At 33.6% G+C, this 144,179-nt stretch overlaps 9 protein-coding genes and 4 non-coding genes across 18 annotated transcripts; 6 read left to right on the top strand and 7 right to left on the bottom strand.

The window, feature by feature from the left end:
• The first annotated feature begins 3,722 nt into the window (after window positions 1-3,722).
• LOC109802466 (4-hydroxy-tetrahydrodipicolinate synthase, chloroplastic) lies at window positions 3,723-6,497 on the top strand. Of its 2 annotated transcripts, XM_083070275.1 has the most exons (3): window positions 3,730-4,057; window positions 4,537-4,617; window positions 5,271-6,497. In XM_083070275.1, exons 1-3 carry the CDS (start codon window positions 3,969-3,971, stop codon window positions 6,205-6,207), a joined length of 1,107 nt encoding a protein of 368 aa, XP_082926401.1. In that variant the 5' UTR covers window positions 3,730-3,968; the 3' UTR covers window positions 6,208-6,497. The 2 variants fall into 2 exon arrangements, with proteins under 2 accessions (XP_082926402.1, XP_082926401.1); XM_083070276.1 differs by lacking the exon at window positions 4,537-4,617 and having other exon boundaries at window positions 3,723-4,057.
• Window positions 6,498-7,716: 1,219 nt separating this feature from the next.
• ZPR2 (binding protein) lies at window positions 7,717-9,043 on the bottom strand. Its single transcript, XM_020362853.3, has 2 exons — window positions 8,671-9,043; window positions 7,717-8,182 (listed from the first exon to the last, which is right to left on the bottom strand). The coding sequence occupies exons 1-2, from the start codon at window positions 8,784-8,786 to the stop codon at window positions 7,963-7,965; spliced, it is 336 nt and encodes a 111-aa protein (XP_020218442.1). The 5' UTR covers window positions 8,787-9,043; the 3' UTR covers window positions 7,717-7,962.
• A 32,500-nt stretch (window positions 9,044-41,543) lies between these two features.
• LOC109788086 (Cyclophilin-like peptidyl-prolyl cis-trans isomerase family protein) lies at window positions 41,544-44,324 on the top strand. The gene is made up of 5 exons (XM_020346723.2): window positions 41,544-41,687; window positions 41,772-41,846; window positions 42,729-42,890; window positions 43,704-43,862; window positions 44,046-44,324. Exons 1-5 carry the CDS (start codon window positions 41,559-41,561, stop codon window positions 44,127-44,129), a joined length of 609 nt encoding a protein of 202 aa, XP_020202312.2. The 5' UTR covers window positions 41,544-41,558; the 3' UTR covers window positions 44,130-44,324.
• Window positions 44,325-48,134: 3,810 nt separating this feature from the next.
• LOC109789284 (uncharacterized) lies at window positions 48,135-49,942 on the top strand. Its single transcript, XM_083071540.1, has 3 exons — window positions 48,135-48,317; window positions 48,611-49,002; window positions 49,171-49,942. Exons 1-3 carry the CDS (start codon window positions 48,135-48,137, stop codon window positions 49,940-49,942), a joined length of 1,347 nt encoding a protein of 448 aa, XP_082927666.1.
• Window positions 49,943-77,495: 27,553 nt separating this feature from the next.
• Window positions 77,496-81,062, top strand: LOC109788884 (growth-regulating factor 9). 2 transcript variants are annotated; one of them, XM_020347743.3, is made up of 4 exons: window positions 77,496-77,812; window positions 77,917-78,198; window positions 78,655-79,317; window positions 80,157-81,062. In XM_020347743.3, exons 1-4 carry the CDS (start codon window positions 77,764-77,766, stop codon window positions 80,552-80,554), a joined length of 1,392 nt encoding a protein of 463 aa, XP_020203332.2. In that variant the 5' UTR covers window positions 77,496-77,763; the 3' UTR covers window positions 80,555-81,062. The 2 variants fall into 2 exon arrangements, with proteins under 2 accessions (XP_020203332.2, XP_020203326.2); XM_020347737.3 differs by having other exon boundaries at window positions 77,499-77,812; window positions 80,151-80,837.
• TRNAV-AAC (transfer RNA valine (anticodon AAC)) lies at window positions 80,899-80,972 on the bottom strand. The gene has a single exon. It is a non-coding gene; the product is annotated as a tRNA-Val (tRNA).
• Window positions 81,063-83,254: 2,192 nt separating the features above from the next.
• On the bottom strand, window positions 83,255-83,328 carry TRNAV-AAC (transfer RNA valine (anticodon AAC)). Its single transcript has one exon. It is a non-coding gene; the product is annotated as a tRNA-Val (tRNA).
• Window positions 83,329-88,527: 5,199 nt separating this feature from the next.
• TRNAV-AAC (transfer RNA valine (anticodon AAC)) lies at window positions 88,528-88,601 on the bottom strand. Its single transcript has one exon. It is a non-coding gene; the product is annotated as a tRNA-Val (tRNA).
• A 3,347-nt stretch (window positions 88,602-91,948) lies between these two features.
• Window positions 91,949-92,022, bottom strand: TRNAV-AAC (transfer RNA valine (anticodon AAC)). The gene has a single exon. It is a non-coding gene; the product is annotated as a tRNA-Val (tRNA).
• A 1,291-nt stretch (window positions 92,023-93,313) lies between these two features.
• Window positions 93,314-96,739, bottom strand: LOC109792435 (Cox19-like CHCH family protein). Its single transcript, XM_020351851.3, has 3 exons — window positions 96,593-96,739; window positions 96,309-96,515; window positions 93,314-93,664 (listed from the first exon to the last, which is right to left on the bottom strand). The coding sequence occupies exons 2-3, from the start codon at window positions 96,494-96,496 to the stop codon at window positions 93,532-93,534; spliced, it is 321 nt and encodes a 106-aa protein (XP_020207440.1). The 5' UTR covers window positions 96,497-96,515; window positions 96,593-96,739; the 3' UTR covers window positions 93,314-93,531.
• Window positions 96,740-114,279: 17,540 nt separating this feature from the next.
• LOC109794727 (uncharacterized) lies at window positions 114,280-122,268 on the top strand. The gene is made up of 8 exons (XM_083071539.1): window positions 114,280-114,332; window positions 114,403-114,427; window positions 114,823-114,875; window positions 115,028-115,082; window positions 115,164-115,238; window positions 115,327-115,444; window positions 121,809-121,855; window positions 121,960-122,268. Exons 1-8 carry the CDS (start codon window positions 114,280-114,282, stop codon window positions 122,059-122,061), a joined length of 528 nt encoding a protein of 175 aa, XP_082927665.1. The 3' UTR covers window positions 122,062-122,268.
• A 2,997-nt stretch (window positions 122,269-125,265) lies between these two features.
• LOC109794049 (serine/threonine-protein kinase Aurora-3) lies at window positions 125,266-126,741 on the bottom strand. Of its 4 annotated transcripts, none has more exons than XM_029270469.2 (6): window positions 126,542-126,741; window positions 126,224-126,466; window positions 126,050-126,103; window positions 125,765-125,967; window positions 125,607-125,679; window positions 125,266-125,496 (listed from the first exon to the last, which is right to left on the bottom strand). In XM_029270469.2, exons 1-6 carry the CDS (start codon window positions 126,644-126,646, stop codon window positions 125,398-125,400), a joined length of 777 nt encoding a protein of 258 aa, XP_029126302.1. In that variant the 5' UTR covers window positions 126,647-126,741; the 3' UTR covers window positions 125,266-125,397. The 4 variants fall into 4 exon arrangements, with proteins under 4 accessions (XP_029126302.1, XP_020209102.1, XP_020209103.1 ...); XM_020353513.3 differs by having other exon boundaries at window positions 126,050-126,145; window positions 126,542-126,740; XM_020353514.3 differs by having other exon boundaries at window positions 125,765-125,979; window positions 126,542-126,739.
• Window positions 126,742-132,081: 5,340 nt separating this feature from the next.
• LOC109809056 (cytochrome P450 704C1) lies at window positions 132,082-136,107 on the top strand. The gene is made up of 5 exons (XM_020372275.3): window positions 132,082-132,823; window positions 133,354-133,638; window positions 133,840-134,178; window positions 134,597-134,797; window positions 135,600-136,107. Exons 1-5 carry the CDS (start codon window positions 132,302-132,304, stop codon window positions 135,780-135,782), a joined length of 1,530 nt encoding a protein of 509 aa, XP_020227864.1. The 5' UTR covers window positions 132,082-132,301; the 3' UTR covers window positions 135,783-136,107.
• Window positions 136,108-144,179: the final 8,072 nt, after the last annotated feature.

The raw sequence follows: 144,179 nt of genomic DNA, 5'->3' as shown, positions 1-144,179 counted from the left end.
ATTAAAGGAAAATTTTAACAAAATACATTCTATGTCAAAAATACAAAATTATATACTATTACATCAATGTAAAAATGATAAAGTTACAACAAAATTAATGATAAAGACAAAACATTAAAAAAAATGTAAGTATAGAAACTAAAAAATTTTATTTTAAGATTAAAAGGTAAAATAAATAAAAATATATGAAGTAAAAAATATTTTAACTTTTAAGTTTACGATGTGTAGATTGTATATATTAGAGTATTAGAGTATTAAACAAAGGATTATTTTTAAAGGTCTTACTCCTATATTACTTGGTTAAGGTTTTTAATTTCAAGTGTATATGTATTAAATTTTGTTATGAACATTCAAGCAAACTAGTAGAAATATGATTTTGTGCGCTTGAAATCGGGCAAGTGGGTCTAACTCTAACTCAATAAGTGTATGACCAATACTTTCTCTTGGTCTGTCAATAATAAATGCTTGTTTGTATTTCATCTATATCTGAATCTTTGATATGTGGAGCAGATTTATATAATAAAAATCTGCTACTATGCAAGCGTATAACTGTATATTTAATTACAAACCATGGGGATCTATAAAATTAAGTTGTGTAAACTTGTTAATGGGAATGAAATTTAACTTGTGCAGGACATTGATTGAGGACATAAGGAGTCTGAGATTGATAACTGCTGTTAAAACTCCATACCTGCCTAATGGCCAATTTGATCTTGAAGCGTAAGATAACTTGGTGGATATGCAGATTGCAAATGGCGCTGACGGTGTTCTTGTTGATGGATCAACCGGTGAAGGCCAATTAATGACATGGGAAGAACAAATAATGCTCATTGCACACAGTCAACTGTTTTGGTGACAAAGTTAAGATTGTTGGTAATGCAGTAAACAACTGCACATTAGAGGCAATTAAGGCCTCTGAGAGGGGTTTTGCTGTTGGAATGAATGCTGCATTTCACATCAACCCTTAGTATGGCAAAACCTCATTGGATGGAATTTGGTTGCTCACTACAATAGTGTCCTAGATATTTTCTTCATCATATGCAATATACTGTTATGATGAACTAGGACCATTAATATACACGTGGCAGCTGATTCGAGAAAAGGGAGGACATTACAATATACTGCATTTTAGGGACTGATTGAAGATGGGTATTTGAAGGGGAAAAAAACAAGAGGGCGACAAATACTGAGATGATTTCTTCTCTGCACTGTGTCTCTTTCTCTTTTGAATATTCTTGTTTAATTTTCTATGAGATCATGTAACTATTTTGTCATTAATGAAACTTACTTTGTGGTATTGTTCTAGCCATCAAGTGCAATTTCTACAATGCTGAGTACAAATTGCTGTCGTACAATTTCTTTTACACAATTTTATATTTTGTTGTTACTGAGATATTGTTGAATACTACAAATTGTTGTGATACAATTTCTTTTTCACAATTTTATATTTTGTTGTTATTGAGATAATTTTAGAAAACATTTCATATACCAACAATGACTAATCAAGATATTCCTCCTAGTGTGGTTAGAATCTTAGGTCAAAGTCCTAACTTGTTGGTGTCAAGGAGTGTGTGGGGAATGACAGGATCAGAGTATGCAAGTGAAGGAATTGTTGTGTGGTGTGCAAATGATGAAGAATGGCATGATGCAAGATGGGATTGTGGTGTTGTTGGAGTTCAATATGTTGTGAGTAACTTGGTTCCTGGTTTGATGAGAGAACTCATGATTGGGGACGATAATCCTAAACTTAATGCAAAGCTCATGTCACTGTTTGATTGGCTTTACCTTTTCCTAGTTTGTGATAATCTTTCTTTTGGTTTCTGTATCTGTTGGGCCCGATTGTCCACCCGTTCTTCCACCATAGTATGATATTGTCCGCTTTGGGCCCAAGCCCGCACGGTTTTGTTTTTGGGCTCCTTCCCAAAAGGCCTCATACTATATGGAATGGTGGACACTTATAAACTAGCCAATGTTCCTTCATTTTACCGATGTGGGACTTGGGATGAATCCCAACAGTATCCATTGTAAACTTTGCCAAAGTTCAATAGCCCTACGGGATCCATAACCTTGTTTCATGTAATCTCAATAAAACAAGAATTGATTTCTGTACTGGATAGGGTCGAATGCCCTTCCCAAATAAGGTCGAGTGCCTTTAGAGGGGACGAACCGACGCCTAGTGTAGGGCCACATACACGATAGAATTAGGGATGAAAATAAACACGGATCCGAGTAATATCCGAACATGTTCCAACTTTAACAAGAAATATGACTTGAAAGGATATAGGTATCTTTAATACCCGATTTATTAAATCGATTAAAAGGACATGATGAGTATATTCTTATCTATTTTATATCTCTGATTGTCTTTATTTTCATTTTAAATTTTTAAAAACTTAATATATATTTTTTAAAATTTATTTGAGATTTAGGTAATTATTATTCTATTTTAAATTTATATCATATAAATTTTAATTAATGTAATTTTGTAATTATTATTTTATATAATTTTTTAATATTATTTTATAATAAAAATATTTAATTAATTTTTAGATGAATATAATGATGTGACAGAAATTTCATATCTATCAAATATAAATATAAGATACGAAATTAAATAAAATATTAAAATCTGCACTCACTTTAAATGCAACAAAATGAAACATTTTATACATCTCATTACCATCATTCAAATAAATGTCTTTATTATTTTATGGTGGTCATTAATGAATTGTAACATAATTATGGCATATAAGGACTTAATTATAAGGTACACAAATACCTGTATTGTTGTCACTCTCTAACTTAATTGTAGTGTCATTTCAGGTATCACACTCCTCTTAGACGAGTTAGAGCTTAAAACAAAGAAAAGAAAGGTTGTATTTTCGGCATAAAGTTGAAAGGTACCAAGTTTTCGGTAGCTGCATTTGAAGATATTTTAGTATAAATTTGGAAGGGTTTTCCTTGAATGTTTTGAAAGAAAAAAAATCGTGAATTAGAAGTTAGTGAAGGCATAAGTACTTTTTCTATAAATATTATTGGTTAAAAGTTTCACTTTGATACCTTCAAAAATTCACTGACCGATTTAAAATTTTTAGATAGTAACATAAATTTGTAGAAATAAATATATAATTTCATATTTTTTAAAATATAAATATATATTATAATTCTTTTCTATAAAATTTTATATTCTAAAAATATTGAATGATTTTCTTATTTTTAACATTTTTAATTTTTTTTTTCTTTATATAAGTAATTGAGAAACTTTTTTTTTTTATCAATGGGAAAGACAACAAAAGAAGGAGAAAGAAAAAATTAACTATCCCTAGATTGATATTTTCATCTATTTTTATTAATTTTAATTAGCTTGAACTGATTTTTTTTTTCTTTTCATTTTTCACTCTTCAATCTAAACTAATCCAATTTAATCATATTTAGTTTAATTTAAATTAAGTCATTAAATTTATTATTAAATAATAATAAAAAATAATTAATTAAACAATTTGTAAATTACACCGTCATGTTATCAGGTTCAACTCAAATATGTTCGTCAATGTTATAAATTCCGTGCTTAAAACATGTCTCAATCTTTATTTTACACCAAAACATGTCTGAATCTTTGGACATACAATTAAGACGAGAGTTTTGTCACTTTATGGTAGTTTTATTCGGCTCCATTTTTTCAGATTGAATTTGTTTAAATAATCAAATATAAAACTGTATGAAGAAATTTTAATTACTTTAATTCATCGTTATATTATTTCAAAATTTAAAATTTTCTGGCCTCTTTTTGATTATTTTTGCCCCTGGAACAAACAATGGGTTAACTAAAGTATTTAACCATTTTATTACACTGATCAGTGGTCAACGCTCGCAATCTCTCCGTTGTTTTCTAATTCTAAGCGAAACCGTTGTTGGAAACTTGAATCGATTGGGATCCTGGTCTCAATTCTTATTCGGATTTCATAGCCATGTTCAACAACTATTGTAGTAGTACCATGTTGTTCACAGGACCCTCTTCACTGTTTTTCCGCCCCATTACCACCACTTCCAACAACAGGTAAACTAAACACTATTATTCCTATTATCTTAATCCAAATTAAATAAATGACCACTTTGTTTCTCATGATTTTTTCTTTTCTATATTGATTCATCTGTAGCGACTTTAGTTCTGACTTTGGTCTATGTAATATGTGCATATATGTTGTTTCATTTGTATCTCATGAACAAAGAAGAAAAAAAGAAGACTAAAATTATATAATTCGCAGGTTTTTAATGAAATTAAAATTTAGCAGACATAAAATTACCATAAACTGGGAGTTATCTTTAGAACTTGGTGCATATTTGGTTCAGTCTATTTTGGAGAAATAATCATTTATTTATATCAGCTTAATGAGAGACGATTTGAAAAATAAGAAATTCTGTTTTGGAAAATTAATCTTTTCCAAACATGTGCAGTAAAATGATACCAAATTTTGTGGTCATTGATCAAAATTTTAGTTAGTTTAATCACTCAAGTTTTCTTTGTATGGATCCCAGGAACACATACTGGAAGCCTACACAAGTAGCTTCAAGAAATGATTTTCGCCTCCCAATGACTAGCTCAGCGGTAAAGAATAGGTGGATTTGAATGATGAATAATATTCTGTTCCGTACGGATTTGTTCTCCTTTAGATTGTGTATATTCCATTTGTCATCATTCCAATAAGTTATGTGTATTATGTGTATATATGTGTACTAGTTTGGATTTGAAACATTTATAATCTGTTCTCTGGGTAAAATTTCTGGAAGAGTTTCAGAAATTGATTTTCTAATCTACCTTGTGACACAAGCTTCTGGAGATTTTTGTTTGGATGTATGCACAAGGCTTATGTTTCATCTAGATATGTATTTTTGATCTGCAATGCAAACAGTTTTCTAGTAAGTTATATAATACAAATCTGCTACTGGGCATGTATGTTCTAATTTTTAAGGAATGTGTTAAACAAAATCAAAGTGTGTACATCATAAATTTTTAAGCTTCATGATTTGGCTGGTTTTTGTTGACAAATCTGGGCTGGCTAACCAATTTTTTACAATATCATGTTCATAAACATCCCATGATATACAAATTAAGCTTTGTACAAACTTTTTCATGGAAATAAATTTCATACGTACTTTATTTGCAGGACAATTTTTTACAATATCATGTTCATAAACATCCCATGATATACAAATTAAGCTTTGTACAAACTTTTTCATGGAAATAAATTTCATACGTACTTTATTTGCAGGACATCAATTGAGGACATAAAGAGTCTGCGATTGATAACTGCGGTTAAAACTCCATACCTACCTAATGGCCAATTTGATCTTGATGCATATGATAACTTGGTGAATATGCAAATTGCACATGGCATTGAAGGCATTCTTGTTGCTGGTTCAACTGGTGAAGGCCAACTAATGACCTGGGATGATCAAATAATGCTAATTGCTCACACAGTTAACTGTTTTGGTGACAAAGTTAAGATTATTGGTAATGCAGGAAGCAACTGCACATCAGAGGCAATTAAGGCCACTGAAAGGGGTTTTGCTGTTGGAATGAATGCTGCACTTCACATAAACCCTTACTATGGCAAAACCTCATTGGATGGTTTGGTTGCTCACTACAATAGTGTGCTTTCCATTGGCCCCATCATCATATACAATATACCAACAAGGACTAATCAAGATATTCCTCCTAGTGTAGTTAGAATCTTGGCTCAAAGTCCTAACTTGGTCGGTGTGAAGGAGTGTGTGGGGAATGACAGGATCAAAGAGTACACAAGTGAAGGAATTGTTGTGTGGACAGGAATTGATAAAATGAGCCATGATGCTAGATGGTGTTGTGGGGCTGTTGGTGTTCAATCTGTTGCTGCCAACTTGGTTCCTGGTTTAATGAGAGAGCTCATGTTTGAGGGCAAGAATGTTGCTCTGAATTCAAAGGTGATTCCTCTGTTTGATTGGCTTTCTCAAGAGCCTTCGCCTATTGCTTTGAACACTGCTCTTGCTCAACTTGGAGTCATCAAACCAGTTTTCAGGCTACCCCATGTGCCACTCCCTGTGGACAAAAGGATAGAGTTTGTCAATTTGGTGGAGCAAATGGGACGAGAGCATTTTGTTGGAGAAAAAGATGTTCAAGTTCTTGATGATGATGACTTTATCATAGTTGGTCGATATTATACTTATTAGTGTGGATTAGCTTCTTGAATTCTTATTTTAAGTTACACTTACTGTTGTCTTTTGAAGTTGAAAAGCCAGATTATGTACCAAAGAGTCAGTTCAAGTAAAAGCAAAATAAGATTTGGTTTTGGTTTCTCTTCGGTCACTATTTGTAGTGGGAAACTGGTTCAAAATTCCATCAGCTTATGGATTTTGTTTGAACCTTGTTTGAATATTGGCAATAATGTACTATTTAGACACAAACACTAGTGTAAGTATGTTTGGATATAAACTTATAAACACTTTTGTTAGTTTTTTTTATTGAAAATTACTCTTTATTTTTAGTAGAGAATTAAAATTCTCAAAAACACTTTTATTTTGTATTTAAACAGATTCTAAATACAAAAATTAGAACTTTGATGATAAAGCTTGAAAGTTAAAAGTGAGAGATTGATGACTAAGTTATGTTATTTTCTTTTTCTTTGGTGAAATTTTACAGGGAAAATATTTTTTTTTTCTTTTCCTATGAGTGCATATAGAGAATTTTATAAATAATTAAGCTTTTAAAACAAACTAATTTTAGTTTTAAAAAATTATTCAATTTCTTTTATAGGTATTTACCGATAAGTTTATCCAAACCATGCGTTGCAACATTCAAATCTAACACATACCACGACTATTTTGGATAGTAAATCTCTGGTTATGTTATAATGTTGATCGTGTTTTTACTTTTGTGAACGCGAATCATAATTTGGCACTTTCTATTATTGTCATTACATATTTTTGGATATTGAAATTAGGCAGCGTTTGGATTAATTTGCGTACCTCCACTAGTATAATTTCTTTAATTAATTCAATCAAAGGCCTATTTATATATTATTTACCCTTGTCTGGTATATATGTTACCAAGAGATATTAAAAGAGATGTTCTTTATCGCCACGAATTATATATAAATTGGTATATATATGGCCGCCATTTCAGAATGTAAATGTTTATGTCAATAAAGGATGCTCGTAACACATTTTATTCTTTGGTAAATTTCATATAAAGTTTATTAAATAATAAATTGTAAACAAATTATTTAATAGCTCTGAAGTAATTCAACTATTGATGACGCAAATACGTCGAAAGAATATATCAGTGTGTTGACATCTCTTACTAATATATCACATGTTTTGACAATTAGCAATTACTAAGCCTGCTCAAGTGGTTGTCATTGGATCTTAATCAAAAAAGTCGAAACTTATGATTATCCTTGTACTGATTTTTATAACTATATGTTAACTTGAAAATTTGTTAGGGACACTAATTTAGTTGAAAATATTTTACTTTCCCTTTTCCACATTACAAAAAAATTATATATAATAATATATAAAAAGTGTGACTATAAATATAATATATATAAATATATAAATCTATTTTACATATAATTGCACATAATTTTAATATTAATTTTAAATAAGATTTAAAAGGAAAGGCATGATATATATATTATAATAAGCCATATAATATGTTGACATCAAGAAATCTAACAGGGATTGACAAAATAAAACTAATATATAGTAACATTGCTCAGTACTATGTTTCTTGTAGTGGTTTACAATTAAACTCTTGCAAGACATTTAAGTTTAGTAACATAATACTGAGGAACAAATGATACAAAAGAAATACATCTAAGATTCAGGGTTCCGCATAAAGAAGGATCAATTACAAACCCTTCAAATTTTCCTAGTTTTTGGCCTTAACAAAATTAAGTGTATATATTAGCTAGCTAATTATAGCTATTAATTGGTTTTGCTGTTATTTTGTTCAGAAAACTTCTTTTGGAGTTGAAGCAAGAGGGCCTGATTCTCTTTGTGAAGAAGCACTGCTTGCTTCCTCAACTTCTCATTCTCCTCTATGATGCTTTGGTTCTCCATATACAACTTCAAGTTTCTCATCTTGATTTCTGTCTTCAACACAATCATCTTTTTCCTCCTTGCTTCTTGCAATTGCGCTCTCCTTCTGAATTAATATCCAAACAATGATCAATATAGTATATCACACTCACAAAACTAAGAATTTAATTTTGTTAAACCACATATAGAACCAATTAACTTCTCTTACTATCATTATATTATACCAAATTACATATGTTTAACTATCCCAATAATTTGAATGTGTAATCCTATGTCAATATTGATGTCAGTGTAAAATATTTTCCATCATCAAATTAATTATACTTGAAAAGAAAAGAATGGATCCTCTTTGTTTAATTTGAGTCTTTATACGACATTATTGTTGTATTTGTTTTTTTGTCTTCTTAATTAGTGAGATGATATTAAAAATTAAGCATGTTTATAAAGAAAAAGAGAAAAATACAAAATTTGCATGTGAAATTTTAAAGTGAAAGAGGATTCATTCCCCGAAAAGAAAACATGTACACACACAAATCTGGAAGAGACAAGAAAGATAAACAAAAGGATATGATTGAAACTATAATATAAAAGAACCTTTTATGGAGGCTCAAGCGAAGGTGCTGGTGCTGTCTCTTGGAGGGCCATGGACTACGGTGAAGGGCAAAAGCAAGAGGAGCATATGGTGGTTGTTCTGAAGAAAAAGAACACATATTGGGGTCTCTCAAAGAAGCTGGCAACAAACACTTAAGGTTTATTATAATCGAAATTAAATGAGACACTCTTTTAAGTTTTGAAAGTGAGGCGCAACCATTAGGCTTGAAGGGGTTTATATAGCCACAGAAGTGAGAAACTAAGGGGTAAAGAAAAATGATATAGCTATGAATTTGTGTTTGTATATATTGTCCAAGAGATAACCAATTTGGTTCAGTTGGTAGATAAACAAGTTTCTTAAGTATATAAACAGAAGTCCAACTTTTTAATTATATGTATGAAAAAAAAACTTTATTAAGAGAAACAAAACTCATTTTGTTGATATAACATAATGTTTTGACAAGAATTAGTCTTCTACTATTGATTGGATGACATTTTGTACAACATGTCAATGAGAGAGAGAGAGAGAGAGAGAGGGGTTTTGATAGCAATGATGAAAGAAGGGCTCATGATTACAAAGGGCAGCAATAGATGAGGAAGGCAGAAAAGGGGGCGGGAGGTGGAGAAGAAAAACGCTTCTCTTCTTTAATTTTCTTGCCCTCTTTGATTGCCTAGTTAGTCTATCAAACTCAAACTTGGGTAGTGGGTAACGTAGAGATGAGGAGCGGACACAAACGAAGTACTGCATTACTCTACCCAACTTTTTTTTTTTTTAATAGAATATATATTTTTATCATAATTGAAACTTATTGATTTTTAAAATTAAATTATTAAAAACAATGAAGTGAGGTAGATTTTGTTGATACCACGTACCCTGGAGTATATTAAAGTTAAGATGCACTTTTGTTGGAATTTTAGAACTTTCCCCTTCGGTTCCAAGACCGTTTAGGTCCTCACTGTTAGCGTGGGATCTTCAAACTTGAAAGAGGAAATAGTCATAAAGTCACGTGGGGTGTTATGAAATTGCTGTGATAATTATGGTAGAAGACAATTTTGACATGATATTCAACGTGCCAACCTGCATTTACTTCTGTTCATTTAGAATGGGCCATTGCATGGTTGCTTATAGTCTCGATATAAAGTTATTGCTACACCAGCCGAGTGTCTGCATGCCTACTGTTTTCAGCCACTCCCAAATAGTAGAACTGCCACACAAAGAATTATGTAAAGAAAATATATGTATTTTGCTGTCATATTTACGATTACAAATCTCTCTTAGAGAACATGATTAACCATACTGAAGTCTCATGTTGCAATAATTTTTTCTTCCGTAATATTTGAATTTGATATTTTGTTTAAGATATTTGAATTTACTTCAAATTAAAGTAATGTTAGTAAGGACAAGATGTGTTTGTTTCATAGTTATATAAATCTTCAAAGATTGTGGGTAAAAGCTAATTCAGTTTTTCTTATGAACCATTAATTTTTCCTTTTTGAAATGAAACAATGTTTTATTGGATAGACTCTTTGCTCTGATTAACTAGTAATAGCTTCTGGTGTCTTCTACAGTTATTCTCTGAAGGCCTTGTATGATTTTGAGATTCCTAGGAAATTTAAGTTACAAAACAATTGAAAAAATCCTATTAAAAATTTCATTGTTTGTTCTCAAAGTGAAGTTCATGTTTGGTGATGAATGATGAGCATTTTTATTATTTTTTTAAAATAAATCTTTAAGGTTCGTTTTAATTAAAAGGTTTTTAATTACAAAGAAAATTGATTAATTAACATATTTCCATATGAATTAATTGATTTCTATTATCTTGATTCGGTGCACGTGTGGCTGCTATATATGTTGTACCCTAACATGTCAATGATGTAACTTTGTGTTTAGTACATGTCTTTGTTCTCTATTGTCTTGAGTAGCCAAATAAATAGATGAAATGTGTTCACATTAGTGAGCAGCTGAGCATATATATTAGTGCATTACACTGAATATATGTCTCGTTAAGAATGTTTTAATTCGATCTGGTTTTTATAACAGTTTTTATATTTTTCTCTTATTTAGATTTTTGCTCCCTACTAAAATATTAGTTTCTGACGGCCTAATGTCTAAATGAAAATGAGTTAGTTAATTATATTGTCCAATTTTCGAATAACTAAGGACCAATAGTCGTCCAAAATTGTGTGAAATTAAATATAGGGAAGAATTGTTAACCAATAAAAAAAGTAGCATTATATGGTCAAAGCAATAATATCTAGTGAAAGAAAATTTACAAACAATAAACTTTTATCATTGAATTTTATATAAACGGTTAAAATTATATTTTGCTTAAATGTCACGTGACAGAAAAGATCACGTAATTACATAAAGTTAATTTATTTTCATGTTATACTTTTAATCAATTATATAAGATTGTTAAAATTGAATATATTTGCACTTACAGTATTTCTTTCGCCGGATATTTCCTCATCGTGAAGTTAAAATTTATTTTGTGCTCTAAACACGTAAGAGAGATGTTAATTTTGTGTGGAATTCAAATGCAACTTAATTTTTTCCCTTTTCCTTTTCATATCATGCAAACTTTAAATGTTATAGTTTTCTCTTAGTTCCAGTAATGAAAATTCAAAAGACTAGTACTGTCATTAAGATTAATCATTGCTTAATTTGAAAACGTAACCCAAAGGGACTTATATTTTCTAGTGTATATATATATATATATACTCGACATGACTGGATTAACACGCATACATATTAAATTTTTCTTTTTGGTTAGCTCATACTATTTATTAAGTGTTGGAGGCTACCAATTAATTATATACCCTTTTACACTACATTATTGTATTTTTTAATAATAACCAAATTTGAGTATGCTATGTCAAAGCCTCCCCTATCTAGTCCAAACTTCGAAAGAAGAGTCACATGGAGCTGCACGTGAAAGTCACATGTGAATAAGATGAAGCCAATTGAAAATGAGTGCAGTAGATATTTATCCAAAAATTAAAAAAAAAAATGAGTGTAGTATTGGAAGATAGGGTACACAGTAATGAAGATGAAAGGGGTAGTAGTCAATGTGGTTAGGTCCCTTTTGTTGTCCCTTTTCTTCATGTAATTGAGTACCAAAGCCATACTCATTTATTTAGAAAATGAACCCCATTTTGGCTTCATCTTCTTCTCCATCATTATGACCACTGGGTGTGCGGTTTTTGTTTATATCATTATGCTATATGTATAGTGGGAGCTAGTATATATCTTGGTCCAACTTCGGCATACCCACTTCACATGTTCCCTTCAACTTGTAAATTAGAAAAAAATTATAAATAAATAAAAAAAAAACCTTGGTATATAAGTTCACAATATAAATTAGATCAACTGTTTTTCTAATGTATTTTACATTTGAAAGTTGATGTTTAACAAGCATGATGGTGAAAAAGGATGAATTAAGTTTGTGTGTAAGTGCATTATTAAAATAATTCGGCTAAGGATGCATGCAACATATATAGGTAATGTGGAGATTGTAGTTGGGAAAGCGAAGTGTCATACTAGGGCAAAACGCGTGGGCCGTTACCTTGAGCTTAAATTTAGGGAGTCCTTTCCAGTTAGTATAGAGCTATAAAGGCAAAGCAGTGCAAAAGTAAATGGAGTAGTTTATATAATTATGACTTCATATTCTTTTTCATAATGTTATGTTATGCTATGTTACGTGTACTATACGTATAAATTAAAAATATCTATTGTATGTATAATTATTGAAAGCGTTGATAAACTGCTGAGTTTTTCTTCTAACTTAACTAATAATCAATTATTAGAAGAAAAAAAGTTGAGTTACGTTAAATATTCAAAATAAGAATTTTAATCCCATTTAATTTAAATATGATTATTTCTTATAAAAAAAATTGTAATCTATACTGATACAGTGATAATAACAATGAATATTTATATATATAGTAATAACAATAATAATATTGGTAGTAATAGCGATGACTACCACTATTATTATTATCATTATTGACAACAAAAGCAATGATGATATGACAGTGGTGCAGTAGTGGTGATGACAATGATGATAAAAAAAAAGAACATTGATTATAGTATGTGATATAGTTAATTTATTTGTAAGTTTATAATTTAAATTATTTTTTTAATTATGATATTGGTATGAAACATTCACCGTTGAATGTAATGACTAATCTTCGTTGAAGACCACACGCAAGGTGGTCATTCCTCTCCCAACATGATTTATTTTATACCCAAGTCCAAGATTCAAGTTTTGGACATCTTGTTTGACACAAGTTGTGTCAACCAATGTTAAGAAACTATTTATTTTAATTTAAGAGTTATTATTAATTATTTTCATAATTTTATATAATTGTTTCCTTGGCAGAAACAATCCTTAATTAGGTTTTATTTATCTCTTTATCAAATGAGATTAGTCTAAAGCAAAGCCTTAGAACACAAATGCGGAACCAAAAAAATATAAGCAATTGTTTTTACTTGAGTTACTTATATATACATATATATATATATATATATATATATATATATATGTGTGTGTGTGTGTGTGTGTGTGTGTATAGAGAGAGAAGGGAGATAAGGAATTCTAACCGTTAAATTAAAAGTTCTTAATACATAGATTAAGTTTATAAATTTAAAAAAAAACTTTAAATTGTTTAATATTTTATTTTATTAAATTCAAATTGATAGATAACTATAAAAATATTTTATATCTTAATTTGAAGTAATAAAACATAATATCAAATAATTTTTAATTTAAAAAATTACAAAATTAATTTATATATAAAAAATTTTAATTTAATAATTGAATCATTAAAATTTAATATAAAACATGAATTATTGAATTAAGTAAGTGAATCTTTCATTATATAAATATTGAATTAAGTAAGTGGATCTCTCATTATATATATATATATATATATATATATATATATATATATATTTTTTTTTTTTTTTTTTTTTTAATGTAATGTACATAATTAAGTAGATTCCCATTGAAGATGGGTTCTTGAATCCCTCATGATGTCCTTTTGAAGAAGGAAGGTTAAGCCATTCGATGAGGGGAAGGACCACTATCCTTCACTCATTTCTTGTATTACTACCGCCAAAATACTAGCACTACGGGGAGATATGAAGATGATGGTAGTCAACTATGATATCAAAATCCCCCCATATTTTCAAGATGGTTCTATAGTCTATATTTCTCCTGTATAATTAATTGGAGCACAACTATTCATTCATATCTTTACTCAAACTTAAGAGTTGATGGTTTAAGGAAATTAAGAGTAGCTTTAGCTCCTTTAATTTGGTGTATAATTAATTGGACCACAGCTATTCATCAATATCTTTTTTTTCTAACTTAAAAGCAGAAAGTTCCGTGATATATTATAAAAGCAATTTTCTAAGATGATGTCTCCATACTCATGCATTCTCTTTGTTCATACCATTTACATTACAGAATTATGGGAATTAATGTTTGGTAGGGAAAATATTTTTTCATATCCCAGTAACATGATTTTTTAGAAATTACAAGTTATGAGCATGATTCCTAGAAATAACTAAATTAAATTTTTTTGGTTATTCATAAAATTTTATGAGAATATTCATATAAGATTTTTGAAAATTAATTTTTTTTTTATGTTTGATTACAATAATATGTTTTCGAGTATATAAATATCTTCTACAAAAATATCTTTTATTAAAATAAATATATTTTATTTACTCAAATCTTATTATAAATATGACATTAAACTATTTTAAAAAATTAAAAATTTATAGATAAAATTATTTAAATATATAATTCAACAAAAGCAATAAACAAAATAAAATGTTACATAATATAAATAAGATGGATAAAAGTATATTATTTTTATTTCACTTTAAATAAATAAGTATTAACAAATACCATTAATATGTAGAAACAAAATAGATTTTAATAGTGTTATTAAAATTGATAAGGTTAAGAAATAATGAGATACAAGAAAAAGAGAAAAAAAGAAATAGAGATGTGGGAGGGAGAGGGAGAGAGAAAGAGAGGGGGAGGGAGAGGGAAAGAGAGAGATAAAGGGAAAGGGAGAGGGAGAGAGGAAGAGAAGAGGAGTGAGAGAGAAAGAGAGACTTTCCATTTTAAAAAGAGATATTGTAGTTTTTTAATATACATAAAAGATTTTTCCTAACTCATGAGAGTTAGATTTCACACTCCTCATGTGAAAGTTTTTGTGGGATAAAAATAGTTTCCAGGAAATTATATTTCTAGGAATCTTTTTTTTTTTTAAAATAGTTATCCTACATGGGAAACTAAGATTTCTAATTTAAGATTTTCAGGAAAGTAAAACATTCAGCGTACCAAATGTCCCCTAAGACTTTAAGTTCGCTTGTTTCTTAATAATACCCTCATAAGTCGCGTGTGATATATATATATATATATATATATATATATATATATGTATATATATATATATATATATATATGTATATATATATATGTATATATATATATATATGTATATATATATATATATATGTATATATATATATATATGTATATATATATATATGTATATATATATATATATATATGTATATATATATATGTATATATATATATATGTATATATGCATGTATGTATATATATATATATATGTGTGTGTACTGTCCGTACCGCGAAGCCGAGCTCCGAGCTCGATATCACAGCACAAGATGAGGTCGAGCACGCGCTATGCGATGTCAGCTCGGCATTTAGGCAGATCATAACTGATCTTGAGGGATCTCGCTTCAGACGAGATCCACTATCTAATCTTATCATATCTTATCTCAGGCCCAAGGCCCAAAGCAACCCTAATTCACACTAAGGTGTGAATAAAGGATTTGATTGAATAATTTCCAAACTTGCAGAACATGTGTACATGGTATGCATTTATAACCTACACAATAAAGCTAAATTATAGGGATTGTTACAACAATAGTAAATGACAAATAAATGAATATTTTGAATTTGAAATTGAGGAGCAATTTTAGGAAAGGGAATATTATGACTTAATGACTCCAATACGCCCCCGCAAGATGGTGGTAGAGGAAAGAACACCAATCTTGGTCATGAGTGTTGAGTGCCGAGTCGGGGAAAGAGATTTGGTGAGGAGATCAACCAGTTGATGACTTGATGGTATGTGATGAACCTGAATTTCTTTGTTAGTGACCAAATCACGAACAAAATGATAGTGGATAGCAAGATGCTTCATGCGTGAGTGAAAAACAGGATTGGCACAGAGGTAGGTGGCACCGATGTTGTCAGAGTAAACGGTGGGTGGCAATGCAAAGGGAAGGCGAAGTTCGCGGAAGAGTTCTCTAAACCAAAGAAGCTCATCGGCGGTGGACCCAATAGTTCGATATTCTGCCTCAGTGGAAGACTTAGCAATGGTTTGCTGCTTCTTGCATTGCCAGGAAATGACATTTGGACCGCAGTAAATCAGGAATGCCCCAGTGGACTTCATATCAGAAGAATCGCCTGCCCAATCAGAGTCACAAAAGGCACGAAGTTGAAGGTCATGTGCAGGACGGAGCTGGAGTCCATAATCTAGAGTGCCTTTTAAGTAGCGTAGAGCACGCTTGGCAGCCTGTAAGTGGATAAGTGTAGGAGCTTGCATATATTGAGATAGCCTATTGATAGTGAATGCCATATCAGGACGAGTAAGGGAGATGTACTGTAAAGACCCAACAATTTTTCGATACTCATGAGGATCACAGGTAGAGGTGTCACCGGTTATAGCCAAACTCACCGAAGTTGACAAGGGTGTTGAGACAGGCTTGGCATCGTGCATATTAGTACTCTGTAGCAAATTTCTAATGTAATGATGTTGTGTTAAAAATATACCAGCAGAGGATGGAATGAATTTGATGCCAAGAAAATGGCTAGGGAACCCCAAATCCTTGAGAGAGAAGGTGTTGGCGAGTGCAGATTTGAAGGTGGTGAGGAATTTGGAGTCATTGCCTGTAAGAAGAATATCATCCACATAAACTAGGAAATAGGCCAAGACATGTCCATTGTGATATATAAAGAGTGATGTATCCGATTTAGAGTTGGTGAAACCAAATCGGATTAAGAAACTTTTCAATTCATGAAACCAAGCACGAGGGGCTTGTTTTAAACCATAGAGAGATTTTCTTAATTTGCAGACATGATGAGGCAAAGTAGGATGAATGAAGCCTGGAGGTTGAGCCATGTAAATATCCTCAGTAATAGTGCCATGGAGGAAAGCATTATTGACATCCATATGGGTTAACGACCATTGTTTTGACAAGGCAACGCATAGGACCAATTTAATGGTCTGAGGTTTGACAACCGGACTGAAGGTGTCATGAAAATCGATGCCTGGACGTTGGTGAAAGCCTTTTGCAACCAAACGAGCTTTGTATCGTGCAATGGTGCCATCAGTGTTACGTTTGAGTCGATAAACCCATTTGTTGCCAATAATGTTGAAGTGAGATTGCTTCGGTACAAGTGTCCAAGTGCCATTGGCTAAAAGGGCATTGAATTCATCAGACATAGCAGCCTTCCATTCGGGGTGTTTGATAGCCTGAGTGAGACAAGTTGGTTCTATTGGTGGAGGTAGAGGAAATTTTGTGGCTAAGTGTATTTGTTTGGGTTTGAATATGCCATTTTTGGCTCTTGTAATCATGGGATGTACCTGTTGCTGCGGGGGAGATGCTTCTGCACTGGTGGAGTGAGAGACCGAAGTGTACTGTCCCGGTGGAGAAATGTGTAAAGGGGCAGGTAAGGATTGGGCGTTTGGTGGTGGTAAGGATATGGTGGAAGGTTTTTGATTTGAGATAGGTGATGGAAGAGGTGTATCTGATGAAATATTGGATATGGGATGAGAAGATGAATAAGGATTGTGATTAGATGAGGAGAGAGGTAGTGGATTGGAAATTAGTTGGGTTGAGGTTGCATGTGATGGATTTGGAATTGGATTAGTTTGGGTAGTGGACGTGATTTGGTTCACGTGGGAAATAGGAGGAATTAAAGTTGATGGATTTGGAAGAGAATTAGGGGTGAGTGGCGTGATATTAGGATTGTGGGCTGAAGTAATGGAGTAAGGATTTTGTGGAGTTATGTTGGTATTTGATGGAGTGATAAGGCATTGAATTAAAGATTGAGGGCCGTTTGAAATTGGTACGGTTTGGGTGGATTGATTGGAGAGAGAGGGGGAGTTGACCAAGGGAGTAGTAGGTTGCATGGATGGGATGGAGGGTAAGTGAGTTGGCAAATTGGTGAGAGTGGAAGAATGAGGCACGTGGGGATTGGAAGAAGAGTGAGTTGGTGGGATGGATGGAATTATGGGATTGGAAAGAGAATGGTGCATGGGGTCCTGATTAGAGAGAGTTGGTAGAGAAGGCTGGGAAATGGATTTATTTGTAATTGGAGGGATTAAAGGGATAGAAGGATTTTTCGGTGGAGATATCAGCGAGGCATGAGGAAAAGTATCCTCAATAAATGTTACATGTCTGGATTTACATAATTGAGAAACAGAAATAAGATTTTTGGAAACCGTAGGGACATGTAAAACTTGAGTTAATTTTAAAGGTATGGATGAGGTAGGAATAGAAGTGGTACCAAAATGACGAATGGGAAGGGCCTTACCATTTGCCACCACTAGTTTGTCATTACCATGATAGTCCGATGAGATGGAAAGCTGACCAAGGTCATGAGTGACATGGTGAGAAGCACCAGAATCAAGGAGCCAAGAAGAGCCATCATTATCGTCATTAGGAAGATGAACTGAATTTGCTTGGCGTTTAAAATAATGTTTTGGAAAACCATGCTTCCGGTAGCAAACGGCTTCCGTGTGACCACGACGATGACAGTATGTGCACACAGGTGGAGCACGACGTGAATTAGAGCTTTCCATATTGGAATCTGTAGCACCACGAGGGGGAGAGTGAGAGATTGGTTGGCGGGACCGGTAACCACCACGGGAGGAGCCACGGGTCCGATGAGAGTAATTGGCCGTGACGGGGAGAGAGTGGGTCCGTTGATCGTCACGGTTGAGAAAAATTTCAAAGTCAACAAGCTTGTCAGCGAGATCATCAAACAAAAGTGGAGAGTCTCTAGTGCGAATGGAGGCAGTAAATTCGCGAAAGGAGGGCCCAAGGCCATTAAGAGCAGCAATGACAAGGTCAATGTCATCAATGGGGTGACCAATTAGAGCAAGTTCATCACCAATTACTCGAATGGAGCGGAGATAGACACTGACAGAGGAAGTGCCTTTGGAGATTGATGCGAGTCGCTCTTTGAGGGACATAACGCGTGTGCGAGAGCGATTGGCATATTGTTTGTTTAGACGAGTCCAGGCTGCCGCAGATGTTTCGGCAGAAGTCATAACAATTTGAGCATCACTACTGCATGATGCCAATAGAGCGAGATAGACATAGTGGTCTTGGCGTTTCCAATGAGCATAATCGGGGTTGTCAATGAGAGTGGAATTGGATTCAATGTTGGGTGAGGGACAGGGGACATCACCAGTCACATAACCAAACAAGTCATTGGCCTTGAGAAGATGAAGAATTTGTTTGTACCATGTGTGATGGTTGCTAGAGTTAAGCTTGATGGGAAGGGTATAGGCTGAGGTGAGTTCAATGATGGGTTTGGAAGAGGTAGCCATGATAGGATCGTATTTGCTGTGAGGCTTAAGGCTTAAACTGATACCATGTGAATAAAGGATTTGATTGAATAATTTCCAAACTTGCATAACATGTGTACATGGTATGCATTTATAACCTACACAATAAAGCTAAATTATAGGGATTGTTACAACAATAGTAAATGACAAATAAATGAATATTTTGAATTTGAAATTGAGGAGCAATTTTAGGAAAGGGAATATTATGACTTAATGACTCCAATATAAGGTACGTGCATTATTTATACGAGATTCATACTCCAACAAACACTAACTTTAGCATCGGAGTCTCTTTTGCAGGTACCACCCCCATCTTTGAGCATCAAGCGTACCAGCGAAGGAGGCTCACCGATCTTACCTGGCGGATCAGCTCTACAGCAGATTTTCGGTAAGAACATTTGGCGCCCACCGTGGGGCCGATCAAGACAGCTCTTATCGGCCACACTTATGGTTTTCACCAGAAGCCATAGTAGACGCACAACAGACGACGCAAACCACTCAACCACCATGGATAACGAAGTAGCGTTGAGGAGACTAATTGATCAGGTCGAACAGATGCGGCAGCAACATGCCACCGACCTACAAAACATGCGTGCCAAGCACGACACTGACCTAGCGGCAATGCGTACCGCTAATGAGGCCAACCTGGCGGCGCTATGCGCCGAGAACGAGCGAATCCGCGCTCAACTCCCTTGACACCACTCCGATCATCCTCCTCATACGAGCAACCATAATGGAGAGGAGGAGCACTCAGTCTCCCAATCCTGGACTGCAACTAGGGTCCTAACCCCAGACCCGCTTCACACCGGTCTCATGCACCGATGCACAAGCCGACCCATGAAGTCAGCAAGGCTCCTACTCATGCCGCGGGGGATCAGGCAACCTTCCGCCGCCACCCTTTTGTGGATGGCATTATGGAGACACCACTCCCTCATGGGTGGAAGCCTCTCCACCTCGACACCAACAACGATGCTATCTTGTGCAGGGTGTTTCCGACCTCACTTAAGGGGGCCGCGCTCAACTAGTACACCCAACTGCCTCCCGAATCCATCGACAGCTTCGGCACCCTAGTCCGGAGGTTCACTGCGCAATATGCGACGAGCCGACCTCACCATGTCACTTCAGCCGCCCTGGCCAGTCTTAGGCAAAACGACGACGAACCGCTCTGGACATTCATCGAACGGTTCGTTGCCACCTCGATCAAGATCAGAAGCCTGAATCCCGAGGTCGCCCTACATGCCATGCTCATGGCACTCAAGCCCGGGCCTTTCGTCGATAGCTTGTGTCGTGAGTCTCCCCGCGACATGGACGAGCTCCGCGCCCGCGCTGTAGGTTACATTCAGATGGAGGAACACTCCGCCTTCCGTGACCAGGTTCACCGAAAAGGACCAGCGAAGCCAGAGCAGGGCACAACGATAAGGTCAAAGTCAACAATGACAGCCAGTTCAAGGAGTCGGCTAGGGCAAACAGAGGGGGGAGGTATGACTTCTACACTCCCCTGAACACACCCAGAGTCCATATCCTGGAAGAAGCCAGCAACAACAACCTACTCGCCCTTCCACCACCACGTCACACCCCCAACATCGCCGACAAGTCTAAGCACTGTCGGTACCACAGGAACCACGGTCACTCCATGGAGGAGTGTTGCACGCTCCGAGACCGTATCGAAGAGCTCGTCCAGGCAGGTCACCTCGGCCAATACATCCAGCGACAGCAAGGTCACCGAGGAGGCTATGGCGGTCGGGGGCGTGGCAGAGGCCGAGGTTCGGGAGCTCGCACGGACCAACCCTCTGGCTCCCAACAAAATGCTAGCGGCGCAGTGCAGGCCGAGATAAGCCAGGAGACCGGGACAGCCCCCTTACGGGGAGTGATTAACACAATCTCCAATCGCAAGTGGTTTCGCTAGGGGCGGCGCCAGCAGCTCGGCCCGAAAGAGGCACCTACGAAATGTCAACTGCATCCACTCTACCACCTCGACCTCGCACCAAAGCTCACCGCCAATCTCCTTCTCTGACGAGGACTACGCGGGCGTCAGCCCCAACTAGGATGATCCCATGGTTATCATGGTGGAAGTCGCCAACTAGGAGGTACAAAAGACACTCATTGACCAAGGAAGTTCGGCCGACGTCCTATACTGGCCGTCGTTCCTCAGGCTAGACGTCCCCCATTCTCTCATCCAACCTCACACGGAGCCCCTAGTCGGCTTCGCAGGAGAGCGAGTTCACACTCGCGGGTACGTAGACCTACTAACAACTTTCGGGGTACCTCCAGATACAAGAAGAATCATGGTTCGATACCTCCTCGTGGAGGCCAACACCTCCTATAACATCATTATCGGGAGGCCAACCTTGAATCAGCTCGGAGCGGTGGTATCTACTTCGCACCTCACCATGAAGTTCCCAGGGAATGACAGTAAGATCATCTCCGTCAGAGCAAATCAGAAGACAGCTCGGCAGTGTTACGCCGAGAGTCTGAAGATCTCCTCGTCCGGCAAGCAAAGCAAGGGGGGTCCCCCCACCGTAGCTCCTTAAGTTCCATTTCTCTTTTCTGTATGAACAAAGTTGTGCACTCTTTTCCCGCCTCAGTCCTTCACTGAGAGGGTTTTTAACGAGGCACACAAAAATGATTAATAAAATCACTCACTTTGCTCAATCCACATTCTTATTTATTGGTTTTATAAAGGACGAAATCGAACCAACCTCTTTCACTCTAATCTGAGGTCAAGTACGAACCTCGGCAACATTCGTTCTACTCCAAATCGAGGTCGAGTACGAACCTCAATACGCTCACCCGAGGTCGAGTACGAACCTCGGCAACATTCGTTCTACTCCAAATCGAGGTCGAGTACGAACCTCAATACGCTCACCCGAGGTCGAGTACGAACCTCGGCAACATTCATTTTACTCCAAATTGGGGTCGAGTACGAACCTCAATACGCTCACCTGAGGTCGAGTACGAACCTCGGCAACATTCATTTTACTCCAAATCGAGGTCGAGTACGAACCTCAATACGCTCACCCGAGGTCGAGTACGAACCTCGATGATATTCATTTTACACAAAAACCGAGGTCGAGTACGAACCTCGATACAATTCATCTTACGCAAACCCGAGGTCAAGCTCGAACCTTAGGACGTCCATCTGAGGTCGAATCCGAACCCTTATTACAGTCTATCCTACTCTAGAAACAAGATTGAGCCCGATAAGACAGAAAAACAACCAAAGTAAGGAAAATCGAATCTCGAAGAACAATGTATATACAAAACACTTGCAGAGTTTGACACTTGAGTTCAAAGGAAAATACTAAACAAGGAAATGAAAAAGGGAGAAATAAACTAAGCTATTACAAAGGCGGCCTAGGCTGAGGCATTCTCACTAGAATTGTCATTGACATCATCCTCCTTGACCAGCCTCCCAAAGCGGACAACCTTCTCCACATGCATGGAGGAAAAGTCAAACCCGGGAGCAAGGAGTCGTGCCTGACGAGCAGCCTTCTGGAAGCCCCTCTTGTGCTCTATCACAACGGAGCGTTCGACCTCCGCAAGCCTCCCTTCCACGGTCGCCTTCCCAGCCGCCAGCTCCGCAAGCTCCACCCTCAAGGTGGCAATCTCGTCCTCCCGGCCACCAAGAATGACCTCACTACGGAGGCGCTCCTCAGCTGCCACCGCCAATTCTCCTTTAAGAGAGGTCACAACATCCTCCAAAGCCCGCACTTGGCCACGAGAAGACGTCACCTCATCCTCCAAAGAGCGGGCGCGACCCCGAGAGAAGGCGACGAGCTCCTGCAGCTCCCTTACCTGGGAGGCATAAGCCTCATTGGATCGCAGGGCGATCTCAAGAGACTTCTGCACCCTTGCAAAGTCGCCCCTCGCAGATCGAAGCTCGGCCTCCTGTCGCTTGGCCTCACCAAGGGCAGCACTGAGAACCTTGTTCTCCTCTCTCAGGATCTTATTCGCGTCCTTCCAGGTTTGAAGTTGACTCCTCGGCTTGGCCAAATCCTCTTGCTACTTGGCCCACCTAGGCTTCCAATGACCCACAATGGCCATAGCCCTCTGCAGAAGGACCTGGGTAGCGTCAAAACCATCCTCGGGGCCGGCCTCATCTATCAGCCCATGGTCTTCGGAGCTCAGCGAGCCTTGAGGGAAGAATTTCTCAGCGGTCACCCCCGCGCTCCACAATGAGTCCATGTCGGCCGAGGTGCTCACGTGGTCCAATCGCACCTTGGAGAGGCCTTTCCCGAAGCGGTGAGCTATATACCGGCTCCGAGAAGCCTCCTCCGATGAACCAGACGGCGACTCTAAAGCTGCAGGTGTGGGCGCGGGGACCTCATAACTCGGCCCCTTGCCACAAACCTCGGCAAAGGTAGAAGCCGGCGTCCCCTGCTCGGAAACTGGAGGGTCGACGACAAGAATCTCCGACCTCGCTTGTAAAAACTAGCACCATGTCAAAAAAAGGAAAAAGGAAAGCATACGGGAAACCACGAAAGTCAGGGAACACTACTTACCTTAGCAGTTTGAGCAGCCTGCTCGACGGCCGGAACCGCCACCTCGGTAGCCTGAGCCACCTCCTCAAAGGCCACCTGAGGAGCCCCCTTGGGCGGTGGACTCTCGATAAGGTCCACCGCGCCAACATCAGCAGCCTTGGAGGTCACCTCCTCGGCATCTGGAGGGGCAGAGGTCCCCCCGACCTCCTTTGCTCCCCTCTTTCTCTTCCGATTAACCTTTAGAGGGGAGGCATCTTCCTCTCGAGACTCGGGGACCTCGAGCTTGGTAACATTGTAGCGATGCTTCAGCTCACGCCACAAGTTTTTCCCCATGATGCCTGCATTCACGAGATAAAACACATCAGCAAGTGGAATTTACACAAACCCCAAACCACCAAAAAACCAAATACTCACTCTCCAAACCCCTCTCCCTGAACGCCAAGTTTGCAAGCGACAGAACGAGCTTGCAATCCAGCAGACGAGGAAGCGCGGCGAGATTCTCGATGGCAGCCGCCTCCGAAGCAGTCAGCTTCAATTGGCCCACCCCGTGAAACTTAGAAGGTCGGGGGCACCAATAGAAGGGAAATCTTGGCAGCCCCCCGAAATAAAACGCCCCATCTTCCAAGGGGTCAACGTTCACAAGAGCGACTCGGAAAAACTCTTGTTTAAAATTTTTGTACGACTGGGAGTAGAGAGTAAACAAACCCCCATCCCTACTCCCACTTAGAGACAATATGCAGTATGGCGGAACGCCCACCTTCAACTGATAAAAATGAAGGAAGATGGGAAGAGACACCTCTATCCCCAAAACCGTACACAGGACCTGAAAAGCCCTCAAAAAACCCCAACTATTGGGGTGCAACTGGCAAGGAGCCGAGTTAACAAAGTTCAAAAAATCACACTCAAACTGAGTGAAGGGAAGACAGACACCTAGATCTCTAAAAAAACAATGATACATATAGAAATGGGGAGGGTCGATAGACTTCCCCATGTACACACCCTCACCAGCCTGACAAGGTTTAAGCCGGATCATCCGAGAAATAGAAGGGTGACAAACCCGGCACGACCGCGGGATCCCGTTAACCTCGAGAAAGGACCAGAAAACGCTCTGGGCCCCCGCCATCTCACGCTTGACCCAGTCGTAGCCAGGGACGCCTGGCTCCGGGCCCCGGGGCAGAGGCGGGTCCCTCTTCTCGGCAACGACCCTCCCGGTAGCCACCGCCTTACCACGCGCCTTACCCCGAGAAGGTGTAGAAGAACCGACACTACTCCCCCCAGCCATGGAAAAAGCAAGAAAGACTTGAAGAAGATTGGGGAAGAAGGAAAAAGAAGACTGTAGAAAGGAAGTACCTGGTACTCTCCCTCAAAAAACAACCCTAACAACGACTGGGTTACCGGAAACGAAAAAAGTGGAGACGGAAGATGAGCAGAAAAGCGAGAGAACTGAGAGGTGAAGAGGCGCGAGTGAGAGAAAAGAAAGTTTTCTCCCAAAATTCAAAACGACCATGCCACGTGTCAACCTAAGGGCACGCTGACAACACATTAATTGCAAGACCATCATTGCACAACCGTCATTTCCCTTAACGCGCCACTTGCACGTTTTCGGAAAATGAACAGTTACGACACATGGCATCTCAACAGGCAGAAGTACGCGAAAGGTCACTTCCCCCCAGCGAGCTCGGTCTTAACTCCTCGACCTACGGCCTTCGGAGCTCGGGGGGCTAATGTACTGTCCGTACCGCGAAGCCGAGCTCCGAGCTCGGCATCACAACACAAGATGAGGTCGGGCACGCGCTATGCGACGTCAGCTCGGCATTTAGGCAGATCATAACTGATCTCGAGGGATCTTGCTTCAGACGAGATCCACTATGTAATCTTATCATATCTTATCTTAGGCCCAAGGCCCAAAGCAACCCTAATTCACACTAAGTTACGTGCATTATTTATACGAGATTCACACTCCCACAAACACTAACTTTAGCATCGGAGTCTCTTTTGCAGGTACCACCCCCATCTTGGAGCATCAAGCGTACCAGCGAAGGAGGCTCACCGATCTTACCTGGCGGATCAGCTCTACAGTAGATTTCCGGTAAGAACAATATGTATATATGTATGTATGTATGTATATATATAGGAGGGATATACTTACTTTAGAAGTAAGTTTTCATATACTTATTTTGTTCGATAACTCATGTTTTATATCAAATTTTAACGATCCAACCATTGAATTTAAAATTTTTAATGCATGGATTAAGTTTACAAATTTTTACAACATTTGAAAATTATTTGATATTTCGTTTTATTAATTTAAATCAACGTATAAAATAATTTTTTAATTATCTGCCAATTTAAATTAATGAAACGAAATATTAAATTATTTTCAAATTTTTAAAAATTTTCAAATTTGATCTAACTTTAAATTCAACGGTTGAATTATTAAAACTTGATGTAGAACATGTTTTATTGAACGAAGTAAGTTTAGATAGACTTACTCCTAAAATAAACGAATTCCTCCATATATATATATATATATATATATATATATATATATATAAAGGGAATTTATACTCATCTTATATATAAAACATAATTTAAGAAAAAAGGAAATGATTATAATCAATTAAAAATTAATTATGAACTTATATCTTTTTCTATAATAATTTCTTGATAGGGGATAAGAAAGTTATGTCCTTCCTTTTTGTAATGTTATTTTTATGCGATAGTGAGAATATTTATGTTAATTCTTAAATTAAAATAAATAGTTTAAAATTAAAATACAAATAAAAACTACAACATATCATTATCATTATCATTATTTATATTATTATATCAATTAACCTTTAGCTTAAAATGAGCTTAGACTTTTCTTCTTCATTTTTAGTCTATTTCTCTTGTATATCCTTATAGCCAAAACCCTTATGATAGGTCCTTTGGAAGGTAGCATTCCATTACTTATGATATCAAGTTGATCTCATTTTTATTGGAAAGATAAGACAATTATAACTTCTATATTGACCTCAAAAGTTGATTTTACCATGTACTATTTTTAAAATTTATTAAACCACAACATATTAACCTAAATCTAACAACTTGACCTTTATTCACTAATTTAATTATAACTTGAGTTCTAAATCTCCTTTCTGGGTGATTCTAATGACATTTGAACTTTTAAAGCTAAAACTTTCATGAAGACCACAAAAATTAATTCAAACTTTAAAAAGGTTCACACCCATGCATATATTCAACATGGGTGTGCTTAACCAAGCTTGTATGTGCTTAATAGTAAGCATGACTATGCTATTAGAACAGAGCTCCAAATCTCTTTGAAACTTTGTCTCAAGCACAAATATCTCCTTTAAACTTTCTATTCTTGCATCGATTCACAATTAAATCACATTCCAACACTTCCATAACACTTATTACTCATATAAATCAATTCAATTTAGGCATATACCATAATCACATCAAACCCCCTAATACATAAACCTTACACTTAAATAACCAAACAATTAAATTATGCATCAATATCACATACAAAGCACAATTAACATTTAATAGGAAGCCAACGAATCATACAAATAACAATCACTCAAAGTAAACTAAGGGGTAGGAGGTTTCCAAGGTTCCCCAATAGAGCACATAAGGACAAAAAAAGGGATTAGGGTCAATCTCGTTGTCTAACAGATATCTCACACCTTAAAGTAAGATAATTCACTCTCTGTTACCTCGATAGACATTTGATAATGAACGAAGATCTCTGGAATATGCTATGTGTTCTCCTCTTGAAGCTCTTGGGTTCAAAGAGAAAAAAAAAACGTATGGTGCAAAGAAGCGTAAATTGACTCGCCTTTTAAAAAAACTTCCCTTTTCTTTTTAAAAAAATCTCACTTGCTCTCATTTAATTAAAACAAATATAAAATAAAATAAAATACATGAAACAAAAATACATAAAGCCTTGTAACTTAACCTATATTTCTCCAACAAAATATATATAATTAAACAATTTCACAAACCTTTATTATTTAATTAAAAATACTCATAATTATTAAAAGCTTCTAAAATATTTATAAAAACTCATTTAATTAATTAAATATTTTTTAATAACTTTAGAGAACTTATGGTATTACACCACAAAAATTAGTGAGAGAACATTCATTCTTTTTTGTGTCATTTTCGCTCAACAATCAGATTCTTCACTCAACGAGATAGAACAACTCTATGAGAAAACTTCTCTTTCAAGCTTTCATTTTTTAACATTTTCATAGACAAAGTAAAATCATTTTTCACTTGAAATCATTTTTCTAACATCGATGACATGAGTTTAACATAACATATTTAAATATTCTGTTAAGGTGCACCAAGGGGGGTGGTACCCTGCACACATGTTCATATTGGTATGATATTGTCCATTTTTGGCCTAAACACTCATAGTTTTGCTTTTGCTAATCTCTCAAAAAGCCTCACACCAATGAAACATGTTTATGCATTATAAACCCATGGTTTTCTTCCTTTCTAAATAATGTGGGACTTTTGATTACACCTTCAACAATCATCTTCTCATACAAATGACCATAGTTTAATGTCCCCTTTAGTAGATAAACCACAAGTATTTAATAGTGGCCCCAAATTTTGACTGTTATATTCATGGCAATGAACACGCTCCTGATCTCCATATTACTGGAAAAACCTCCACTTACCATCAAATATATCATACTTGTTCAGGTTATGAGTTGGTTCTCCATCGAACTTGTCACCCTTCTTCGCTTTGCACTAGGATTCACACAGCCCCACAAATGACACCATTTGTTAGGATGCATCAAGAGGGGTATCCCACACACATGTCCACGTTAGTATGATATTATTCATTTTAAGTCTAAGCCCTTATAATTTTACTTTTGGTAATCTTTCAGAAGGTCTCATGCCAATGAATATGTAATATACTTTATAAATCCATGATTCTCCTACTTTCCAAATGATGTGAAACTTTTGATTATACTTTCAACATATTCAAACTTTGAATCAAACTCATTTATCAACATCCATGATAGTACAAAACTCACAACTCAATACAACCATTGTATTTTCAATTAATTTTAATTCCAACAAAACACACATAACCAAAATAAGTTTTGTTCTTTTTTAACCTCTTGTAGTCTTAGGCATTGGTTTTTTGGATAGAGAAGAGGTAGTAAAACTCTTCAACCAACAATCTCTGTATAAAACATCAAAAACCATACCCAAATATCTCGTATAAAAATTTAGATACGAAGGAAACCTCCGTTAGGTCATAAACCGAGATATGAAAGAAAAAAAAAGGAAACTCAATAGCTTATACCTCAAGTGAAATCACCAAATGGTCTAGAGTTGGGAGAGTTTTCTGCTCTCACTCGAGGAACAAGGTCTTCCTTGAGAAGGAATAAAGGTGGAAGTTTTAGAGAAAATTTCTAACCTGTGAGAGTTGGGGAAGAATTTTAGGTGTGTCCTCATTAAATTTCCACCGGCTTGATCCAAACTCTCTAAAGCCCAAACTCAACCCACAAAACACCATCAAAGTACAAAACCTTAGTTAATTTATTAAATCTTACAATAATAATTAAAACTAATTCATCTTAAAATTTGAATTACAATCACTTAATAATTGTTAAGAAATTAAAGGGTGTTATGAGTAATGTAAAGAATTAGTAAAATCATTTTGATTTTATAATTAGTTAATTAATGCGTGATTTAGAATGTATGATCGATGTACATCCATGGATTAGTTTGGGATGCATGCATGTCGATAAACTAGTTTCTGAACGAAGCTGAATTGTTGCAGTGGTTTCACATGCACTAAGTATTGACTACTAGCTAGCTCATGCATCTTGTGGTCCACCTCAACAACACAATTTCCCTTCAATTCAAATAAGAAAGTTATGATCTTTCCATTTGCCACTCAATTATCCACTGCCATTGATTGCTTCCGAAATTGGTACACATCCTCATCATCATCATCGTTTAACTTTCTTTGTCTTTAACATCACCATCATCATATTTTATATCATTTTATTTTATTTTGGAGCAAGACTCGGTACCCACACTATCGGTTTGGGAAAAGGAGCTTTCAGTGAAACTCCTTGTGGACCCCCTAATACAATGTAGGAGGGAAAAAAAATCCAAACTTCCATCTCGTTTTCGATCTGATGAATTGGGATGAACTTAAGAGAGAAGTTGATATATAATATATAAGAAATGTAATAAAAAAATAGTTTAAGAAATGAAATTAAAATGACAGAGAAAATTATCATATTTTAGGATAAAGCGTATGATACCGAAGGAGTTCGTGTCTTGTTGGTTGAGTGTACATGAGTTATTAATCTTTTAATATCAAGTTAGATTTTGATAGATAAGAAACATGTGAATATATAATTCATGTTTATCTAATCTTAATTTTTCTATTCAATAATTCATATTTTACATCAAATTTGAACAATGGCCGTATCTAGGAATTTAGGAGCCTTAGGCAAAAATTAAGATAGAAGCTTATGTTAATATAGCCTAATAATTTTTATGTTATTTTTCTAGTTTTTTGAGCTACAAAATTATTTATTAAAGTTTTATAATCAAGTAATTCTAACATCTCACTCTTAATAGATAATATAGTTAACCCATTCAATCTATCTTGTAGCATAATTGATCTTAAATATGATTTAATTAATTTAAATTTTGAAAAACTTCTTTCAACCGTCGCAAAAGTTACCTGTAATGTTAATATATAATATTTTATAAGCAATGTATATATTTGAAAAAGAACATAATCTTTTTATATAGTTCAATATTTTAAATGGTGTGTTAATTTCATTTGCTAGAATTTCTTTCAATAACTTTAATTCTGAAAATAAATCAAGACCATCAATATCAGAATAGTCCTCAAAACTCAAAATCTTTTCAAAATCATATATATACTTTCTATTTGACATATTTTACTGATTGACTAAAATAAAATAATAAGAAATTTTTTTAAAATTAAAAGAAGATAACAATGAAACAATAAAACCTGGAAAGTGAAAAATTATATCTGTGAATGAAAATTTCTTTAAGCTATAACTATATACTGTCGCAGTTATGAGTATCCAAAATCGAAACCGTAGTGACAATCACTTTGCGTGCACCTACAATGATATAAACAATAAAAAAAATGAGATCTAAAAATTATAATTTGTAAATAAAAGTACTGCACTAAATTCTTTTTTCTCATGCATTAATAATTAATTTACAATGTTTTAGAAGGGTTTGATCTTGACTTTTCAAAGACACGTAGAAAATCATGGAAAGAAGAAATCTTGTCACGGTGACAAGCTTCAATTTCAATAAAGGAGAATATGTGGTAATGATCCCAGGATGACCCATGACAAATTCACAATCCAATATCATGCAAGAAGTGCACTACAATGGATTGTCAATGGTGATAACTAAGAAAATATGTTGATGTTTGTTAAGTCTCAATTTTACCTCTTTTTGGATGAGACTTATACAAGATTTAATGATCAAATTCTTCCATTCTTTGTATCATTGCATATAATTGTTCTCATTTTGGTTTCTTTTGTATATGCAGGTATTCAAGTAGAGAATTGAGGAAAAAAAGGGTTAAAGGAGTGGAAAACAAAAGAATTTAGGAGCAGAGCAGGCAACCGCGCCAGGCGCCGTATTAATCTCGCCGGGCGGGCATAAAATAGAGTACTCTCAGCCTTTGGGAACCTCGAGCCGGGCGCAATTTATAATTGCGCCGGGCGCAATTCAAGGCCGAGAGCACATTGAGCATCAGGGGAAGCCCGCGCCGGGCGCGAAGTGTAACGCGCCGGGCGCAATAACCCTAATCTGTCTCCTCGGGCTGCATAAAAGGAAAATTTCGAGGGTTTTCTCCCTAATTCGCCCAGGGGCGCCTCCAGGAGCTCTGCAGGAGGGATTCTCAGGCTTTGGAAGCCTCCCACGGTGGATCATTCCTTCGGTTCTTCCTTTCCTCTTCCATCTCTATTTTAGTTTTCCCCTCTTTGTTTTGAGAGGTTCTATCCATTGTATTGGGGTTTTGATGTAACCAACAAACTCTATTGTAATCCCTTTGTGTTTAATGATATATATATGTTTTGTTTCATTCCTTGTTGTGTATGATTCCATGCTTAATGCTTGCTTTGGCTTGATCACCCTTTGCATGATTTAAGATTTCATTGAGTATTGGGAAATATCCTTGAAACTAGTTATGAACATATACCTAGTGGGAATTGTACCTAGGGATAGGGCTTGACCCATTAGTAGTCTTAAAACCCTAACCGGTAATGCGGGTGGAGGTATTGAGTACTCAAGGGATTGATATTCAATATTTTGCACCTAGGCTCTTTCTCTAAGGAATTAGGTCTGAGTAAATTTATGGTTGACTGAACAATGGATGTAACAAGAGACATAGGATTCTCTAGTGTTTGTTTGGTGAAATCAAACCCCCACAACTTCAAGTGTCCATTTTACCATTTCTCACCCCATTTCATTTCTAATCCATTTATTTGTGTTTTAACAATTCCAGTAGTTTTGTTCTTAAATTCATATTCATATTTATTGGGATTGTTCTCAAGTCACAAGTAGCCAATGAATGCTTAGTTTACCTTCTAATCCCTGTGGATACGATATTTTTACTACTTGTACGGCCGGTACACTTGCCGTGTTTGAGTCCGTTGAGGGAAGTAATCTAATCTATAATTATAAATAAAAGTACTTCAACGGAATTCTCAACAAGTTTTTGGCGCCGTTGCCGGGGAATAGAATGGCAAATTGAGTATTTATAGCTATTTGTGACTTGTTTGTTTATATGTAAATATGTTTTGTGTTATATGTTGTTTGTGTTATGTATTGTTTGTGTTATTTGTTAAGTGTGTGAATCATGTTTGAAATGAGTAAATATAGGCTATACTTTGTTTGGAGTGTGAGATATGAGGTAATTCTGGTTCTGGTTGGTTACAAGGCTCCCTTCAAAGCAAATTTAGGCAAAATGTAACCATTTCAGAGTACCACGCCCGGCGCGAGTTTGTGCTGCGCCCGGCGCGGTATCAGAATTTGAACCTCATTGGCCTTTTACTGATATGGAGCCCGGCGCGAGTTTGTGATGCGCCCGGCGCGAGCACTCTCCTGAACCTATATTTCTCTGTTTTCAAGCATGTTTCTTTGTGGTTAATTTTGGTCTAAGGTTGTTCTTCATTTTTGATATAATTGTATGGTCATCATTGTATACTATGCTCACCATGTTCTTCATGATTATACTCTTTCACAACTTCTGGTTACTAGGACTTGCAGGCATATACTGGTTGGCCTGGGGACCAGGCTTCTAAATGTGGGGGAGTGGAGCTGTTGATGCAGATGCGGTTGAGCACTTACTGAGGAAGATGACCAAATTTGATGGAAATAGATGAAGCTCACCTTAGTTCACCTCTGTTTGCAATTTATTTTTCTGTTGTTATTTTCAGTATTTTAATTGTTTTTGGATTACTCTGGTTGGTACATCTTTTTGAATATCCTGCTAGAGCATGGTTTTTAATCTTGTTGAATACTTGTTTTGTATGTGATCAATTTTGGATTGAGGTTTGCTTAATGTTTATGGTGTGTGTACTTTAGACATTTTCAAGTCATATTAGAGCTTTAGTTCATGATTAGTTGCATACGGGTTTCAATGTTGATCATAGACTGAGCTGAGTGTGATAATCTGTGGATGCCAACCGAGTGAGGTCTGAGCCTAAATACTGATGAGAGAAACTACACTTATGTTGCATGATAGACTTTGCTTGAGTTTCCCGGGTGGTTTGCTAGTGTAGTGTATTTACATGATCAAGGCATTTCTATATTTTGATAACCATCTAAGCCAAAAAGCCATATTTATTTTTCTTTTGACCCATATCTTCCTAAGCTTAAACACTCAACCTTCCACTTATCCCAACTTTGAAAAATTAACCTTAAATCCTTGTTTTGGTTAAGAGAGTATATTGATGACATCAAATAAGTTTGGGGGAGTTGAAGAATGAAGAAATTTGAGAAAGAAGAAGTATGTGGTCAGAAAAAAAAAAAAAAAAAATATTTGAAATAAGATGCAAAAGTGTACAGATGCATCATATAAAGGCTAATGGCTGGAATTGGTTGAGGGCATGTGCTAAAATGATACATTGGGGTATGGAGAAAGAAATTATTGAAGAAATTTCAAGTACTCTCTTAAGCTATAGCACCCTTATTCCTTGAAAAACCATGAAACCGCTATGCTTGACCCTAATTACCTTAAATTGCCCTAATAAAGCCCTTGTGATAAGTGCCTGCATGTGTATTACCATTGGTTTCATTTGGAAATGAAGAGCAAAGTTGAATCCTGTGGCGTGAGTAGTAGATATGAGAGAAACACTCACCCCTATACACTAGTGTGCATATGAGAGAAACACTTTCCTAGTGAGGATGCATTCATAGATAGTCATTAGCTTTTCTCAGTTCTTTGATCTCTTTTGAAACTTTTGTTTGCACATTGTCATGTTCCATTGCAATAATTGTGGCTGAAAATTCGTTTAAGGTTCATGCTTGTGAAATGAAATTGTAAGTGAACCAAGAATAAGGAATTTGACACACATGCATTGCTTGTTATCTGCTTGATTAATTACCTTTTGCTTGAGGACAAGCAAGGTTCTAAGTTTGGGGGAGTTGTTAAGTCTCAATTTTACCTCTTTTTGGATGAGACTTATACAAGATTTAATGATCAAATTCTTCCATTCTTTGTATCATTGCATATAATTGTTCTCATTTTGGTTTCTTTTGTATATGCAGGTATTCAAGTAGAGAATTGAGGAAAAAAAGGGTTAAAGGAGTGGAAAACAAAAGAATTTAGGAGCAGAGCAGGCAACCGCGCCAGGCGCCGTATTAATCTCGCCGGGCGGGCATAAAATAGAGTACTCTCAGCCTTTGGGAACCTCGAGCCGGGCGCAATTTATAATTGCGCCGGGCGCAATTCAAGGCCGAGAGCACATTGAGCATCAGGGGAAGCCCGCGCCGGGCGCGAAGTGTAACGCGCCGGGCGCAATAACCCTAATCTGTCTCCTCGGGCTGCATAAAAGGAAAATTTCGAGGGTTTTCTCCCTAATTCGCCCAGGGGCGCCTCCAGGAGCTCTGCAGGAGGGATTCTCAGGCTTTGGAAGCCTCCCACGGTGGATCATTCCTTCGGTTCTTCCTTTCCTCTTCCATCTCTATTTTAGTTTTCCCCTCTTTGTTTTGAGAGGTTCTATCCATTGTATTGGGGTTTTGATGTAACCAACAAACTCTATTGTAATCCCTTTGTGTTTAATGATATATATATGTTTTGTTTCATTCCTTGTTGTGTATGATTCCATGCTTAATGCTTGCTTTGGCTTGATCACCCTTTGCATGATTTAAGATTTCATTGAGTATTGGGAAATATCCTTGAAACTAGTTATGAACATATACCTAGTGGGAATTGTACCTAGGGATAGGGCTTGACCCATTAGTAGTCTTAAAACCCTAACCGGTAATGCGGGTGGAGGTATTGAGTACTCAAGGGATTGATATTCAATATTTTGCACCTAGGCTCTTTCTCTAAGGAATTAGGTCTGAGTAAATTTATGGTTGACTGAACAATGGATGTAACAAGAGACATAGGATTCTCTAGTGTTTGTTTGGTGAAATCAAACCCCCACAACTTCAAGTGTCCATTTTACCATTTCTCACCCCATTTCATTTCTAATCCATTTATTTGTGTTTTAACAATTCCAGTAGTTTTGTTCTTAAATTCATATTCATATTTATTGGGATTGTTCTCAAGTCACAAGTAGCCAATGAATGCTTAGTTTACCTTCTAATCCCTGTGGATACGATATTTTTACTACTTGTACGGCCGGTACACTTGCCGTGTTTGAGTCCGTTGAGGGAAGTAATCTAATCTATAATTATAAATAAAAGTACTTCAACGGAATTCTCAACAATGTTATTGAACCAGCACCCATAATTATAGTAACTTAGAGTTTAAAGGATCTTACAAAGTAGGAATCAACCAAGAAAAAAGGTAGAGTATGACTGTATTGCTCCTAATCAAGCTCTCAAATTAGACGAGAAGAAGGAATTGAGAATGACACTGAATGAGAATGAAGAGAGAATGAGAAAGAGATAGACTAGAGAGGAAACAAAGAGGTTGAAAATCTGTCATCTATAAAAGACAAAAGTAAGTAGTAGTGACTGTTAGTGTTGAGTGACATTTCATTTGCAAAAACTAATAAATGGGTTGTGGTCTTTTAAGTAATTTTAATAATAATAAAAAATAAGAGATATAAAAAATGTAAGATATGTGTCTTATAAAATATTGGGCCTTATCTCAAATATTATTAATTTTTTAAAAATTAATTTATATCAATAATACTACTATTAAAAGAATTTGGAGGTCTTATAAGTTTGGAGGCTCTAGGCATTAGCCTTAATTGTCTTACTGAATGTCCGACTTACAATTCAATTATTGAATTTAAAGTTTTTAATGCATAAATCAAATATGCAAATTTTTAAAAATTTAAAAATCATTTGATATTTTGTTTCATTAATTTTAATTGACGAATAATCATAAAATCATTTTGTACGTTGATTTGAATTAATAAAATGAAATATTAAATTATTTTTAATTTAAAAAAAAAACTTGCAAACTTGATCTATACATTAAGAATTTTAATCGTTTGAATTTGATATAGAACATGAGTTATAAAACAAAATAAGTTTAAGTAAACTTACTCCTAAAGTAATGGATCCCTCCACAATATATATATATATATATATATATATATATATATATATATATATATAAAATCTATTGATACCATGTACAAGTCTATAAATTTATACCAAATTTTATACCTTCAATAATTTTTTCTATAATATATATCTATTAACCGATCCAACAAATGAATTTTGTGATATTATATTTAAGATTATGTATATCAAATTTTATATAAATATTTACACATTTTAAATATCATATTAAATATTAAAATTAATTAATGTGATGAATTATTAAATAATTTTAAAATTATATAAATATTGATATGTAAAATCGTGAATATAATGTCGTATAGTTGAACTATTGAAATAATTAAATTTGTATTATATAAAATGTTATTTAATAATAAGATTTGGAATAAGATTTTAGAATTATACAAAATATCAAAATATTATGACTATAAATATAGAGAGAAAAAATAATTAATTAAATGAGAAAAATATGTATAGAAATTCGGATCGAACCTTACTATTATTCTGCATTATATATATTTTCATCTCCATCCAAACTGAGCATGATGATGATGACAATTTTAAAAAAGTGCAATTATAGCTCTGCATGAATTTGCAATTGTACCAAACAGATATATTCTGAGACTGGAATCTCATGCATGCACAGGGAAATAATCAATATATTAATTTCTTGGGATCATATTACAACAATGCAGAGTATTTGAAAGAATGTGAGCTTAATTATCAAAGAATTCATGAAACAAAAAAAAAATCATAGAAATGAATTGGATAGGATGCATATAGATAATATAAATTTAACATTTCTCAAACTTTAGTTGGAAGATAAGTTGAATAATTAAGAAATCACTGGCCCTTCAGTAATAATGATATTCCTTTTCCACTTATAGAGGGTGGCAACCAATTATTGAATGTGGGAGTGAATTCTAGCTTCACTTGTCTTTTTGCAGAACCATGATTTTGAAGCACATGAACACATATTTCATTTTGTGAGTGATGATCGTAAAGGGGGCATGTCTACAACTAATTATTTACTTGATACACTTAAACGAAAAAAAAAAAAAAAAAAAAGCAGTGCACAGTTTAAGATATAAATATTTTAATTTATGTAATCTAGAACATATATAAATGCTTATTTTATATAATTAAAATTTTGTAATAAATAAATATTTCAAAATATAAATTATATTAGTATTTTAGTTTGTGAAATATAAAAGATAAATATTATTTCATATAACTAAAATGTATATAGATAAATATTTTGAATATATAAATTATATTATAATTAAATTTTGTAATAAGTATTTATGAATGTATATCCTATATTTTAAAGTTATGATAAAAAAAAGTTATATTGTATTGATACTTTCTTTTAGAAAAAAATTATAATTTAATTTAAAAATAAAGATGAAAATAAAAAATTGAAAGATTCTTATGTTCTTATCGAAAAATAACTCCTATAAAATTTCTCAGTTGCGTTAACTATTCTAATTTTCATATATAGAGACTTCTAAATTTATGATAAAATATGTTTTATAATTATTGAAATTCTAGGAATAAAAATAAAATAGTAAATTGAAAGATTTAAGCAATCAATAAAATCAAATGTACAAAAATAAAAAATTAGAAGAGTTGTTAGAAATGATTGAAAAAGAATTTTTTTGAGGTTAATTTTTAAATCAAGATAATATTGAAATTAAAGTTAAGTAATATATTTAAAATAAGAATTAAAAAGTAAAATAATAATAATAATAATTCAACGTATAGGATTAGCACAAGACATATGAATCAAACGAGTAAGAATAAATTTTAAAGATACTCTTATTCCAAAATAGTTTTTAAAAATAATCTCATTTTAAACAACTTCTAAAATAAGGATTCAACTTCATAATATAAGATTAGATATGACTTGCAATGACTAGAAATAACACTTTTTTTATTTATTTATTTAGTGTTGTACTAGCTAGCTCTTGATAAAAAAAAAAAATCTTAAAAATTTAACAGTACACTTGTAATTAAAATTGAGAAGTTCTCCATATATTTCTCCTTTTTATCTCTTTACTCAATTAAATTCATTCATTTTCACTTGCAAGAAAAGACAATGAGTTGGGTGAGGATAACCCCACTTGTTAGGATATACAATTTGAAGTTTTCTTGACATAGATTGATTTAAATTTATTTCTATGACACATTTTTATAATATTTTATGGATATTTAATTCTATTCAAAATAATATATTGTGAGAGGGCGCGTTTGTGACTTTGTGGGCAGATAAGAAAGATAACGATTAATATGAATAACACGCCAAAAGGAAAAAAGGAAAGGATTTCTCACTATCAATGATTATCTCAACATGTTACTCAAGGAATTAAGAACACCAATTTTCCAAATTTTGGAATGTTTGTGATGTGGAGTTTTTTTTTTTGTTTTTTTGTTTTTTTTTTGTGAAATGAGGAAGTGTGGGAAAAGTTTGTTTACCTAAGAAGCTCAACAAGAATGGGAAGAAGAGATTTGGATTTGTGCCATGCATAGGGAGAGGTAGGAGAAAGTCAATCACACACCTAACGATGACAAAGAAAAGGGTCTCTCTCACAACTCACGTAAATGTGTGTTTGAGTACCTCCTCAAATCAATTCTAACCCCTAAAATTATGGTAAAAAAATTGAAAAAGTTGAAGTAACACAAATACCCACTTAGGATGTGTTTAAAAAGCCATAAAAATTATATTATTTTAATCATTCTTGTTATATGTATAATCGATTATTATTATTATTATAATAAATTATAATCAAAATAAATTTTTTGAAAGTAATTTTGAGATATTTAAAATACAACAAAAAAACAGTTTTTATACTTCAAATTTTTTGATTAAAAAAATATATATAGCTTATTTCTTTAAAAAAAATATTTGTAAATTTAAGCTATTGTCTTACAAAACCGACTTATTTAGCAAACGGATTTTTTTTTCCTTCATTAAAACAGCTGAAATGGAGGAAATATATTTTTTTTTCCAAACACATTATTAATGTAGTCAGAAATTACACACATTGTTGGTGCTTTATAACCATCGGGAGAAAATGGAACAATTAGGATTTTAATTTAAATTTATCGAAATAACATATGAGCCCATCAATCTAGACTAAGAACTAGATAGAGAATTCAGCCCAATAAAAGATGAGTTTGGGCGAAGCAACAATCATGTCAAGCAACCCAATAAGAAAGGGGTGATGCTATTTTCACCATTATTTTACTCTTCACACCTTACAATTGTCTTTAAAAAAAAATTACAAAATACTTGTGGGCTTTTTCAAAACATTTTTCTTTAAAAGCAATTTTTTTAATAAAATAAGTAGATTTCTCCTTTTATTTAGTGCATTTACCTAAATTACTTATTTTTAAAAAATAAGTAATTATATGTTGTTTTTAAAAGCAAATTCAATCTGATTTTTAATTAAATAATTTTTAAAAACCATTTTTTTACAATTGCTTACTTAAAGTTTAAACAAACCAGCCATAACGAAGTTCTCATATATTGAATTAAAAAAATCTTAGCATTGGCAACGTTTTTCTTTTCTTTTTGTAACTTTTATATTCTTAGATAAATTCGTGTGGTTCTTGTAACAATGTACTCGAGGTGAGGGATGTTAATGTTAGAGGAGGCTAGGAGAGTGTTTCATGAAATGCCTCAAAGAGATTTGGTTTCGTGTAATATGATGATTTCGGGGTATGCTCATGACATTTAACGAAACGGTCAGTGATCAACTTTTGCAAATGTTGAAATCTTAGGTTGAGAAAAAATGTCTACATGTTATCACATGATAAACAGATAATATTTTTTGATAATAAATTAAAAAAAATCTCATTTATTTGTTCATAATTAGTCAAGTACGAGACATGTTGAGTATGGAATAAAAATAACTCAGATTTTAAATAAGAATCTATAAAGTGAATTTTTTAAAATTTGACTTGACTTATTTAATAAAAATATTAAATTCAAACTTTAAAAAAGATTATTTATTTAAAAATATATGTTAGATTTAATAAGTCTGTCTATTTATATATATAATAATATAATAAAAATTATATATATATATATATTATCAATAATATAAATAAATACATAAGTTTATAAAAAAAAATTAATATTTTTTATCATTTCACTTAAATATTTTAAGTATTTGGTCATATAAAATTAAGAAATTGCAAATAGAAATTTTAGCATTCATATCTATTATACATCATTGTACATAAATGTATAAATCATTAAACATGAGTGACATTATATATTATAAGGTAACGTCATGTAAATGAGTATTTTTTTTAGTTTGTTAGTATAACTATTTTAATTTATCAAAACAGGAGTTAGTTATTTAGAATATTTCAAATGAGATATAAGAAATATTTAAAAAAATTATTTTTTGAATAAGAATAAGATTACAATTTTCATTAAATGCTTATAACTTGTGCGAGAATGTAAGTCAGTATGCATGGATATGTAAAAGTTGTCTTTTTAACAAAAAATAAAAAACATATTTTTTCTTCACATGTATATATTTCTTTTAAAATTTAAATTTTATTAATATTAAATAAATTATTTTTTATCACGTAAATTAAAAAAATAACTCACAGTGACATTTAAAATTAAATTTATTAACTTTTTTAAAATTAAATTTATTGGTCTGATTAATATCATTAATATAAAATAAATTTTTATATAAGTTAATAGATTAAATTAAATTTCTTAAAATCAAGCCTATAATAAATAATAAATTAAATTTAGACTTTAATTTTATAAAATAAATCTAATTTATATATTCAAAATTTGTCTTATCTAAACTTATTCTCACCCTTTGTTTTGGTCCTATTCAATTTTTATATTTTAAAATAAATTCTATAAATTAGTTTTTTAAAATAATAAAAATATTACGATGGACAATTATTTATTGAACATGATATGCAAGAATAAAGAAAGAAGAGGGGGGGAAGTAAACCCTATAAATCCCAAACCCAAAACCCATTATTTCCAACTCCCAGAACTCACTCTTTCCAATCAAATGGTGAGTCAATCTCATTCACTCACACACTTTGGCCTGAATATGTTAATTTCTTCTAACTTACCCTGTTTGTGTGTTTGTTTTCAGGCGGTGACTCTGCACACAAACCTAGGCGACATCAAGTGCGAAATTTTCTGTGACGAGGTCCCCAAGACCTCCGAGGCATGCTTATCTTCTCCCCTTCCTTTCAATCATCCCGTGATTTTTTTCATTTTAATGCAAACTTTTTTTTTTTTTTTTTTGGTGTGTGTGAAATACCGAGCCGTAGTTTCAATTTTGATTGAAAAACCAGCAATAAAAATGCCAAACACATTGTTCTAAGTTTTATTTGTGAACAAAATAACTGCATTACCGGATTCTCTGCAGACGTGAATTTAACACATTCAAAGACTTTATAAGTGAGTGAATCCTCAACTTACAATGCAGTTTTGTAAGATTTAATTAGACACCCATAACCTACAATTTAAGTTGATATTAGCGTTATCCTAAATGTATTTTAAAAAGGGTCACATCATTTATATGCGCACCAAGTCGAATAGTGTTAGGTCTAAGTGTGAGGGGTATAATAAGAAAAATCCAAGTGTCGGGTTCTTTTTAATGATTTAGGAAAGGCAGAACATGAGTTTATATGTATGTAACTGTTGGATGAAGATCGGCTGAATCATATTTTATCTCATAAATCAGACTTAAAATATTCATGCCAAATTTGAACCATCTGGTGTTGGTTCTTGAGTGAGTGAATGCACCGAATCCAGTTCCCTGTTGCATTATTTATTAGAGGAAATGGATTCTATACATTTATGAATCTGGAACGTTGGATCATGAATGAAGAAGCAACGGTTTGCAATTTGAATGTGTATTTTTAATTGAGTTGATTGAAATAAAATGAGTCATTCCTTTTGTCTGGGTTGCAGGGAATCTAGTTTTTGCCTAATAATGATTAGACTTATCTCATTCTTGTCCTTTATATGATGTGGTTTTTCTGTTTAGAAGGGTGTTGTAGCTAACAGTTTGATTCTCGTGTGCAAATGTGTTTCGATCCAGAATTTTTTAGCACTATGTGGAAGTGGTTATTATGATGGTACTATATTTCACCGCAACATTAAGGGTTTTATGATTCAAGGTGGAGACCCAACTGGAACTGGCAAAGGGGGAACAAGTATATGGGGCAAGAAATTTAATGATGAGATAAGAGAGTCTCTGAAGGCGAGTTCATTTCATCCACTATAAATCCTTGTCTTTAGGGTCATGTATTCCATTAGGTAGCATTTCTATAATCTGCTAGAACAGAACATAACATGTGATTTCTATTTTATGTTTGATGCATTTTAAAGATAAAATGAACAAGGACATAGGATAGAAGTAGCATATTTTGGTTTTGCTTGTTTTGATTCTCAATGTTAGTAACGGATTTGAATGTAGAAATGGCACATGTTTTCCATTGGATGAATAACAATTTAGATATAATGTTATCAAGAGGATGCTATTGAAAAACATATTTGCATGCAAAATGGCTTTTAAAGTTACTCCAAACTATTTCATCATATTTGAGAGCTATCCCTATAACTGAAAACAAAAATGCACTAAGCAATCTCTAGCTAAAACGAGACTTATTTCTTGCAACTTTTAACTTTGTAATTTTATGGAGCTTTAACAAAGTATCAATTTCATCATAACCTAATCAATTGTCTTTAGCATGTTAAAAACTTAAATTATTTTATATTATTTTATTTATGTATGTCTTGATTGGTCAACTCTTTTTCTCTGGTTCATGAATGTCAATTTTATTGTATTGAATATAATTATCTTAAAGCTGTTACATTTTAGGATCTCATCAAATGTGATTAATTTATCATTTTAGTTTATGATGGTAATGTTGAGCTTTGGGATGTCTCATAAGAATAGCAGGACTTTCATTTTGATGTGCTTGATAGAGCAATAATTGTCGTATAGAATATTAGGCATTTTCTTCATATGACGATTGTTGTAGCTAATAAGCTGGCTTTTTGTATGCTCCAGCACAATGCAAGGGGAATATTGGCAATGGCTAACAGTGGTCCAAATACTAATGGAAGTCAATTCTTCATAACTTACGCAAAGCAGCCACATTTAAATGGGCTATACACTGTGTTTGGCAGAGTAATTCATGGGTTTGAAGTTCTTGATCTCATGGAAAAGGTACCTTCTTCTTAAGTCATTATTGAAGTTGCCTTTTCTCTTTTTAAAAAAAATGGCTTGGTTTGGTTTGGTTTGGCAACTTATGTAGGATCTGCATTTTTTTGGTGGCATATTCATGTGGCTCGTCTAGAGAATGTGTGTTATCATAGAAAATAATAAATAATATGCTTCTCTGTTCTGCAGACTCAAACAGGGGCAGGGGACCGACCACTTGCTGAGATAAGGCTCAATCGTGTAACAATACATGCTAATCCACTTGCTGGTTAGACTTTTGTCTCATGTAAAAAGCTTTTATTATCAAAAGTTGATCAAGCTTTAAGGGAAGGAGAAAGGTTTCATATACTGATTTAAGTACTTACTCATACCTACTTCTAATTCAAAGAAGCATTTTGATAATGTAGTAAAATGTATATTGAATTGTGAGATATGCATGGAATATAATAAGCACATTTTTATGGATTAGTTTAAGTGGCTAAATTTATGGTGTGAGATCTTGGTATCTAGGTGATCTTAGATGAAGCAAAAAGTATTTCCTATAATTAAAATATGTTTGAGCCAAACATGTATAGATGAAAGGTTTCCTATTGAGTTGTACACATTGTAGTAGGCCGAAACGAACTTGAGGCGGGGAAGGATAAGATTGGCAAAGATAATATTTTCATATGGCTAATGATCTACTAGCTTTGTTTAATCAGAGTATTATAGTATGTGGCTGGATCCTTACAAAAAGAAATGGTATGATCTTAGTATTTATCGGTAAATGAGCATCAAGAGCTTAGCGTTTGTACCACGAATCACATTTTAGTTGCTCCGTTTAGTAGTAAGGAAAGAAATAAAGTGAACAAGAATGGAAAAGAGAGGAATTGGTGGAAAATAAGATGGGATCTTTAGTAGTTTAGGGTTCAAGCTCGTATTTAATTAGTCAAAATTCGTGGATAAACGTATCGGTTCGCGGTTCGCGAATCTAAATAATGATTAAAAAAAATTATTTTTAAAAAATAAAAATACATAAAATTAGAAAAAAAATATTTTTTATTTATAAACTAAATTTCATTACGTTAAAGTTAATCAACATTTAAAATGGTTTAAAATATTAAATATTAAAATATTATAATAAAAAATATTATAAATACTTTTATAATAATATCAAACATTTAATAATAAAAACATGAAAATATCATAAAAATAATTTAAATAATAAATATATATTAACTAAATATAGTTTTAATGTCATAATAATTTAAAAAATTAAATATATAATTAAATATTAAATTTTTAATATTTAAAAATATTAATTAGTGAAATTTGTAGATTAATCTATGAGTTCTTGGATTAAATTCGTCAAATTCATGGATTTCACATATTAAACTTAAAAATTAAATATAATCATACAAATTTAAAAAAAAAATAGATTTATTATTCATAAAGTTTTTAAACTTACATGTCGGTCTAGAGATTTAGGGTTAGGGCCACCCTTAATTACACAGCCGAAAAGTGCATATCACACTTTTATTTTGTGAGTGGGTTATCACACTTTTTGTTTCTTTCTCATTCTTATAAAATACACTATGTGGATGCTAAGCACCCTACTTGCAAATTGCAATTATGTCACTCTAGCATCTCTAGCCAATAAAGAATCACAGAAAATAAAATGATACATCCAAAAGAAAAAAATGGAATCATGATTGATTTGTTGAAGTTTACACGCGTGAGACATAAAGGACATACGAAGCTTAAATGCATTACAGAACATTATTATACGCTACACCTTTTTAAAAAACTAATATATAATCAACTTAAATATTTCTTCATATAGAGATTTAATTCCTTCATGCAAAGTTACTCTCATTCCTTTATCTTTTTTCTTCTTCTCACATTTTTGTGATCATAAACTTTTTATTTGAACTATCAATTTGCTTCTTGCAAAGCTGCTACTGATATTTTGTATGCTTTAACACACTATTTTTTTTTCTTTTATCGAATCAAACCTAAACCACCATAATATCAAATATCAAATCTAGAAACCGTCCATTTAAAATAGTTGTATGTTATTCCATAAATCATGAGAATAAAATTAGGTGAGCTCTATCGTGAACTTATGATTCATGTGGTTCATGTATGAATCAACAAAATGAAGTGTAATTATCACGTGGTTCATTGGTAGAGGAAAAAGAATATCATTAGATATATGAATAATTAAATTGAACAACACAAATTTATTTGGTGATAAAAAACTTATTTATGTAAATTTTATTTTATGATGGTAAATGCCCATTTTGTCCAAAAAAAAGGAGAAAATTTTCATCCTTTCAAAATGTTCTTAAGCCAACCTTCACTAAGGTAGTCATCGTATCACCGCCATAAATTCATCAGCACTAGTACCATTCAATTTAACACTTCTAACGACTTCGTGTCGAAAAGGTGTGATGATCGATCAACGCAATTCTCATAGCAAGTGTTCCCACTTGCACACATATTCTGACATCGATACCAATAACAAGCACCTCAACCTTTGTCCCCCTCCACAAGATAGACAACATCATCGATCGCAATAATGACACTGTAAAGCAACTCTATGTCAACACCAGAGTAAGATTCGCATCAGTGAACCTTGATTATAACGAGCACGACGTCATTGTCCACACTGCTTTCGAGGAGATCAATTATCTTGACAACACCAACGACCATGTCTCACCCGTAGGACACACTTTTCTAGAACTACCAGTGCTCTTCGTCAACAGTGATGGATCCAAAAGTTTTAGGTAAGAGGGACAATGCTCATAAATAAATTTATAACATTAAACATATAACTTTACATTGTTTTGAAATATAAATATACATCAAATTGTTCTCTATAAGATTTCATATTATAAAAATATTGAATAATTTTTTCATTTTCAACGCTTTCAAAAATATTTCTCTATATAATCAAGTAAGTAAACAATCATGTAACCATTCATATCTCATAAAAAAAAATTTTGACATCTTTTCTTTTAAAAATAGTATAATATGGGCTTAGATCAACAATCACTTCTTAATAATCCCTTTATTGATTTAGCTATAATAATATTTTCTTCACCCCATAATAAGTTTCATCCTATGTTATTTTATGCAAACTAAAAAAAATTATGATTAATTTTCTGTATTATAAACAATGTAACACAATTATAACTTTTTAAAGAATATTATTAAGGGTATAAATGAAAAATGATAATTACTACTACATTGAAAACCTAACATAACACTTATTTTGAGACTTTTTTTTTCTTCTTTCAAATACGATACTAATTATGAGACAAAGAGAGTATTATATATACTATAAAAATATACTTCAAAAAATTAATATATTAACTTTGACATTTTTTACAAAATAAAAATATAGAAAAGAGTGAAGGTACCTAATTTTAAACTTGAAAGTATGAATATTTTATTATAATATGTACATAAAAAAATTAAATATGAAAAAGTTAGTCAAAGCCTTTTTCCCCCATTATGTTGAACTTAAATTCGTCCCTGGTTGTCAAGGACACACATGATGACAACAACGACACCAATCATATCACTATCAAACTCCTATTGTCCTTCAATCAAATTGGATATGTCATTTATAAAGGTGACAAGATTGTGCATTTGTTGATTCTAAAGCCCTAATGTATTTCTATAGCTTCATCCTTGACCTAGTCATTCCTACAACACTACCTCCATCGTCGACAATGAGACGATGCTCATCAACAACGGGAAGTTCTCCTATACCTCCAACCAGTGGGGATCAGGATTGTCCAACGACTTTAACCGATTCGATCAATCGTGGCATTTCGATTCTGTACAGGTAGGGGGGTTCGGCCACCACCCCATCAGCCGCCGAATGGCAGAACCAGGAAGTCGAATGCCAATCGGCCACCAGGATCGGCCTATCATCATTTGGTACTCTTAACCAGAGATTAGAGGTTAATTAGTCGATTAAGGTGTATTACCTAATACGGTAAATATGTCGCAGGGCCCATGGGGTCCAGGGCCCATAAATGTCAGTATAAATAGCTCAGGACAAAAGGTAACGTCACTGTTCATTAATTATCCTAGATATTCGTGCTTGTCCTGACTTGAGCGTTGGAGTGCCTTTTGCAGGTACCAACCCCTTCAACAGCGTATCGGATCGGAGCTTTCGTTCGGCCTTTGGACTACGAGAAGACTTAGTGTGCCCTTCAGACAGGTACATTTGGCGCCCACCGTGGGGCCGAACGACGATAGCTGGAAGATTAACTGAATTGAGATATGGCGATAACTAGGAGAACTAACACACAAGACCACCAACATGAAGAGGAAGAACACGTTGAGGTTGTTGACGAAACGGATCTTTCTGAAGCCGTTCGGTTGTTGAAGCAAGAAATGGAGGCCATGAAACAACAACGAGAAAAAGATGCAAGGGAGCTTTCGGCTTTGAGAGCTGAAAACGAGGCGTTAAAAAATCAAGATACCTCATGGAGACCTACTCAGGCCACCAACACACAAACTCAAGAGTCGTATCAATCCCAAGCAATCATGCCTCGGCGGTAGCACCTGGAAAACTCCCTTCGGCCTTACCCACCGTTGGCCGTCCTGCAGATTTGACAACTATCGGATCACATCGACACCCTTTCACCCCCTCCATTATGCAACTTCCCCTAATGGATAATTGGAAATCTTTACCTATAGATAAATATGATGGTACAACAGATCCTGATGAACACTTGGATGTTTTTCTGACGCAGGTAACTCTAAGCACCACGTATGATGTTGCGCTGTGTCGGATATTTCCAACATCTCTTAAAGGCCGAGCCTTGAGCTGGTTCACTCGGCTCCCTCCCAACTCTATCGACTCATTCAACACTCTGTCGGCACAATTCACCATCCAGTTTGCAACAAGTCGTCCTCACAGTTTGACATCTCTATCTTTGGTTGGTCTTCGACAGGACAAGAAGGAGTCGCTTCGGACCTTCATGGATCGGTTTAATAAGACGGCATTGGAGATCCGAGACCTCAATCCAGCCATAGCACTCCATCATCTCACAACGGCCTTAAAACCAGGACCGTTTGTCAATAGCCTCTGCAAGAAGCCTCCTTCGGACATGAATGACCTACGGAGGAGGGCCAATAAATATATGTAAATGGAAGAATTAGCTGAGTACCGCAATCAGGCCCGAGCTGAACCATTGGGCAAACCCGAAAAGCAAGCAGAACAACCATACAGGGGGTGAGGCAAAGAGCTAGCTCTTCGGGATCGCCCGGCGCGAGGTTCAAAGTACTCTCATTATACTCCCTTAAATGCGAGCCGAGTTGCAGTTCTTGAGCAAGCATTGGCATCAGAAGTGTTGGTGGTTCCAAAAAGAGCAGCAACCCCTCCTAGGGCCGATACCAACAAGTCTTGTAGGTATCATCGCAATCGGGGACATTCTACTGAAGAGTGTGCCGCCTTGAAGGATAGAATTGAAGACCTCAACAAGCAAGGGCAACTCCAAAATTTTATCGATCGGCCAAATACATCTCGGCATCGCTCATCCTACCAGTATCAGCAGCGAGACCGACCTGAGTGCTTAGATAGACAGCGGCGTGAGCGCAGCCGATCGCGAGATCGGAAAGGTGAGCAACAAGCATCGCAAAGGTGTGTGATCAATACCATCGCAGGGGGCTTTGCCGGAGGAGGATCAACTTCGTCGGCTCAGAAGAGACATCTACGAGTGGTTCGGTCGGTCAGTCATGTCGAACAACGTCCAAATCGGCGAATGCCTGCTATCACATTCACTGACAAGGACTTTCAAGGAATTAATCCGGTGCAGGATGACCCTATGGTCATCAGTGTTGAGATCCATAATTGTATTGTGAAGAAAACTCTCATAAATCAAGGCAGTTCGGCCGATATTTTATACTGGAATACCTTCAAACAACTCGGCATCCCTGAGGAAGAGCTAACTTCTTACAATGAACCGCTTGTAGGATTTGCAGGTGAGAGAGTCAACACTAGAGGGTTCATCAAACTCTCCAATCGTTTTTGTTTCGACGAAAAGGAACATCGGGACATTCAGGTGAAGTATATTGTTGTTTAAGCCAACACATCATACAATATACTATTAGGTCGGCTGTCATTAAATGCCTTGGGGGCCATTGTCTCTACCCCCCATCTTTCCATGAAGTTCCCCTCCGACAGGGGGAACATCCTCACCATACATGCCGATCAGAAAGAAGCCCGAGAATGCTACTTTGCAAGTCTCCGCCTACCTCCAGTTGAAGAAAGACAAACAAAGGCAAGGCGTGTTCACGTGGTAACTCCTCAGCCCTCAGAATCAGCTTCATGGGACCTTGATTCGAGGTTAAACGACGAGCGGGCGGAACCGATAGAAGAAAAGGTCCCTCTACAGGTCGGCTCGAACCCTTCCCAGGTTACTTACATCGGAATTGGTTTGTCAGAAACTGAAAGAACTGCGTTGTGCAGGGTCATCATCTCCAACAAAGATTTGTTTGCTTGGACGCCTTCGAACATGTCGGGCATAGATCCAGCATTCATGTGTCACAAGTTGTCGATTTGTCGAGCAGCCAAACTGGTCGCCCAGCGAAAAAGGAAAATGGGAACAGAAAGGAAAGTTGCTGTTGAGTCAGAAGTTGCCAAATTGTTACAGGCTCGGTTCATTCGGGAAGTGCAGTACACTACTTGGCTGGCAAACGTAGTGATGGTTAAAAAACTGAATGGAAAATGGCGCATGTGCACGGATTACACCAATCTGAACAAGGCCTGCCCCAAGGAAGCCTACCCACTGCCTAATATCGACCGACTGGTCGATGGGGCATCCGGACATAAGTTACTAACTTTCCTAGATGCTTATTCGGGGTACAATCAAATCCGAATGCACCCGCAGGACGAGGTCAACACAACTTTCATCACGGACTCGACCAACTACTGTTATAGGATAATGCCATTCGGACTAAAAAACGTGGGGGCAACCTATCAGCGATTAATGGACAAGGTATTCAAGGGTCAAATCGGCAAAAATCTCGAGGTCTACGTTGATGACATGGTGGTTAAGTCGAACGATATATGTGCACACAAGGGTGACCTTATAGAAGTTTTCCACCAACTTCGGAAACACGACATGCGGTTGAACCCTGAGAAATGTGTTTTTGGCATTGCAGGAGGAAATTTCCTCGGCTTCATGTTGTCAACCAGGGGTATTAAGGCAAACCCAGATAAATGTCAGGCAGTAATCGGCATGTGAAGTCCGCGGAATATCAAGGAAGTTCAGCAGTTGTCAGGTCGCCTAACGTCACTCTCTCGGTTCCTGCCCTGCTTAGCCGAGACGGCAAAGCCCATCATCAAACTGCTGAAGAAAGTAAACAAGTTCACATGGTCGGAAGAATGTCAAACAACTTTTCAAGCTTTAAAGCAGCGCCTCGGAACTCCTTCAATCCTTTCAAAACCCGACCCTACTTTGGACATCATCGTTTATATGTGCGTTTCACACGAGGCTATCAGCTCGGTATTAATACAAGAAAAGGAGACCCAAATTCCTATTTACTTTGTCAGCCGGATGTTACAAGAGTCAGAAGGGAGGTATCAGCTACTTGAAAAGGTCGCACTCGGACTTGTTCACACGGCTCGTAGACTTCGGCAGTACTTTCAGGGACATAAAGTTGTGGTACGTACTGACTGCCCTATCGCTAAGGTGTTGAGAAAACCTGAGTTGGCAGGTCGCATGATGGCATGGTCTATTGAGTTGTCCGAGTTTGACATCACATTCGAACCAAGGGGATCGATAAAATCACAATGCTTAGTAGACTTTGTCAACGAATTACAGCCGACAGGACTTTTCCAAAGTGATCAGTGGACGATCAGGGTCGACGGGTCGTCTAATTGAAGCACCGACAGGCATGGCACTTGAACAGTCGCTGCGATTTGCGTTCAAATCCTCTAATAACCAGGCCGAGTATGAGGCATTGTTGGCAGGTTTGAGGCTAGCCCGAGAAGTGGGCGTCAGAAAATTAATCTGTTGGACCGATTCAAAGATTGTCTCCGAACAAGTAAATGAAAATTTTCAAGTCAAAGACGCCCACTTGTTGAAGTACTATCATACGTTCTGGAATATGTGCCAATTTTTTGATGAAGTAATTGTAAAACACACGTCCCGTGAAAACAATGAACAAGCCGATCAATTAGCCCGGTTGGCTACGAGCAGTGGTAAACCTGGACAGCTCCGAACTACTCTTCACCTCGAGCTCGCCGTGCCAAGTATCAACAGTAGTGATTGTTTATTGGTCTCTGAGCCATCACCAACATGGATGACTGATATCACCCGTTTCATCACGGAAGGCGTCGAGCCTACATGTCCTTCGGTCGCCAAAAAGCTTCGCACTCAAGCCGCAAGGTACTCGGTTGTGGGGGGGGGAACTTTATCGAAGAGGCTTTTCATCTCCCCTACTCAAATGCCTTCACCCCGAACAGGCCACTTATGTACTCATGGAAGTTCATGAAGGAATTTGTGGTTCTCACACCGGAAGGCAAACTTTAGCTGCTAAAGTTCTTCAGGCTGGCTATTACTGGCCCACACTCAAGACCGATTGCATGGAATTCGTCAAAAAATGTGTCTAGTGCCAGAAACATGGCAATTTGATACATGCCTCAGCCGAACAATTACACGGCATCAATTCACCTTAGCCATTTGCCTTGTGGGGAATGGATATACTCGGACCATTCCCAATGGCTAAAGGGCAATGCAAGTTTCTGTTAGTCGCGGTGGATTATTTCACCAAATGGATTGAGGCCGAACCTCTCGCCACTATCACTGCACATAATGTCCAGAAATTCCTTTGGAAAAATATCATCACACGCTTCGGGATTCCTCATGCCATCGTCACTGACAACGGACTTCAATTCACATATCAGAAGCTCAACAAATTTCTTCAAGACTTAGAGTCAAACACCGATTCACGTCAATCAAACACCCCCAATCAAACGGCCAGGCTGAGGCCGCTAACAAGGTCATCCTCTCGGAATTGAAGAAACGCTTGGGGGCAGCAAAGGGCGCATGGGTCGAGGAGCTCTCAGAAGTGCTATGGGCGTATCGGTGTACACCTCAATCCACAACTCAAGAGACCCCTTTCCGACTGACATATGGCACCGACGCAATGATACCAGTTGAAGTCGGAGAACCTTCCTTTCGTCGAACACATTTCGACGAGGATTCCAATTAGGCATCTTTACGAGTGGAAATTGACCTAGTAGATGAAGTACGCGCTCGAGCTCAAATCGTAGCCGAAGCATGCAAGCAGAGGATGACAAGGAGGTTCAACTCTAACCTCAGTAAAAGAAGCTTCAAGACAAGAGATTTAGTATGGAGGGTCCAAGGTTCGGCAAGATGAAATCCGAGAGAAGGCAAGTTGGCAGCTAATTGGGATGGCCCGTTTCGAGTCCGAAACAACCTCGACAATGGCGCTTATAAATTGGAAGAACACTCGGGCAAGGTCATTCCAAGAACTTGGAACTCTTCTCACTTGAAGACATATTATAGTTAGTTACTTTTGAAAAGTTATCATTATGTAAACACATGGTGCACTCTTTTCCTTGTCGGTCTTTTCTCCCCTTATAAAAAAGTGAAAAGGGGTTTTGGCCGACAAGGTTTTTAACGAGGCACCCATAAATGAAATATCAGTTCTATTCTTCCATTTTGTTTACTCATCTTTTGCGAACTTCGGCACAATATGCAAAAGGCTTCCCTCCCGAGTTGATCAACTCGACCAAGGATGTGCCTCGGAAATTCACGCAAAAGGCTTCCCTCCCGAGTTGATCAACTCGGCCAAGGATGTGCCTCGGAAAATCACGCAAAAGGCTTCCCTCCTGAGTTGATCAACTCGGCCAAGGGTGTGCCTCGGAAATTCACGCAAAAGGCTTCCCTCCCAAGTTGATCAACTCGGCCAAGGATGTGCCTCGGAAATTCACGCAAAAGGCTTCCCTCCCGAGTTGATCAACTCGGCCAAGGATGTGCCTCGGAAATTCACGCAAGAGGCTTCCCTCCCGAGTTGATCAACTCGGCCAAGGATGTGCCTCGGAAATTCACGCAAAAGGCTTCCCTCCCGAGTTGATCAATTCGGCCAAGGATGTGCCTTCAATCGAAAACGCAATTCCGAGTGAGTCCTCATTCGGTCTTGCTTGATAAGCAACGCAATTCCGAGTGAGTACCACTCGGTCTTGCTCAGAAAATAACGCAATGCCGAGTGAGTTCCACTCGGTATTGCTCAGAAAACACACAATTCCCGGGTGAGTCCTCATCCGGTTTTGCTTAGAAACCGAAGACATTTCTGAATGACATCTACTCGGTTTTGCTAAGACATCAAGACATTTCCGAATGACCTCCACTCGGTTTTGCTAAGACATCAAGACATTTCCGAATGACCTCCAATCGGTTTTGCTAAGACATCAAGACATTTTCGAATGACCTCCACTCGGTTTTGCTAAGAAATCAAGGCATTATTCCGAATGACGCCCACTCGGTTTTGCTATGAACGCCAAGCATTTTCAAGTAACCCCCACTTGGTGTTGGACAATTATTTCGGAACAGTTTATATAAAATATTCTTGGAATAAATTCGTTAAGTTTTAAAGTTAAGAAAGACGATCCGAATTAGCATTGGTTCAAAAATACACCACATGATTCAACAGAAAATGCCATTACATTCAAAAAGTGGAGGCTCTATCGGCCCCCTTGCTACAAAAATTCAAAAAGTGGAGGCTCTATCGGCTCCCCTTATTACAAAAAACCTTGTAAAATACCAACACTACTCCTCCGAATTTCTGACCGTGTCATCCTGAGCATGAGTCTCAGTTTCCCCTTCTGGTTCGGGATTAGCATGTTCATCGTCCTCTTCACCAGACGAAGTGTCAGCATCTCCTTCCGGCTGGGGGGCAGCTCCTGGCTCCGAGTCATCAGGATTTGCCCCCTCGGGCATCTCAGCAAAGGACATAAATGACCCTTGATAAAAATCCTGGGTCATGTCGAATTCAAAGTCCTCATGAAATTGGCCAAAATGCTTTGTCTGCCGAACAACATGTTTGAATTCAGCCTCGTGCTGAGCAATGATCTTCTCCTTAGCCTGCTCTTTCAGGCGATTGTATTCAGCTTGGGCGATCTCTGTTCGGTAGCGCTCTTCATTGATTGCCTTTTGTAGATCCAGGCGAAGAGTGTCATTCTCCCGCCTAACAGAATCCAGCTCGGCAGCCAACTCGCGATTTCTGGCTGCTGCTTGTTCGGTGGCCGAAATAGCTTCGGTTGTGGCCTTTTTGGCCTCTTCAAGACTTTGTTTCAGATGCATCACCTCGCCGACAGGCTCCATGGCTAGGTGATGACCCAAGGCCAACGAACACGCTTGCATCTCGCAGAAAAGTCTCCACTTGGTTCTCGTCTCCAGGCCGGCCAAGAACTCCTGCCCGAACGGCGACACAGCATCGGACCGAATCAGGGTATCGGCCGATACATCATCACTCAGAAAAGCCCGAGACATTAGTTGGGGCGGCACCACAATCACGGTCCGATTGGGTGATGCCTCGGGCACCGATTTAGCCTTCTTTGGATTCCCTGATTGTTCTTCAGAACCCTTCCTCTTTGTTCGCTCCCGATCAACCTCTTTCCCCTTTCTCCCCTTCTTTTTTTTTTTCGTTCGGGCGAAGGAAGCTCTCGATTATCTTGATCACGTTGGGGAGTGCGTGCAACAATCGAAGTACCAACACCCCCGACTTGCTTAACCTGCTTCACTCGAGCGGCCAACAAGTTGCGGATGTTAAGTTCGTCAACTCCATTGGACACCATAATTCCTGCAAAAAGATAAAGTAAACATCAATAGGAATTTAGCCGATAGCCGAAATAGGATGGATAACGTACCTATCAAGTCGTTCTCCCATAGGGGAGACTCAACCAAGTTAATTAGAGATCGGGTCGGCAAGCGCTGAGGAAGGCGGAGTAACAGTTTCAAATCTTTCCGTTCTTCAGCCGAAAGAAGACTCTTCGGTACTACATCGTATGGCCGAGGGGCACGCGTCCAGTATAGAGGAAACAAGCTTCTGTTATCCTCACCAAAAAAGAAACGCCTCCCATTCCGACGAATGGTCACTCGAAAAAATCCCGCCTTGAAATGCTTATAGGAGGATGTAAAGCTATCCAACAATTGTCGTTCCCCTACTCGGCTCAATGACAACCACTTAGCCAATATGGAGGGTCTGGACGAGTAGAAATAAAGAAAGAGTAGTGGGGAAGGCCTAATGTGAATGCATTGGCACAAGTGCTTGAAACCCTGCAGTTGAGCCCAGCTGTTCGGATGTAATTGGGTTGGGGCAACATTGAGAACCCTCAACACTCCCATAGTAAACTCATCAAAAGGTAGTTTTACTTTGAGATCCCAAAGGAGACAATCATATATGTAGAACGATTCCATTTTCGCTCCACTTTGATCAAGACAAACGGTATCATGGTTCGGAAAGGCATTGTTTCGGCACGACCGAATACCGATCGGGTACGGATTCTCCTTAGCATTAAAAGTTAAGCAATTTGTATAATCTAGAAGGTTGGTGATCATGCTTGTGTCTTGGTAGCGTGAATAGTAGGAGGTCACCTCCCCGTTCACCCACTCGTAGCCAAGCACCTCGGACGGACCATACCGTTGCCGATTCGACACGCGTTTCAACTTCCCCTGTACCTCGGCAACCCCGCTAGTAGAAGTTTCCTCCGAAGTAGTCTCATTCGGCCTTTCGGCATGATCTGAAGATCGAACCACACTAGAAAAGCTCGAACTACCGGACGATGCCCCCTCAGACGACGATGACCGAGAGCTACTGGCCGAAGAACTTTCAGAAGTATTAACCATGGCGATAAAAACTTACCAATTTCTTCACAGAACCACAATCGTTGGTCGGATCGGCTTCAGACCTTCTGCTACCACAATTCGGTTGAAAGCAATACGTGTGAATGGCCCTACCAATCAGCTATTTATAAGCTCAAAAAACGAGCGGGAAAAATTTAAGTTTTGAAAAAATGTAACCGTTCGATCCCCGAAATCCAACGGTTAGAGGTATGCAACCGTTCACCTTACCCTAGCAACTGTCTCCATTTTACCCTTAAAGAAAGCTTCGCCTTTCCTCAAGGCTGGGGGGCAGTGTACAGGTAGGGGGGTTCGGCCACCACCCCATCGGCTGCCGAATGGCAGAACCAGGAAGCCGAATGCCAATCGGCCACCAGGATCGGCCTATCATCATTTGGTACTCTTAATCAGAGATTAGAGGTTAATTAGTCGATTAAGGTGTATTACCTAATACGGTAAATATGTCGCAGGGCCCATAAATGTCAGTATAAATAGCTCAGGACAAAAGGTAACGTCACTGTTCATTAATTATCCTAGATATTCGTGCTTGTCCTGACTTGAGCGTTGGAGTGCCTTTTGCAAGTACCAACCCCTTCAACAGCGTATCGGATCGGAGCCTTCGTTCGGCCTTTGGACTACGAGAAGACTTAGTGTGCCCTTCAGACAAGTACAAATTCAAAATTTTGAACCGGTCGAATTTAATGTTCTTGGACGTGTCGAAGCCGTGGAGATGTTGAATTATAAATTTTTTTTTTTTAATAATTTCAAATAATTTAAATAAAAGATAAATAAATAACTTTTGTTCACTTGTCCACCTATGGACAATATGCAATGGTTGTCCACCGTAACAAGTGCCATAAAGTTAATGTTTAACAAAATAGCTAATTTAACTTTTTTTAGAATAGTTAAACTAAGGTCAGAAACTATGTTTTTTTTCGAACATGATTCATGTGGTGTCCAAATTTTCAAAGTTGATAATCAAGCAGGATTGGCCCAAAAATGAGGTCAATAAAGTCTTTACCTTAGGCCTCCTTAAAAAAAATATTTTATATTAATCTATAATAATATATAAAGGTAATAGACTTTTTTTAACTATATATCCTCAATTTTTCCAAGTAACCTACCTCTTATTTGATCAAAATTAACTATCATATTTTATCCTTTTTTTAATAGAGGCGTGAAGTAGCTTTTTTCTTGTGTTTATATATCTTTTTCAAGATTCCATGACTTAAAATTCACTTTTTATATTTTTGAAAATTTATTTTAAAAGGTCTATCTCTAAAAAAATATATAAATATAATTATTTTTAAGACCCTTCTCTAATTTTTTTTTCTCAAAAGATATTATTGTTCATTTTTTTAAAAATATTATTTTAAAATTTATTTTAAACCTAATAATATACTAGGCCAACCTTACAATTAAAGACCATCTACACTCACATAACATGTTTTTGTTGGGCAAACTACGATCTTATACTTAATATTCAAATCCTCACCATTAAATTAATATTAGTGGGTAATCTGATTAAATAAAATAAAATAACTTAATACATAGTAATTTATTTAAATAATACAAAATTAATTAATAAACTAAATATTAACATCATGAGAATAAAAAGTAATACCCGTGCAATACATACAAATTCTAGTTCTTCGTATGCAAACTTAGTGGAGCAACTCAATTATTTTAGATATAAAACCAATGGACGAGATTCATGCAGTTTTCCAAAAAGCTGGAGAGGATCAAAATCCACTCTTACATGATGTTGTTCCTGGAAATTTCTGACCTTTTGTGAACGTTGACTTTTTGGAACAACTTACGTAACAAATTTCACCACCACAGTTGGTTAATTAAATCCTATCAGATTATCAGGACCAATTATATATTCTACGTGCTCTTTTGCTCTTTTCTTCAAATATATGCTCGCTTATAAAACAGTGCCTTTTGACATAATGATGATGATAATATTAGAGAATTCAATCATGAATGTTACACCGATTAATGGTAAAGTCAAGAGACCAGTCAAGAGACCAATCACTATGTCTGAAGACTTATAGGTGGAAAGTACACAAAAACACAAACAAAAAAATTGTCCTACTCATAAAAACAAATAATGATTAAGCATAACATTATCCATGTAAAATTATAAATCCCAAATCTTCAAGACAAAGCATTTAGCCTCCTTTTGAAGATGCACCCGCGGTAAAGGCCACTTGGCGACATATCAAATTAATTTTGACTCTATAGAGTCCCAAATTTCTATACAACATCTTGATTTATTTAATTACTTCACTTGTTATATCTCCATTAATTAAAACTATAGGGTTGGATATAGTAGACACTGATGTATATCACAACTCTAACATGCATGCATGAACGTATACTCAAGCGTAGGGACTAGAAGTTAGACACATCAATATTAACTTGAGGCATGTTTGCAAGCTGTTGTATCGGTGCTATGATCATGGACTGTCTATTATGTACGTAGGTTTGAGGCAGAAGACGTTCTTCATTCATCATGCGCCAAGGTCTTTGCTGATTGAAGAATTTATCAAACAATATTCTCCCAAGACATGGGTGTAACTCAACCACCACAAGTAGGATGTAAATTATGAGCCTCATAGGCCACCACGAATCAGGAACAACAAGTGAAACCAAAGAGGCCACGGAAATTGATGCACTTACCCCCATGAAAATTCTTAATTGGGAAGTATAATTGGAAAACCAACTATTAATCCTAGCCCTAGAAGCCAGGTAATATAGCACCATGCTAAAAACACAAGTCATGGTGGTAGCTATTGAGTGTGGATGAAATGGGGAATTCGTGTCCCCATTGCATAGTATTTGGACAAAGCCTACTAAGGAGGGAATTATGATGGTGGCTTGGCATGGAGTGGATTCACTTGTATAGTTGCTAACATTGAAAACTATAACAGGAATATTTACACGAAAGGGAAGACGGTTATTACGACCAAAGAAAGATTGAAAGAAACGCATAATTGTCTCAATTGGTTGAGCCATATATATGGATGTTATGGTATATAAGTTGTTACTTACGACAATGATTTGGTATCTAAGTATCTTTGGAATAGATATAGAAGAGCATGCCTCTATTTATAATTGAGCCGGGTAGTATATACACAACTAGTAATTAAGTTGACTAGAATCAGAAGAAAGTGGATTAAAAGTTACATTGGCTTGGGCCATTATCGAAAACAACAAAAAGTTTAATCACTCGAAATTATTCGTTCTTTAGGGTTTTATGTATATTTCTTCCTTTTGATGAAAAGATTATGAGATAGAAATCAGATATTAATTATTCTTATTAATTGTACGTGTGATTAAGAGTTGTTGACAACTAAGACCCGGATCGACTACAATCGTGGTCCACTTATTGCGCATGCCACCAATGTTACTTCTTTATATTTTTATATTTTTAATTTCTTTTTTTGAAAAATAGGGAAACTTTATTACTTAAAGAAGAGTCATAGCAAAAAAATAAATATTACACATATAAAAAGGATAACTATAAATATAATATATATAAATATAAATCTATTTAATATGTAATTATACACGATTTAAATATTAATTTAATGAGATTCAACAATAAATATTATGTGTCATTATATATAAGATACTTATATTTTTTAATAATATACTAATATATGTTATTTATAGTGTAAATAAAAATAATTTTTAGTGATAAGTAATGTGTTATTACGTGAAATTTTATGTTTTTTTTAGTGATGGGTGTGCACTACTAACCTACGCGGAAAATGTATGTGTGTGTATAGTTTCTGTGTTGATGCAATTTGTCCGGCTTGACTTTAAGCAAAGTTTGTTAAAGTTGGATAAATAGTGAATAATAATAATAATTTGGCCACTAGTAGGAATTAACATTGTATATCATTCTTTTTTCCAATTCATTCATGAGTTTTCTTCATCACCACCCCACCCACTGTGTCGGGAGATTCTTCCAAAATTGTCATGGATGATTGGATGATTAATATTAAGACTTGGTCTTTGCATCAAAGCAACTAGAAGGGTGACGTGTCTAATTATGCAAATTAAGCTAGTCAACTCACTTTTACTTTAAAACTGATAGTTGTGGATTCCGAAATTTTAATCATTAAGGTAAAGGTGGTTTTTCTTTTATTCTTCGTAAATTACAAAAAATATCGAAGTAAATTGTATTTCTGGAACATTCTTATAACAAATATATATAACAGATCGTTTCAAGGTTTTGATGAAAATGCTTTAAAGGTTAATGTGACTTATGTATATGTTATAATATATAGTGGTGCCTGTGTATCTATAATATTAAATACTATAATCAAAGTTCATTTATTTTGTTAAAAATTTTATCCAACTTTATGGGTCAGCCGTGCCACATATTTGGAGACGGTATTCCGTACTTACAAAAAGAAAAACAAACAATTTGAAACCAGAATTTCCAATAAATTAAAGTTAAAACCTACTTTTCTCGATATAAAATTTAATAAGATGGGGAGAAAAAAAAAATCGTTAACAACAGGATTTTTTTTTTCCTACTTGGGTTGGTCTCCTAATAATCTTATTTAAATTATTGAAGTATTTTATATAGTGTTTAGATATCGATGATGATTATAAATTAAACCCAACATAAAACTAAGGATAGTGAATATGCATGCATGTATTTCTGCTCCCTCCCCCTCCCTATTTTTTGTGTGAATTACGTCATGCATGACGTGATTTAATTGACAAAAGTGAGATTTTTTTTTTACTTTTTCTTTATCATGGTATTAACAAAAATATACCTGTCAAGTTTCATCAAAAATTTCTCTTTTCAAGACCTTAATTATATTAAAATTATCCCTTTTAAAGTCGTTGGTCAATAAATAATATTTTTAAGTAATGTGAAATCAATTTAAACTTAGAGTCAAAATCAATAAGTATATCTAAAAATAAAAAATATTAAAAAAATAAAATTAAACATCCAATGGGAGTCAAAATAACTTTTAGAAAAAAAATGCTAAAACATTTTTATTGAATATTAGTTTATAAAACATTCTAGTTTAAGACAAAGATTATTATTTATAATAATAATCTTTTTATTGAGTAAATATATATTACGTAAGTTTAATTTAAAAAAACACACCTATTCCGATCGATAGAGAGAAGACTTTATACCTAAAGTATTCAATGAGTAATTAGTTTAATTCCTCTACATATTTGTCTAGGATATCAATTATAGTAGTTTTTTCTTATCTATATTTTTATCTCTTATTTATAACATGAATAGCATAGAAAAATTAGTCTCTAATAAAAATGAGTTACTTCTTGAAAAGTTCATTGATCTGTCTTAAGAGTTTGCAAATCTGTTGTTAATTAATAAAGGAGCTACATGAGCATGGAAGACTTGTAATTAAGGGGGCTGCATGTGCATGCATATATATTATATATCTTGTTCAGTTCCTCATTATATATAATGCTTATCGTGCTACTTGTCTTTCAATATTTCTCTTGTAAATAAAGAAAATGAGTAAATCTTTCAAGTTATTAACGGTGAATCCAGTGATCGAATTAAGGGGATATACCCCATAATCCAAATGTTAGGATTTCAAAAGTAGGAGAGAGTTTCTGATCATTAGCAAAAGTAATAAAACTATATTTAGGGTTTGTATATACTATCTGCAAACTTTATATCTATGACCAGGAAAGACTGTGCACAAAACTTTCTTCTTCTTCTTCTTCTTCTTTTTCTTTTAATTTTTCTTTTTTGATGCGACCCATATGAGTGCTGTCCTTAATGAAAACGTTAGTAGAATTTGAATACTTTTGCATTGAGGTTGTCTGCTAGATATCTAAAGTTTGGAATATTTTGACCGCCGGAATTTGCATCATTATTTTCAAAACTTTTTACTGAGTTTCCTCTCACTTTCATGATTCATATTATTTGATAACAAAAACTCTTGGGTGTGTGTGTATGTCATCACCGCCGAATCTCAACGTTTAACCAAAAGCATTCTCATTACATTCTATACTTTTTTCTTTCTTATTTTGGTTCGTGTTTATGTCAACTATGTTGTACGTATCCAACCGTTGAATATAATCAAAATAAGCCAAAAACAAAAAGTCTAATAAAAATATTATATTGAAAAGTTATCATAAAATTATAAACTATTAATATTTCTCTCACCATCTTTTTAGCTTTGTTGCACTGTTTCATTTGTTTTCCACACAACTTTTGATATTATATATATATTTTGCCACACAATTTGCAAATTTTTTTGTTATCTCTTTAATTGACTAATTAACATTAATTGTTAATTAATTAGTAATTTATCAAGTTAACTTTAGACATGATATGTTTACTAATATTTTAGTTTGTCCAATGCACAAACTAAATATTTATTATATATAGTTAAAATTTATAATAAATTATTTATACAAATAAATATTATGTTTGAATATAAAAATTATATTTGAAATTTGTATAAATAGATATATAAATATATAAATTATATTTTAAATTTATGATAAATAATTTATATTATAGCATAATATTATTTTTATTTATGATAATTTATTTTAAAATTTAATTCATAAATAATTATGCTAAATAAATATCAAATTATATAAGAAGTTAGAAATTTTTTAAAAAGAAAAGGTCCCAAAAACACTGTTCTCGTGCAAAATATAAATTTGTATTTAATATACAGAAAGTTGATTATTGACATGTTACAATGAGTTATATGATTATCAATCCCCTAAATTTGGTTTGGATCAATAACCTTAATAGTTAACACGTTGTATTGATAATTAATGTGTCATATTAGCAATTAATTAACAATATCATATAATTGACTAACAAAGTTACAAATTGTACAAAATTTGGAAAAATAAAATGTGTAATTTCAAAAGTTTAGTAACATTGTGAAATTGTGAAAGATTTTTGGTAAAAGTGTAATTAAATCTTATTTTTTAATGGAACAAAAGAAAATTAAAATATATTTTTAATATGCCATTAATTTGAGCAATAAATATTTTTTATTATTTAAAAAGAAAATATGATTTTTCTTAAATAAAAATTTTATGTTTCTTTCGATGCTTTTTATAAGGAAAAAATTATACTGTAAAATATTTATTATCACTTATTTTTTTATAAAAAAAAATACATGGGGTAGTATTTAATAAGGTTAATATATAGAAATAACAAAATGTAATTCTAAATATTTGTGGTTCTTTCATTTTATAAATTTTTCATTCGAATATAATTATCTTTTATAAATAATAGTTTAGAAAGAAGTGAAAAGAAGAGGAAAGATATTACTTAATGGAAGCCATTAAAAATAAATTTTGAGGCATGCATGATTTTGAAGAAAAAAAATGATGGTATACAACATTGATCAATTAATGTGAATAATGTTAATAAATTCTTAGGAATTATTTTCAATATCTATATTATATATGGTACAACATTGTATTAAGCTTTATTATATAAGTGACATATTATGGTTGAGTCACACACTTGTTTTACTAGCCTTTGATATTTTTTTATTAATGACCCGTGGTAGGTTGGGAGTTTTACCAGTGAATTAATTAATAATTTGTCTCCTGTTGAGTGATTTCCACAAACATTATTTATGGAGTAGATCATAGTTTTCTCTCACAAGTTTCTCTTCCAGGCCAGTGTAACTCCCTTATTATTAACAGTAGAATAACTTAATTGCAAATTAACTCTCAAGACAGATCAAAATGAACTTTTCAAGAACTCATTTCAAATTTAGTCTAGTTTTTTCCATGCTATATATTCATGTTTTCCTCGTACAGCTCAAACCTCTCTCTCTATCTTATAAGCAAAATCAAATTAATTAGAGCACTAGGTTACTCTAATTCATATACATTGTCTAAGCAAGCAGGTAAAAGAGAACCAAAATATTATATCAAGATAAAAACACTAGTGAAAAATTAGTCTTTTACATCATCTCTTTGTTGTCGGATATACAAAAAAGTGACGTAAAGAAAATGCGGTAGCAATTTTGTAAATAAGTCGAACTATTTTACGTCGGACTACATAGAATCCGATGTAAAATTTGAAATCTATGTCGGATATATAGAAGCCACAGCCGACGTAGATTTGAAATTTTAAGTCAGGCCCCTATTTAGTCCGACGTAAAAACCTTTTTATATCCTTGGTTGTGCCTTCGTCTTCCTCGCGTGATCTGAAAAGCGTTTGGGCGATTTTTGGTAAAGGTGAGAATGAGTTCTGGTTGCATTTTGAGCTCCGGCGACTTCCGGTGAAGGGCGGCTCGTCATTGGCGGGTCATTCTCCATCTTTTTGACCGATTGGAATCTGGTGAAGGGCATTTCTGAGTTTTCGGCAAAGGTGAGTTGCTATTTCTGAGTTTTGAGCCTTTCGTTGCTCTTTTATGAGTTTTCTGACTTGTTAATCTTCTGAGTTTTGTTGAGGGAGGCTTTGGCATCGTGGTAGATGCTGGGGTTTGTGAGGTCGGGGATGGTAACGAAGAGCGGTTGGGCAACGCGTGAGGTTGTTTCATGCGTGTAAAGGGCCAGGAGGACGGCCTCAAAGCCGGCCTAGAACTTCCGGTTGGCGACGCGGGAGAGGTAGACGTCGTCGACGACAGGGAGGATGTTTTATGTTGAACATGGTGGATCTGACGTAAATTTATGTCTCCCATATTAATGTCAAACTTATTTACGACGTAAAAGACCCAAAATAACCGACGTAAAAATACCTTTTTTGCACTAGTGAAAATACTTCATATCATGGTTGTCAAACTCGCGAGTTAACTCGTAAACTCGTACGAGTCTACGAGTCTAGGTTAGCAAAACTAGTTAACTCGCGAATAGAATCGTTTTTTGGTAGACTCGGGTAGACTCGCTCAGAATCGCGAGTCTGAGGGCGAGTCAGCGAGTCAATTTTTTGCCTCCTAAATGCCCCAAAACGACGTCGTTTCAGCTAGGGTTCCTAAGTACCTCTCTTTTCTTTGATCTTTCTCCCTCCGCGCATACCTCTTTGTTCTTCAATCTCTCTCCCTCCATCGCATACGAAAAGAACACTTTGCCTCCTCTCTGTTCTCTGTTCTTCGATCTCTCTCCTTCTGCCGCATACGAAAAGAACACTTTACATCCTCTCTGTTCTTCGATCTTTCTCCCTTCGCTGACTTCGTCCGACTTCGTTCAATCTGCTCAACGCCGTCGTTGCAGCTTCCGGCATCGTCCCTGCACTTTTCTGACGAGCTATTGGTGTTACTTATTACTCCTAACATTTTGATTTTTTGGTCTGTTAGACTGTTAGTGTTACTTACTCTTACTCCTAACATTTTGATTTTTTGGTCTGTTAGAGCTGTTAGTGTTACTTTTTACTCCTAACATGTATGGTTAAGACTTGTATTATGACATTTTATTGTTGTTATTTGACTTATTTCAGACTTAGAATGTTGAATTAGTGATATCATATTGTGTATGTTCATATTTTTTAATATCTTTTAATATTAGGTAGACTCTTACGAGTCTACGAGAGCTCCACGAGTTTGTGTAGACTCTTGAGTTTGACAACCTTGCTTCATATGATTAATATAAAGATCTGCAAATAAGATGAAACACTCTACATTTACTAAAAATTAAGATCATGAACGAAGTTTAACAAAATCCACCAATCTACGTAAATAGAAAGACTATTACAATTTCGAGATTGCATTTGGTATTTGGAAAAGAATAATGAAGCAACTTAACAGGATTATATTCATAAAACATTTTAGGTATATATATACATTTTAAAGTAATTACTATAAAAATAATCCGATTTACTATATACAATAATATAATATGTGATTAAAATTGATTTTAACGTAAAAAAAATAAATAAAGGAAGGAAGGAAGACACAAGTGTATATGAAGAAAAAAAAACATTTGATTTAAATACCTTCTTGAATGTTCATTATGCATGGTGGGGAAGTGAAGTCTTGTTCAGTCCAGCCATAACGATTAGCATATTTGATTATGCTTTTTCTGTTTCCTGCCTTGGCACTCAACATTTCTACCACAAGAAAGATGAGAATTCTCACACAAACAAATTCAAAAATTCAATCATAAAATTATAGAAAATAGTGATCCATGTATCCATGACATTTTATCAAGAGAAATGCTGAAAGAAACCCATGTTGGTAAACAATGCATTATGCAAATGCTGATGGGCTTTGGGTGATGCAACAGAGGAAAAAGGAAATGGAAAGAGGACACTGACACTGTAGATTTACTCTGTTAAGGTCGATTTTGGTTGCAACTTTTTTTTTTTTTTTTTTTTTTTTACCATAGTACTGGGAGAACTATTTTAATTACAACTTTGTTTTTTGTATAGGTAATTTTTTTTTTTTGGCTTAATTGTATTTTTGATCTTGTAATTGTGTAATTTTGATCTCAATATTTTAATTAGATAATTTTAATCCCTAAAAGATTGTAATTATGCAATTTTGGACCTTTAATTTGTAATTGAACAATTTTAGTCCCTCAAATATCATAATTATGCGATTTTAGTCTCTCTCATTAAAAATTTAATAATTTTAATATATATATATATATAATATTTTAAAAATATACAATTATTTGTCTATTCAAATTAAGTATATTATAATTTTTCTTAATATATCAAATGATATATATTTATTATTACTAAATAAATAAAATTTATATATTATTATTTTTATAATATTACTAATAAATTAATATCAATAATATTATTAATATATTTATAGATAGATAAATATAACTTATTATATATTAATATACTTTTACAAAAATATAAATATATTAATTAGAAATATACATATCTTATCTAATATATTTATATTTTTGTAAAAGTATATTAATATATACTAAGTTATATTTATCAAATTATTAATTTATCTATAAATATACTAAAAATATTATTGATATTAATTTATCAATAATATTAAAATACTAATAATATATAAATTTTATTTATTTAGTAAATTAACAAAAATTATAATATATGTTAACTTAAATAAACAACAATTGTATATATTTAAAATATTATATATATTAAAATTATTAAATTATTAAATTTTTAATAGGAAAGGTTAAAATTGCACAAATATTTGAGGGACTAAAATCGTATAATTATAACTTTTTAAGATTAAAATTACTCAATTAAAATCTTGGGATCAAAATTGCATAATTGTAATAATTGAGGGGTCAAAAACACAATTAAGCCTTTTTTTTACTCTTCTAGCTTTTTTTTAGTTTAATAATTAACTATTTTTTAAATATGAATAACAATTCTAACATTTAATTTAAAAGTATTGGAAAAAACCCAAGTCCCACATCGACTAGAGATTAGGCAATTGAATAGTATATAAGTGGAAAGTAACCCTCACCTTACAAGCCAATTTTGTAGGGTTGAGTTAGGCTTAATCCACTATTCTAAGATGGTATCAGAGCCATCTGTGACACCCTTACTACCCCAACACATATAAATATAATCATATAAATAAACTAAAGAATAAAATTTTTAACGTTAGTAAAAGGGTTCACATAAACCTTCATATTCATTTATCAATAACCAACATAATAATTGAAAATAAAACTTGAAAGTTTACAAATTGTTTTCAAAATCATATTTACAATTCCAAATCCATATAAAATCTATGTCCTAAAAATCCTCTGCCCCGATGTCACAATATCATAGCATACCCACAATTCAACTGTTGACATTCTAGATGTCACTCGTAACCGGATCTTCCTCACCTAAAACATCCACAATTTATACGGTGAGAAAAGAAAATATCTACATGCAAAGTACATACAACCACATCATAATGAAATCATAATTCATATATATACAAGCATGTATCATAATTTATCAATCCATCACAATCCAGACAATTTTACGATTAATAATATCATTTCCACATCCATAATTCAAGTCAATCTTACAATTAACATTATGCCAAGACCTCGCCACATCTGACACAAGTGATACGGGTTAATTGCCTCACTCAACCCACACCATACTAGGGTTCGTATCATCCCTGATCATCCAGGAGTACGCTCGTCCCTGAAGCATCACCTACCCAGGGTTCGTATCATCTCTGATCATTCAGGAGTACGCTCGTCCCTGAAGCATGAGTGTGAGGAACCACAATCACATTACAATCCATACAGTCTCTTGCAATTAACCCTATGTCAGGGCTGCCATAATCGACATAAGTGGTGTGTGTTAACTGTCTTACTCATCCCACACCATGCTAGGGTCACGCCCTCCCTGTAGCACCACTTACCTAGGCGCCGTGCCATCCCTAGTCATTAGTGTGAGGAAACACATCGCAATCACATTCTTAATCATGTCCATACAACATCTCGTCTCATATCACGATTTCATATCACATACACAATTCCATATCACATACTCAACAAAATAAGGGTTTACACATCCCTCCAGCAATTCACATCTAGATCATCAATTCTTATTAAATAATATAATAATAACATTCATAAATTAATATAATAAACAATAGAATTATCAATTTAATATAATTTTAACATAAATAGTAAAATCCCCAATTGTCCCAAAACCCAGCTCACAGACACTTTTCTACAATTTCGTTCTCTTTCCCAGATCATCATTCTTACAAATTATTAGCATATTTATAATCCTCAACACATACAGAATCTAATGAGATCCTCAATTCCTCAAACTGAAATCATCCAATTTTCACAACCTAACCTACAGGCACTTTTCTATAATTTCGTTCTCTCTCCTATAGCATCATTTTTACAAATTAAACATATATTCGTAGTCCTAAATATATATAGAATCACATAAGACAATTAATTCTCCAAACATAAATAATTATAAAATTATTCATAATCCTAAGGGCTCTTCCTCTACCCAATTCCCTCATGTAACCCTACATATAAATAATCCCCTTTTCTCCCGTACCTGGATAAATAGGAACTAGGGCATAACCTCCTCCTTTCTTTCCTTAAACAAGGACCGGGACTAAAACTGGGGCAGAACCTCATCCTCTGAGTTCCTCTTGGTCTTCAGAGAGAAGAAGAGGAAAGAAGAGCATAAGAGAGAAGGAAGAGAAGGTGTGTGAAAATGAGAGAAATGAAGGTCTATTTATAGGAATTCTGGCTCACCTACCGGAACGACCTGTACTGAAAGCGGAACGGCCCGTTCCGAAACCTTCAAGTATACACAAAATTTTCCACTAGAACGGCCCGTTCCAACTAAAATATTTTAAGCATTTTTCTTATTCCAGAACGGCCCGTTTCACTTTGGGAACGACCCGTTCTGGAACAACCCAAATAGGCAAATTTTCTACTTTGGAATGACCCGTTCTATACTTAAAAATGGGTTCATTTTCATCATTTGGAACGGCCCGTTCCACTTTTGGAACGGCCCGCTCTGGGCAATCAAACATAGGTATATTTAGTCATTTGGAACGGCCCGTTCCGGGCTACTGATCCACCCTAATTGGGCCAAGGGCCCAGTGAAAATTGGGCTGTTACACCATCTAGATTCATTATAAATGGGTCACCCACCATTGATACATGCACCAAAGGCGTGAGGGGGTGTATTGAGGAAAAAAAAAACTCAAGTCCCGCCAATCCTAGATCATTACAAAGGGTCACCCACCATTTATCCAGACGTGAGGGGGTGTATTGGGAAAAACCCAAGTCCCACATCAACTAGAGATTAGGCAATTGAATAGTATATAAGTGGAAAGCAACTCTCATCTTACAAACTGGTTTTGTAGGGTTGAGTTAGGCTTAATTCGCTATCTAAGATGGTATCAGAGCTATCCTAAATTCTTAAAAATGGGTCACTCACCATTTATCCACGTACAAAAGCCCAATAATGTTGGGCGTGACGGGGTGTATTGGGAAAAATCCAAGTCCCGCCAACCCTAGATCATTAAAAGGGTCACCCACCATTTATCTACGTACCAAACCTAATAGTGTTGGACGTGAGGGGGTGTATTGTGAAAAACCCAAGTCCCACATCGACTAGAGATTAGACAATTGAATAGTATATAAATGAAAAATAACCTTCATCTTACAAGCCGATTTTGTAAGGTTAAATTAGGCTTAATTCACTATTCTAAGAAAAAGGGATAGGAATAGAATTACCACTCTCTTAAATATGTACTTTTCTACCTTGGCCCACAATGCGAAACCAAAGTGAAAGTGTAAACAAAACATTCACAGGCGGGTCCTACAAGAAAAACCATTTTCTTTAGTAACATTAATGTTCAGTGTTTATAGAATGTCATTTAATCTCACACTTGCTGAAATAATTTCAGATTTTTCACATTAATTGAAGATAAAGTATCAAGGGTTTGATCAACTGATAGGTGACCGTCGATGATTCGACCAAATAACTAGTGATCGGCTCAAACAAGTATCGACTAATAGAATTAGTAGTGGATAAATTGGTTTAACTAAGTAATAGGTGACCGATTCAGATAAATACTGGTGATCGACTCAGACGAGTATTGACCAATAAAATTAGCAATGAATGAAATCTTGAATGGAATTGGCAACTTCCACTTATGAGAGTGTGTGATTATATGAAAGAGATTCATACATGAAGGGAAATGTTGAAGTTCAAGTGTAAAGTGAAGTCTCATATTAATTAGAATTTGGCATATTAAGTTATATGAAAGAAAGACTCATCTACCTAAAATTTCAAGTTATGTAGTATCAAATTTACTTATGTAACTTACTCACTACTTATTATGTGCAATATTCTTCAATATGAAAAAAAAATTCCCTAACCAACAAGATTTGAGATGGATAAACATTATAATGTTGGCCAAGGTTGGGGGGCAACGCCAAGGTGATTGTAGTTGTAGCCTTTGGGATGCACATGTGAATTGGTTGGAAGGGGCAGGGCGGTGGCCCCGAGAAGTAGCGGACAACGTGTGGCAAAGTGGCCAACGGAGAATACTGCGAAAAATGCGATACAGAATCAATGTAGCAGTCATTTCAACGAGATTTTTTTAATGATCAAAATTGAATTTTAAATTTCTATTTACTAAACTTTAGATTTTAAAACTGTAGCCTAAGTTATTGTAATAAAGGAAAAAAAAAAAAAAAAGACTGAAGCGTTATTAGTTTATTAATTAAAAATTATGTTAAGCTAACAATAAAACATATGTGAGAGTGTTGCTTCGCATATTGTATCAAAGAATACATAATAATATGTGGAAATAATGAAAAGTCTAAAAGTTTCGTTAGTCAAATATTTTGGAAGGGGCTTATGTGTAATTTGACAAATTTTTAGATAAAAACAAAAAAAATAAATTCCATACACTTCTCCATATGAACCATTTCTTGAGCGCCATAATGTTAAGTCTATATTATATGTTCTTTACCAAAAATAAAAATAAAGTCCATATTTAATAAAAGAGATGAATTAATAAGGTGGGACGCAAATTTATGTCAAAATTGATGGTACTTCTGTCAATACTAAATAAAAAAAATTTAAATAATCAAATTATGAAAATGAAGACAATGACATGATAAAGATGTAATTGTTAGAGTTTCTATTTTTCATTCATTGATTTTGTAAGAACAAAAAATATAAAATGCTTAAATGTAGTGAAAATGTCAAAAATATAAATAAATTAATTTTTCTTGTATTATAATTTTATTTATTTAATTATATTTTTTTGGACACCAAATTTATTTATATTATTAATAATATAATATGTATATTAATTTTGATTATATTATATAGTTAAATAGATTGACCTATTAGGCATAACAAATTTTTTTATAAGCTTAAGCTAACTTTTAAGAAATAAATATAAGTTTTTTAAAGTCTAACCATACTTTAAATAGGTTAGGCATGTAACAGTACTATTTGAATATGTTTATCTTATTATATGTGTGAGTAATGGGTTCAATTAAGTTGGGTCAACTCATAATAGTATATAAGGTTTTCTTAAAATTAGGATCTCATAAGTTCAAGTTTTAGAAAAACTTTCGATATAAGCTAGTGAGAAGTTCTCTGAGGACCCAAACCTCCTTCTTTTCTTATTTCATCTAAAAGTCATTCATTTTCTTCCTTCTTGTATCTGATTCACTTAGCTAGTTGAAGAAGTCAAGCTTCCAAGGTTGGAACTTCAAATCAACATTGTGCAGTGTCCATGGTTCTCTTCCCCTTTTATTGATTTGATTCTTCAAGAGGTAAAGGAAGTCTATGACTTGAATGATCTATGTTGCATGTGTAGTTTGTTATTGTTTAAAACCACCTAAGTGTGGTTGATTCTAATGAAGATGCATTTCATGCAGCTTGTTTGAGTTTTTAGCTCTTAAAGTGGTGTATGAGTGAAAATGTTGAATCTTGGTTGATCATAGTTGCATGTTGTAAATGAGATGGTTTTCAAGTTGTTCATGATGTTTGCATGTTGTTTTATACATTGTATGTTTGGAATTGGTTGAATTTCAAGTATATTAAATGATTTTCGAGTTCTACATAGGTGCAAAATTGATGTTGCATAGGATGTGATTCAATTAGTGACACTCTGTCTTGCTCATGCTAGAGGCATGATCGATGGCATTGGCGTGATGAGAGAGAATTATCTTAGGTTGAACTAGTGTTGGGTGTGATTTGAATAGCATCGGACACAAAGAGAGATAATTGTCTCAAGTTAGCGTGAGGTCGGATGTGGATCGTTACCATGTTAGATAGGGAGTCCCCTACCTCAATGTTATCAGGTAGCCCTTGAGTAATCGAGTGCAAGTTGCATGATGAATGTTGTGTTGTCTAAGATGTTTTGTAGTTAAATGATGATGAATAAGTTATATGTATGATGAGGTATGATGATGAAACGATGTAAGTTAGTGCATGATTGATGATATTTTTGTTGTTAAGTTATAAGATGATTTATGAATAAGTTGTACACGCTGTGAGATGTTGTAAGTTGAATACATTGCAGATTTGTATGATGTTAAGTTAATAAGCTATTGGCATGTGATTAAGATATATGTCTTAGCTGTTATACATAAAAACTAGAGGGGAATAAAGTTTTCAAAATTGAATATCTTTTTGTATGGATATATGTTGTGATGTTCCAAGAGTCCGATTGAATGGATAAGTTATTTTCAATTGTCTCTTCTAGGTTTTGTGTGGTATTCGTATGTAGACGAAGTCGAGACATACATGTATAAATAATCAATCGAGTAAAATACTTGGTAGGGGACTTAGTCTCTAACCTAATATTGGAGAGGTGTAGTACTTGGAGGGTATTTAATGGGTTAATCCCATATAGACTTAGTGTTGCAAACTAATACTGTGGTAGAATCATACTCAAGTTATTTTACCCTGACAGTAATACTAGACTTCCTAGTTTAAGTGACAAAACTTGAAAAATCTATATAACTTATGCCAGTCTTTGCTTCTAGCTTTACGCTAGTCGTTGTTTTTTGCCTAAGTGTCCGTCGTTGTTTCTGATTTATACCAACCATTGTGATTCGATAGGGTCTAGTCACTTAAATTGTCTACCTCAGTTGTAAAAGATCTCCATAGTTGTAGGTGTAACAAGTTGTAGAAGATCTCCATAGTTGATAGGTGTGACGATGCATTCAGTTGTTTATCGTTATTTATGTCGAATATGTTGCTAAAATGAAGTTGATTCTATTGTACTATGTTGTATGTTGTGTATTTGATGTTGGCATTGTGTTTATATATTATTTCCTTTTCAGAAGCTTACATTGTGTTTTTCATGTAGTTGGGACTATAATGATCATGATTCTTCATAAGAGCAAGACATGATTAGCGGGACGACTTGTAGGGCCTATTTTGTATACAATATTTACTCCCTTGTCTATGTATTATATATGTACATGAACATTGTTGCTGTTTTTATTTCCTTACATATATTTGTGTGCATGATATCTAAATAATTGTCACATTATAACCTTAGGTAGATATATGTTGTTCTATTTTTTCGTTGTGTTGCTGAATTGTAGCAAAAGTAGTAATTTATCAAGTCGGTACAAGATCATAGATCCCTTATTTAGGATCTAACGTGTTTTCATCTCTACCGATACCAATAAAAATTATAAATAATAATTAAAGAATTTAAGAGATAAAAAGGAAAAACATATACTCTCACAAACTTTAATAGGGACATAAAATAAAAATAAAAATTAATGTTTTTATAAAAATTTAAAATACTTTATGAAAATGATCACCAATTCTTTCTAAATTGTGTTTTTAATAACGATAAGACGATATATATTTCTTTTATATAAAAAATAATATTTATACAACAATAAATAACATAGTAACAAAAGATTACATAAAATATGGAATTATATATTAAAATTATCTATAATAAACTCCATTTTTAACAAATAAGAATAATTAATTAATTGAGTCAAGCTGAATTGAAAAATGTTATCTTATTTTTCAGTTTTTTCTATGATAAATGTGATCCAAATTTTGATTTTTTTATAATCAGTTTTGAACAGCCAACTAAGCAAGTGCCCCCATAACGGAAATCCCTATGAACGGTCATCGCAGTTACCAGAAAATTGTTTGATGAGGAAAAAGAAATTATGAGTGTCACCTTTATCTTTTGTCAAAGAAAAGAAAAATAAATAAAGAGAATAAGTGAAAAATAATATAATAAAAATAAGTCAAAAATAAGAAATTTTATGAGCGAAATTAGATTAAAAAGAAAGTTAACCTTTTTAAATTGAAATTTATAGAATTAAATATTTATGAAGAAATTATTTAGACAGTTACTTATTTATCTTTCTCACTTTCTCATATATATATATATATATATATATATATATATATATATATATATATATATATATAACCATTTTTATTAAATTCATGTTTATTAAATTTTAACAATTTAATCATTAAATTAAATTTTTTTAATGTATTAATTAAGTCTATCAATTTTTAAAAAAAATTAAAAATCATATAATACTTTGTTATATAGATTCAAATCAACATATAAATACTTTTATAATTATCTTTCAATTTACATTAATGAAATGTAGTATTTTATGGTTTCTAAATTTTTTTAAAATTGGTAAACTTGATCTATTTATTAAAATCTTTTAATTTAATGATCAGATCATTTAAATTTAATATATATCATAAATTATTGGGTGAATTAACTTTACCAAGAGTTAATTTTAGAGTCATTTGATCTCTCCTCATAAGTCTACAAATTTTTAAAAAGTCTGAAAACTATACTTTGTTTCATTAATTCAATTCAACCTATAAAATATTTTTGTGGTTTTCTGTTAATTTAAATTAATGAAATAGAATATCAAATAGTTTTAATATTTTTCTAAAATGTATAGATTTGATCTATGTATTAAATTTTTTTAATTTAACTGTTAAATTATTAAAATTTGATGTAAAGAACATGAGTTATTGAGTCAAGTAAGAAACTCACCCCAATAGTAAGTTTACCTACACTTACTTTACTCAATAATTCGTGTTTTACATTAAATTTAAACAATTTAATCATTAGATTAAAAATTCTCATTGCATAAATCAAGTATGCAAAATATTAAAAAATTAAAAAACTATTTGATAGTTTTTTTAATTAAATTCAACGTATAAAACATTTTTATTTATCAGTTTGAATTAATGAAATAAAATATCAAATAATTTTTAATTTTTAAATAATTTATATATTATTAAGAACTTTTAATTTATTAATTGAATGGTTAAAATTTAATATAAAACATAAATTATTGAATAAAATAAATATACTAAAATTTATTTTTAGAATAAATAAAATAATATAGATAATTGACTATGGTATAATACAATTGATTATGTAGCCATATACGAGAGCGTGTTTGGTTTTTATTTTTTCATGTCAAATTGATATTTTATGCAGAAGTTACAATGTGTTGTTTCCATATTGATGTGAAAAATAAAGTCAGATATCGCAATTAAATATACATTTTTGTCTATTTAAATACAAATTTATAAATAGTTTAAATAATTTTTTTATTTTTAATAAAAAATTCTTAAAAACACTTATAATTTATATCTAAATAAATTTTATAAATATTTAATTATATAACCATCATAATGAAGTATAATTTAAATTATATTTGATTATGCTTTGTATTATAATATACAAATCGATGTCATTTATGACAATATTTAAATTTAATGTCGGATATGTATAAACTAGCACAACCCTCCTTTTATTATGTTGATCAGAGTAATTCTTGTCATACTAATTCTTAATATTCAAAAAGTTTTAGAACTTTCGGTATTTTTCCATCGTTTATGATTTATTATCATTTTGGTTTTTGACATATGCAAATTTGATGTCATTATCATTTGGGACATGAATTAAAAAGATTAACAAAATAAAAAAGAGAGAGGTTTATTTATTATGTTTTTAATGTTAGAGTTTAATATATTCTATAAAATGAAAGACCAGATTGATAATTTACTCTTTTAATTAATAAAAAAAAGTGTTTTGAAAAATGAGAAATGAATAGTCTGGTAAAGAATAGAGATAACCGAAGAATAAAAGATTGAATTAGTGAGGGTTAATTCAATTTAGTTTTAAGCCTAGAATTTTATTAAATATATAGAAAATGTGTTTTGGCTCCTATTAAATAAATAAATAAATAAATAAATAAATAAAAGAGATGAGGCACAGACACGCGCCTAACAATGTTGAACAAGAGTGTATAACGTAAGGTTCAGTTTTTTGTCTGAACGTGACTCCTGCAAAGCCTTGCAACGTAATAAGCTGTTTGTCAGAAAATTCTGACACAACTTTCTCTCTCTTCCTTCTCTCTCACTTCACTTCTCCTTCCAACTTACAATAGAAGTTAATGGAGGCACTGCAGAAGCACTTCCGTGCCCAAATCTCTTTTTAACACTTTTTTATTCACACTGAAAAAGTAACAAAAGAACCTTTTTTCCTTCATCAGACACAGACCCTCTAAAGAAAAAAAGGAAAAAAAGCTCTCATGTGAATGTGACTATGGAAGCCAAGCCTCTTCGGATTGTTCCCTCTTCACACAACACTTCCGGTTTTCTCTTCTTTTGCCCATCACCACATGCTTCTTCTTTAGTACTTTTTTTTATTATTTAAATTTTCTTCTTGTTCTGATGTTTGTGTCTTTTTTGAGGGTAGGAGGTGGACCCCAGAAGAAGATTGACATGGGACACGCGATGGAAGATGGGGGTGTTGTTCATCAGAGAAAGAGGGTTGTTATGGTCAAAGAGGAGAAAGAGAACTCTTGTTGTTCCACTGTTGGACTTCTCCTCGGGGTTGATGCTCATTCTGCACCACAACCACAAGTGATCACAGAAGCTCAGAGGCGTGAGCTTCACCATCAAGTTTTCATCTTCAACCATTTGGCCTATAAACCTTCTCCTCCTCATCACCTTGTTCAATTCCCGTCCAATATGCCAGGTTTGTATTATATGATCTTGCTCTTTTTCTATTTTTATATACATAATGAAGTTTCACTTTTTTTTTTCTTCACTGAAGTTGTTTTTGTTGTTTATTGTAGTATGAGACAGTTTCATGTTTGATTCTGTTTTTTAAATAATTACTACCTCTTTCTTTTGGGGCTAGTTATGTTTTGTTTGGTTCCAAGATTTGGGCAAATGCTTAAAGGATTTAATTAGTGTAAGGATCCATTTTGTGATTTTGATATGTTCAAAGGTAAGCCAAATTTCTATGTTTTGTTGCTTAAAAGCATATTTTCGGCCTAATGGTGGGGTTGGTTATGTAGTATGTACACTGCATGTCCTAGGTTTGAACTGTTGTCATGTAATTATTATGATGGATTAAAAAAAAAATATGGCTTCATGTAATTGTAAGATAATGATGGTTCTTTTTTTTGTTCATGTGTTTCGGTTACAGAATACAGTTTCCTGGGTTATGATCATGGGAACATGCTGGATCAAGAACCTCATAGGTGTAGGAGAACTGATGGAAAGAAATGGAGGTGTGGTAAGAACGTGGTGCCTGGTCAGAAGTACTGTGAAAGGCACATGCATAGAGGTCGAAACCGTTCAAGAAAGCCTGTGGAAACATCTCAAGCTAACTCTTGTTTGACAACAAAGCCTTCTAACAAGTCACATACCATTAACAAACCAGCCTCAAGGACACAATTCCAAATTTCAAATCCAAAACGTAAGGCCATTCAACCCTATGACACGCCTTCAAGTGCCACACCAAGGAGCCTCCGTGTTGCCAATTGCTCTTCTGCTAATAATAGGTCGAAAAACATTGTACGTTATGCTGAGTACCTCACGCCGATTTCTTCAGCATCTATGGCATGCTCTGGCTCCACTCTTGCCACTGCAGTTGCTCCTAAGGTGGTGGCCACTTTCAGCACAGTGGCAGTGGCGGCCGTTGCTTCAGATAACAAAAGTTGCTTGAAGATATGCCAGAAAGATGACCAATCCAAGAGCTGTATCAGCAACAACGTCAGTGTTAGAAGTGGTGGGAAAGGAAGCATTGTTGGTGATACTAATGGCATCTCTACTGGAATAGGCTTCTCCCCAAGGAGTGTTCTTCAAGGTAATTTTGGTGGGGTTGCGACAATTTCTGTATTTGTCATTATATTTTTTAGGACTAGAAGATTACATGACTAAAAAAACTAATCAAACCTTTCCCATTTAGTGGGGTCAGTGACATGACAGAGTCATGTCATGTTTCCCATGACAGACTTGATCATGAAGTCTCATGTAGCTCAAATGTTCCTTAATAGTTTCCCATGGTCCTACCAATCCCTACAAACAAAGGAGAATCAATAGCAGCACCATAGCAAGTATGTTCTGTCTTGTTTGCTGTCATGCTTATTCTGTGGGCCTAATTCGGAATCTCATGTCATTGGTATGGTCTTCAAGTGTATTCTTATAATTGTGTGCTCAATTAGTTTAGATGGACTTCTTTCAATCCCGCTCATAACCTTTCATGCACATAGCACATAGTCATACATGCTGGTCTTTTTTGCATAGAATCAAGTGTTCCACAGAAATGTTCCCTTATTTTTGGCATGCCCCGGCCCCTTGGCATTTTGCTATACTATTCGAGAATATCTGTCTTGATCATGTTAAGATACATGTCCAAAGAAGCTACAACATCTCTAGCTGGGAGAATATGCAAACCAAACATTAGTTCATGAGTAGAGTTATGCTAAAGAGACATCGAGAGATTTGCAACTATTAACATTCTATATGTAAGAGTAAGGGCAAGTACTGTTTGATGTAAGATGCTACAACAGCTGCATAAAAGTAGACTGACTGACAAAACATGTAAACAGTATGCAAATGTTATTAGCAACTTTTAAGGGTAAACTTATCATAGAAAGCTGATAGAACATTCTTGCTATTTTTTTGCTGGCATTCTAGTTTCAGCTTGCAATCCTTCATACCTCAATGACAGAACCAACATGGAGCCTGCACCCGGTAGGTGCCGGAGAACGGACGGAAAGAAGTGGCAGTGCAAGAGTGCTGTTCTTCCTGGTCAGAAGTACTGTGCCACACACATGCACAGAGGTGCTAAAAAGCGGTTTGCAAACGTTAAACCAGCCGCCACCACCACTTGTTCCGGTGTTACCATTGCACGGTTGCCTCACTCTTCAGCCACAACCAACGTGCAGAAAGCGCATTGTGCAATTCCAAATACAAATCTCTCCATGTCAGTCCCAGCAAGTGCACCATTCAGACAATGTATTGAGAAAAGTCCCAGTAGCAGTGACACTGATACCACCATCAGTGACACCTTGAATGAGTGTAGCTATGCTTCTTTCTAAGAAGCTGTTTTTTTTACCTTCTCGAAACCTTCATGTTTACATGAACAAGTAACTTGTTAACATTTTGAGATCAGTTATGTGTGAAGTGAACAATGATCTCCATGAAGAAAAAGATGAACCATGCGTTTTTTTTTTTTTTTAAATCATGTTGTGATTTCTGACATTATTAAATGTGATAGATACTCATGAGATTTTCACATCACAAATTATGTGAAAATTTTTTGTTTGAAAAGATGAAAACTTAGAAATTTGACGTTTATGTAACGATGTTGACGGATTTAAGATGCATGTTTTGCATTTGGAGTATGAAGGGAAGAAAAACGAAGATAAAATTTAAAACCAAATGGCGTCGCCCGGACTCGAACCGGAGACCTTCAGTGTGTTAGACTGACGTGATAACCAACTACACCACGACACCAGATGCTATAGCAACATCTTAGTAGTTTAACTATTACTGATAATTACATCATCCTTTTTCTTGGATATAAATAAAATAGGTACAAGATAGCAGCAATAATAAGGGAGAATTATATAATAGTTGAACTTGAAATCATTTACGTTTACCATCCAACTCTAGAGAATTATAATACATTAGTTTTTCATTTACGGCTACTTTTGTTTACCCTTAGTAATAAGCCTCTCACTATTGTAGGTGTATGAAGAACTCTATTACTATAATGTATGTGATTTTACTTTTTTGGGTCCTGTGTCTAATTCAAATCTATATCTACAACAATATATAAAAGATAGACATTTTTAAGAGTACAATTTTTAAAGATGTTTTTTTTTAATCTCATAATTACTCTTAAACCACTCATCTTTGAATTAGAAGCAATGCATATAACTTCTGTTATTTTTAGTTTTATTTTATTTTTAATTTTAAATAAATATATAGAGACATTGAGTGCTTTTTCCCTCGCAAAATATAAATGTGAATTCTAAAAAAAAATATCATTGATTATTTTATTCTTAATATTATTCACAAAAAAAAAATACCAACATCAGTTCAATACTTCAATCATGAAATTGACACTAGTAATCCACAAACTTATTAACTTGTGTCCTTAGAGCTTTAATTATAAAAAATCATAAAAATAACACTTTTTGATTAAAAATTACCTTGGGGTGTATTGGAAACCATGGTGAAAGTGTATTAATAACACTTTTTTTTTATTAAAACAATCATTTTCGATTCGATTAGTATTTGCCCTTGATCAATATACCTTTTGCACGATAAAAAAAAATATAATCCTTAATTGTAGTAAAAATTTAATTAAAATACATTAACAATATGAATGTTTTTATATCAACATCTAATAATAAATTATTATGTATATAATTTTTTTTAATAATTGCTTTAAAAGATATATTTAAAGTGATTTCTAATTAGTTACAGTATAAACATATTTACACTAACAATATTTAAAACTTAAATTCTTTTAATATTATTAGACACTTTAGGCCTATACATTATTATTAAACATCATAAAATAAATGTTCCTTTATATAATGTTACCAATTAAGTTGACCAACTATGCCAATCTCGAGAACTAATAATTTATCATTTTCAAAACGATTAATATCAAAAGGTAAATAAATATATAATTCTTTAATTTTATCCCTGCAAAAGACACTTAATGTTCTAGACTGGGCTTTAGAAGCCCAATTTAACAAAACAAACCACTTTGGCCCAAAAACACTAAGAAGCCCAAATAGCTAGGGACACCATGACTGAAGTCCATTATGGGTAACCAAGTTGCAAGAGAATGGTGATACTTCCTACAACACGTGAAAATACTAATAGTAAATTGATAGCATTTTACTCAATAATAACAAGGGTCCTTACTCCTTAGGCCTATGTCATGCACCCCTATAAATACAAGTGTCATCAACAGTGTCACTAAAAATATATCTCAAAACTCGGTCAAAGTCAACGTCAAATATCTCATACCACATCATTGGCATCATTTGTGGGGATATGATAAAATCAATTCCCATTGTGCAACATGGTTAACACTCGATGCTAGGTTATGCACCTCAAAGCAACCCTAAAGATCATGTGAAAGAGGTTGGTTCCTCCTACTACATGCATGTTGATGTGACCCCACGTTAAACATCATTTTTCTTGCAAATAGCTTGTGAAGGTATGATCGAATGATCGAGAATGTCCCACCTCCCTATTCTCCCATAAAACAACACTTGGATCAACATGTAAATCAACTAAAACAAACATCATCTTATAGTTATGTTCCCGAATTTTAAGGTTGAACTCGTCCTAAGGAACCTCAATATAGAGTTGTAGGATTCTGAGTTGAAAAAATTGTTTGACCTGACGATCCAATAAACTACATTAGGTTGTGCTCTAAAATTTGGAATACAAAAAGAACCAAATCTATTTGCTTCGACCCAATACGCATAACAGACTAAAATTATTTGGCTTAAGTATTATATGTTACATCCTCATGTGATATTTTCGCATCACAATTGATCGGAAAAGACGAAATCTTGAAGAAAGAACTTTTATGTTTATGTAACTATGCTTGCAGATATCTTCTCTTAAAAAAAAAATGTTTGCAGTTTTAGGATATGGCATGCTGGTGAATTACCTGTGTCCGAGCATTTACATTGAATAGATATTTTATTTGGAAAAGACTATGTCAAATTGGTGTAATTAATGAAAAAATAAAACATGCAAAATATTGGCGTCGCCGGGACTCGAACCGGAGACCTTCAGTGTGTTAGACTGACGTGATAACCAACTACACCACGACACCGGATATGCCAAATTTCCATCTATTATTAATAGCTTAAAATCTAATTATTAATTATGTTATATTTTTCTTGGTTACTGTTGAAATCATGTTACATGCCATCCAACTCTATAGATTTTATAATACACCAGTTTTTCCTTTTTCTTTTTTGGAAATATCATACAAAATTAGTGACAGTTGACAACCACTATAATAATAAGCATTTACGTAATGCTTTAACTTCCGAAAGAAATAGTCGAATTATCTTCCAACGAAAAAAACCTTTCACAAATTTTAAATTAGAGGAATGAATGATACATCCTCCAAAATTTCGATCGAAATCATGTTCGAATAAATTTTGATTGATGCTTAAAAAAATTTTAATTATAAAATATAAATTTTAATTAAAAATAAAGAAGCTTTTTAATTTGTCGGAGGATGATTCAGAACGTGAATTCGGAGGATACAACATTTTTCTTTAAATTAAATTAATATTTGTATTAAAAAATTAACAGTTGTCGATTTTTTTAATGATTCGATGGATAATTTGGCGTTTCATTTCGGAGATGAAGCATTTTTCTTTATTCTTTCAAGCACCAATTAATAAATTATTTTATAATTCAAGATCCCTTAGACTGAAATGCAAAAAAAAGAAAAAGAATATATGAACTGATTTCATTGTCTTTACTGTGTAAGAACTACAAGATCACTTCAAGGATTCTATGGACTTCCGTGTAATTGATCACTCAATGATTGTAGTATGACACATCAATGTCATCGTCAACATGCAATGGATCATGTGGGAGACATGTTTTATTTCATATCGCAACAGAAATTTGTATTACTCATGATAGAAACATTAAACTTTAGAGTAATATAAGACTATTTGTAACTCTTTTCTTATTTCTCAACATTTTCATATTTGGGTTTGGCACCCCTAGTGCCTCCTTAATACATTTCTTTTAGCTAATAAAAAAAAATTTCAAGGATGCGTTTCACATTCAAGAGTCTTGGACCGATCATAGAACCTTATTCAAATAACAAAACATATTAGCACCATTGTGTAAGTGTACCTAGAGACGGAGGCAAGAATAATTAAGAGGGACCAATTGAAAATTAAAGTTGATCTAGAAAATTTTCAAAAATATGCCTAAATAATGACAAATTGTCATAAAATACAAAAAATAATACTTATACTTCAATAAATATTTCTATAAAGAAAATTCAATCAATCCATATGTTGAATTATGTGATATTATACTTAAGATCATATATATCAAATTTCACACGATTCTAAAATTATTTAATAGTTCATCAAATTAATTATTTCTTAGGTATAATATGGTATTAAAAATGTGTAAATGTCCATTGTTGAATCACATATCTAGAAAAGTCTGAATTGTATGAAATTTGATATATATGTCTTGAGTATAATATCACGTAATTCAATGATTGGATTGATTGAATTTATATTATATAAAAAGTTATTAAATGTATAAGATTTTATGTAAATTTTTAAACTTACACCTAATATTAATAGATTGCGACTCATATATGAAGGGGTGAAGAGGGGAGGGAGTAGAGGTCAAGGGTGACTTGGTTGTCATTCATGTTAGCAAGAGAGAGGGGTGGAAGGCAATGTTGAACTGGACGATGAAGAAGGAGAGCAGCGGGGTGTAACATCCTAAGTTTTCTAAAATTAATAAATGAGTTTTAATTAATTAGTAGGATTTTGAAAATAATTAGAGGCTTTTATATAATTATAAGTGTGTTTAATTAAATAAAGGTTGAGAAATTATTTGTATAATGGGTATTCAAGAAATGTTTTATATTATAGATTAAATGTTATTATTTTTAAATATGGGGAAAGAGTTTTGTAACTAGAGTTAAAAGAGTTAACCAGAAGAGTTAAAGGGTTAAGGGTTATTATTTTAAAAAAAAAAAAAAAAGAACCAAAAGTTACATTTGGGGTTATGCTTACACTTCTTACCTTTCTCACCCCTTTTGAATCGAGGAATGCGAAGAGGAGAATGCAGTTGTAGCAAAAGTAGATTTTCATCCCTCAACGAGTGATCATAGAGGTAAGGGAGAGTGAGGGCCTTCTTTTTTTTGGTGTAAATTAACTGATAGGTAGAAGGGTTAATCTAACCTTGTTTGCCTGTTTATCTAATTCTTAGGGAAATTCATTTATGAGTACCTATAGAAACCCTTAAATTATATATAGAGAAAAGTAAAGATTGATGAAATTGATGATGAATTGCGAAAGTGATGTATGTGTTCAGTTAATTGATGGTATAAAAGTATATTTTGAGTGTTAATTGTGCTTATAATCCATTGAATTAAGAGAATTGAGTTGAGTCTGAGTTGTGTGATTTTTGCATTTTGTTGTAGTGAATTTTTCCCCAAGGAAACAAATGGAAAGCTCATGTAACTGGAGCTAAAAGAGTGCCCCATGCATAACAACCATTAGCATGGCCATGCACCCATTTGCACGCTTGTGTAAATGTCCAAAATGATCGAATTAACTTTTGATGTCTTCATAAGAGTTGTATTGGATGTTAACTTTCTAATGGTGTTGGAATCACCCAAAAAAAGAGGTCTAGAACTTAAGTTATGATCATTTTAATGAGTAAAGATCAAGCTGTCAAATTTATACAAAAATGTTGCGGTTTTGTAATTCTAAGCATGGTAGATGGTAAAATAAACTCTTTAGGTCAAGATAAAAGTTTTAGATAATTGTATTATAATTCTAATAACTAAGATCAACTTGATATCATAAATATAACTCCATATACTACGTTTAGACACCACAATATCATAGAAGCTTAAGATAAAGATAGACAATTTGATAGTTGTTGCTTTACCTTTTAAATGTTTAATCTTGAAGATGGTTTGAGAAACTTATACCAATGGTAAAAAACAAAAATAAAGAATGAAAGGGGGTCTTTGTAAATGAGTTATGATGAAGATACAAGAATATGTTTGTGAGACCTTATGCATGTGGCTTTGTGTTAAATTGCAATATGAGATATTTCTACGTGATGTACATGATATGAAATGTTTATACGTGACATGAGAAATTTATATGTTGTGGAGAAAAGAGAAAAACTAAAAAGATGATTCAATAATGTTACTAAAAAAACTCCCACTTTTCACAAAGTAATGAAGCAGTAACAAAATAAATATGAGAGGGCAAATGAAGCAAAGAATGAACTCAAAGATTTGTATTGGTTCGTCTCATCCACTAAGACTATGTCTAATTCTTGATTCAACCAGATCAAGTTTCACCATCTTAACAAAGATACAAGTATTATTTACCAAACTATTTTTGGCTCAATCCTAAATATTTTTTGAATTGTCTCTTTAAGCAATTATCTAAGTATTCTTTTTACACAAAGTCTCTCCAAACTTCAACACTGTGTATTTTTTTTTTGCATACAAAATTCTCTAAGATAAAATAATGAGTATTCTTTTATAGACAAGTTTCTCTAGGCTTAAGCCCAATAATTTAAAATTACAAAGATTTACAAAGTTGTTTTGTCTTTCTTTCAAGACTTGATACAATAGGTTAAGTATAAAGATGATTAGAGAAAGAATGAAGAAATAATATTTTGTTATGGATTTTCGTCTCTTTCTTTCTAAACTTCAAACTTTCTTTTTAAGGTTTTAGTAAAGATGATCGATGCAAATCCTTGAACTTCTCTCTCATGATTTACTTTGTCTATCTTCATGATTTTCTTCTTGAGGAGAGAACTGTGAGTTGGTGTAATAAATGTTTATGTTGAATTCTTTCATCAAATTATCACTTCTTATCTAATCAAAGAAGGTATTTATTACCTTTTGGTATCGAGTAGGTAGAATTATCGTGTGTCAGGTTGGTACAATATTAAAACAACTTTAATATTTATTTTCCGTGTTTGTAGGGATCTGTTTGTCCTTTTTGGACACAAAACTTTCTTTCCTTTTTATAGAACGTTGGTACCAAATAAGTGTTTTTAAATTCAATCTATTAAGGAAACATTCAAACATAGTCAATTTCTTGTTTAGAGATCGTAAATGATAAATATTTAATGCATATATTATTTTATGACTAAGGGTTCATATAATTCAATAATAGAATCGTCTTAATGTAACTTTTATTTTATACCAGGACTCATGTTATTGAGGAAATGTGTTTGTTTTAGTTATTTTGAAAACCTTATTCTATTAATAAAAAATCTCTATGTTTGTTAACAATAAAATTTAAGACCAAAGGAATCTAAGATTGTCTTTTGATCTAACATATGTGATAGGAGATGATTATACATGATGTGATATGAGACAATTATGTGTGACGTGATTTGAGATGTTTTTGCTTGTGAGCTATATATTGAGCCAAATACGTATAGGAGTTTTGTGATATATATGTGATGAAAATGACATGAGTATCGATCAATTATGAATATAAAATTATGTTTGCAAGACATCATTCCTATATGAAATATGAGATGTTTTTACTCGATGATGATGTGTATGCATGCATATTATATATATATATATATATATATATATATATATCAAAAAAATTGAGTAGCTAAAAACAAATGCTTACAAGAAATGATTGATAAATTTCTGTTTTAACTTTGTACATTATTTATAAATGACATTATTTTGTGACAGGATGTACATTGAACATTGATAATGACCATAAATGTTTCTCGTACAAAAAGAAGAAAAAAAAAATATTCCTCGCAAAGACAAAAAATGTCATCAACTAAAATTCTCAATAAGGTGTTTACAATCTTCAATATTTGAAATTAGGAGTAATGTCACTTGTAGGTGAAAATGAAGATAGTAATCTTCAATACATACTTATATTTATATATGTTCTTACGTGAAAATGAGATAGATACTCGTTCGACATTTTCATCACCATTTTACGTGAATTATGTGAATATTTTGTATTTTTCATTTCATGAAATTATTTTTTCGGAACGATATAAAAATATTCAATTAAAAGTTTTATATGTTAATCAATGCCATGTGGAATGATTTTTGGATACTCCGATATTACTTAATTAATACTTTAATAGCAGTTAATTTTTAAATTTTATTATTCTTAAAATGAATAAATGAACAAAAAAAAAACTATATACAACCATACTTTGAATTACCTTCATTCATGTCGTTATACATAATTCCTATATTTTATTTTAAACGTAAAATGAAAATAAACTCAAAAAGTGGCGTCGCCCGGACTCGAACCGGAGACCTTCAGAGTGTTAGACTGACGTGATAACCAACTACACCACGACACCTCTTGTGATATATTTCTTATTAATATTAAAGAGTTTTAAATATAAATTGATACGATTTTTTATTTTGGATAAATAAATACGCATTGGATATAAGATAGCGGCAACAATAAGCAGGAACTACACTAATTACTGTTATGTATCAATATCCATACAAAATTAGTGACAATCACTAATTACTGTAATAAGCATTATTTAAATGAGTATTACACCAATTCTTAAAATATGATTTGGTTTCAAAAAAAAAAATATTAAGTTTGTACATACCATTCCAACAATTAATGTACAAGAATTTTAGAATGGGATTTCGTGTTTAAGTATCAAAACAATGACTATTAGCTAGAAGTGCTAAGCAGTCAATCTATTTAAATAAAACGAAAGAATTGCATTAGAAAAAATAATTTTATTTATTTTAATTGGATTGGATCATATTTTAGATTATGTGTTGAAAATTTATCTTAACCAATTTGAATTTTGTTATGTATGAAAAAAAATTCAATAATCCTTTCAATTGGAGAATACTACTAGACGATTTTTGAAAGATTTCAATATTATTGTTAAAGGCTTTACAAATAATGGAAGATTTATGTTGTCTACTTGCAAATGATATGATATATTGGTTATGATAGTAAAAACTCGGTCAATTGCTTCATCTCTTGAAATATCTATTTTTGATGATGACTTTAAGGATGTGGTTATGGATGACCATAGTTTTGTTGTAATCGTGACAATTATGGAGTTCAATGTGAATAGGACATTTGTAGATCAAGGGAGCTCAACAAATGTCATTTATTGGGATGCATTTGTGTGGGGCTGAAAATTCCCATAACTTGATTGGAAACTTACATCAAAGCTATAGTTGATTTTTTACATGATCAAAGAAAGGCACAAGACCATGCCAACTTAAAACGACTTTTGGTGAATTGTCAAATGATTTTTAGTGGTGAATACATAGTCATCTTATAACATTTTACTTGGTTGACCTTCATTAAATTAATTGGAGTAGTAGTCTCAATAATAGGAGAGCTTAAAGTTGATTAGGGTTGACTTAGAAGTGTTACAACAATAGGATGAGATGTAAGAAAAAGTTCTCTAGAAAGGACTCTTGTTACCAAATCCACTTTTTAGACTTGTATCTTAGAGAGATTTTTTTTATAAAAGAAACTCATGTTAGCGATAGAACTCTCTTTGTTAACTATAACAATTATTCATTGAACATAAATAATGACCATAAATAATTCTTGACCATCAAAAAATTCCTTCAAAATGTTAAAAAACCATCAAATAAAATTCTCAATAATGTGTTTGCAACTTTTAATATCTAAAATTTAAAGCACACATTAAGGTTGATCTAATGATATAAATTTAAATAATATGCACAAAGTTATAGATTTCAATCTCGATATTACCTTTATACACTAAAAAAAGTGTAATTAGAGCATATTCAACCAGAAACAATACATATTTTAGTTTATCATTTATCACTTAAATAAAAATTAGTTTATCTATTATCAATAGTGATAATTCTTTATTCTAGTCAGATTTCTTCACAAATGTCTATGAATATTTTTTATTAGTTTTTTAGCATTTGTATTTCACAAGTTAAATGTTTATTATATGTACAAATAAATATAATACTTGAATATATAAATTAAATTTAAAATTTATATAAATAGATATTTTTAAATATATAAATTATATTTTGAATTTAAGATAAAAAAATTTATAGGTTAAATTACATTTTTGGTCTCTTTATTATTGTTAATCCACAATTTTGGTCTCTCTATTTTAAAGTAGAGACATTTAGTCTTCCTATTTTTAAAAATATGGAATTTTGGTCCTCTCATCAAATTAATATCTATTAATAATTGAGTTTTAACATTTAACCATATTTAAATGATGTGACATTTAGTAATATGATATTTAAAAATAAAAAAAATTAAAAATATAAATACAAATTATTAATAAAATAAAAAACCAATTACTCGCTAAAATATATACAAACAAAGTTGCTTGTATGTTATTTTCTAATTTTTTTATCTCAATATGTAACATAATAGTAACACATCCATTACTGATGATAAATCAGTAAAGAACATTAAAATTAACAATTAACAAATATCAAATTGACAGTATGATCAAAATTTAGTATTTTTAAAAATTAAGAAGACTAAATATCCATATTTTAAAATAGAAGGACTAAAGTTGCGGATTGACAAGAATAAAGAAACTAAACATACAATTTAGCCCGGTTTATATTGTGGTGTATACAATTATTTTTAATTATTAATAATTTATTTTTAAATATTAAAATTTAATTAATAAATAAATATGATATGTAAAAAAAAAACAAAATTGGATAAGAATTTAGTAGAATTCATAGAAATTTGTTTGTTGAAGAATAGTCTCTATAAATACTCTCATAAGATAATCATTCGTATTTATATAAAAAGGTTAAATTATCATTGTATCTTACTATTTTCTTATTTTAATTAACATATGTATACTAAACACAAACAACTATCTTGTGTGAGAACATTTTTAAGAATTTTTTTAATTACATATCTAATTTAGTTTTTATTTATCACAATTATTTATAAATTAAATTTTAATATTTTAAAAATAAAATATCAATAAATTAAAATAATATGGTGCTACAATTGAAGCTAATATTTTATCCTATGCAATACACAAGTTAAATTTTTATTATATATAATTAAAATTTATAATAAATTATGTATATAAATAAATATTATATTTGAATATATAAATTATATTTAAAATTTAAATAAACAAATATTTTTAAATATATAAATTATATTTTAAATTTATGATAAATAATTTATATGATAGTACAAAATTATTTTTATTTATTGATAATTTATTTTAAAACATTAAAATATAATTTACAAATAATTATAATAAAAATCGAATTAGATTTGAAGTAAAAAGACTTCCTAAAACCTCTCTCCTCTATGAAAATTTTTTAAAAACATTTTTGTAGATAAACATTTTATATATATATATATATATATATATATATATATATTTATATATAAAAATTAATTATTCATTATAAATTTAAAATATAACTTTTATAATTAAAATATCTATTAATTCAAATTTTAAATATAATTTATATATTTCAAGCACAATATTTATTTGCATGCATAATTTATTATAAATTTTAGTTATATATAATAAATATTTAACAATGTATTACTTATCCTAAAATGCTAATTAAAAAAAGAAAAATAATAACTACACAAATGGTGGAGGAAGTATTTACCTTCAAGCCATTATACATTATTTTAGATATAAAATGAAAATAAAAAATAAAAATAAAACTTTGGCGTCGCCCGGGCTCGAACCGGAGACCTTCAGTGTGTTAGACTGACGTGATAACCAACTACACCACGACACCTGTTGTTATATTTGCGTTACTTGTTTTAAGGAACTGTATAATATAACCAATAAATACTGGTAACAGTTTTTATTAAAAAAAAGTTCAATTCATTACATACCGTCGAGCGCCACTAAATGTGAGATACATTATTTTTACCACACAAGAGTTTTTAACACTATTGATGAATATCCATACAAGATTATTGACAATCACTGTAACAAGCATCAGTTAAATGAGTATTACATCAATTCTTAAAGTATGATTAATTTACTCCTAAGAAATATTTTTATTTACTGGTGCTATTTTTGAAAAATAAAATAAAATTATAATTATAATTTTAAGAACTAAATTAATTGATACTTGTTATTTTAAGAACTAATTTAGTATCTATACTAGTATTTTAGCAAGTATATTTTCAGATTAAATATTTATTATATATAACTAAATTTTATAATAAATTATATACAAATAATTACTATATTTGAAAATTTGTATAAATAGATATTTTTATACATGTAAATCATATTTTTTTATTTAAGATAAATAATTTATATTATAATATAAGATTATTTTTAATTATTAATAATTTATGTTAAAAATGTCAAATTTTAATTCATAAATAATGTGATAAATAAAAAATTAAAAGAACTCTTAAAATCTTTTTGGTTGGAATATAGTCCTTATAAACGCTTTCGTAAAAGCTAGTTCGCGAGTTGATTACTTTACGTCTAACATTAACCACTCCCAAAAAAAATATGATGAGGTGTAATTGTTTAGGGCACGACGAACGGTATACTAAATTTTTTACAACGTAGTTATTGTTCTTGTTCTACTGCCCCACGATTGTTACAAGAAGCTTAAGACCTAGACCTTTGTATTATTCTTGTTCTAAGCATAAACTCTAACTAAAGTGGACTAGTTACAGTTTGTTTGCTATAGACTTCAATGAATGTTTTCACCTTAATTAGACTTCAAGTTTCAACCTAGTAAACCAAGTTAAAACCAAAAATATCTAAAATAAAATTACTGACATGACATGAACTACAATTTTGAATTTCTACTATAACAGTAACAATATGTCTCTGGAACACGTGTACATCATTGATCTTCGTTATGCTAGCTATCCTTGTTCAATAGAAACTAATGTAGTATGTGTTCCTAGCAGTTTGAGCTTTACTCTTTACTAATCTACTTCAGTTGACAGGAACCAAGGCACCAGAAATTTGTGCCATTTGGCAAGCTATTCTAAATTATTTTCTTAAGCACAAGAAATATATATTTCGGACATAGAAATCAAATTACAAGCATGTTCTAACTTAAAAAATTCTTGTCAGTTATTATGCTTGAGGATTTGTTTGGTCCTGCTTGGAAGCGTTTTTCTAGAAAAATTTAGACAACATAAGTCAATGGTAAAGATTTCAACAGTGTCATACAAACAGCAAAGGTCAATGAATTTTGGGAAAACAGGCGCATTTGCTCACTCCAAATTGCCTGTGCTATTATTTTAGACAACATCACTGCATAATTTCATTCCAAAGAGCACTTTTGCTCGAAAGCTTGCTGCTCTTTGCGACATAAGTCAAATTCATTTGTATGGTAATACATGCAGCCAACATACTCATCCATCTCCTTTGTGCACTTTTGGTGTAGATCCTTCAGACTGCAGAACAAGCATTTAATCACCATCACTCAGAAATTCTCAAGGATAATATTCAAAAAGTGTAACAGAGAAAGCATCAGACAATGACAAAAGCCATGGTAGTTAGGAGTCATCATACTGAAAGCTCAATTATAAAATATCAAATAAATCATAAAAAATTGCATGAATCTTAAAACAAATGTCTAACAGATAGAAATGAATAATATGAAACTATGTATCATTGTGCACAAAAATAATATTATGAATTAATTACTTTATTTGTATTTTGTAACAGAATGCATTGTGCATTGATAAAGACCATTTCCTCATAACCAAAAAAAAAAAAAAAAAATTCTCAAAGATGCTAAGTCATGGAATAGAATATTCAACAAGGTGTGTGAAACCTTCTACCTTCAATGTCCGTAAAAAAACGAGTAATAGCATGTGGGGACCAATAACAATTTGAGTTTGAAACATGGTATATATTTTATTATTGTTATAACGCCCAATCAGATATATGGTACTTCCAAAATAACAAACTATCATAGACATCAGTTATGAACAAAATCGTATGATTCATGGATTTGATACCAAAAGGATGCAAAATCAGCAAAAGCAGAGATGGTGAACCCACATGATTATTTGATATGCAAACAACCACAATAAACTTTCATGTAATAATGACCAAGACATTCCAAACACCCAAGTTCTAATACTAATGCAGCATCTTAAAGCATAGAGCCACATTCCATTTGTTTCCAACTCTAATATCAACTGAAATATCATCATTCTATATTTCCATTGTCAAGTAGACAGAGAGAAGGGCGGTATATGGGGCTAATGACATTTTTTTCATGGCCAAAAGTAAAACAATAAATGAATGAACATAAGATATCAGTTCTCTGCCATCTACAGTTATGCACTTCTCTCTCTATTTTTTATTTGTTCTTTTGGTAAAAAAACAAACATTGTTAACTCATTATAAAAAAAATAAGATAAATAGAAACTTCAGAAAGATGAGAAGTTGATTCTTCACTAATTCAGTTTGAGTGCGTGTGTGTATATAGGGTAAGGCTAGTCAGCAACAACCAATTTTTTCCCACTAGGTGGGGCAGTTAAATGAATCAAATGACATCATAATTTTCAATTGTGGACCATGACTATAAACAAATCACCTCTAAACTATTCGCCTTTAACTTTTATTGGTCTCCCACCCCTCTAATCTAGTTGTAAGGCCACTCTCCATTTGATCTACTCTCTTCACTAAAGATTCTATAGGTCTTCGCAACACAAATCCAAACTGCCCAAGGCTAGATTCAACTATTTTCTCTACAATATGTGCTATACCAACTTTCTCTCTAATGCATTCGCTCTTAGAGTCTTAGTCTTGTCTAATGCATCCATTGGTATAGTATGTTCACTCATCGACAACATCATTCTCATCTCTACTACATTAAGTTATTCTCGTGTTAGCTTTTTATTGCCTAACACTCAATTCCAATATTCCATTGCACATCCTATAGTTGTGTGGCAACTGGCAACATTTTCCCTTTATATTGAGCAGTGCCTTTTTATCAGAATTTTGTCAGTTCCAACAGAAAAATGCTATGCAATGAGAAAAAAGACACCCAAAATTTTGACATGATTCATCTAGATTCAAGGGTAATCTTTTGATGCATAATGTGGTAGGGACCACTTACCCATCCAAATGTCAACAAGCATGTCAAATCATTCTATTAAAAATTCTCATAAAAGTTGTGCTTCTCTAACATTTTCAAAGAATTGTATGTTCACTGAATGCCATACTCAATTAAGTTTCTACATGCAACCAACAATTCCAACAAGTAGTCCAAAGCATGCAGAACAAATCACAAGACCAGCTGGAAAACACAAAAAATGAGGGATATTCATAAAACTAGTCAATGGCTTTTGAATCTGAGATTCGATTTATGTAAGAATTAGATAAAATATCAAGCTAATAACCCCCCCCCCCCCTTTCCCCAAAAAACAGGATCTTCAATATAGATTGAGTGATGCTACTGCCACACTCAATTTCTTTACAAAAATAAACAAAACAAACTTTTGCCTCCTGACCCTAGACCCAATGGTAAAAGCAGTAAATCAATCACCTAAGCATTTGCGGAGTGAATTGTTTTGCATTACAATAGCTAACTGAATGTTACAAATATCTTCAAATACAATTCCATCTTCTCAAAATTTACAATAGATTGACATTTACAACCACTTATGAACAAAACAACATAAATAAATTGCATGTTTGGATTCACGTTCACTCATCCAGAATCACATAAAAATACCAGTTAACACCGGTTAACGCGATTTTCATTAAATACTCACACGTTTGGTTCCACATTGAGGAATTGATTCTGGTTTCATAATTGATTTTGAGTAGAAGCAACTTTTGCTCTGAATAAAAAAAATTATATAGTGCCTTTTACTATCAACATGCTTATAGAACGAAAACATCCCAACATGAATCACATCACTTCAAAATCAATTTTATTTGGTCTCACCCAAACACGCACTCACTTTCCAAACCCTAGGCATTGTTAAAATCTAAAAATCAAGAAAACTTAATTGAATACCAAACAGAACCCAGGTAAATGAGCAAAGATAACAATAAAAAAAGAAGAAGAAAACTCACAGGCCAAGGACACAGCGAGTAACATCGCGACCCTTATCGAGGCACTTTTCGGGGTTTTGATCCTTCTTCTTGCACTTGAGAAACTCCAAGTTCTCGGAGTGGCACCTAATCCCAATGTGCTTCGACGATGCCATCAACACCGCCGATGTGGGGATCGGGTTTCCCGCCGCATCTACAGCGCTCGCCATCTGCTTGATCAGTCTCCTTCTGTTTGAATAAAAGCTAATTAAGATTACTTAGGGTTTGAAAAGGAACGAGAAAATTGAGAACGGAGAAGGCTTTACCTTGAATTGCAGTGATTTGTGGAGAGAGAAGAGGGCAATTAGGGTAGTCTTCCGCAGTGAGGTGAGGAGTGCCCAAAGTGCATCATGGAGTGGACAAGACATTCAAGGGCAATATCGTAATTGCACTTTTGAGGAGAGAAAAAACTAATTGAATTTTTATATATATATTTTTTTTGCAAAGTTTCTATAATATAGTTCTATTAATCTACTTCAAATATTTATTATATATAATAAAATTTATATATAAATATATATTATATTTATTTATATATTTTATTTAAATTTTGTATAAGTAGATATTTTTAAATATATAAATAATATTTTAAATTTTTGATAAATAAAGTAAGTATAGAAAAATGTGTTTGAAGAAAAGAACCTTAAAGAAGGATTTTGATCTTATAATGTATATTGGAGAAGAGCTTTATTTAGGAGTTGTGACATTGTTGAGTTTTTATTTAATTATATTTTATTGTTAGATTAATTTTATTGAAGAGGTTGTGTTTAGTTTTATTCCCTTTGGTTTAAGAAAGTGACATTGTTTACGGTGAAATTCGTTTATGGATTCTTTTTATTCGAACTAGCACGACAAATGTTTCAATTTAGGTATATTTCGTTTTGACTTTTGAAGAACAAGAGAACATGGAGGAGAGAGAGATTAATAATTACTTGTTTCTAGATATTCATTAATAATTAACAAATAATAATTTTCATGCACATAGATACTTAGATGAACAGAATGAACAATACATACATTAGCAATACAGATCATGGTTCACTTGCATAAAATTACAATTAAAATGCTAAAGCATAATTATGCAACTAAACTACGTGATTAACAAAAGGAAACTACGCTAATTCTAATCCTAAAAAGAGAAAAGAAAAGTGGCCGAGAAGTTGTCATACCCAAAAACAATTCCTTGCACGAAAGCCATATGCGCAGGTAGAGAGTGCTTGAGAGTTCAATTCAAGTATGAGTTTTCCAACCTCTGTAAATGACTACCTTTCGCATATTTATAGCACCATTCAAGAGCAGTTAACTTGATGCATGTGTCATTATGGGGAATAACCGCTATCCACTATGCTTGTTACGTGGGTTTGGGGCATAACTTCTCATAATCGTTTCTTCCCACGTGTCTTGTTTCTGCAATTTAATAACTACCTTGATGCAACTACGAGTAACCTTTAATAACTTCTGTTTTTCGAACCCATCATTGTTCGACTCGAACCACTTCCCTTCGATTTCGAGCATGAACGAACAAGATTTCTACCCTATTCATAGTAGGTGTTTGACCATTTACTTTATTTTCGAGCAGTGTCATGCATGTAAGTTTTGACTCAGTAAGCCTAACAAATGCCCCCCTAGGATATCAATCTGGTGAGCATTGTGATGAGAGATTTGAATTCCTATCGAAAATTGTTTTCCGATCTTCGGTCGACTTGCTTAATTAGTGAATGACTTTATATTTCTTCGATGAAAACCTATATTCTGACGATTCATTTAATGTAATAGACGTTATGACCGTTTGATGGGACATTAATTATCCTGACAGCGCGTGTTTACGTTTCCCAATGCTATCAATGCACCCTAAATCAATGCACAATATATTTTTGGCGGCCGTTTTTATCACCTATATTTAAAATTTGAATTAATTCATGGGCTTTATTTCACCCCAGGCCCGTTAAAACTTCTTTTACCCTAAGGTAAAATCTACTTTTCATCACTTTCTTCCTTCGCGCCCAAGACTCTTTGCCCTCTTTGCTCTCTTCTTGTCGTGCATCTTGGCTTTCTTCTCCGGTGACCTTGTACCCCTCTTTCATTCCTCTCTTCTCAAGTTCTTGGAGCATTATGGCCTCTTCCGCTGCGTCAACATCCACCGCCGTAGCATCCACGGTTTCTCCTACTACTGCCTTTGCAACATCTCCTGTTCTTGCCACTGTGACATCTCCTACCGCGGCCACAGTGACAACTATGGCCACCACAACCTCTACTCAGGCTAATCCTTTACTGATGGCCCATGCGCAAGTTTGCAAGGTCAACGACGGGGATGATACCTTCATCCCTATTCCAGGCATGGAGGAGGCAAGCCTTAAAATCTTTTAGTCTCAGGTTCTTCTCCCTTTTACTCTTGCAGATGGTAGTATGCATGCTTTCTTAGGGTCGTTTGCTGGTCAAAACAAGAAAAAATTTGGGAATACATTATTGCCTGAAGACTCGTCTACTTTACCCTTCATTCATTCGTCAAAAATAGATCTTTCTTTACTTAGAGATACTACTAAGATTTTTAGGGCTTTTCCCCCTATCAAAGATAGGCATCTACAATGGTTACTTCGTGTAGAAAATGCAATGAGTTCTTCTTGGGTCGAAACTGGTATATTCGAGTTCATTCAACTTGCCAAATTTGACCTACATTTATTCGACCCCCAAATGCTTCTTTCTGCAATTTTCTTTTGGAATAGAGAAACGCGAGCCTTCGAGTTCCCCTGTGGGTTCGTTTGTCCTACCCTTTTGGATATTGCAGCAATAACCGGCTTAACCCCTATAGTAGATAGGTTATATCCTGATGTCTTCGAGGAAGAGATTTTGATCAAAGAGCTTTCCATCACCTAGGATAAGAAAACCTATCTAGCTTTCATTAACGCTCATGTAGGGCAACCTGGGACCCTTGTTTCGAATTCTGAACACATTGCCTTTTTAATGTACTGGTTATCTGCTTGCGTTTTTTGTATCCCTTCTCTTCAAGTGCCAAAATATTACTATACTCTAGCTCAGGCCTTACATTTAAAAAAGAGAATCTGTTTAAGCAAGCTTTTGTTGGCATCTTTATATACCTGCCTCGACGAAGCTTCAGAAAGCCTATTTCGCGAATCTGGACCTCGAAATCTCTCTGGCCCATTATGGTTGCTTCAACTATGGCTAAATGCCATCTTCGAGAAAAAGCTTTCTCTTACTTCGACCTTTACTCCGTCTTGTGAACTTGAGGGTTCCTGTTTGACAACTTTAACCCCTCGAAAGCGCTCGATTGATAATTTTGCAACATATATTGACGCTATTCACAGCTTTACAGACTTTAGTGAAGATTTGGCTCCTTTCATTCGACCCACTTTGGCAGGCCCATCTTGGCTTCGACAAAATAACCAAGTTGGAAATATTACTTCAGATTCGGCTGAGATCTAGTTTAGGTTCCTATCTTGGGATGTAATCATCTCTGGTATGAGACAAAAAGATGTTAGGATCTATCCTTACCAGCCTCAAATGTTTTCCCGCCAATTTGGTCTATGTCAAATGAAGCCTCTTCCCCTTCGACGAAAAGAGAGTATTGACGCTGACATTTGTGTCGAAACTAGGAATTATGAGGAAGTTTTAGAGTTTATTCTGCGTCCTGACAAAGAACTTAAACTCACCCCATGCCATTTCTCCCCCTCTTCTTAGTTTCAAGGTGTTATCTTCGATGGTGGTATCATTATTATGCAGATAAACTCCTCGATTTTGATGCTTTTTTGAAGAAGCTGGTCAACTCTCCTCTTTCTTCGCAGGGACCAAAACAATCAGGTACTTTCAAGAACCGAACTATTATTTATCAATTCGAGCAATTTTTTAAAGTCTGTTATCGACCTGACAACATGGGTCGAACCATCTTCGATGCATCTGTCTCTCTATCGAAAATGGTACAGAGGAACATCTGCTCGAAAAAGGTAATTAATCCTCGAGGGAAAACTAATTTCAAAAAATTTTGTCCTAAAAATATACCTCCTCTTCCGAATGCTCTTTTTGGTTTAGCTAAATATTTGTCTTACCCCCCTTGGGTAAAAACACTCGACCCACTTTACCTCGAGCGTAAAGCGGTCCCCGTAAAAAATCGAGTTACTTACGCGAGATGTTCCATGTACAATTTTCCTCGAAGAAGATGGTGGCCACTATGTTGGGTCGATAACACTAATCCTCCCCCTGGTAAATGACTATAACCCCAGAAAATTTCTCAAATTTTTCATTGTATTTATCTCATCTCCTTTCTATGTTGCTTTATACAGCTGCTATTTCCCAACGTGTTCCACAACATGTTGAACAAACTCCCGATTGGGAGAGTGATGATAATGATGATGTAAAGGGGTTGAAAGGTCGAAAAAGAAAGACCGCTTCCGACAAGGCTACTCTACGTTCCAAGGTAAGAATCTTTTCGATTTAACCCCTTTTAATCAAATTTCTGGATTTGTTTAATTCACTTTACCTTTGCTGATCCTTAAATTTCAGAGTATTGAGACCTCGAAAAAACAAAAAGTGGACTCGGGCAGCACCAAAACTGTAAGTAAACTTGCCTCAATATTCTGTTATTTGTTATGTAGAGTCTTGACTATAAAGGTTATCCTTTCAATTTTAGGTCTCGACCACGAAAAAGCTCGATAAATGGAAGGGGAAATTAACGGTTCCTCTTCCTAAGAAAACACAGAACCCTCCTGTTGAGAAACTTCTTAAAGACGCCATGAAATCGGTGCCTAAGGTACATTTCGTTTTTGATTTCGATTGAATTCTCTCATTGTTTCAACTTTTCTAAGATATTTGTTCATCATAGGACGTCGAAGTCATTCAAATTGACTCCTCTCGGGAGATGTCAAAGGACATTCCTATTTCCACTGGGGCATCTCAGCCGGTTCAATTTTCTTCGGTTTTCACTCTTCTATCTCTCCTTAATTTTCTTTTGATCTCATCATTTGTTTGCAGTTGGCCACTCCTCAACTCAATGTCGTCGAGATGGCCTCCATCATGGCTTCAATAGAGATTCCTCCTCAGATTGATGAGGAGAAGATTCCTACGGCAGAGCCTCCAGTGACCACAGAACTTCCTCACCAATCCTCCCAAGGTGAAGCTCCTTCTTTCGAGCTAAAACCTCTTTTCAGTCCGAATAAGGGTATATCTCTTTAACTTTGCATTCTTGTTATGACCCTCGCGGCCTTACAAATTGTCTTACATATATTGTTTCTTATCTTTTTACAGATTCGACTGGGTCTCCCAAGCCTTTCACTACTTCCCCTTCGACCCAGGGTGGTGTCGAATCTTCTGTCCAGGCCCTTTCCTCAATCCCTTCAACTAATTTGGACTTGATGAGTTTTTTTAATGAAGAGGACGAGGACATTAACAGTATTTTTGACGTCCTTGACAACTGGACAAGTGGTCCTTCTGGGTCGGAGAAGGAAAAAGAAAAAGTTGTTGAACAAGTTTCTGAGACAACTCCGTCTTATCAACCTTTGCTCGAATCCTTTCGATCGAAGGCGTATGTGGAAGACCTTGATCAAGCTTTCCTTATTCTAGAATTTAAGACTGAAGTGGAGCAGATGGTGGAGGATTTGCTAACTTATTCGGACCTTCCTCCTGAGATTCACCTGGAGCTTCAAGAATTTATCAATCCCTTCAGCCTGGCTTGGGACCTTCGAGCTAAGTGGTCCACTGCCTTTGAAGAAGTAACCCAGTTTGAAGTCGAAAGCGAGGGAGACCGTGCCAAACTCGAGAACCTTCGCCGAGAATTGCTCTCTATAAGGAAATCTACAGAAGAAATGATTCCTGCTTTGAAGAAGTTGCAGCAAGAGGAAGTAGATTGCACAGCATCCATCGAAGCCTTACAGCATGAGTTGAATATTCTCTGCTCGAAACAAGCCGCTTTGAAGACTCAAAGTCAAGACGTTGTGCAACGTCAGAAGAACTTAAAGGAAGAAGGCAAGGTTTTCTCTTCGAGACTGGCCAAAACTTTGGAGCACAAGAAACATCTGGAGAGTCAATGTGTTACTCGAAGACAAAGCTTGGATGAAGCTTATAAGGCTTTTACAGATTTCAAGTCCAAGTTTTGTAATAATTAGATTTTTTAATCTTGATTTTTCCAATTTCTCTTTGGCTTATAATGAACAACTATTTAACATTCTGTTTTCTCATGAAAGTGTTTCAAATATTTTCCATTTATAACTTTGTTCACATTTGAATCGATTTCTTTAATCACGTATGCGTTTTTCGAATATACTTGCTCGATTATAAAGGGACCTTCCCAATTAGGAGACCACTTTCCAAAGTGTCGAGATTTTTGATCCATGGGAAGAATCACTTTTAACACTAAGTCACCAACTCGAAAACTACGTGCTTTGACTCTCTTATTGTACGATTTCTCGACTCTTTCCTTTTGTTGAACAAGGTTTTGCAATGCAATCAATCTTTCTTCCTCTAAAGAAACCAATTCATCATACATTTAAATTCCAATAATCCTCAATAGGTAATTCATTTTGTTTCTGTATATGAATTGATTGCAAATTAATATCTATAGGAAGAATAACTTCGTGCCCATACACCAGTTTATATGGGGTAGTTTTCGTAGCATCTCTTGGAGAATTTCTGTAAGCCCATAATACTTGAAAAAGAGTTTCATGCCAATTTCGAGGCTTGCTCGAGATATGTTTCTTTATTAAACCAATCACTACTTTATTAGCAGCTTCTACTTGACCATTTGCTTGTGCATAATATGGTGTTGAAGTTATCAATTTAATTCCTCGAGATTCAGCATATTGAGCAACTTTTCGACCCGTAAACACTGTGCCTTGATCAGTAGTAATTTTTTGGGGAATTCCAAACCTCGTTATAACGTGATCTTCGACAAAATCAATTATGTCTTTTTGCTCAACTTCTTTCAAGGGAATTGCCTCGACCCATTTTGTAAAATAATCTATGGCAACCAATATATATTTATGATTTTTCGAGGAAGGCGGGTGTATTTGCCTTATTATGTCGATTGCCCAGCCTCGAAATGCCATGGTTTAATGATTGAATGCAATTCACTTGGAGGTACCCTTTATATTGGCCCATGTCTTTGGCATTCCTCACAACTCTTTGCGAATTCGATGCAATCTTTAATCATGGTTGGCCAATAGAAGCCTTTCCTCGACAAAGTCCACTTCATTTTTTCACCTGCTTGATGTGCACCACAGATACCTTCATGTACTTCTGCCATAGCTATGTAACTCTCATGATTTCCAAGGCATTTGAATAAAACTCCGTCGAAACCTCTTTTATATAATTCATTATTTAACAAGACATAATTGAGGGCTTGGAGTTTAATTTTTCTTTCGACTTTTATATTTGGATTTTGCAAGTACTCTCTCAAATCATTTCTCCAATCTCGTTGACTCGAGGAGCTAACACTTAGCGTTTCTAGATGGCCTAACAACTCATTTTTTGTATGAATTAGAGATTCGAGACACTCCTTACTTACTTTATACCCTGATGCCACTTGAGCCAATTCATTTGCGATGGTATTCGAGTCTCGAGGAATATGTTGTAACTCAACTTCATCGAACGCATTAAGTAACTGTACAAATCGAGTTTTGAATTCAATTAATTTTTCGTTTAAACACTTATACTCTTGAGTTAGTTGTTTGATGACTAGTTGTGAATCACCCCGAATTGATACATTCCTAGCACCTAACTCTTTGAGAATTTTGAGTCCCATTATGAGTGGCTGGTACTCAGTTTCATTGTTCGAGTATCCTCTGTATGTGGTTAATGATAATTTAGTCAGGATCCCTTTGGGGGAAATAATTAACAGACCTATCCCAGTGCCTAATTCATGTTTCGAGCCATCGAAAAATAGTTGCCAAGGTTTAGTGGTTAAGTAAATAACTTCTTTAGTTTCTTTCGAGTGATCCGCAAGAAAATCTGCAATTACTTGTCCCTTAGTTGCTTTTAACGGCTCGAAAGTTAATGAATATTCAGTTAACACAAGTGCCCATTTGCCAACTCGAGAATGTAAAACAGGTTTGCACAACATATACTTAATCACATTACTTCGACAAAATATTACAACAACACAAGGCCTAAGATAATATTTCAACTTTGTACAAGCAACATAAAGACTTAAACATAATTTCTCTAAAGAAGTATATCTAGTTTTTGCTCCTACTAACATTCGACTTAAATAATAAATGACTCTCTCAATGCCATTATCATCATCTTGCGCCAGCATGCCCACAATAGTCGAATCGCTAGCTGAGATGTACAACTTCAGTTGCTTTCCTTTAGAGAGTGGTGCAAGCACTGAAGGATGAGCCAAATAAACTTTGATTTCATTGAACGCCTTTTGGTGCTCTTCATTCCATCAAAATTCTTGCTCCTTTTTCAAACGTAAAAGAGGAGAAAATACTTTAGTTTTGCTAGACAAGTTCGATATAAATCTTCTCAGAAAGTTTACTTTACCTAGGAGAGATTGAAGTTCTTTCTTGTTCGATGGAGGTTTAGTCTCCATGATGGCTTTAGTCTTGTTTCGATTCACTTCAATTCCTTTCTGGTGTATGACAAATCCCAGAAACTCTCCCGCTGTAACACCAAAAGCACATTTCAGTGGATTCATTTTTAAACCATGTTTTCTCATTCTCTCAAAAGATAATTTTAAATGGCGTAGGTGATCCTCCTTTTTTTTCGACCCAACAATTATATCATCAATACAAACTTACCAATTAAATCATGGAATATCAAATTCATTGCCCTCTGATAAGTGGCACCTGCGTTTTTTAATCCAAACGGCATCATCACCCATTCATAGACGCCTAAAGCACATTGACATCGAAAAGTAGTTTTCGATATATCATTAGCTGCAATATAAATTTGGTTATATCCAAAATAACCATCAAGTAAACTCATAATTTCATTACCTGCAGCAACGTCTATCATAGTTTCAGCGATGGGCATAGGATATTCATCTTTGGGGGTTGCTGTGTTGAGATCTCGAAAATCAATGCATACCCTGTGTTTTCCATTCTTCTTCATAACTGGCACGACATTCGATATCCACTCAGCATACCTCGAAGTTCTAATAAACTTTGCTTTCAGTAATCTCTCAATTTCTTCCTTGATTTTTTTCGATTACTTCAGGAGCGAACCTTCGAGAGCTTTGCTTGACAGGTTTCTTTCCGGGAATCATAGGTAACCTATGTTCCACCAATCCTCGATCTAATCCCGACATTTCGTCATAATCCCATGCAAAGCAGTCTTTATAATCGTGCAGTACTCGAATTAATTCCTCCTTTAATTCTCCTTGCAAGAGCTTGCTAATATAAGTTACCTTTCTACTTTCGACAGTTCCCAAGTTAATTTACTCAAGTGGATCCTGAGATTCTAATTTATGTTCTTCCTTGGTTGCTCTTTCGAATCCCAACGGTGAATCATCGAAAATACAATCTAACTTGAGTTCTGACTAGGGATGGCAACGGGGCGAGGCGGGTACGGGTTTCATGATACCCGTTCCCGTCCCCGCGAGTTAAACTCATCCCCGTCCCCGTCCCCGTCCCCATACCTGTCGGGTATAGATTTTCATCCACATCCCCGTCCCCGTCGGGTATCGGGTATACCCGTACCCGTACCCGTACCCGTCAATTTTTTTTTTATTTTTTGTTTTTTATAAAAAAAAATGATATTTTTAAATTATTTTTTTATTATATTATAATTATAATTAAGTTATTTCTTTATCTTATATTATAATAAATAATCATATATAAAAAAATATTAAAATTTTTTAATATAATTAAATTGAAAGTGAGTATTAAATTAAAAATGAGAACGGGGACGGGTACGGGTACGGGTACGGGGCGGGTAAGTACATACACGTACCCGTACTCGTACCCGATTTAATATATCGGGTTTTACCCATAACCGTACCCGTACCCGGTCAAACCGGGTATTCCCCGTCAAAGTCAGGACGGGTTCGGGTATTACCCGCGGGTACGGGTATGTTTGCCATCCCTAGTTCTGACTCTTGCTCTTTGTGCTCTTTTACATTTTCGAACTCCTGGTCCATTTCAACTTCTGTTTTTTCTTCTTTTTCTTTCGAGACCTCTTTGTCCCTTTGATTTTTCTTTGTTTTTTCTTTTTCTTCATTCTTTTCAACTTTGAAGTCCATACCTTCTTTCTTTGTTTTTTGTTTTTCTTCGGCCAAATTGGCCGTACTATTCTTATCAATCCCAACTTCATTTGAATGTACTCCCCTGTCTTGATCTTCCTCGGCCATGTTGGCCGTTCGATCGGCCATGTAGGCCGATATTCGAGCTAAGAAGCTCGAATATGGATCTTCGTCCTTCTATCCTCAATGGGAGCCGAATCTTTTACGACTCGAATCACAAAACCTCTCTTTACGTCCCAGAAAAAAATCTTTTTAACTCCCTCTTCTTCATCCATCACTCCAGCATTGTAGGCATCGAACGGCTTGGTCTTTGCAAATGCAGTTAATTGTTGGTCAGCAAAGTACATACCTACCTCATAAGCCTTTTGGTCTGCGTCGAGGACTTCCAAACCTTCGTCATCATTCCAGAAGAAAATCTTTTGGTGTACTGTCGAAGGAACAGCCCTGACCCCATGAATCCATTCTCGACCTAACAAGACGTTAAAGTTTGCCTTTGATGGAGTTACTATAAACATAGTAGTCCTCTTCACACTTCTGATCTGGACATCAAGCAGAATCATACCCTCAGGGTGTGAAGACTTTCCCGCATAGTCTGAAATCAATATATTGTGAGGCTTCAACTCAGCCGTAGACTTCCCAAACCTCTTTATCATGGTCCTCGGCAATATATTCATAGCTGCACCTCCATCAACCAAAACCTTATTCACCTCGTGCCCTTCGATCATCAAAGTGAGCAATAGAGGCTTAAGGTGGCCTTTCATCTCTTCAGTAGGGGAATCGAACACAACTGAGTTAAATTTAGGAATAACCCTCGAGATTTGATTGACCCAAACAATTTTGGACTCATAATTGGGTTTATCGAAAAAATATTCTCGATGAATGTCCTCCTGCTCATTCACAGATTCCATAGCCCCAGCATACTCAGACGGCAGAATTGATACTATCCCACAAATGTCTTCCAGGGAATCATCGAAACCGCTCTCGAAATAATCAGTTATCAGATCCTCATCGTCCTCGATGAATTTTCGTGAGGGTTCCCCCTTTTGAGGTACAGGAATCGAAAAATGGTTCCCTCTGAACCCTTCAAAGGTAGCCTTTCGCATCCTTTGCTGCCTCCTCCACTGAGTTTTGGTTAAGTTATTAAAGGGCTGTCGAAAACCACACCCATAACTTCCAGTCGAGAATCTACCAGGCCCTGCAGCTATATTTGAAAATTTTCCAGGAGTTCCCTGCACTGGGTGTCCAGCATAATTCATCACCTGCTTCCCTCGACCCATTCCACCAATCACTGGCCTTGGTGGGGCAGTCCATTTTCCTACAGGAACATTTGCATTCGGCACAAAAGTATTGCCGAATTTCGATGAATTATACATTTCCATCTTTCCCACCGGAGCATTATACTGAGGCATGTGAACCTGCCTCATGGTCAACCCAGCACTCGACCCAGCATTAAACTTAGGCTTTTCTCGAAGTTTCTCAGCCTTGTAGCTCCTCATCATTTCTGATTCCTCGAAAGCCTTAGCAGCAGCTCTGTCGAAGACAGCACTGCATCGAGGACACAACATAACCTCCCTATCAGCTTCCTTTTTCTTTGACAGAAACTCAACTAAACTGTCTCCTTCTTTTGGATAAATCGATTCTTCCTCTTTAGCAAAGTCATCCATCAGTTCTTCGAGTTTCTCATTAGAAATAGGCTCGATGTTTTCATCATCCTCAACATTGACTTCGACCATATTGATTCCCATCAAGACTGGTTCCACATATCCAGTGTGAGTAGCAAATGGATCAGTGTCTACTTTCATTTCTTTTTCTTCAAAAGCAAGGCGACCATCAATGATCGCTTTCTCGATCATATCCCTGAAACGCACACAGTTATTAGTCCAATGACCATACATATTATGATATTTACAAAATTTCTTCCCTTTTCTTTGCTCGAATGGTGGAATTTTATGGTTTTCTGGGAGTACAATTTGTTTGTCTTTTAATAAGATATCAAATATTTTATCTACCTTAGTGACATCGAAACTGTATCTCTTGGTCGAGTTCCCTTCTATATTATCCCCTGGTTTTAACATTTGACATTGATACGTAGGACCAGGACGTAACTCTGCTAGGTTAACCTCAAAATCTTCACTCAAAATCTCATAATTAACATCTTCATTTATTTCTGCATTTTCTAAATAGGCTACCTTATCTTTTCGAACAAACCTATCAAACTTTCTCAATCTTTCTTTTTCTAACTTAATTTGTTCGATCCTTCTAACCTTTTCTGCTAACTGAGCCATATCTCTCAACTGTTCATTTACCAATTTTTTACGTATTGAGAAATCTAACCATGTTGCTGCAATCTTAACTAATTCGTGTTCAGGTATATTAGTATAACATCTCGATTTCAATTGCCTGAACCTATTTAAATAGTCATCTAATGTTTCATGGCTTTGTCTTTTAACATTCATTAGATCGACTATACTAACTTTCGTTTCCTCTCTGAAAAAGTATTCATGAAAACTACCTTCCAATTGAACCCAAGTATTAATCGAATTAGGAGGTAAGGTTGTGAACCATGTAAAATCGTGCTTAGTTAACGAACTCGGAAAGTACTTCATTTTTAAATACTCATTGTTCGCTAAATCCCCACATTCGACTACATACCTAGCTATATGTTCAACCGTAGATTCATTTAATTCTCCTGCGAATTTCGAGAATTTTGGGACCTTTGTCCCTCTAGGTAGTTCTACTTGAGTGACATGATCTGGAAAGGCTGATACAAAATAAGGACGTTCAGTTCGACCTACCTCGAAACCATACCGGTTTAGTATCCTTTCAACCATTCGATCTAAATTATCATTTGTGTTCCTATTAGGTCAAATTACATTTTGATGAAACATTCCATTCCCACCTAGATTTTCCATCTCGTTCAAATTTGCACTCATAGCTCTCGAAGGTGGTCCATCACCCAATTTATCTCCTATTTTGTTTATTAATTCATACAAAGGCGTCATTATATTATGCATTTGGGTTGACAACAGATTGACCATGTCATGATTACTATGGTCCATCTGTTGTCGAAGAGCCATCATGGCTTGATTACTAATACACGTAGGTACATAACTACCCTGTCGAATCAAGGAACCTTCCTAACTTGTCCCTACATGTTGATATGGGTCTTGCATGACAAAACCCAAACCATTTGGTCCAGGATTGTATCCCTGTGGGGATACATGCATTTGTGGGTTAGGTCCTAAGAAAGGGATTGGCATTTCGACATGTACAGGTTGAGTATTTCGCCAATTCTGTGGCATACTCCAGGGATATTCTCTAGTGACATTGGCTAGTTCCTGAGTCAGATTAGTTTGTCTAGCCACATTTTCAAGCCTAGGCACATTTTCGAGCACAACAGGGGAAGATGTTGCCCCCCTTGTCACATTAATCACATTGTCAGGATTGGGATTTGCTTGGTGTTCTACGTCTGCTTGATTATCGTTATTTATTTCTCTCCTACTATTAGACGTAGACATGGTTCTTCCACTCCTAAGTCTCATACAACATGCATACCTAAAACTAGTCCAGTTATGTTTGCAATTTAAACGGGGCCCATTGGGCGTGCCAATTTGTTTACGGTGGAATTCGTTTATGGATTCTTTTTATTCGAACTAGCACGACAAACGTTTCAATTTAGGTATATTTCGTTTTGACTTTTGAAGAACAAGAGAACATGGAGTAGAGAGAGATTAATAATTACTTATTTCTAGATATTCATTAATAATTAACAAGTAATAATTTTCATGCACATAGATACTCAAATGAACAGAATGAACAATACATATATTAGCAATACAGATCATGGTTCACTTGCATAGAATTACAATTAAAATGCCGAAGCATAATTATGCAACTAAACTACGTGATTAACAAAAGGAAACTATGCTAATTCTAATCCTAAAGAGAGAAAAGAAAAGTGGCCGAGAAGTAGCCATACCCAAAAATAATTCCTTGCACGAAAGCCATATGCTCAGGCAGAGAGTGCTTGAGAGTTCAGTTCAAGTATGAGTTTTCCGACCTCTGCAAATGACTACCTTTTGCATATTTATAGCACCATTCAAGAGCAGTTAACTTGATGCATGTGTCATTATGGGGAATAACCGCTATCCATTATGCTTGTTACGTGGGTTTGGGGCATAACTTCTCATAACCGTTTCTTCCCACGTGTCTTGTTTCTGCAGTTTAATAACTACCTTGATGCAACTACGAGTAACCTCCAATAACTTCTGTTTTTCGAACCCATCATTGTTCGACTCGAACCACTTCCCTTCGATTTCGAGCATGAACGAACAAGATTTCTACCCTATTCATAGTAGGTGTTTGACCATTTACCTTCTTTTCGAGCAGTGTCATACATGTAAATTTCGACTCATGCATTTTTCGAGTAAGCCTAACAGACATATACAATTTTGTGAACTTTTTACTAAGTATTATTGAGAAAAGATTTATTATTATTATTATTATTATATTTATTTTATTTTCCAGAATTCATTTGGAATAAAAGAGTGTTACAAAAAACACTAGGTTAATTTAAAAGATAAGAATGTCTTTGTCGAAAGTTTACTTATGAAGTTCTTGGTGTCTTATACAAATTCATTATTAAAGCTAAGTTATATGAAGTTGTGTGAATGTAAAGTCACTAGTACAAAAATTGGATTTAAAATCGAAGTTTTATGATCGGTTACAAGGTAACCGATCTTAAAAATGACGCAGTGGAAATTTTGTAAATAATATGAACACTTTTAAGATCAGTTAAAATTTAATCGATCTTAAAAGTACTTTTAAGATCGGTTATTTTATTATCGATTTTAAAAGTGTTACTTTTAAAATCGGTTATTTCAGAACCGATTTTGTATGTAGTATACAAAATCAGTTCTTAAATAACCGATTTTAAAAGTATCGTTAAAAACCTTTTATATTTCCCTCCATTCTCATTCTCTTTAATCTTTCCCTCCATTCCTTTTTTGACTCTCTCACGCTCTCATTTTCTAAAGTCTCCAATAAGGTAAATTTTGTTGTCATTTTCGTTTTCGTTTTTGTCTTTTCATGCTTTTCTTGTGTCTCTTTTTCGTTTTCTCATGCTTTTCTGTTGTTTCTATTTTCGTTGTAGGTTTATTTTGGGTAAATTTCGAATCTGGAACGGCTCGTTCTGCAAGGAGAATGGCCTGTTCTTCAAGGAGAACGACCCATTCTTCTTTCAGAACGGCCCGTTTTCCTTGCAGAACGGCCCGTTTTTCATGGAGGACGACCTTTTCTCCTTGCAGAACGGCCCGTACTGCAAAGAGAACGGGCCGTTTTGGTGTCGTTCTTCAAGTAACCTTTTTTGTGAACCTAGAACGGCCCGTTTTAGTTTTGGAACGACCCGTTCTAGTTTAATTTTTTTTCGGACCCAGCACTTTTAAGATCGGTTATATACCCGATCTTAAAAGTTGACTTTTAAAATCGGTTATTTAACCGATTTTAAAAGTCTAACTTTTAAAATCGGCTCTTTTAAAATCGGTTACGGAACTGATTTTAAAAATTAAAAATAACCGATTTTAAAAGCCTTTTTTCCACTAGTGAGTTATTTTGTGGCAACAAAGTAAATAAAAAATAAAAAAAATAGGAAGGCAAACATTAAATTGTCTACATGCATTTAATAATCACACTCTCTTCGTTTCCCATAAATAACATTTCGTACGCATATTTTCATCATTTCAAATTGTAACTCTTCATTTAAAAGTTTGAAATTAGACTGATTTTATGAGAGTGTATTCTTCTATTATAAGAGTGTGTTATTATTCTCTCATTGTATTTAGAGAGAGATTATAATTTCCCCTCACTTAGTGAAAATATTTTTCTAGTCCTACCTTTAGTTTTTCCCTTATCAATCAAGAGTTTTTCAGTTAAAAATTTATGTGTATAAATATTGTACAATGTAAATTTTCACATTATATGATAAAAATTGTAAAAGAAGTACTTATGTGTCTTGACTATATTATCATCAATCCAAATTTAGTTATTTTATTAATAAGGTGGGTATGAGTTTCAATTTTCTTTTTCCACCCACACATGACTAAAATTATTCACAGAAAATTGATTTTTTTTTTATAAAAAAAACTATTTAACTCGAAACCCATATTAACTCACCTACAACTACAATGCATACTTTTTTGGATAATTTAACTCAATTTCGACAGGTAACTTATTATTCCCCAACACTAATCGGTGCAATTAACATGACAATTCTTATATATAATAACAATTACTTATATATGTATGTAAAAAAAATTACTTATATATGCGGTGTTATAAACAATTTTGAAGAATTATGAGATAGTTTTACAATTGATTTTAAATTCTTAAGATTTACATATTATTAGTGAGAAAATTTGTTGAAGTTCTCAAATCTCATATGACGTTGTAACCCATCAAAAATGAGTTAAGCAACTCAAAAATAATTATTGCACGATTAGAGATGTTCTAAAGTTAAGGTAAATATTTGATATGTGTACTTAAATCCTAGAAATTAATAATTCACTATATGTTTGTATTAGTTTAGAAGTGACTAATTTAAGTAAGGTATGAAATCGAGGAGTAAAAATTCTTAACTGATTATTAGAAAGCTAACTGTGTAATACTTGGAGGTAGTCAGTAGGTTAATTTTATATAAGTTTAGTTAATGATATCAATATTATGGTAGATCCACACCCAAATTATTTTATCCCTAACTAAGGCATTGAAATTTCCTAATTTAAGTGACAAAAGATGAAAATTAATATTTAAATTTGTTGTTGATCGAGCAAGTAAAAAAGATCATGTTGTTAATTTAATTTAATAGGATTAAATTATTTAGACTGCTCACTTATAATCTAAGACATCTCTTAATTAAAATGCGTGATAATACATTGTATTATTGTGTTTCCATGTTTCAATGTTGTTTAAGTTATGTTGTTAATAAGTTGGATTGATAAGTTGTGTTGTATGTTGAATAATTATTATGTTGTTAAGCAATAATGTTGATATGTTGACCCATGTTGTTGAGTAGAGCTTTGATTTGTACTTATCTAGCTAAAATAAAAAATTATTTAAATATATATACTTACCTCTAGATTACACCAATTCCACAGAAAGTTGAAGTAGTTTGTCTGGTTCCCACAAACAAAACGTAAAATGAAGCATCGTGCGCAGAAATTTTTGTTTTCATAAGCAATATAGAACAACATTATCCTTCATACACACCAAAATATATAAAATTTTTAAAATATATAAACTAATAAAGTCACATTAACACCATAGATTATCCTTTATATACACCAAAATAAAAATAAATGGATAAACTAACATTATCAAATGTGAGAAGAAAGAGGTAAAGTTTCAGCTCCAATGCCACACGTGCGCAATGTGTCTGAATATGAAATAAAACGAAGAAAATTACATTCACATTTATGTTGGCAGATTTCTTGAATCATCATATCAGTCAAACCAATACCATACACTTTTTTCTCCGTCGCAAAGACCAAAAGATCACCGTTTAAAACAGCAAAACCTCTGACAATAAGATCATTCTCCTTCGACACCACTTTCATATGGAAAACTTTTTTCCACAAACTTGTTTCATAATTCACCAAAACCCATACGGTGAACACATGTTTTCTCAATTTCACCAAACAAATGGATTGATTTGAATGTTTACCAACTTTACCCCATTTAAAGATACCCATGTCACGGTCATGAGAACTCATGTTTGCTTCTTTGGGCACCCTCAACATTCTTGATTTTCCATCCCCAAAATTGTATGACATAATATATGGCAAGAAATAAGGACTATTCCCCTTAATGGAAGAAGCACAATTTGAGATGAAGTGAATGGCTCCATTGTGATGCACAGGCATGTCGAATTTCATATTACTACTACCTGTGAAAAATCTTTCTTTCCCAACTTTCCACACACCTTCCTTTGACTCGTAAACATAACAATTAAAATATGAAAACCAATTATCTGAGCTAGGGTAAAAATGAAACAACTTGAAACCACCATCGGAGTCATTTTCATTTTCATCTGAGCTAGGGTTCATTTTCATGTGTGTAGATTCTGGATATGAGCTGGGTTAAATGAATTATTGCAATGTCTTAAGCTATGCAAATACATATTAGAAGTTTTAAAATTTCAGTGCTTGTGCTATTTGGTGTGGTAGTTATGTTGAATTTCATATGATTAATGAATTATTCATTTTATAGATGTGGATATTATTGTAAGTTATGTGTACCTTCAATAATGTTTAGGTTGTACGCGATCCACGATTTGAGTCTCTTTGTGGCAACCTTGACACTGAAGGGTATGTTCACTAATTGATTTTATTTAATTATTGCTGGATTATATTTATGCCTATGAACAACTCAATGCAAATGGTTTTTATGTTGCTTTTTATTTAAAGAAGTGTTTTCAACTAAGTGTGGAAAGTTCTCTATATATACTTGTACTTTGCAGGTTTAGGAAGAGATATAATTTTTTATTTGAAAATGATCTTCCTGCTGAAAGACAGGTAGTCTGCTTGACTGTAATTACAGAATTCTCTCTGACTTATTCTATGAGTTCCTCTCATTACATCATCTGGGCATTACAGGCTCTTAAGAAGGAATTGAAAAAGTATAAAGATCCAAAGCACATAAATGAAATAGAAGAACGTATATCATGGATTGTGAGTACTTGACTTTTAAAGTCTGTCTTCTTCCTCTGGAAGTACGATATTTATTAATTTTCTTGATCATACATACATCTCTTTTCAGGATAAACAACTCAAGTCTGGTTCAGCAAAGCATATTGATGCAGGAATATTGGCTAAACACAAGAAGAAAGAGAGAGAAGCAGCAAAGCAGGGAAAACGTCCTTTTTATCTCAAGAAATGTAATCCTTCTTTCTTCCATGCCCTCTCTCTTGACACAAGTCTTGTTTTTCAATATTGTCATTTTACAAAAGATTCTGTTGCTTTTCCGAATTGTTATCTTACAAATACAAACATATGTACATTTAGGTATGAGTTTGTGATTAGCTCAGTTAAACATATTGCATTACTTCACCTGTTGTTATTATCAAGGAGTGCTGTTTTAGCCTCCAATTAGGCAATTATTCTTGTATAGCTATTTAGACTTTCAGTAATTCATAGAAATTGGTAGATAAGTACCTAAGGCATTTAACTTTTAACATCAAAGTCTCTTAGGTCAATGTAGTCACCAGATCACTCCATCGTATCCACCCTTCAGGATCACTTGTTTCTCATGATAGCCAACCGTTCTGCTGAATTTTACTTTACTTAAAATATTGACTGTGAACATATAAAAAATAATTAAATCTTAGAGATTTATACCACTTAATGCCTCACATCTTAGCTTTATAAATAACAAGTATAGATCACTAGAATCACTAAAACTGCCGTTATGCCATTAAAACTATGTGCTGTCTGAAATTTATTTTCTACAGAATTCACCTCTAATTGTAACAGTCATTAGGAATGCCTAAAAAATGAAAAAGCTGTGAAATTTTTATAACTTGCTGTGTCTTAGTTTTCAAAAAGAAACAAGTGTCATGGATTTTCAGCTCCTAAAGTTTAAGTTATGCAATGAACTAACAGTGCTGCCAGATTAAGAGAGATTATGCTTTTTCTGCCAAAATCCTAGACTGTACATTTGTTCAATCAATTTTTTAAGATTACATTATGATAGACCCCTTAGTTAGTGAGGTTTGTGAGTCAAAGAAATACAAGGTTTATGCTAGAAAGAAGGGGAATGGGCCTGCCACTGCTTTGGCCTATTAAGGGTGGGTTTATGTTAGCAGATCTGTAGCTGCCTATAAACAGGAGTAAACTATAAATAATTTAGGGGACTTTTGGTGATTGAGAAAGCAGTGTAATGAGTTGATCCAGACCTCTTGAATATCTGGAGCAGTGTATTGGTTCCTGGGGGCTTCTCCCTGGTTCTTTCTCACTGTTGTGCTCCAGTTCTATGATTCTATCTCATAATTGCCAACTCCATAGCATAAAAAATACATGAAGTCCATTGTTCTGCATACTTGCTTAACATTGACTTTACTTATCATAGTACTTTCTACTCTTTAGAACCTGGCCTTGGTGACTGAATGAATTATAGGAAGATCAGATCCAGTGACTCTCTAACTGTTGCACGAAGTAATGAAACTTAGCCTGTCTTTGCAAGGAATTCAACTTTTATCCAGGAATGCAGAGGCTTCTATTCTCCTTCTTTTCCAATCTTCTCTGATCTGTTTACTGCTTTGTTTTCTTTTCCTGCTAAAATTTTAAGCAATTTTAAATGTATAAAAATTGCATGGAAGCATAATATGTATTATTCCTAAGTTTCCCATTAAGCTGTGTCACATGCTTAAAGTTTTGATTATGGTAGTGTTGCCTTAGGCATAAGAGCCATTGGACCATAGAAACTAGAGACTAGCTTTTATAAAATAGTAATTGGTATCTTATAATAAAATGATTTTGTTTTGCTTAGTCTTCCTAATTAAATAATTCTTTATTTTGGTAGGGAAACTTAGACCTTTCTCATAATTTATTGTCATACTCAATCCAATTTAACGGTGATGTCTATGATGGAGAAGTTGGACAAGTGGTCCATGGATGGTGCATTTAAAATCACCATAGATATAATATTAAAAACAATGAATGGTTGAGATTGTAATTTAGTGAGAAGATATATTGTACACCTTCACACACTGGATAAAATTTCTGAATATTTTACTGGATTTTTTTTTTTTTTAAATTACCTATAAAAAAAACACGTATTACGATGACTGACGCAGCAGCTGTCACTTTCAGAACGGGCCGTTCTGAAACCAGAACGGCCCGTTCTAGATGAAAAAATAACACAGGAATAATGCACCAGAACGGGCCGTTCTAGAAGGAAAAAAAACACGTGATAAACTACACCAGAACGGGCCGTTCTGAAATCTGAACGGCCCGTTCCAGATTTAAAAATAACATATGATTACTTAAACCAGAACGGGACGTTCTGAATTCGGAACGGCCCGTTCTGGCTACATATTTGTTTTTTTTTTTTTTTCATTCTACTAAATCACATTTAAAATTTAAGTATAGTTTTTCAATTGAGCGAGATATGAAGCCCCTTCCTCAATGACATCAAACATCTTATGAATAAAGGCCAAAACTAGGCCTAATAAACTTAAAACCCAAAAAGTCTTATACTAAGGCCCATAATACAAGACCAAACAATATAAACTCCTATACTACCAAATATATGAGAAAGGTGGTCATTTATGTAAAGTCCAAGTAAAGAGAACCTTATGCCCATCAAACCCATTAGGCTCACTAAACTCAAAAGCAATCAAAAGTCTAAAGGCCCATGAAGCCCAAAGCTAGGCCCAACAAGCTTAAAACCCAAAAAGTCTTATACTTAGGTCCATAATACAAGACCAAACAATATAAACTCCTATACTAAAGACCAAGTAAAGAGAACCTTAGGCCCACCAAACTCATTGGGCTCACTAAGCTCAGAAGCAGTCAAAAGCTCAAAGGCCCATGAAGCCCAAAACTAGGTCCAATAAGCTTAAAACCCAAAAAGTCATATACGAAGGCCCATAATACAAGACCAAATAATATAAACTCCTATACTGCCAAATATATGAGAAAGGTGGTCATCTATGTAAAGCCCAAGTAAAGAGAACCTTAGGCCCATCAAACCCATTGGGCTCATTAAGCTCAAAAGCAATCAAAAGTCCAAAGGCCCATGAAGCCCAAAACTAGGCCCAATAAGCTTAAAATCCAAAAAGTCTTATACTAAGGCCCATAATACAAGACCAAACAATATAAACTCTTATACTACCAAATATATGAGAAAGGTGGTCATCTATGTAAAGTCCAAGTAAAGAAAACCTTATGCCCATCAAACCCATTAGGCTCACTAAGCTCAAAAGCAATCAAAAGTCTAAAGGCCCATGAAGCCCAAAGCTAGGCCCAACAAGCTTAAAACCCAAAAAGTCTTATACTTAGGTCCATAATACAAGACCAAACAATATAAACTCCTATACTAAAGACCAAGTAAAGAGAACCTTAGGCCCACCAAACTCATTGGGCTCACTAAGCTCATAAGCAATCAAAAGCTCAAAGGCCCATGAAGCCCAAAACTAGGTCCAATAAGCTTAAAACCCAAAAAGTCATATACTAAGGCCCATAATACAAGACCAAGCAATATAAACTCCTATACTACCAAATATATGAGAAAGGTAGTCATCTATGTAAAATCTAAGTAAAGAGAACTTTAGGCCCATCAAACTCATTGGGCTCACTAAGCTCAAAAGCAATTAAAAGTCCAAAGGCCCATGAAGCCCAAAACTAGGCCCAATAAGCTTAAAACCCAAAAAGTCTTATACTAAGGCCCATAATACAAGACCAAACAATATAAACTCCTATACTACCAAATATATGAGAAACGTGGTCATCTATGTAAAGCCCAAGTAAAGAGAACCTTTGGCCCATCAAACCCATTGGGCTCATTAAGCTCAAAAGCAATCAAAAGTCCAAAGGCCCATGAAGCCCAAAACTAGGCCCAATAAGCTTAAAATCCAAAAAGTCTTATACTAAGGCCCATAATACAGGACCAAACAATATAAACTCCTATACTACCAAATATATGAGAAAGGTGGTCATCTATATAAAGCCCAAGTAAAGAGAACCTTAGGCCCATCAAACCCATTGGGCTCACTAAGCTCAAAAGCAATCAAAAGTCCAAAGGCCCATGAAGCCCAAAACTAGGCCCAATAAGCATAAAACTCAAAAAGTCTTATACTAAGGCCCATAATACAAGACCAAACAATATAAACTCCTATACTGCCAAATATATGAGAAAGGTGGTCATCTATGTAAAGCCCAAGTAAAGATAACCTTTGGCCCACCAAACCCATTGGGCTCACTAACCTAGTTTTGTACTTCATGGACCTTTGGGCTTTTGTTTTGGTCTTGTATTATGGGCCTTAGTATAAGACTTTTTGGGTTTTAAGCTTATTGGGCCTAGTTTTGGGCTTCATGGGCCTTCGGACTTTTGATTACTTCTGAGCTTAGTGAGCCTAATGGATTTGGTGGGCCTAAGGTTCTCTTTACTTGGGCTTTATATAGATGACCACCTTTCTCATATATTTGGTAGTATAGGAATTTATATTGTTTGGTCTTGTATTATGGGTCTTAGTATAAGAGTTTTTGGATTTTAAGCTTATTGGGCCTAGTTTTGGGCTTTATGGGCCTTTGGGCTTTTGTTTACTTTTGAGCTTAGTGAGCCCAATGAGTTTGGTGGGCCTAAGGTTCTCTTTACTTGGGCTTTACATGGATGACCACCTTTCTCATATATTTGGTAGTATAGGAGTTTATAATGTTTGGTCTTGTATTATGGGCCTTAGTATAAGACTTTTTGGGTTTTAAGCTTATTGGGCCTAGTTTTGGGCTTCATGGGCCTTTGAGCTTTTGACTGCTTCTGAGCTTAGTGAGCCCAATGAGTTTGGTGGGCCTAAGGTTCTCTTTACTTGGTCTTTACATGGATGACCACCTTTCTCATATATTTGGTAGTATAGGAGTTTATAATGTTTGGTCTTGTATTATGGGCCTTAGTATAAGACTTTTTGGGTTTTAAGCTTATTGGGCCTAGTTTTGGGCTTTGTGGGCCTTTGGGCTTTTGTTTACTTCTGAGCTTAGTGAGCCCAATGAGTTTGGTGGGCCTAAGGTTCTCTTTACTTGGTCTTTACATGGATGACCACCTTTCTCATATATTTGGTAGTATAGGAGTTTATAATGTTTGGTCTTGTATTATGGGCCTTAGTATAAGACTTTTTGGGTTTTAAGCTTATTGGGCCTAGTTTTGGGCTTTGTGGGCCTTTGGGCTTTTGTTTACTTCTGAGCTTAGTGAGCCCAATGGGTTTGGTGGGCCTAAGGTTCTCTTTACTTGGACTTTACATGGATGACCGCCTTTCTCATATATTTGGTAGTATAGGAGTTTATAATGTTTGGTCTTGTATTATGAGCCTTAGTGGATGACCACTTTTCTTATATATTTGGTAGTACAAGAGTTTATATTGTTTGGCCTTGTATTATGGACCTTAGTATAAGATTTTTTGGGTTTAGGGCTTAGGGTGTAGATGTAATTTAGTAGAATGGAAAAAAAAAATATATTATTTTGCTTTAAAAAATTCGTGTGACAAATTTGTAGTTAGAACGAGCCGTTCCGTTTTCAGAACGGCCCGTTCTGATTTAATTATTGATGTGTCATTTTTGAATTCGGAACCGGCCGTTCTGATGTTGGAACGGGCCGTTCCGTTCCATTCGTCATGTGTTTTTTTGTCATCTGGAACGACCCGTTCTGATCCAATATTTATGTGTTATTTATTCATTTGGAACGGCCCGTTCTGATTTCAGAACGGCCCGTTCCGAGTGTCAGTAGCAGCTGCGTCTGTTGCCACGTGTTTTTTTTTTTTTGGGTAATTTAAAAAAAAAATCAGTAAAAAAATCGAAAATTTAGATCCAGTGTGGTAAGGTGTATTATGGTCTACTAGTTTAGATGCATCTAAGGGTGAAAATTGATGATGCACCCATGGACCACTTGTGAAGGTGGTCCTTCAGAGAATTCACCCCAATTTAACTAATAAGAATTAAGCTTGTGTTTGAAATTTTGTATGCTAGTCCTATTTAACCTTATAATCTATTACTATTACTATGACAGTTACAACAATAATAGCCCTTTTTCATTCATGTATTTGAGGAGATATACTAAGGGGATGTTACAGTTTGTAGTCTGTAGGATGTAAAGCCGCATCTATGTAGTATGATTGGAAAGCAATCTAGCCTTATTTGGATAATATTTTCCATAAATGTTTTATAAGAAAACAAAATAAGAAGATAAAATGAATTAAACTTCTCTCATAAGTATCAACATATGTATCTTGGCTTTTGGATAAGTTAGATAAGAGATTTTCTATAAAAGTTGGAGTATACGAGTTTAACTTATTGGAGAAGTTTAATTTGGAGAAGTTTAATTCATTTTACCCTATTTTCTTCTATAACTGTTTATAGTGAAAACAGAGTCCTAGTTATTCACGCATAGCAGTGAGGTTCCTTGGCAATCCTATGAATCTAACGGAGGGTTAATTGGTACTAAACTAATAAATTTAATGACTTATCAAACAGATAAATACATTTAAAATGAAGCATCAAACTATAGATGCTGACTGCTTTTTCTATTCCTTGCAGCTGAAATACGGAAACAAAGGCTTATTGAAAAATATAATCATCTCAAGGTATATATATCTTAGAACATCTTTCTGTATACCGTACCCCGACCCTTTTATGCCATTTGTTTATTGTCTTTTCTACTAACTCTATATTTACTCATCATTTTTAGTCATCTGGAAAACTTGAAGCATTTGTTGAGAAAAGGAGGAGGAGGAATGCTGCAAAGGACCACAGATACATGCCATATCGTAGATCTGATGACATGGAATAGATTTTGTAGTTTTCAGATTCTTTCATAAGCTATGATTATATTGGAATATAGCACCAAAAATTCGTATATGAATTTTGTCTACCATTTTTGGGGATTAAATATTGACCCTTATTAATGACTAGTGGTATTTGTTGTGTGACTGACTAGGATTTATCTATTGAAGATTTACTAATTTGGTAATGGAGAGGTGTCACTAGACTTGCGCAATCTTTTGATTCTTTTTTGTTGTGTACGCATGGAGAAATGTGTTTGCCATTATCAATAGGTCCCTTGTTTTAGAAACCATTTATTTAAGATATTTTTTTTTATAATTATAACAAAATCAAGATGACTTTCTGCTTGAGAAAGCCTCTATTGAAGCCGAGTTTCTACGTGCATTTCGAATTAGAGTGCAAATTGAATTTCATCTGCGAATAACATGTTTGACAGTCATATTTGACTTGTGTTTGAACTTTGAACATGATTTAGGTTAGCAAACTATAGTTTGAATATCAGTGAGAAATATAAAAAAATGCATTGCGAATTTTTTACATAAATAATAATTTTTTTAAAATTACAAAAATAACATATGTGCAACATTATTTACCCAACTAGAACCAATCACTGTTCATGCTCAGAATTCGGTTCCCGGGAACCGAATTCTGAGCTTCAATATATATATATATATATATTTTATTTTTTTTTACAACTCAGAATTTGGTTCCCGGGGAACTGAATTATGAGTTGTTTTAATTTTTTTTTTTTTTTTGCATTTGTGGTCCAGTGTGTGCAAGTTTTGGAAGTGGAACGGGCCGTTCCGGAAGCAGAACGGCCCGTTCTGCTTAAACACTTAGAGTGCTTTTTTAAAAATTGGAACGGTCCGTTCTAATTTTAAAAAAAGCACTCTAAGTGTTTAAGCAGAACGGACCATTCTGCTTCCGGAACGGCCCGTTCCACTTCCAGCATTCGCCCAAAATGGGCTACAAACGCAAAAAAAAAACAAAAAAAAAAAATTAAAACAACTCAGAATTTGGTTTCCCGGTAACCGAATTCTGAGTTGTAAAAAAAATATATATATATTGAAGCTCAGAATCCGGTTCCCGGAAAACCGAATTCTGAGCATGAACAGCGATTGGTTCTAGTTGGGTAAATAATGTTGCACAGATGTTATTTTGGTAATTTTTTTTTTAAAATTTTATTTACGTAAAAAATTCAATGCATTGCTTTTCCATTGGGTCAAACCATAATTTGCAAATATCTTTAAGTAGTGGAAATTTTAGAGTTTTCCTTCCACTTGATTTCTGTTGCCGTTGCGGGTTTTTAATTGTCATCTTGATGAATAGAGTACTTTTGTTTTGAAATAGTCGTTTAATAACCATTTGTTATAATTTAATATTATTTTTATTTGGCATTAGGTGTTACTGAGATGGAGTTTCCCTTCCAATTTAATGTTTATCGGACAATTATTCAAACTGAAAGCTTATACTGATTTATAAATGGAATACAATGAGCGTTGATGAGGCACAAATTGCCAAAATGTGAGTGAATACAATTCAGTTTTTTAGTAAGCAAAAAAATATATATCTCGGTTGAATCCATCACAGGTTGGTGATTACTTGAAATGGTTGATCCATAATTTAAAAAAAAAATGCTAGAAAAATGAGGAAAATCATGAAAACAAATGCATAATGTTCAATAACAATGAACTCAAAAAATTAGTAAGTAAAATAAAAATTTCCAAGGACTTTTATAACAACACTGGAAATATATAAATTATAAAAAGGTCCTCAATTTGACTCGGGTTAGTCCTCTTCAACCAACAACTTAAGTGAGTTGGGGCAAAATAACTAATAACCTCTGAAAAATGAGCAAACTTATTAAAACTCGTTTAATTTAGGAGTGGTTAAATATGTTGAATCTAATAGCTTCAATCCATTTAACTTGGTTTTTTTGGGTATGATGGATTGGAATTTTCACCTCACTAACCTGTCTTGTTTCCACCTTGGAAACAAGTAGAAAAATTGTGAATGATGGGCATGAAAGAGGAGAAAGAAATATATGTGCAAATGTAATATTTGTGGGTAATCTTTTATTTTAGTTAAAATGTATATTTGATAAATTTCGATAGTCTCTGATCTTTAATATATCCTTTTGAGCATTTAATGTTAAATTTATCAAATAAATTTCGATTTATAGCTAATATATCATCCAGAGCATTTCACATGTCTAATTAATTTTAAATATAAATAATTTTAATTTTGTCTATTTCATAGAATTATGAAAAATGTTTATGTAATAAATTTTGATCATATCTATTAGAGTGTAAAGTAAGTCTCACATTAATTAAAATTGAATATGTTAAGCAATATATAAGTGTGAAAGTGTAAAGTGTGGGTCTCACATTAATTAAAATTGAATATGTTAAGCAATATATAAGTGTGAAAGACTCATTTATCTAAAATATTAAGATTTCAAATTATGTTATAATATCAAACTTACTAATAGATTTACTCACTATTTATGGATAAAATACTCCTTGATATTTAACTCTTCTGATCCAAATATATTTAGTGACACAAAAAAAAAAACTATATCTATTTTTTTTATAAAAGAAGTCATAAAAATATAGATAAAAAATAAAAAGGAATTTGAATCTTTTAAAGTTAGTTAGATGGAAAAGTAAATTTATAAATGAGTTAATCACTTATACACTGTCAGTGTAAAGTTTTTTTACACTGACAACTAGTTATATCTTTTAATTGTGTCATGTCACTGTTAAAAGTAGATGTGTTTACAGTGACATGACACAATTAAAAGATATAATTAGTTGTCAGTGTAAAAAAAATTTACACTGATAATATACAGATGATTAACTTTTTCTAAATATTGTTTAATCATTTAACGACTCTGATTAGTTCTTTATTAAAATTTTAAAAAATTAAATTACTATTAACACAACTTTATTGAAGCATGTTCCTTGACTGTTATTCATAAATTTTTTTTAAAAAAAATCCTTTAATTATTCATATATATATCCTTGATTTTTTTGGGCAAATTCTAAAGACAGGCTGAATTACAATGTATTAATTACAATTATCATAAATTATTAGAATTTAGAAATCAAAATTAATATCAACAACAAAAGGTTTAAATTAAATGAAAAGGCAAGTGCTAGAAAGTCAATGGCCTCTTCAGCGCAATGACATCAGAAGGGGAAGAATCAGATTTTGGACATGCAGCTCAAACGGTGATTATAATACTTTAGTATTTAAACAAAAAGCAAACATTTCATCACATTGCAATATCAGATGTAAAATTCAGCTCTGATCCTTTTGTTCCACAGGTAAACAGTCGATACTAATTGCAGACACCCATGGGATTTGCATTCTTGATTATCCAAGGATGTTCCATTATCCTCTGAAGTGAGAGTCTTTGTGAAGAGTCTTTTACCAGAAGCTGCATCAATTAACATAATGCAGTTAGAAGAAGGACCTAATCTATTATTCTCTTCTCTAAAATGATATGTTTTTGCAAGCATATGAATATGTAGATAAGAACGAACTTACCCGACTAATAAGATGTTTGGCTTCTGAAGAAACAAAAGGAGTGGAAGGGAAGCTTAGGTCAACCTTCATTATCCTGAACAAATATAAATTCATTGTAAAAGGGACATTTATGTTGTGATAAACTACTCTGCATACACAAGTCTCATGCACTAACATACCTTTTGAAGGTATCAGATTGAGTCTCAGCCTCAAATGGAGGAGCACCATAAAGGAACTCATAACAAAGGATACCCAGAGTCCAGTTATCAACTGCGTAATCATGAGCTTTGTTTTCTACCATTTCGGGTGCTAAATAATCCAAGGTTCCACACATGGTATGCCTTTTGCTTCTTGATTGTACTGACCAACCAAAGTCTGCGATCTTAAGACGACCCTGAAAGCAAGGGATTATGAAACTAACTGAAACAAAATAGCAAAGGGGAAAGGAAGAAGAAAAGGCATACCTGATGGTCGAGCAACAAGTTTTCAGGCTTGATATCTCTGTGAATAACATGCTTCTGGTGACAATATGCCAAAGCCTTTGTAAGGCTTAAAATATACTAAAAGTAAAAAAGGAAAGAAAGATAAGAGTGAAGATAATGGAAGATAGGAAGACATTGAGAGTAAGAAAGGATTACCGTGGCAGCTTGGTTCTCACTAAAGTGACCCTTTTTGCTGAGTTCCTTGTAAAGCTCGCCATTGTGAGCATATTCGAGAATCAAAAAGACGCGCTCAGAGTCATGAAACCAACCATAGAGACGAAGAACGTTGGGATGCTGAAGACTCATCTGAATCTCCATCTCCCTCCTCACTTGATGATGAATTCTGTACTTCTCCAGCTGTTCCTTGAAAATAACTTTCAATGCAACCACAAATTTGCTCTGCCCACAAATAACTTGCAAATTCATAAACCCAATTCAAAACCTAATATTTGAAATTTCAGAGGGAAATCAAACCTTCACTTCTCTGGCCACGTACACTCTGCCGAATTTCCCTTTGCCCAGAGGCTTCCCGATCTCGAAGTCGCTCAGGGACCATTCTCGTTTTCGGTTTTCGCCCATTTTCGGACCCCACCAGGCTTCTCAGAATTTGAATTGGTTCCAACCCGCGCAACCTCAAACGCCACCGTTTATTGCAGGCGCTCTTCATCGTGTGGGATAAGATATTAAATTTTAATTTTTATAAAATCCCATTTATATTAATTGAAAAAAATCAAAATTTTAAAGTAATCGATATTCATCAATTTAATGATCATTCGTATTGTTTTGGTTTACATAAATTTTATGTTTTTTTAAATACAAAATAATTTTAATTATTTAAAAAATTTAAGTTATAATTAATTTAATTTATTATGATTCATATATAGAGTTAATATATAAATTTACTTATTTTTATATAACTAGTATTTTAGTTTTGTAATGTATGGTAAATATTTATAATATATAACTAAAATTTAAAATAAATTATATATAAAAAATACTACTTTTAAATTATGTATATAAAACAACTATTTCTTTCTTTATGTTAATTTATATTAAAATTACCTTAAATTATTTATTTTTATAAGTAATTAGTAGGTCTAAAAATTACTCACTTTATTTTCAACAAAAAAAAAACAATTGAAAAGTTGCACTATTTATTTACAAAAAAGTAAATAAATATTGATGCAAATGTCAAGGTTATTTTAATAGACAACCGAGTCTATTGTATCCTTCTTATCTACATCTGCATTTATAAGTTTTTAACAAAATTCATTTCATTTATTATTTTTTATTGATTTTGGACAATTTTTTTACGTATAATTGTTGGATCAGGTACAAGTATCTAATCTTAATCACTTGGAGATTAAATATTTAGGGGGGTGTATTGGATTAGGATTTTAAAGGACTTTTTTAGTGAAAAAAAATCCTGCGGATTTTAAAAGACTTTGCAGGATTTTCACGACTTTTAAGATTTTGCAGGATTCTACAAGATTTAAAATTAGGATTTTAATGGATTCTACAAGACTTTTAAATCAGGATTTTAATGGATTCTGTGGGATTTTGTGGAGTTTTGACATTTGATAAGATTTAAAAAAAAATTCATACATTCAAATTTAAAAAGAGTCAAAGATAAAAATAATTAAAAAAGCAATAATGTCTAGATAAATAATAATAATAATTCTCCATAATATTCTATCATCTTTTTATAGTATTCACTATCAATTGTAACAATTCATCGGAATCCTCCTTGGTCCAAGCTTCATAGTTTTCTTTCTCTTTTCCTTTTTCTTTATTATTTCCATGTAAAATAATATATGTTGAAAACCAGTTATATAAATAATTATAGATAAGAGACAAAATCAATAAAATTATATTATTATTTTTAGAAGCACACCAATTATACAAGATCGAATATATCTTGGCTATCCAAATGGATCAAATATCTCAATCATTATAACAAAAATGTAAAAAAGAAAATATAGAAACAAAAGATAATTTTTTATATATAAAAAATTAGTATATTCGATACTGAGAAAATATTTAGATATAGAGAATATATATATATATATATATATATATATATATATATTAGTTATATATTATATGATAATTTTTAATGATATTTATAAATGTAAATTATTCTAACAAATATTTTAAAAATATTTTATTTTTTAAAAAATAAGCTAATAAAGGCATAAATTCTAAACCCTAAAAAATTAGATACTACAATGTCTTATGTTAATTTTATTTTTTAAAAATATAAAAAAATCTTAATTTCACAATATAAAAATAAAAAAAATCATAGTAAAAAAAATAAAATAATTGTTGAGTCATAAAAGGAGGGATAAGAGTAACAAATTCAAAGGAATGAGAGAGTTCATAGTTTTTATGCTGAGAGGGTTCTTCCCCCAACTAAGATCCATTTTCATCTCATTCTACTCACAGAAACCCTAACAAATTCATCTTATATATATATATATATATATATATATATATATTATGATATCAATTTCATCTTTCACCTTTTTCTTTCCTTGATGTGTGTTATAAAAAAATTACCACTTAAAAGTTAAAATTTCAAGCATTTTTTTTTGTTATATAAAGGAACAAATTCAACTACATAAAATAAAATAAAGCAAGTCAATTAAAGAGAACAAACAGAAAAATAGAGCAACTCAATGACACTATCATTTACATATCAGAGTTTCACAAAATAGGAGAATGGGATGAGAGCGGTACTGCAATATTATATATGAGCAATGAATAATAGTATAATATTATTAGTAGAGAAAAAATAGAGAAGACAGGAGCATAGAAAAAAAAAAGATGAAAAACTCACTTGAAAATTATTGAAACACTTGAAAAATCACTTCAAACAATCCTTCAAAATCCGTTGGGTTTGGATGGGATTGTTTTATGATTCTGGTATTTATAGATAACACTAGAAAGTCCTTCAAAATCCCTTTCACACAACAATCCTTTAAAATCCTTATATTTTTGAATACCAATGGATTATTTTTAAGTTGTAAAAAATCTCAAACGAATACCAGTGGATTTTAATGGACTCTTTAAAAAATCTTGAAAATCCAGATTGAATACCACTGGATTGTTTTTAAGTGACATAAAATCCTGATTGAATACCAATGGACTTTTTTACTCAAAAAAAGTCTTTTAAAATCCTATGAAATCCTAAACCAATACACCCCCCTTATTTTTGATTTGTTCTGACAGACTAGATTTGATATATATAATTATTACTATTTATATTAATATTAAATCACATTAAATATTGATTATATTTAACAAATAATATTAAACTATAATAATTAAATAGTATAAATAATGTACACAATTAAAATTCTATAGAATAAATATATCAAATAAGTCATAATATATAATAGGCTAAAGACTTATTTTAGTCCCTTATAATAATTGTTTGTTTCAATTTAGTCTCACTTTTATTTTTTGTCTCAATTTAGTTTCTAATAAATTAATTGGTTGTAATGTTGGACTTCCATCCAAATTATTTAGACAGAGTTTACTGTTGGCCACGTGGATACTACGTGGATGCCACATGACTTTCACGTGGATGTCAAATTTTTGTCATGCATCTGGAACCAGAACGGCCCGTTCTGGCTCCAGAATGTCCACAGTTAACAATTATATCCATAAATTTTTAATCGTGATGACAATACTTATTCATATATTTATAATATTAAAAATTTTATATTTTATTATTTTAAGTATAAATATATGTTATAGTTATTTTTTACATGTTTTTATATCTACAATTATGATTAAGGATGAAAATAAACTAGGTCAGAATATATTATATTATAATTTAACAGATTTAAACCTAATTTTTGTTAAAAATACATGTTATAAATATTATATATTTATCTGTCATAGACATTTTTTTAAAATGTTTGGTTACATAACAATCTTAAAAATTTACTTAATAATAATTTAACACTAATAAAAACATATAAATAAATATGTTAAATCTTATAAAAATTAAGTTTAATTTATTTATCATATAAAGATGCTTTTAATATGTGATATAAATTTTTACAAGGCTTAAATATGTTTTTAGTCCCTCAAATTTAGGGTAAATCTATTTTTGATTCCTCAAATTTAAAATTGTTGTTTTTAGTCCCAGTAATTTCAAAAAATCTTAATTTAGTCCTTATATTCAAATTTTGTTAAGAAATTTATCAAACATTATTGTATAAAATCTACCTATTGATGTTCCTATTAGTAAAAATATCACATTATATCCGGTTGATATTACATAACTGTCTTAATTAGTCACTTTCAAATATGTTATTGGTGACCTAAGGGACTAAAACAAGATTTTTGAAAATTACAGGGACTAAAAATAACAGTTTTAAATTTGAGGGACCAAAAACAAATTTATCTTAAATTTGAGGGACTATAAACATATTTAAGCCTTTTTACAATTTTAATTTTTTTTTATCAACATAAACAATAAATAGAAAGTACAAAAGTTTGACAAATATCAGATAAATGAATAACTCCTCGAAATTTATATTTTATACATACGATAATTTAAATATATATATATTAGAATATAATTTTTATTTTTTAAAATATATTATTTTTTAGATAAAAAAATTGTGTATGTGTAAATGGTTTGCTTTCGATTTTTGAACTACACTGGTGCACTATGTTGGTTGGCGTTTTGGAAAGGCCTGTTCTAAAATCCAGAACGGTCCGTTTTGGGTTCTAGAACGGCCCGTTCTGGTCTTAGAACGACCCGTTCTGCTGCACGCTTTGGGGTTAAATAATGCATCTGGAACGGGGCGTTTCAAATGCAAAATTTACACATCATGAGTGCTACCGGAACGGGCCGTTCCGGTTCCAGATGCATGACAAAATTTGACGTCCATGTGGCATGTACGTAGCTTCCACGTGACATCTACGTAGCTTCTACGTGGCATCTACGTAACTTCCACGTGACATCCACGTGGCCAATAGTTAACTCCGTCTAAATAATTTAGACGGAAGTCCGACATTGCAACCAATTAATTTATTAGGGACCAAATTGAGACAAAAAATAAAAGTGGGACTGAATTGAAACAAACAATTATTATAAGGGACTAAAATACTATTTTAGCCTATATAATAATATATTTATGCACCAAATAAAACTTCTTTAAACACAAAAATAAATATAAGATGTGATCAATTAAGTTCCGAGTACAAAAAATTAAGTCTTAAATTATGTGTAATGCATGTTTAGAAGAGAGTTCCCACAAAGTAAAAAAAAAATCAATAATTGTTATAAAATGTCACCATATTTTTTTAAGTGCGAAAATAATGAATTTTTGTTTTTAAATTTGGACTTCTTTTGAAAATATTTTCAAAAATTATAAGTAAACATTTTCATCTTTATTTCCTGTTTTCTTTGAAAATGAAAATAGAAAACAGTGGTGTTTATTTTCTGTTTAGTATGATGTATATATATCCTTCACTTTGCTGGAAAACGCATATTTATGCGAAACAAGGTATCATGTTTTATGTATGAATTTTTCATTCGGATTTATGTAACATGTCTAAAGTTGTGAGTAGATGGATGGGATGACATATGAATATACCTCATACATGTCATCTTAACTGGCATTTGAATAGTTGTGATTATTATTTAGATGTAATTTGTTGATGAAAAATATCTTTTGTTGTGGACATACAACTTACATGTCATCTAAACAATTATGGTTATTGTTTTAGATAAATTATTATATTATATGAACCTGTGTATGAATAACATATTTATTGAAAATGAATTTTAGTTAGCAAAAATGATCATTGGTTGCAGAAGCTATGATATCGACCCTCCCTTCCTGACCATCCATCCATTAGTGACGCGTCTAGTGTGTTTCCCCTGTTAGGGTTGTCTTTTGTGCTTGGCCTTTTAAGGCCGTTTCTAGATATAAATAAAATAAGTTGTTATATGGATAATGTATAATACAGTTCTTACTACGATTATTATGACATTGCCTTCTTAAAAAGTTAAATAGAGGGTTTACAAAACAATGTGTTATAAATGAGCCAAAACTGCATTCTGCTGAGTTGAACATTCTATGAAACCCCGCATTGACCTCTAATAAGAGGTCCTTCACTGCGTTTTTCTTTTGCTGTTGGACCTGCACACGCTACCTTTTCTTTGATCACAAGATTCACCACCTCTGAAGAGAAAAAAAAAAAAAAAACATGGATGTTTGGTACACCCTGTTGAGTTTCATAGCCTTTTCTTTTCTGGGTATGTTCCTAGTCTTTTGTTTCATCACGTTGACCATGGTCCTAGGAAAATCAATAGGGGACCCTGATTATGCTCCAGTGAAAGGCACAGTGTTTAGCCAGCTATTCTACTTCAGCACACTTCATGACTACCATGCTCAAGTGGCCAAAACTCATCCAACTTTTCGGCTTCTGGCTCCAGAACAAAGCGAGGTGTACACAATAGACCCGCGGAATATTGAACACGTGCTCAAAACCAACTTTGACAAGTACTCCAAAGGCAAGTATAACCAGGATATTATCACTGATCTTTTTGGCGAGGGGATTTTTGTTGTTGATGGTGACAAGTGGAGGCAACAAAGGAAGCTTGCAAGTTATGAATTCTCCACAAGAGTTCTTAGAGACTACAGTTGTTCTGTTTTCAGAAGGAATGCTGCCAAGTTGGTCAGGGTTGTCTCAGAATTTTCCCACCAGGGTCGGGCTTTTGATATGCAAGTGAGTGGTTATGTTTTTTTAGAAAATAGTATGTGTATCATGGAAGGAATGAATTTTTTAGTTAAAATTGTTCAGGAAGCTTCAATTAGTCTCATTAACTTTTGTTAAGCATCCTGCGTTCACATGTTGTGGAGATGATCTATTTAGTGAGGAATACTATGCTTGATCTCTGTAGTATGTGAAAATTCTTCAGACCAACAACGGTCAAAATACTATGAGCGGGATTAGTCTTTGGCCTAGTAGATTGAGAGATACATGTAACATAACAAAAAAAATAAAATTAGTCTCATTAACTAAGCTTGTTTTGTTCATGGTTTTGTTTGAATGCATCATGATCAGCGATCAGTTTTAAGCTAGTGTTTCACAGCTAAGGCTTTCATCAATCAAGAAAAGTCAACCTAGGAAATATATTGGTTAGACTATGCTAACATGGTATCGATCAGAATTGTTCGAAATAATTAGAAAATAAATAATTTTGATGTTACTTAGTAGAAAGCATGATGAAGATATAATGTTTGATATTTTTCTAGGACATGCTAATGAGGTGCACTCTGGACTCCATATTCAAAGTTGGGTTTGGAACGGAATTGAATTGCTTGGAGGGATCAAGCAAAGAGGGAAGTGAATTCATGAAGGCCTTTGATGAGTCAAATGCTTTGACTTATTGGCGCTATGTTGATCCATTCTGGAGGCTCAAGAGGTTTCTTAACATTGGTTGTGAAGCTACCCTTAAGAGAAACGTGAAAATAATAGATGATTTTGTCCATGAAGTAATTAAGACCAGAAAAGCACAATTGGAAGTTCAACAAAAATCTGTGAGTTGATCAGTTAATTTTGTTCCTCCTCAAACAATGCAGTATCTTTCAAAAGCCTTTTGATGATATTTTTGGATACGGTGCATTTGAACTTTTAGAAAAGCATTTCAAAGGTGTTCCAAATTTATTTTTTCTCCTGCTTCAAAACTTCTATCAACTAAGGATGAGTAATGTCATTCAAATGGTTGCTTTGATTTTCAGAATGTCAAGCAAGACATACTATCAAGGTTTTTGATGGAGAGCAGGAAGAACCAAAAGACTATGACTGATCAATATTTGAGGGATATAATTCTGAACTTTATGATAGCTGGCAAAGACACTAGTGCAAATACTCTTTCATGGTTCTTCTACATGCTCAGCAAGAACCCTCTTATAGAGGAAAAGATTTCTCAAGAAGTGAAAGATGTCACTTGTAGCCATGAAAGTGAACCAAGCATAGAGGAGTTTGTGACAAAAATAACAGATGACACACTTGATAAAATGCACTATCTTCATGCAGCATTGACAGAAACCTTGAGACTTTACCCTGCAGTCCCTGTGGTACCATCTAAAAGATTTTCTCAAAACGCATTGAATCATCTCTTCCTTGCTCTACAGTTTTTTTTAATGTACTATTATCATGTGTTACATAATTATCCGAATTGTACTTAAATACCTATGATAGTTGTTAACCTGATTTCACTGTAGCATTTAGCGATTGCGACAACTCAATCATCCAAGTTTGGTTACTTGTTGAAATATTTATGCCATTATGTGTGTACTTGTGTGCATACATCTGTAGTCATAAATCATTTGTGTCTTCACCTAATATCTTAGGCTTTTGGAATATAAACAAAATGCTCTATTAGGCTTTCACTCTATGTGAGTAATATAAACCTGCCGTATTAGGTTGCAATTACCTATTTTGTGGATTATGATTTATGATTATCTTATCTTTTTGGTATGATATAAATTGAAGGATGGGAGGACCTCAGAGGCACCTGATATTCTTCCTGATGGTTACAAACTGAAAAAGGGGGATGGATTGTACTACTTGGCCTATGGTATGGGTAGGATGTCTTCCATTTGGGGTGAAGATGCTGAGGAGTTTCGCCCTGAAAGATGGCTCAACAATGGAATTTTTCAACCTGAATCACCATTCAAATTCGTAGCTTTCCATGTTTGTACCTTTATATTAACTTGCTTTCTCCCTCCCTTATATAAGCAAGCATCAATTTATAGTTATACCATATTAACTCTTCTACCATCAATAATTTTATATTATTTCTTTTTTATCCTTCTAATAGTTAAATTATAATCATAAAATAATGGATAAAACTTAGTCCTACTTTAAGTATTTTTTATTTATTTATTAAAATTGAAGTTTCACTTTGATAATATGTATGAATTTATATTAATAAAGTCTACATTAAATATAAATACATATTATCAATATGAAACTTCAATTCTAATTGTTGAATAATTTTAACAGTAGTTATAATATTATACTTCAGTTTTGTTGTATATTAAAGAGGTTTAATTCATTTAGTTGAACATTTCTTGTAAACTTCTTGTGTTTAATTTTCATAGATAAAAAAAATATAACTATGTGTTATATTTATTATTTGTAACAAATTTTGTCAAAATAAAACAATTATAAGTACTAACTAGCAACAAATTATCTAATACACTTTTCTTAACATATTTTTTTATTGATTAAAATTTATTAAAATCTACAAAATGTAGGAAGAGTCATTAAATAGGTTTAGAAACACACTAAATTTATAATTTTCAATAAATCTCAACTAATTAGAATGTGTGCTTATAACATATCTTGTTTATAACTTTCAGTTCAACCACAAAATTTTAGATAAAAGTATCTTATAAGAAAATATTAATTAGTGTAAGTGAGTTGATTCCCTCCCCTGCCTCCTCTCTCTCTATATATATATATATTTGGATTAATGAATGTCTCATTGCAGGCTGGACCTCGAATCTGCTTAGGGAAGGATTTTGCTTACAGACAGATGAAAATAGTAGCAATGGCTCTTGTTCGTTTCTTCAGGTTTAAACTGGCAAATGGAACACAACATGTGACTTATAGGGTCATGTTTACCCTTCACATGGACAAGGGTCTCCCTCTCTGTGCAATTCCAAGGTCATGAGTCATGACTAGGGTGACAATGATATTAACCAAACCAAATCACTTAGCAGAGTATCTCTAGTGTTTCAGTTTCACCTTGGTATAAGAGCTAATTTGCAATGTGACTCTGCCATGTTTCTAGGCAAAGATAAGATTATTTTCCAGTGTTTATATATGTATATTTCTATAAGACTTATTTAATGTTTATGAAACTTCTGGCTTGTCAATTGATATGGAGAATTTTATTAAGGTGTTTGACTTTTGGGCCAGTAAAATTCACGGTATAGAATGTAAAGGAGGAATATTTGACATTTTGTTTATGAAGACATTATTATGTAAGCGTATAATTGTGTGCGTCTAATTGGTTAAATTCGTCGTACATGGTGACGTTGTTATATGTTTTTAGAATAAATTACTCGGTAGATTAGTGTACTTAACTGCATACTCAATTGATTAATTATGTCTCATAAATGGTTTCTGGTATAAATATAGTGAAATTTATGTGGCAAGTTTTCATAAATAAAAGAAGGCAGTTGTATACAATTATTTATATATAACTAATATTCTCTCCGTTCTAAAATGAATGATTCAGTTTTAATATTTAAATTTTAAAAAAATAAATGATAATTTTATTTTTAATATAGTATTAATTTTTTTTCTTCTAACTTTCTCCTTATAAATTATTTGTCCACAACGATTAAAAATATTATATTTATTGAGAGAACAAATCATAATAATAGAATTATATTAAAAAGTGATATATTTATCTGGCTCGGATTATGGTCGGATTATTATCATTTGATATGTCTTCCAGAGGTGGCATGCCATCTAAAGATGATTCATTGTTATTCTCCATCCTTCGAGAAGACACGATTGCTCCCTGGACTGGATAAAGGGATCTGTTAAGGGAAATGGATGAAAGTTGTTATTACAAGTTAGTTAATTTTTCTAGTTTGAGTTAGTTAGAGTTAATTTGTCTCTAACTCTTATAAATACATTGTTCTGTAATCCTTTTGAAAGGTAATCAATTTCTGAATCAATGATATTCACATTCTCATCTTTTCTCTCAAAATCAAACATGGTATCAAGAGCCTTGAGTGGGTAACAATTGTCTTCTGCTATGGCTTCCTCATTCAATCTGCAAACCTTCAACACACCTATATCCACAAAACTTGATGATGAAAACTTTCTCATCTAGGAACAACAAGTTCATGCTACAATTCGTGGATTCAACCTTGGGAAATACCTTCTTGAAAACTCGGTTCCAGAAAAATTCAAGACCAAAGAAGATGAAGCAGAAAACAAGATCAGGGAAGAATATTTGCAGTATGACCAACAAGATCAACTAGTAGTGGCATGGCTATTGGCATCAATGACTACTCCTATCTTGACAAAAATGGTTGGGCCGGTGCGCACTCATCAAATATGGAAACGGCTGGAAACCTATTTTGCATCACAGACCCGAGCAAAGATCAAGAAACTAAAGCTACAGTTACGAATGTCAAAGAAAAACAGCACGATAACAAAATATCTTCTTTCAATTAAAAAGACTGTAGATTCACTAGCAGCTGTTGGTTCACCAATTTCAGAAGAAGAACATATTGAGGCCATTCTTGATGGGCTTCCGGAAGAATTTGATTCTTTTATTACATCTATTACATCTCGTTTGGATACTTACTCAGTAGATGATATTGAGGCACTGTTATTAGCTCAAGAAGAAAGATTTGACAAACACCGAAAGACAGAACAAAATTTCATTCAAGCAAATATTGCAACAGTAAACTCTCAAATGGGTCATATTGGAAGAGGAAGAGGAGAACAACAATATGCTCGTGGCACTAATTATGGTCGTGGAGGAAGAAACAACAATAGAGGCGGCTTTAATAACTATAGAAGAGGAAGAAATACATCCGGAAGAGGATTTGACAGAAACAATTGGTTTCAATCCAATCAAAATAATTGGAATAATCCTAAACCACAGTGTCAGATTTGCGGAAAATTTGGGCATGTAGCTATTGATTGCTGGCAGAGGTTTAATCAAGAATTTCAACAACCACCACAGGCTAATACCTCTCAGTTTCATTCTAATGCATCAGTCCATTCTGACCAAGGAAGCATTGCCATTCCATCAACTGTTCAAGATCCTTTGTGGTATCCTGATAGTGGGGCCTCACATCATATGACCAATGATGAAGCAAATCTGTTAGCCAAATCCTCCTATCAAGGCTCGGACAATGTCAAAATTGGTAATGGTGCAGGTTTGAAAATTCGAAACTTTGGTTACTCTGAATTGTCTATGCCAATCCATCATGGTCTTCTCATTCAAAAGAATAAGCAACTAAATCTGGCTGGCTTCTGTGACTCAGATTAGGGAAATGATAAAGATGATAGAAAGTCAACCAGTGGCTATTGTGTGTATCTAGGCTCCAATCTTATTTCTTGGTCATCAAGAAAACAAAAATCTGTCTCTAGAAGTACAACAGAAGCTGAATACCGTAGCATAGCTGATGTAGCAACAGATATTATCTGGATACAGTCACTGTTAAGTGAATTAAGGGTTCCAAAGTCTCTTCCCTGAATTTACTGTGATAATTTAAGTGCAGTCCTCATTACTGCCAATCCTGTGTTGCATTCCAAAACGAAACATTTTGAGCTGGACCTGCACTTTGTGAGAGATAAAGTCAAACAAAATGAAGTAAGAGTCATTCATCTTCCTGCAGAATATCAAGTTGCAGATACACTTACCAAACCTCTAGCTAAGCAACACTTTCATCATTTTCGAAACAAACTCATGGTTACCACTTTGGACACCATGAGTTTGAGGGGGGATGTTAAGGGAAATGGATGAAAGTTGTTATTACAAGTTAGTTAGTTTTTCTAGTTTGAGTTAGTTAGAGTTAATTTGTCTCTAACTCTTATAAATACATTGTTCTGTAATCCTTTTGAAAGGTAATCAATTTCTGAATCAATGATATTCACATTCTCATCTTCTCTCTCAAAATCAAACAGGATCCAATATCATCTAAGGCTTCAAAATTTTCAGCTCCCTGATTGTTAGGAAATTGGACTAACACATGAGAGGTTGGCACATCATGTACTGCAGGAGCATCTTGATTTTCAGAGGGTAAAATAGCTTTAACGATTAAAGATGAATTATTCCCTTGATCAGCAGGAGCTGTATCCGAGTCTACTACCACCGAGTCCAAATTATTAGAAAATTTGGCCATCTCAATATTGGCTGGATCAGCTAGCACAAAATCACTTAATTCACCTGAAATTTAGAAAATCTCTAACATTTTGACAAATATCAATCATACACACCATAAAAACTTGAACCAACTTAGGATAACAACATGCAACACATATTTGATCATCATTTGTTCAAAACCTCCCCCCACATATTCAAAACTCTCAAAACTTCACATCATAAGAAAATCTATCATTACAGCCATGTTTTGAGTAGTTCAAATAACATTCAATTCATCAATTTAACAAATAATTATTTCTGATATCCTTTACTTCTAGCTCCAAGAGAATCAAAGAAGAAGAAAGTCAAAATTCCAAGGACTTTGCACCACTACCAACAACGAACTATTCTTGCTCAAAATATTGAATCTGTCAGTCGGTCATCTCAAATCAACTATAAGAAAGAGTAAGAAATGATTTTTAGTAGAAAAAAAAGGTAAAAAAGGTCTTTTTCCTAGATATTTTTTCTCTAACTTCTCTTTAATTTTTTTTTTAAATCTAAATTTATGAAACTCAAGTCTTAAGGAAGATCTTATATATCTCTCCCTAAGACCAAACTATACCTTGTATAAAAAAATCCTCTAAACAACTAAAAATTTATAAAGAATTCCTTAATTTCAGAGTTTCTTAATGTAAAAACAACAATCAACTTAACAATCATACATTTTAATAAATTCTTCAACAATTAATAAAATGTACAGTGTTACAATGTCACTATAAAAAAATATTTCTTTTTAATTAGATTTTTTGTAGTTTTCACTTCACTTTTTTTTCTTATCTTTGTTCCTTTTAATACTAGAATCCTTTGCAACCTCACTTTTTCTCCCACTTCTTTTGACCAAAAGTGTGACCCAATTAATTTAATGTTTTATTTGGTTGAAAAAATAAAACAAAAGGAAAGAGAAAATGTTTGGTTTAGAAAATAAAATGAAAGGAAAGAAAAAAAAATGGAAAAGAAAATGACATGATTTTAAAATTATTTAGTAAGAAAAAAATATAAAAAGCTAAAAAAATTATTTTCTTATGCTTTTAGTTGGGAAAAAAAGAAAAATAAAAAATAATATACATATAAAATGAGAAAATGTGTCATGTACATATATATAGAACATGAATATAAGAGTAAAACACCTATATTAATATAAACAAGATATATGTATATGTATATTATAATCCCAAAATAATCCTGTGTTAGTGTTGATTGACCAGAACTATATAAGTTACATGTAGTAGCGTCGTCACCAACAAAAAAATCACACCACCTACCAACAATAACTCCTCAAGCCTAACCCTAATTTGCTTTTTTATAACGTATGATCATCACAATCCAAATAACACAGAAAACAGAAGAGTAAGATAGAGTTCTAAAACATGTAAGTATAGAAAATAATTCTATAATGTATAACATCACACCACAACCATACATGAAAGCTACAACACTCCAAGTAAACATGTATCTCACTCAAATCATGTCACATAAGACATCAACAATGTATATGAACATGCACCTCGACACCTATCATATGCAAACACATCAACCAATGTGTCGTTATGCATTTATCTATGGAAATATCCTAATAACATGAGTAGTGTAAGTGATTTCCACCCTACCAAACAAACCAAATCATTTTTATGCCTGAAGCGTCGACTCGATCACAACAAAATGGGATATCAATTCCTCTTTTGATTTCTTGGATTTCATCACTTACACTAGAAAAGTCCGATTCCATTGTTAGAAGTGGTACAACTAGGTATAGACATACCATGACCTTGGTATGCATTATCAACTCACATGTGGAGTTAGCCCTCGACCTCTTCTCTTATTAGGTATAGGCGTATCATGATTTTGACATGCATTATCAACTAGGTATAGGCATACCATAACTTTGGCATGCATTATCACCTTTTAGGTACTTGGTTAAGGGTTGTAGCCCTTGATCTCTTACCTTACTCAACTACTAACTAAGGACCTAGAGGAGATTCAATACACCTCAAAAAACACTCCAAGAGACACACCTACTCAATGAAGGTGTTCCAACAGTGGCTTACCCGAGCACTACTCCAAGATTCTCGTGGGATCTTTAGTTTTCAAAAACAATTTCCTCTCTTGAAGTCCTAAGTTAGCCAACATGCCTTAATGCCATACTGCATTCTCAACATTCACACCTCACCATACACCATCTATATGCATTACATCTAGTCAATACATATAGAAATCAACAAAACCATCATCCATACGTGGCATATATCAATGCTCTCCAAAATCATACATCATACATATGTACAACATACATATACTCATTATCATCCAACACCATACAAACATCTACATATATCATATGCAATCAACATATGTAGAACCATCATCATATACCATACAATAGGCAATAGAACTCAAAATATCTATTCATGTTCATCATACAATATGTATCAACATACAACTTATCTGAATCAATTATCATACAATGACAACCCTGGCATAAAATAATATAGAGGAAGTTATACTACTCCAATCAATCTCATCTTTATCTCATATGAAAGCTAAAAAGAGTCTCTACAACTCTTATGAAGACTTCAAGTTCTAACTTCATTATCTACTATACAAAAAATCACAAAAGCCGCAACAGTTTTCCTAAATGCTAATAGCTTGACATTTACTCACTAAAAAGGTCATAACTAGAGTTCTAGATCTCTTTTTTAGGTGATTTCAAAGCCATTGGAAAGCTAATATCTAGGGATACAACTTTCATGAGGACAAAAAAGAAAATTCGGTCATCTACTTGCTTAAACTAGTCAATCTTTTACTTAACTGAGGTCAGCTAGCTTGGAGCGACCAACATCTCGTTCTGAATGACCAAAATTTGCTCAAAGTCCTCAAAAATTCGCTTTAAGTGATCCAAGTCAAAGAGCATCTCTGAGAAACCACCCAAGCTCACTTGGAGTGACCAATAACTCGCTCTAAGTGACCAAAATTCGCTCAAAGTGCCCAAAACTCGCTCTAAGCAACCATCTAAGCTTGCTTGAAGTGACCAACAACTCACTATGAGCAATCAAAATTCACTCAAAGCGCCTAAAAACTCACTCTAAGCTACCCAAGTCTGAGAGCACCTCTGAGCAACCATCCAAGCTCACTTGGAGTGACCTTATGGGCACTTTAAGTGACCAAACCTAGAAAATATGTAAATTCAAAGCTTAAGAACATCAACCCAACAAAACACTTTAATAATCCAAAAATCCACCTAACACATACATCAATTCATGCATGCAACTTAATCATTCATACATATACCTTCCCAACAACTTGTTTTGCCCTAAAACCACCACATACAACTACAAAATCTGTCAAAATCATCAAAATCATCTCAGCTACCTCAAGAACAACCAAAACTCCACCAACATAACCTTCAAATATGCAAATCCTCTAATTCATGGAACAATTGATAATCTCACTCACCTACAACACAACAGTTCAATCAACCAGTCACCTTAGCTTCCTTTACCTTAATTTTGAGCTTTTCAAAAGAAAAGGAGAGGAAGAAGAAGAAAAAAGGCTTCAAGCTTCAAACCTCCACCAGCTTCGCACCACCTAACTCAGATTCTTAGCCTTCAAATACTTTGAATCCATTGTCCAACAACAATCCTCACACACTAGAGGGATTTAGGAAGAAGAAGAGAAAAAATGAGTCAAAGTTCCTCTCTAAAAATTATCTCTAAGGTCCAAAAATTATAAACTTATGAAACTCAATTCAAAACAAAACCTTATATACCTTTTCCTCTCGTGAACAATTAGACCTTTGGTTATAGACCCTCACAACTTATCTATTTTACCTTAGTACAATGTTGTATAATTCAATTTTATAAAATTCATATGTAAAATATGAATTGTTTTACACTTGTAAACAATAGTCTGATCACTTCTATCATTTTTTTTAATATATATATATATATTATTTATTTTTATTTATTTTCTTTTTATTTTATTCCTCGTCTTAACGAAATATAAGAGACCGGTAAATAATCAAAGCCTGAGAGTTCAGATTTTAAAAGAAAAAAGGACACAAGCCAAGTTAGACCAAAATGCAAGATTGCTTTACTGTTTAGATTTAAAATTACATTTAAAATAATATTTTTATGTATTTCAAAATTGATGGCTTGTACAAGATTCCTACTCATTACTATCAATATTATTATAGAAAATAAGACTAAAGCCGAACTAAGTTTATATTTGATTTATTAATGAAAAATACTAGATCCTCCGAACATGTATTCTCCGACTAATTAAAAAATATATTTCTTTTAATTAAAATTTATATTTTATAATTAAAAATTATAAATGCCAATGACAAATAATTCATAAAATAATTCAAAAGAATTTTCGATTAAAATTTCGAAGAATGTATCATTGCTCGTTATTAATTACTATCCGTTGACAGTTTTGTTTGATTCTGACTGAAACATTATTTGGTTGCGAAGAGCCATGTTGTAATTGAAAATATGAATGTAGGAGGGTTGAGTTGGGTTAAATTTGGATAAATCCGTTACCTGATTGAATTAAAATTTAATTGGTTGAGTTAGGTTGGATTTGTGTAATTTTTTTTAAATTTAATCCAACCCAATTTAATTACAAATGTGTTAGGTTGGTGTAACGAGCATAAGGCTAAGGAGGGGAACCATCCCTCAAAAGCTGGCCTAAGAGGTTGGAGAACCTCCTGCCTTATAAGGCTTCCCTGGTAAGGAGACCTCCCCGATGTGGGAGTTGTTACATTACCACCCCCTTCGAAAGCCAGCGTCCTCGATGGCTGTACTCCATGGTACTCCACTCACCGGTACTTCTCGGCCTTTGCCAGTCAGAACCCTCCGGTGGTCAGAACCCTCCGTGGGTAGCCCTTCTCGAGTTGACTGACTCTCAACGAAAGCACCATTGTATCGAGCATAAGGCTAAGGAGGGGAACTATCCCTCAAAAGCCGGCCCAAGAGGTTGGAGAACCTCCTGCCTTATAAGGCCTCCCTGGTAAGGAGACCTCCCCGATGTGGGACTTGTTACATTACCACCCCCTTCGAAAGCCAACGTCCACGATGGCTGCACTCCACGGCTGGCTCTCAATGAAAGCACCATTGTAACGAGCATAAGGCTAAGGAGGGAAACCATCCCTCAAAAGCCGGCCCAAGAGGTTGG

This window comes from Cajanus cajan, chromosome 3 (genome assembly GCF_000230855.2).
Source record: "Cajanus cajan strain Asha chromosome 3, NIPB_CcT2T_4, whole genome shotgun sequence".
In the NCBI taxonomy this organism is placed as follows: Eukaryota; Viridiplantae; Streptophyta; class Magnoliopsida; order Fabales; family Fabaceae; genus Cajanus; species Cajanus cajan.
Note: the sequence above shows the minus strand (reverse complement) of the source record. Positions and strands in the feature narration are given on the sequence as shown.

Coding starts and splice junctions, on each gene's coding strand:
- LOC109802466 (XM_083070275.1), top strand. CDS start 3,969: ATGTTCAACAACTATTGTAGTAGTACCATGTTGTTCACAGGACCCTCT. Junction 4,058..4,536: donor ACCACCACTTCCAACAACAG/GTAAACTAAACA, acceptor TATGGATCCCAG/GAACACATACTGGAAGCCTA. Junction 4,618..5,270: donor AGCTCAGCGGTAAAGAATAG/GTGGATTTGAAT, acceptor CTTTATTTGCAG/GACATCAATTGAGGACATAA.
- ZPR2 (XM_020362853.3), bottom strand. CDS start 8,786: ATGTGTTCTTTTTCTTCAGAACAACCACCATATGCTCCTCTTGCTTTT. Junction 8,183..8,670: donor CGCTTGAGCCTCCATAAAAG/GTTCTTTTATAT, acceptor ATATTAATTCAG/AAGGAGAGCGCAATTGCAAG.
- LOC109788884 (XM_020347737.3), top strand. CDS start 77,764: ATGGAAGCCAAGCCTCTTCGGATTGTTCCCTCTTCACACAACACTTCC. Junction 77,813..77,916: donor CTCTTCACACAACACTTCCG/GTTTTCTCTTCT, acceptor TTTTGAGGGTAG/GAGGTGGACCCCAGAAGAAG. Junction 78,199..78,654: donor ATTCCCGTCCAATATGCCAG/GTTTGTATTATA, acceptor TTTCGGTTACAG/AATACAGTTTCCTGGGTTAT.
- LOC109792435 (XM_020351851.3), bottom strand. CDS start 96,496: ATGGCGAGCGCTGTAGATGCGGCGGGAAACCCGATCCCCACATCGGCG. Junction 93,665..96,308: donor ACTCGCTGTGTCCTTGGCCT/GTGAGTTTTCTT, acceptor CTTGTTCTGCAG/TCTGAAGGATCTACACCAAA.
- LOC109788086 (XM_020346723.2), top strand. CDS start 41,559: ATGGACAATTATTTATTGAACATGATATGCAAGAATAAAGAAAGAAGA. Junction 41,688..41,771: donor TCACTCTTTCCAATCAAATG/GTGAGTCAATCT, acceptor GTTTGTTTTCAG/GCGGTGACTCTGCACACAAA. Junction 41,847..42,728: donor AGGTCCCCAAGACCTCCGAG/GCATGCTTATCT, acceptor GTTTCGATCCAG/AATTTTTTAGCACTATGTGG.
- LOC109789284 (XM_083071540.1), top strand. CDS start 48,135: ATGGCGATAACTAGGAGAACTAACACACAAGACCACCAACATGAAGAG. Junction 48,318..48,610: donor CTTTGAGAGCTGAAAACGAG/GCGTTAAAAAAT, acceptor TTTCTGACGCAG/GTAACTCTAAGCACCACGTA. Junction 49,003..49,170: donor AGGAGGGCCAATAAATATAT/GTAAATGGAAGA, acceptor CTTAAATGCGAG/CCGAGTTGCAGTTCTTGAGC.
- LOC109809056 (XM_020372275.3), top strand. CDS start 132,302: ATGGATGTTTGGTACACCCTGTTGAGTTTCATAGCCTTTTCTTTTCTG. Junction 134,179..134,596: donor TTTACCCTGCAGTCCCTGTG/GTACCATCTAAA, acceptor TATAAATTGAAG/GATGGGAGGACCTCAGAGGC. Junction 134,798..135,599: donor TCAAATTCGTAGCTTTCCAT/GTTTGTACCTTT, acceptor GTCTCATTGCAG/GCTGGACCTCGAATCTGCTT.
- LOC109794049 (XM_020353512.3), bottom strand. CDS start 126,646: ATGGGCGAAAACCGAAAACGAGAATGGTCCCTGAGCGACTTCGAGATC. Junction 126,467..126,541: donor ACGTGGCCAGAGAAGTGAAG/GTTTGATTTCCC, acceptor ATTTGTGGGCAG/AGCAAATTTGTGGTTGCATT. Junction 125,680..125,764: donor CAATCTGATACCTTCAAAAG/GTATGTTAGTGC, acceptor ATATTTGTTCAG/GATAATGAAGGTTGACCTAA.
- LOC109794727 (XM_083071539.1), top strand. CDS start 114,280: ATGTTTGCTTCTTTGGGCACCCTCAACATTCTTGATTTTCCATCCCCA. Junction 114,428..114,822: donor GGCTCCATTGTGATGCACAG/GCATGTCGAATT, acceptor AATAATGTTTAG/GTTGTACGCGATCCACGATT. Junction 115,239..115,326: donor AAGAACGTATATCATGGATT/GTGAGTACTTGA, acceptor ATCTCTTTTCAG/GATAAACAACTCAAGTCTGG.